The sequence below is a fragment of the Lathamus discolor genome, chromosome 1, assembly GCF_037157495.1.
Source record: "Lathamus discolor isolate bLatDis1 chromosome 1, bLatDis1.hap1, whole genome shotgun sequence".
Lineage (NCBI taxonomy): Eukaryota > Metazoa > Chordata > Aves > Psittaciformes > Psittacidae > Lathamus > Lathamus discolor.
This window is the reverse complement of record NC_088884.1, coordinates 37,556,315-37,670,899: the sequence shown is the minus strand read 5'-3', so window position 1 is coordinate 37,670,899 and position 114,585 is coordinate 37,556,315. Positions and strand designations below refer to the sequence as shown.

The 114,585-nt window shown below is 48.2% G+C and overlaps 1 protein-coding gene and 1 pseudogene across 2 annotated transcripts; one reads left to right on the top strand and one right to left on the bottom strand.

Moving 5' to 3' along the window:
- The first annotated feature begins 6,397 nt into the window (after positions 1-6,397).
- Positions 6,398-99,193, top strand: PPP6R2 (protein phosphatase 6 regulatory subunit 2). Of its 2 annotated transcripts, XM_065668141.1 has the most exons (25): positions 6,398-6,555; positions 12,053-12,130; positions 34,297-34,429; positions 51,279-51,524; positions 58,832-59,018; positions 60,164-60,301; positions 63,799-63,864; positions 65,119-65,231; positions 67,403-67,516; positions 68,441-68,567; positions 69,210-69,362; positions 70,281-70,484; positions 72,528-72,592; positions 75,186-75,301; positions 76,538-76,623; positions 76,953-77,033; positions 78,439-78,536; positions 80,595-80,652; positions 81,688-81,815; positions 82,691-82,863; positions 84,702-84,864; positions 85,265-85,353; positions 86,296-86,503; positions 97,233-97,388; positions 98,634-99,193. In XM_065668141.1, exons 4-25 carry the CDS (start codon positions 51,298-51,300, stop codon positions 98,683-98,685), a joined length of 2,802 nt encoding a protein of 933 aa, XP_065524213.1. In that variant the 5' UTR covers positions 6,398-6,555; positions 12,053-12,130; positions 34,297-34,429; positions 51,279-51,297; the 3' UTR covers positions 98,686-99,193. The 2 variants fall into 2 exon arrangements, with proteins under 2 accessions (XP_065524213.1, XP_065524222.1); XM_065668150.1 differs by lacking the exon at positions 12,053-12,130.
- A 12,389-nt stretch (positions 99,194-111,582) lies between these two features.
- The window catches only part of LOC136005975 (myotubularin-related protein 5-like), a 5,453-nt pseudogene continuing 2,450 nt past the window's right edge, over positions 111,583-114,585 (bottom strand).

Genomic DNA, 114,585 nt, shown 5'->3' with positions numbered 1-114,585 from the left:
CACGGGTTGGAACTGGAATTGCTTTAAGGTCCCTTCCAGCCCAAAACCGTCTGGGATTCTGTGAAAAATTCTTCAGCTAAAATATGCTGAGAGCCTATAATCAATAAAAAGCAATATTACTTCAGAGTTGCTACTACAATTATGTGTGTTAGTGCAGCACCTCTGCACCCTGGTGATGGGCTACATTTAGCAAGCTGTGATACAATCCAGACAAGGAGATTAGTTGGTTTACATGTGAAGAAACAGCACGTCAAGACCACCAAAAAGTGCAAAAGGAGGTATAAAAAAGCAGGTTGGCGGTCGTTAGTACAATGTGTGGTGGTTAGTACGATGTGCGGTGGTTAGTACAGTATGTGGTGGCTTCACCACGACATGAGCAGAGCCGCAGCAGTGCTGTGCTGCATCGTGCTGCTCTTGGCAAACAACTTCTGAGCGCGTGTAGCTGCTGTGTCGTAACAGCCACAGGATATGTGAGGGAAGGCCCAGCATTTGATCTTGACTTTGATACCTCCTGACAATGCAGACAAACTGAGGATGTGCCCCAGTATTTTTGCTTTCGTGTTGGCTAAACACAAGAGCTGTTATAATTCATTTCCTCTGCTTTGCCTTGAAACAACATCAGGGAACACTGGAAGCCCTGATGGGTACCTGGCTCTGTGGCCCTTTGTGAGGGTGGGGAAGGAGCTGGTCCTGTGCTCTTCCAGAGAGAAACTGCAAAGTGGCTGGTTCTCTGAGAGAACTTAATCTGCTCATGTAGGGCTGGGCTGCACCTTCCGCCTCTCCAAACAGCTCATCACAGTCCCATGATTTCCAGCCTTTTAAGCCCCTATATGCTCCTGGCCCATATTTGGGCAATGAAGGTCCTGCAGAAGGCTGTGGATCACTCCTCTGCAAGCTCTGGCCTGGCTGGAGATGCTGTGCTGCAGAGGGACTGCGCTGCACAGGGCCAGCATGTCAGGTTTGCGCTGCTCCTAAGCAACCTGAGTAAATAGAACATTTCGCAACCCTTAACCACAGCGCTTGCTCCACTTTCATCTATAATTATCTTCTGCATCAGAGCTCTCAAGAGCAACCAGCCTACCAGATTTTGCAGGATATTTTGCATTCAGCTTCAGTTTGGCTGCCTTTTCTCATGCATTGCCAGTCGGGATAATATTCTCCAGACAAGAGGAGAAACATAAATACCCTGCAGACTAGAGGAACGTGCAATATGCTGGAAGCCAAGAAGTGGTCTCTCGCCAGCCTCACTGCTGATTGCTGTTTATATTCTGCGTGCTTCTGAGCTTTGTTATTTGAAAGAGGCCTTATAACTTGCCCCCAAAGGCAGCCAAATCCAATTCTTGGTGTTTGGAAAAGCTAACATGCAAATTCTGTTTAGGAAAGAGCCTGTGGCTCCAGTAGAATGGACGAAGACTCTTCCATTCCTCCCTTCAGTGTTTCTTAGAGTTAGTGTCCAAACCATCCCTTGATGATCCTGATCTAAGGTCTGTCCTAGGCACTTCATTTCAAAGCCAAGAATAGAACCCAGGGTTCCTGATCAATGTCCTATTTCTGGTTGTGCAGCCTCTGAGCAAAATGTCTGCCTAATCCTGCTCTAGGTGTGAGTCTTGGTAAGGCTCAGGCTCATGCCTCTGCTTCCAGAACTGGAAAGCTGCGCGCAGGGCCTGGAGCCTGGAATGCTCCTTGGCTGAGGTCTGAAGACACAAGTAGCCCAAGTCTTTGCTGCAGCGATCTTTGGATTTCTGACAAAAGCTCTGCTCTTTGTGCTTGTTCACTGAACTTCAAGTTCAGATTCAAAACTGCTTTAGAACAGGGTTCAGTGCCTCAGAGGAACAAACAAACCCTCTCGTAGCTGGTAGTCCATCAAGTCACACAACAAAATGTGATTTAATATGCCCTGACTGCTTGATGTGTAAATCAGTTCTTTGAGTTAAAGAGTGGCAGCTTTTCAAGCTCAGAGCTGTGTGTTAACAACAGTTTGGGTTGTGAAATACATCTTCCACATGCAGAAAACAAGCAAGACAGTGCTCACCAGCCATGTAATCCCAAAGTGAAGGTTTTCTTGCACGGTGAAGATGCAGTTACATGTGCTGATGCCTGGGGAGGCCCTAGGAAAGCAGTGCTGACTGCTCTGGACTGGAAGTGGTGTTGGGTGGAGGCTGTGGCTTTGGGTACAGTTCAGCAGTGGTACAGGTAGTACAGTCAGCCACAGGCTGTGGAGCAAGGGAGTGAACTCTTCCCATGCCCTTCAAGTGCCTGTTTGGTCACCTGCAAGAGTGAGCTTTGCATGTTGCATGCTTAAACAATGTGTATTAGTTCTAAGTTGTCCATATGCATTATTGTTGGCATGGGCAATGTGCTAAATGACAGGTAAACTGGCACAATGACAGCTTTGTGATCCCAGAGAGCTCGTGGCTGAGCTGCTCTTATAGAGCATACAATCATATATATGTATCTTATAGAGCATAGAATCATAGAACCGTAAAATGGTTTGGGTTGGGAGGGACCTTAAAGCCCCTCCAGTTCCAAACCACTGTCACGTGCAGGGACACCTTCCACCAGAGCAGGTTGCTCCAAGCCCCTGTGTCCAACCTGGCCTTGAACACTGCCAGGGATGGGGCAGCCACAGCTTCTCTGGGCACCCTGTGCCAGCGCCTCAGCACCCTCACAGGGAAGAGCTTCTGCCGAAGAGCTCATCTCAGTCTCCCCTCTGGCAGGTTAAAGCCATTCCCCTTGTCCTACCACTACCGTCTCTAATGAAGCATCCCTATAGCCCCCTTTCAGACACTGGGAGCTGCTCTGAGGTCTCCATGCAGCTTCTCTTCTCCAGGCTGAACAGCCCCAATGTTCTCAGCCTGTCTCCACGCACGAGGTGCTCCAGCCCCTGATCATCCTCATGGCCTCCTGTGTACTTGCTCCAACAGCTCCATGTCCTTCTGATGCTGAGGACACCAGAACTGCACACAGTGCTGCAAGTGGGGTCTCACAAGAGCAGAGCAGAGGGTTCCACAAGACATCTTTGACACAGCACCATGGCACCAGGCTTGGCTGCTTCATCTCTCTCCAAGGCAGGGAGAGCTGCGGCCACCAGCCAGGACAGTGGCTCTGTCCAGGCTCTTGAGTTCCTGTTAATTTAAGCAGCACTGGCACGTTTGTACCCTGCTCCTTCTTTCTGTCCATCCTGTGCGATGATGTGTGGGAAACCAAGTGACAGAAACCACCACAGGAACAGAAAGCTGATTTTAACTTCCAGGTATGAAGATTTCAAAGTCAATTCATGTTTTTGTAACCTGTTTAGTACAAAATGGCAAAACTCCTTAAGAACTTCACTACAAAACTGTGAAAGGGGCAGTCATGATCTGAATTAGGAAAGGAACATCGCTTTTTTTCTCTATAAGAAACTAAATAATAATAAAATCATTCCATATGCATTCTTTAAAGGAAACTGAATATAGACAGCATGGATTGCAATAAACAATTGTTCTGGAAATGCTAAGACAGTTGGAGGAAGGACACTGAATGATCAGTGTCTTCCAGTTCAAGACAGAACAATAGCGTGATAAAATTTCTCATTACTTACATCCCGTGTGGATTTGAACATCAGCAAAGGATGTTAAACCTAAAATGACTGTATTTTCCTACGTGCACAATGAGGCGAACACTGAGTTTTGTATCTGTTTGAACAAGAAAGAGGTCATACCTGTACTCAGCATCTGCATGTCAGCATGAGCAGCTGTAGAGGATGGTTTGCTTGCAGTAGAATGTAACTGCCCTTGTAAAACAACAGGGTCTTGGACCCGCAGGATATTTCCCTACTTAAGGAACTCTCCCTGTTCTTGTACCTGCCTGTGTCCTGGCTGGGAGAGCTGAGCTGGCAGCCCCAGCCTGTGTCTGCTGCCAAGCCCAGAGTTCAGCTGCGCTTTAGTGTGTTTCACAGGGCTGGAGGAGAACAGGAGGAAGCTGTTCCAAGATTGGTATCCTAGAAATCATAGAATCATGAAATGGTTTAGGTTGAAGGGATGTTAAAGCTCATCCAGCTCCAACCCCCTGCCATGGGCAGGGACAGCTTCCACTAGAGCAGGTTGCTCCAAGCCCCTGTGTCCAACCTGGCCTTGAGCACTGCCAGGGATGGGGCAGCCACAGCTTCTCTGGGCACCCTGTGCCAGCGCCTCAGCACCCTCACAGGGAAGAGCTTCTGCCTGAGAGCTCATCTCAGTCTCCCCTCTGGCAGGACCCCTAAGCCCTTCTCCTCAGGCTGCTCCATCCAGTGTCCCCCAGCCTGTGTTTGTGCTGGGGATTGCCCTGACCCATGTGCAGGACCTTGCCCTTGGCCTTGTTGAGCTCTATGAGGTTCACACAGTCCCACCTCTCCAGCCCGTCCAGCTCACTCTGGATCCCATCCCTTCTTCCCTCCAATGTGTCGACTGCACCACACAGCTTGTGACGAACTTGCTGAGGGTGCTCAATCCCACTCATCCCAATCAGCTGGAGATGGCAGTGTCCACAGACTTGGCCGTCCTGTGTGACATGGAAAGTGGAAGTGCTCTGGGGGTGGCTGGAAGACTTGGGAATTTGCCATCGTAGTGTCCTTAGAAGCCACAACGAGCCACAAAAAAATGTTTCATTAGCTCATTACCCTCCAAAAGACAAAACAGAGAAATGAAACTTACGAAGTTGTGCCATTTTGTATCTTATTAATGGCCAGCATCGTGTTAATTACCACACCGGATATGTATAAATTCTTGGAGCTGTTGTCTTCAAGCCCTTCTGCTGGAAAACCAGGCATAAACCAGTAACTTTGCCCATTTAGTTGGTGGTATTTCTGTAACAAAGCCCGCAGCCCAGTGGGCACTTTAAACATGTTTATTTGTCCCCATCCCTTGCTAGCAAGCCCCACATTTTCCCAGGTTTCCATCCCATCCACCGGCACACCATGGCTCTTCCACAGCAGGTCTGTCTGCAGGTCTTGGGGCAGACATGGATGTGTTAAACTTTAACCATGTTGATTAACATTTGCACGGTCAAGGCCTAAATAAGACTGGCAAAGAGGACAAGAGGTGGTAAATCTCCCAGCAGGAATTCGCTTTGGAATTAGGATACAAATCGGGGCAGTTCCTGTTGTGTTCCACTGTGACACTGGCACTTTGGAGGCTTTTTATTCACGTAGGAAGGCAAATCCGGGGACGGCAACACTGAAATCTGCTTCACCCAGCGAGCAGTGTGACCAAGAGGTAGTTTTCCCCTCAGTGCTGTCTTCTGCTGCTGTTTGGGTGATCCCTTTTCCCCCTTTTCCCCCATTTACTCCCCTTTTCTCCACCACAGTGGATGGGTTCCCCTGTGCCTTCTCCCAGCCCCATCTCAGCTCTACCCATTCCTCCTGGGACCTAGGCTGGATCTAGACTAGATCCCAAGCTGGATCGATGGGTTGAGGTTCAAGAAGGCAAAGTGCTGGGTCCTGCACTTGGGCCACACCGACCCCCTGCAATGCTCCAGGCTTGGGAAATTGTGGCTGGAAACTGCTCATGGGAATGGAGCTGGGGGTGCTGACTGATGGAGCTGAGCATGAGCAGCTTGTGCCCAGGCAGCCAGGAAGCCCCCAGCGTCCTGGCCTGTATCAGCACCAGTGCGGCAGCAGGGCCAGGGCAGTGACTGTGCCCCTGCACTGGGCACTGGTGAGGCCGCACCTCGAATCCTGTGTTCAGCTCTGGGCGCTCACTGCAAGAGAGACATTGAGGTGCTGGAGCGGGGCCAGAGAAGGGCAACGGAGCTGGTGCAGGGCCTGGAGCACAAGTGTGATGGGGAACGGCTGAGGGACCTGGGGGGGTCAGTCTGGAGAAGAGAAGGCTCAGGGGGGACCTGATCGCTCCCTACAGCTGCCTGAGAGGAGGATGGAGCCAGGAGGGGGCTGGGCTCTGCTCCCAGGGAACAGGGGATGGGACAAGAGGAAACGGCCTCAAGCTGCACCAGGGCAGGTTCAGATGGAGCTGAGGGCCAATTCCTTCCCCAAAGGGTGCTCAGGCACTGGAAGAGGCTGCCCAGGGCAGGGCTGGAGTCAGCGTCCCTGCAAGTGCTCACACACCGTGTAGCCGAGGCCTCAGTGCCGTGGGTCAGTGGTGGCCTTGGCAGTGCTGGGAGCGGTTGGGCTGGAGGAGCTGAAAGGGCTTTTCCAGCCTGGTTGATTCCAGGATTCCATCGCTCCACGAATCCATGGCTCCCAGGCTGCGCCCTCCTCAACTCTCCCAGCCATAGCCCCTCCCCTGAACCGGAGCGGTCCCGCCCCCTCGCCTGGCCCCGCCCCCGCCCCGGTCTGGCCCCGCCCCCATACGGCCCCGCCCTCCCCCCCCCCCCGCGCGGCGCTGGGCAGCAGCGGGGCCGCCGCCATTTTGGAGGCAGCCGGAGCGCCCGCCCGCCGCTCGCCGCCCGCTGTCAGCGCAGCCCCGTCCGCGGCGCCCGCCTTGGACGCGGCCCATGCTCCCCGGGCCGCCGGCCCTCGCAGCCAGGCAGCGCCGCAGCGGCCTCGCCGCGGGGTGGAGGGCAGGCCCGGACCCCCAGCAGGTGAGACCCGCGGACGGGCCCGCTGTCAGCGCCGCCCGCCCCTCCCGCCGACACCTGCCGCCGCGCCGGGGCCAGGGCCTGCCGGGGCCGCGGGCTGCACCCCTCCGAGCACCGCTTCCGCCTCCCTGCGCCGCGCCGGTGCGCTGGGCCCGGCGGGCCGCGGAGGCGGTGTGCGGCCTGCTGCTCCTCCGGCCCCTGCCGCCGCCGCTCCGGCCTCATCGGCTGCAGCGACGCGGCCCGGGCCGCCGGTTGCAGCGGTCACCGGCCCGCAGCGCTGCCCCCGGGTTGGTTTGCAGTGGTTTCAGGGGGTTTTAAGCAGCCCGAGGCCGCGGCGGTGCTGGCTGCGCCGCCCTCCTGCACCCTTATCCCGCAGCGCCCGGGTTGAGCCGTTGCCCTCGCCCGTGTCCAAATGCCCCCTTGTCATTTCACGCCGTGGCTGGGTGCAGTCGGGGTTTCTGCGCCTCTCAGAGTCTTGTTTTCCATTTTATATTCCGGAGTGTTGACCTGGCGGGGCCGCTGTGACACCCACCGAGCCCACCGTCAGGGGCTGTGGCCGGTGGGGAGAGGTGGCGGCGGCAGGGCTGGAGGTGGGGGACAGCCCCCTGGCACCCACTGCTTTGGGGCGAGCAGGGTCTGAACCCCAAGTGAGGGACCCCGGGGGCTTCCGTGTGTTGTCTGTGAAAGTAAATGTCACTGTGGTGGTGCTGTTAACGTCGGCACACTGGGGAAGGAGTGGAACCAGGAATGGAATGGCCCCAACACGGAATGTTGCCGAAAAGTGACAAGATGAGGTTGATGAGGGCTCCCTCCCTAATGTGAAGGCCTTGTTTGCACTAGTTAACCAACCAAAACAACTAGGAAGCGAGACAGAGAAACCGAGGGAACTTGGGGGGACCTGGGGTGTTTTCATCCCTTGATCTCCCACTTAAACATTAATATTTTGAAGCCCAAAGCTTGTTTTCACAATGTACTTTATTTTTTCCCTCAAAAACCGAAGGAGAAAGTTGTGATTCCAGTCCTGTGCAGAGCTGCATGTTTGGAGCCAAGTATGGGGTCGTTTACTAGAAGGTTTTTGTTCTAAAGCACTGTTTGAAGGCTAATGGGAGAATAAACCTTGATGATTTCTCTTACTGCTCTGACACTTGAAAGCAAACAGGCTGCCAAAATACCTCAGTGGTAAAAAAACTGGTGGATGGTAGTATAGCAATCGCCATAGCAACCAGTGGTGATATCATGGTAAGCAAAGTTACATTTTGGAACGTGCCATAGGAACACATAACATTTGGACTGGTTTGCGTGATACCAGTGGCTGTTTGCTCAGGAGGAGGTGACTGAGGGCTGGATAAGACCAAAATGTTTTGAAATGGAAGGCTTTGGGTTTTGTGTCTTCGATATGCTGCTGTGTCTGGTGATTTTTGTGCTTGCTTTGTACTATGTTGCTAATCCAGGGTCCTGGACAAGATCCTGTCTAGAAATCAAGGAAAATACATGGCATTGCAGCAGCTTTCTGGAAAGAACTCGCTCTGTAGCAGGCTGGTGTCACACAGGTGGTGCAGAAAGCAGCACTGAGGCTTTGAGAGGTTCCTGCAAACCTCAGCCTGGGTGCTGACTGTTCTGGGAATGGCAGGGAAGAATCCTGCTTCCCAGCCTGGTGTTGGAAGAGGGACAGGCTGCGTTTGTAAGTTCATAGCTCAGAAACTAGAGACTGTCAAAATGAATAACAAGGAGAAAACTGTCTTTAAGAGCTCATGTTTGGGTGGTTTATTTCCTAGGAGAAAGCATCCTCGGTCCATGGGCTTCAGTCACTTTTAGGAAGCTGCTGGCTGCTGTCAGGAGTGGTCTTGCCTGTTCTGCAGTGGGGAAGGCAGGAGCCCTCTCAGGCCCCCTTCTTCAGAGGGGTGCTGGTGGGGCTCTCCCACCCCAACTCACCGTTTATTTGCTGGTTGGACTGGGAGTCAGCTGAAGGGAATTAAGTTCTCACTGTCCCCACATAGTGTGATCCCGAGCTAGAAGGAGGAATCCTTTAGTTATGCTTCTCCTCCTCTTTGGCAGGGAGATAGCCTCAGCATGGCTCATAGTGCTTTCCATGCTTGGTGATAGGAGCACTTCGTTTGTGCTCTGCCCTGAGTTTTGTTGCCCGTTAGCTAAGGTGGCAAAGAGAAAACCAAGTGTTTTCCTTCCTGAGATGCAGGAGGACATCAGACACGAGAAGTTCCCAACAGGAAGGTGTGTTTGAGCAGATCTCAGGGCAGGGGAGCAGGGACATGAGCTTTCCTACTCTGTATCTCTGATAATGAGGTGTGCAGAAGTGCAAGTGTAAAAGCTGTGGATTATATGTTAAGGAAAATGACTTCACATACATCATCAAGCACTGTGTTTCCTTAACACAGTGGCTTGGAGTCTGAAGCGTTAGTGCCTGAAGCAATAGCTGGAACGTTGTCATCAGCTCAGCCATAAAAATGGGCAAACTGGAATGCCAAGAAATAGAAGAGTATCTCATTAGGGTAAATGTTTCTTTAACAATAGCAGAATGACAAGACTAACTGGGAAACTTGGGTGTAAATGGTGCAGGAGAAGCGGATGAGGTCAGTGAGTTGAGAGCAGGAGCTTGACACAACTTCTGATGACTTGATAGGGAGGAATACTTGTGGGAGGCCGTGTTTTGTTAGATGCAAATGATTGAGAAGCTGATTGAGAAGAGCAGAGTTAAGAGACTGTATTCATGAGTGATGTCAGCTCTCCATGTGAGCAGAGACACAAAGCACAGCTCAGAGCAGCAGTCTCTTACTCCTGGCCCTATTTATAGGGTACCACAGCTCTGTTCATTAGGCTGTACAGGCCGGGGAATCGCTTTGACTGTCCCCTCCTTCTCACCAAAAACCTACACGTCAGTGGGTTTATAGAAGGATCAGGGCAAAAAAGTGGCCTCTGTGCGACCAGTAGTAGCAACACAGGTACTTAAGTGTCTTCTTTGATTCAATATTATTAGAAGCAAAAGTATGTTGTCTTTTCTAGGGCGCTTGTTTCTTTAATTGTACTTTTCTCCCTCCCTGTCGGTGGCTGTATCCCTCCCACCAGCCTCCTCCCCCTATGTGCACTCCTGCTTCTTGTTTTGATCTGCCAAAGTAGTCAGCAGTGCAATAACCAATATTGACGTTATTATTACATGCCTGGGTTATTTTTACCTGTGTGTTAGCTCTGCTATGAGGGGACACTCGGGCAGATAAATATTAGTTATCTGGAGAAGCAAAGCTTTTGTAGCCAAGGTTGAAAATCTCAGCCTGAAAAGCTCAGGTTTTGGTGGAATTTGAATGCCACACACATCACGTAGATGGTGTTTGCATCAGGTCAGTTGGACATCCCTGCCTGAATTAACAGTGACATTCTATTTTCCTGCTTATTAATGCCATTTAGGCCTCGATAAAGCTGAGACACTTTGAGTAGCGACAACACTAAACGGAGCAATGCCTAATGTCCAGCTCAAATTGTCGTCTTTGGCAGGGTCACTTCAAACCCAAATCTGTTTGGCGCTGAGCTTTGGAAGGGGGGTGTCAGCAGAACAAGGAGAATGTCATGTCAGAAGGAGGAAGTTGAAATCATTACCCTGAGCATGGAAGCGCTGCAGCTGCTGCTCGTGTGCCTCTTGGTTTCTCTGTGTCTACCTGTGGTGTTGGCCTGTGCAGGAGTCCCCAGTGCTCTGGGTCAGCATGTGGCACCCTGCAGTGGTGCCTCTGGATGTCCCAGCATTGCAAGTACCCAGTTCCTTCAGTGCCATGTGCTTCAGGACAATCTTATCTGGACAGGAGGGGAAACGGAAGGCACGAGAAAACAACATTATGGTTCAGTAGCAAAGTTCACCAAGTGATTCGAGATGGGCAGAGCTGGGAGCTGTGTCCCTGCCTGGGCACACCAGGAAACTTTGACCACCTTTTGTTTTGGGAGGTGGCACGGAAGGGGAGCTTGCAGGGTTGGCAGAGAAAGCTCCAAACATATCCATTCCTTGATTGAGGGTTTGTGCTCAGCTGGCACTGCTCTCCTTCCCTGCGTGCCCAGTCTGCACTTTGCTGCTGTGGGAGTGCTGTGGCCTGCAGTGACACTGACAACTGTGAAGTCACTTTGATTCTGATTTTGTTTGGCAGAATTAGGAGCAATAGCAGCAGAGCAGAGGCTGGCACTGCCTACTGAGAGAGACACACAGAAATGCAGAGCCTACAGGAGTAGAGATGGTCATTCTTGCTGCAACCTACAGGAAGGAAGAAGGAAATGGAGCACGAGATAGTTCAGTTTCAGTTTTGTCTTTGATTTTTCTATGGTAGACTTATTTTGTTGGCTGAGAAAGTGCATGATGGATATAGTTTGATATTTTGTAACCAGCAACTTGGATTCTCTGCTGTGTAGCGATTTCTTCCTTTCTTTTCATTCCTTGTCATCTTACAAAACCTACAGATTGTTTCAGCTCCTTACTTTGATGTGCAGAGGGGTGGGATGAGAGAATTTGTGTTTCTATAGCTGTTGACTTCATTTTCTTCCTTCAGAGGATCCTCTGCTCTGCCTTTTGATATCATTCTTTTGTGTTAAGATGGAGAAATGGATTTATTCTTTCTATAAGAAGGATAATTGAGACTATAAACTAACAGGCTGAAAAATGTATTTCCTTTGCCTGAGCCCACAGACTGAGGGTGCAGCTCCACAGTGGGTGAGAGTCCAGGTTGCCATGTGTTGGCGTTGGCACAGGACCCCAGAGAGCCCTGCATGCAGGAGGCGTTTTCAGCTGGATCAGCTCCCTCAACCAGCTCGATGTGTAGTTGCATAAACTGTGCTGACACAAGGGAGGACCCAGGGAGGAGAGGAGGAGAAGGAGCCGGTCTCTCACCCTCTGCATTTAAATAGGGTGTGGTGTGATTTAGTTCATCTGAGTTTGCTTTGGTGCAGTGTGTTCCTGGTCTGTCCCTCAGTGTTGGTGCTGGTCCTGTCCTTATAGGGAGCCAGATTGTCACCAGGCTTCCTCCCTTCCCTGTGCTTTTCCTGATGGTTTATTTTACTGAGCATTTGCTGGACAGCTTAAATATGAAGTGCTTGGGAATGGTGGGGCTGCAGCAGTGCTGATGTTGACAAAAGCCCCTGATTCTGTGTTGGATTAAACCAAACTAAGCCTAGTAAATAGAATATCCAGGTCATCATCCGAGCCCCAGGACTTCAGCTCCTGAGCCAGAGTACCCGATTAATGCTCAACAGATGCTCAGTCAGCACTCTATTTCACGAATTAGAATACACAAATGATGGATTTCAACTTGGTTATGTTGCATGTTAGCCTTTTCTAATATAGAAGATTGCTTTCCCTATTGCTCAAGTTGGTTTTTATGCTTCTCCATTCTCCCAGCCCTTTATATATTATTTGTTAACATTACACTGTCCGTGGTACAGTCTAAATTCACATTTTTTATTTTCTTCTATGACTTTCTAAGCCTTTTCCCCCCCTCCCAACACTGTGTTTCAGATTCTGCCTTTGCTTTCAAGGGGCTGGAGACCTCTGACCGAAGTTCACACATCTGTGATGTAAATGCCTACTTCTGAGGTAACATTTAGGATTCCTTTTTAGTCAATGGAGAGACACAGATGCTTATTTCCTTTTGATGCACAAGTCTAAAATAGAGCTGAGTTTTGCTGTAGAAGTGCTTGTTTCTCTGCTCCTGCAAAGGGAGTGTGGGTGACTAATTCACATTAGTCATCCATAGTATAAATATCTACACGTTCAGTGAGACAGATCCTATTGCAGAAGACCCAACTTGCTGGGCAGAGGTTCTGAAGGGGACCTCCTCATCTCATCTCAGTGAAGTGCCTTCTCACGTTTGATGGACTGAGGTGAAAGAGCCGCTGGATATGTTTTGGAATTTGTTGTGCCCTTGCTCTGCTCGATGAATCTTCTTCCTCTTTCATAGCTGACTGCTAAGTTTGACACTGAAGGCAGTGTCTATAAATAATTCAGAATCATATAGTTATCTTCACTATAAGATTCTTCCCTGTGAAGGTGCTGAGGCGCTGGCACAGGGTGCCCAGAGACGCTGTGGCTGCTCCATCCCTGGCAGTGTTCAGGGCCAGGTTGGACGAGGCTTGGAGCAACCTGCTCTAGTGGAAGGTGTCCCTGCCTGTGGCAGGAGATTGGAACTGGGTGAGCTTTGAAGTTCCTTCCCACCCAAACCATTTCCTGATTTAATACCAGTGCAATAAAACAAGTGTAAGTTTTTGTCACACACATGACCAGCACAATTGATTATCTGGAATCTGGGTTGTCCATCTACTAGCCAGGTATCTTGTGGTTATCTGCCTCATTTTGGGTTGTAAGGAGTAAGCTCTGTGGGTGTGCCAGACAAGATTTCTCCATGTTTCTTCAGCACTTAGCATAAAGAGGACCCTCTGAAAGCTGAAATGAGCTTACCTCTGCTTTAGTAAATGTAAGTACTGACTTTTTTTCTTTCCGTATACTTTCCCTAGAGCCTAATTCTGACCAGAGGCTGCTGCATGTGGCTGAGTTTTGGGAAAGCTCAAATGTGAAATAGCAGAGGAGTTTACAAAAATAACAAGGGGCTTGAGGATGCCAAACTTGGCAGAAAAGCATGTTATGTTTGAGGGGTGCAGTGCCAGGAATAAATGCATATTGGATTTCAGTGGTGTTACACTGTACCCGCTGCTTCCTCTTACAAAATAGGCAGCTAATTTCATTACTTCTCTTTTTTTCCTGTTGCTTCTGTCATCTTTGTTCTTAGCTCACTGGAGTCCCTCTAAAATACCTGTTACAAGTAATAGTTGTTAATAACTGTAGTGCTTTCAGGGTGACAGCTTTCACCCAGTGTCTGTGGTCTCCCTGGTCCAATTTTCCCCCTCCACTTTAAGTAGCAGCACTGCTGAAGAGCATTGTGTCTTGCAGAAATAAACCTCACTGCTTTGACTTCGTTCTTCAGGAGTGAATTGCAGTGAGTTTGTAAGTGCTGCTTTATGTAATACCTGGAAGAAAATGTTGGAATGAAGTGGTGCAGTTCCTGAGAACTATTGTAATTAGCAAGTAGAATATCCAGGTCATCGTTGGGGTGTCAAGGCCTCAGCTCCTGAGCTCACTATAATTATTTCAAGTAGTCTTAGAGAACAGCAAGTGAGAATATTCAGTGTATACTTGGGGTTTGGGTATATACTTGGGTTTGTACAAGGAACTGTGAAGTGAAACTGAATCACCTCATGTCACAGTGGACATTTGCCACATGAGGACAATATTGTTGCACAACCAGGGTGTGTTGTCAGAGCTGGTGGACTGTGCCCTGGTCATGAGTAAATTATTTTGGGAAAAGCAGAAACTTCAGCACATCACTGACAAGTAAACAGTAGAGCTCGTGTTGGCAGAAACAGGAGGCTCTCAAAGGCCCTTGATAGAAAGAAACAGCCTTCCACTGATCTATGTGCTGAAGTTCAACATGGCCAAGGCCAGGGTCCTGCACATGGGTCGGGGGCAGTCCCAGCACAAACACAGGCTGGGAGAGACTGGATGGAGCAGCCGGGTGAGGAGAAGCTCCTCTGACCTGGCTTCATTGTGACCTTGAGCTCAGAATCGCCCATGTGCTGGTCTGCGCCCCAGAGCATGAGCAGCAGCTCAGGGAGGGGATCCTGCCCCTCTGCTGTGGTCTGGGGAGACCCCCTCCTGCAGTCCTGATCCAGCTTTGGGGCACCAGCACAAGAGGGACATGGAGCTGCTGGAGTGAGGCCAGAGGAAGCCACGGAGATGCTGCAAGGGCTGGAGCAGCTCTGCTCTGGAGCCAGGCCGAGAGAGCTGGGCTGGGTCAGCCTGGAGAAGAGAAGGCTCCTTAAGGGGAGACCTTAGAGCAGTTCCAGTGCCTAAAGGAGCTCCAGGAAACCTGGAGAGGGGCTTTGGGCAAGGGCCTGTAGGGACAGTAGAAGGGGAATGGCTTTAACCTGCCAGAGGGGAGACTGAGATGAGCTCTTAGGCAGAAGCTCTTCCCTGTGAGGGTGCTGAGGCACTGGCAGAGGGTGCCCAGAGAAGCTGTGCCTTCCCTTGGCGGAGGGTTGTAAGTGGGTGAGCTTTAAGGTTCCTTCCCACCCAAACCATTTCCTGATTTAAGGCCAATGCAATAAAACAAGTGTAAGTTTTTGTCACACAAAACTTGGCAGTGTTCAGGGCCAGGTTGGACACAGGGGCTTGGATCAAGCTGCTCTAGCGGAAGGTGTCCCTGCCTGTGGCAGGGATTGGAACTGGAGGAGCTTTAAGGTCACTTCCAACCCAAACCAGTCTGGGATTGTATTGGATGATTCTAGGTTGTAATACATGAATTCTTACTTGCTGGAAGGAAATCACTACAATTTATGTATATTGGCTGCTTTAAACTCCTAATGGGTTGGGAAGAGATAGGGGAAGACCGGGCAGTGCTGATGGAACATCAGTGAAAACTCATCTCGGTGGGTGAAGAAATAAGGCAAAATAACATTGAAAGTACAGTCATTGGAATGGATGCTGTGTCTGAAAATGGCAAAATATTACGTGTGTTGGTGTTGAGATGATTTTGAGGTATGTGATTAAAGAAAATAGCAGAGCAGATAAAAACCACACTGGGTAATCTCCTGTGTTTAAAAATGGAAAGGGGAGGTCTGAGGATGTGTGTGGAATTCCCAACGTATTTCTTGCTCACAATTTTTGAGGAGTGTGTAACTTGTCAAGCTTGATGTCAGGGATATTGATTAGGCCATGAATTACTGTGTTTTACCCGTTAAATAAGAGGGCAAAATGTTGTTTAGGAGTAATGCTGAACACCACCTTAACGTGCTGTGAAATACATTGGTGGGACTGAGGGAATCACAGAATAATATCATGGAGTGGTTTGTGTCAGAAGGGACCTGAGAGCTCTTCCAGTTCTAACCCCCTGCCACAGGCAGGGACAGCTTCCACCAGAGCAGGTTGCTCCAAGCCCCTGTGTCCAACCTGGCCTTGAACACTGCCAGGGCTGGGGCAGCCACAGCTTCTCTGGGCACCCTGTGCCAGTGCCTCAGCACCCTCACAGGGAAGAGCTTCTGCCTGAGAGCTCATCTCAGTCTCTCCTCTGGCAGGTTAAAGCCATTCCCCCGTTGTCCTGTCCCCTTGTCCAAAGCCCCTCTCCAGGTTTCCTGTTGGCCGTTTTATGCGCTGGAAGGTCTTCCAGGGTCTCCCTGGAGCCTTCTCTTCTCCAGGCTGAACAACATGCAGCACTAGAGGGAAGTGGAGCTTAGGCTCCTGAGGCTGTGCTGGTACCATGATGCAGGGGGGCCTGTGGATGAGCTCTGGAGCTGGCAGGAGCCCCGGTCCACCTCCTGCTCAGCCGGCACTGATGTTCCTGCTCTGCTTTTGAAACCTGAGCTAGTGCCTCTGTACAGGGACACATATAAATGCACCAGCTTGCTAAGTAGGTGGGGGCATCACTTAATACAGTGCTTTAGCTTGGTTTTGAAGTACAGAAGCAACAAGAGCATTATTTGAAATGTCATTATGGCATTTTCCAGCTGAGGAAAAGCCACATCTTGCCTCCAGGATTTGATGAAAGCAAAAGGAACTCTCATCGTTTCAAAGGATCAGTTGTCTGCTGTAGTCTTTGGAGCTGAAGTCAGGTTTTGCATTAACAGGAAGATATTTCACCCAAGCCATGTTGCTGGTGGGGCCCGTTGGGATGCCTCATGCTCTTAATGGAGGTTGCAGGTTGTGGTGGGAGCACTCTGGGCACTACAGAGTCCTTGTCCCTGCAGTAGCGGTGTGAATGTTCCCATTGCTTATAGGGTGCTTGGCTTGAAACTGAAGCTCTGGCTTGGGAATTGTTATTCAAATTGACTTGGAGTGTTGTATTCAAATGAATACCTTATGGTGTCTCTTTGGAATGAGTAGTTAGTTGCAAGAACAAACCAGCTTGAATACAAGGTTTTAGGGCAGAGACAATTGCTAAGATGATACTCAACTGCTGTTGCTATCAGAATTTGTATTCTCTGAGGTACTTGTAGAGAGCAGGAGTACTTCCTGTGCATGGTCTTTTGTGCATGATTGATGTTAATTTATTTTGTTCATAGACTGGTTTGGGTTGGAAGGGACTTTAAAGCTCTTCCAGCTCCATCCCCCTGCCATGGGCAGGGACACCTTCCACCAGAGCAGGTTGCTCCAAGCCCCTGTGTCCAACCTGGCCTTGAACACTGCCAGGGCTGGGGCAGCCACAGCTTCTCTGGGCACCCTGTGCCAGCGCCTCAGCACCCTCACAGGGAAGAGCTTCTGCCTAAGAGCTCATCTCAGTCTCCCCTCTGGCAGGTTAAAGCCATTCCCCTTGGCCTGTCCCTGCAGGCACTTGACCAAAGACCTTCTCCACAAGGTGCTTTGCGATGAATGAAGTGTAGCCCCTAAATACAGTGTGCAGGAAGAGCAGGCTGGTGGTCTACCATCATACATAAAACTTTTATCTTCTGAAGTGTCCTAATACTTACTTTAACTGCCGAACTACTTAAACCCCGTGTGGACTTTGTCTATATGATGTCCTGAAAGATTAAGGAAGTTACAATGAGTGTTGTTTAATATCCTGTTCCAAGGCACTGGTTTGTTATGGGTTTGGACAGTGATCTTGTGCCTCCTTTGCATGTAGCTGGGTTGGTGGCAGCACAATGTCAGGGTATTCTGGTTACAAACTGCAGCCTGCAAAGGGCTGAGCTGCTTTAATGTAGGTAGAGGCACAAACTCACTTGTGAAGCTTTGAACTGTGTAAAGTACCAGGAAAGGAGGGCAAGCAGTTGTTTTTCTTGCTCATTTGAGGGTCTCATGGTACTGATATAATAGGTGCATCTGAAACTACAGCTCTTCATCTTCAGCTTAAGTGCAACAGGAAGTCTTAGGTTGCAAATCTGCTGAGCAGAATGATGTCTCTTTGCTAATATTACCTTATTCTGGGTGTGCAGCAAAGAATAAAGTATCCAGGGTCCATGGATGGATGTGGTAAATGACTTTGAGCAACTGGGTTTGTTGCCAATACTGCTTATGTGCCCCAGTAAATACCAGCATCTACTTCTGAGATAACAGTTTAATACTAATGATTTCTGGAGGGTTTAACTATGATGAGGCAGGAAAAATGTAATCTGTTGCTTAAACAACATGTAGTAAACAGCCCAAGTGGCTTCAAAGTCTTGTTTACTGCTGTGAGCAGTGCAAGTGAAGGAGGAGTGGAGTGTCTGAGTAGTCCTGCAAGAGATGTAAAGCAGCACTTAACAACACCCCCCCCCGCCCAGGACTTGATTTTGCTTGTTTAGTAGTGGTTATATGTTAGCTCCTTAATAGCCAAATCAAGTTGGAAGCCTTGCATTGAAACATTACTTTGCAAAGAGAAGCACAGAGATCCCTGGGTTTCCTGCTGATGATGCCTTACAGTGGGGAGCAACTCCAGACCTGGAATGTAGGGGGGGGAAATTTAATAGTGAAGAATTTGACTCTTAATGTTGTTAAATAACCTGTATTTCACTCGATCACTGGTAATGAATCTGAAGATAACTACACCCTCATAGATAAGGTGGAGCTGGTAGGTTGGGGAAGCTGAATTCTTTGGTGTGTGATCAGCTCCACGTGCTTTTGACTGACCTAGGGGGGAAAAAGAGGACCTTTTTTCATGGAATCATGAATGGTTCGGGTTGGAAGGGGCCTTAAAGCTTACCCAGCTCCAACCCCCTGCCAACGCAGGGAAACCTTCCACTAGAGCAGGTTGCTCTAAGCCCTGTCCAACCTGGCCTTGAACACTGCCAGGGCTGGGGCAGTTCTGTGCCATTCCCAGTGTTTGGTCTATTTTCGTGGCTGGGTTTTCCCTGCATTTTTGAAGTTTCCTTAGTGCCTGGGTGTGTTGAATTTAATTAAAAAAGGAACATTTACATGAAGAAGCTGTGCAAATTCTGTCCTTAGCATGGGGTAGGGCATCAATTAGAGGGCTGTGTAACGAGATACTGGATGAGGTTAAAGCTGATCATCAAAACAAAGTACTTCTTGATATCATCTCTTTATTAGGGAGCTTCAGAAGCAGGGAATAATTAGAAGGAGCTCTTAATTCCGTGTGCATATTTGTACAACAGACAGCCCTTCATAACTTACTTGCCTGCAGCAGTTTAGTATTAAAAGAAGAAAACCCAACACAACCCCTTGCTGTGCTGGGGAACCAGTCTCCTGTAGCTCTTGTGATTCACTGCTTGTGTCCAAGGAATTGTAGGTCATAGAATCATGGAATGGTTTGGATTGGAAGGGACCTTAATCCAGCTCTGTGCATTTGGTCACAGTTACACTTCTCAACATAGAGAGACCTGTGCTGCATACAGCAGTGCCACAATCCACCCCATGGGCAGCCCACAGCTCCAGCCAGCTCCCAACTCCTGCTCCATCTTCTGCTGTTTCTTCACCAGGTCTGCAGCTCCTTCTCCAGAGCCTCCTCTTTGCAGCTCTCTGGCACAGCTTTTCTTGCCACATTGTTCAGGGTTTGCCTGTGACACTCTCTCTCCCTGTCCCCCATCACCAGAAAACAGCAGGGGACAACCTCTGTCCCAAAGCCACCCTTCAGAAACGGTGTGCAACCCTATAGGGCACCAGTGCTGTGAAGACCCTCATGTTGCTCCATGGCCACAGCAAACATAGGGAGGAAGGTGGAAAGACTTAAAAGGGGATTCTGTTCATCTTCAAATTACATATATATGTATATATATATTCAGTTTGTATAACTGAAGATGTGTTTCAGCTCCCCAAGAGCTTGCTTGGTCCAAGCTGTTGGTTGAAAAACACTGAGATAAACTTATGATTCTCAGGTAAAACTTATTCTAAACCAAAATAGTGTTTCACCAGCTCACCAAAAGCCTCCTTTATTTCTCCTGAGCCAGTGACATGAGTGGCTTCATTTTTTTTTAACATCTGACTGACAAATAGAAGAGGCAGGCCATGCTGGACAGGGCTTGGAACAACCTCCTCTAGTGGAAGGTGTCCCTGCCTGTGGCAGGGGGCTGAAACTGGAGGAGCTTTAAGGTCCCTTCCAACCAAAACCAATTCTATGAATCTGAAAATGCTATGAATAAAGTGTATGTTGACCTCTGCTTAGTTGGTACCACAGGGTAAAAATTCCACCTGGGAGATGTGACACTTCTCCTTACATTAGGCAGGGCAATAACTCTCCATTTTGAAGTAACTGAGCTTGGGGGGCAGGAGCAGATGCCCGCACTGAAGCTCTGGGATGTAGGCACTGAAGGAGGCTGGTTCCACTCCCGAAGAGCTTGACAAGCCATGCTGCCATCCAGACAGAACTTCATGGCCTTCTGCTCTGCAAGGGGCGTGCAGGCAAAGCACTCTTGAGTTTTTGTTCTCTTTTTTTCCCCAGAGATGCATCCTTCACCTGCGTAAAACAGAAGCTTCTGATTGTTCAGTCTTGAGCTATGAGACTTTGAAGGGGTGGAAGGAACAGAAAGTAATAGATTTATCATTATTTTTAGTGCTTTTTTTGTTTTGTTTTGTTACTGGGGCAGAAACATGGTGTAAGACACACACCATGTAAGTTTTCACAGGGTTTAAGTATTTAAAGGGCTAGAGGAAGGTGTCCCTGCCCGTGACGGGGGGCTGGGACTGGAGGAGCTTTAAGGTCCCTTCCAACCCAAACCAGTCTGGGATACTGTGATTTAAGTCATCCCAATGCTAAGATAACAGCTAACGTCAAAGCTCCTGAGTACAACAGAGACAATGTATAATTTTGTTGCTCAGGTGTAGGAGGAAATAAAGGTTATAATTCATTTTCATGTTACATGTTCAGGAGACTTTGATGTGTAGCTCTGTAGTCAGAGCTTGGCTGAAACTGTGATCATGGTGTTTGCTGCTCAGTGGATCGTAAAATCATGGAATGGTTTGGGTTGGAAGGGACCTTAAAGATGCCCTGTTGAGGAACTTCTGCCTAAGATCTCATCTCAAGTCTCCCCTCTGGCAGGTTAAAGCCATTCCCCTTGGCCTGTCCCTACAGGCCCTTGCCCAAAGCCCCTCTCCAGGTTTCCTGGGCCCCCTTTAGGCACTGGAGCTGCCCTAAGGTCTCCTCTCAAGAAGCCTTCTCTTCTCCAGGCTGAACCAGCCCAGCTCTCTCAGCCTGGCTCCAGAGCAGAGCTGCTCCAGCCCTCGCAGCATCTCCAGGGCCTCCTCTGGGCTCACTCCAACAGCTCCACATCCCTCTTGTGTTGGGATGTCTGTGCTGAAGGGAGGGGTGGATGGTTGCTGGAACCATCATTGCCTCTGAGCATTCCAGTCTATCCTGCTTTGCCTTTTATTCAGAGGTTACAGAAAAGAATCAAACAGTGAGTGCGGGAAGGTAACAGAGGGAATCATGATGAATGAAAATATATGTATGTAAAAACCTGATGCAAAAATAGTGGTTTTATTCATGTCCTTCAACTTCTGAAGGTGTCCTGAAACTGCAGTGACGCTTCTTGCAGAGTTTTGGTAGACAGCCCTTCGTAGGTAATTGGCTTTATTTTATATATGTATATAAATATATATATATATTTATTATCACTTATTCCATTGGCACAGTTGAAGCTGTGGCTGCCCCATCCCTGGCAGTGTTCAGGGCCAGGTTGGACACAGGGGCTTGGAGCAACCTGCTGTAGTGGAAGGTGTCCCTGCCCATGGCAGGGTGTTGGAGCTGGATGAGCTTTAAGGTCCTTTCCAACCCAAACCAGTCTAGGATTCTATGATATGAATCTGTGATTTTCACTAAACTGTTTTGAGTGAGTATGGGCTCATTGCATGATCTTAACTTGGGAGCAGAGAAGGCTGGTTTGGACTCATTCAGGCTGCTGCATTGAGGACAATTGTGCATTTTATCTTAGTTCCTTAACTTACTGCAGCTATTGCTTGTAAACCTGTGTTTTTACGCTTAAGGGCTATTTGAGCTTGCTTTGTGAGCTGCTGTTTATTGCAGAGGCTACAATCCAAACCTTGGTTCTGTTTTTCTCCAGGCTTTGTGCTTAATCTTTCACTGTGGCATTAAGCTGCAGTTTTAGTGTGGTGCTAAGGTTGGAAGAGAGTTCCCTAAATGTTTGATCTTGGGAGGTGAAGGCTCTGTGTACCTGTAGAAGACAGATTTGTACCCTGCTGTTTCACTCTTATGCTTTGGATTTATTGTTTGCAAGAGGCCCTACTTAAGGCAATGCCTTTCTTATGGAAGCACATGGAGCACGTCAGATGACGCTCCATAACGTCTGGTTTTGTTGCTGTTGGGTTGATTTGACACCTTTTTGCTTGGGGAGGGACTGATGTAAAGACTTGGCTTTCAAAGAGTGTCTGCAGGTGGGTTTCTAAAGACAAAACCATTCTTTCAGGCAGGAGAGGCTCCTCTGTGATAAGGTTGAATTTCTTTCACCATCAGATGTAGTTTGACTACCCAGGGCGGACACAGCACCCGTTTGAATTTGGAACAATGTGTATTAATGCAGTCAAAGTCCTTCCAAATTACAGCTTAGGTGGGCAGGAAAGAAGTAGAATGTTGGTGAAGAGGCGTTTGCACTTCCTGCCTTTACCTCTGTATTTTTTGCTGTGCCTTCTTGTGGCTCCTTGGACAGCTACTTCACAGGAGGAGCTGAGCGGGTGGGAGGGAGATGGGTGACTGCTGAAAGGAGTTTATTTCTTCTCCATGTAGGGGTGGGCTTTGGCAGCTCCAGCACTCACAGATAGAGCAGGAAATCCTCAGAACCGCTGTAGTTTGTCTGGAGAACTACAGACCTCTCGGGTATAATTGTATAATAATATGGAAAAATCTCTCTTCTTGAGTTGTCATGTTTACTTACACAGCAAACCTGCTCTCCAGTGGGGTTTTGGATCATTCGTCATGCCTTGAGTGAATGTGAGAGGAATCGATACAGATCTTTGATTGAATCTTGGCTATGTTATAAGATGAATTAGGAAATTGTTTAGTAGTGTTGTTTTGTCTTGGAAACCGGCACTGAGTCTGTTCCTAAAGAGTCTCAAGTAGGATCCTGGAGTGGTTGAGAGTGAACTTTGGAGATCTGAGTAGCTCATGATTCTTTTCCCCTGACAGACTGAAATGGAGGTTTTGAGCCTTCTGGACACAAAGGACTGTGAGCTGCTGTAAGTCATCTATTGCTGTATTGTAATACAGCAGCAAGGCATGGGCAGCACCCATGGCCTGATTACTGTTACTGACAGTGATGGGTGATGGAGCTGGAAGGTGACAGCAGGACAATGGTGGGACTGGAGTTCTGGTCATGATGAACTGCAGAGGCAACACGTGACAAGCCATAACCTCAGTCTTAGGATGGGGGATTGCAGTGGGGTTTGAAGGGAGGGCACTGAGGGGTGGATGTGCACAGCAGCAGTGTTGATGCTTCAGTAGATTGGAAGTAGTGTAATACAGAATGTGGTAATGCAGGTAGTCTCTGTCACAAACAGTTGTCTTCTGGCAGGTTACAGCAGTTAAATCCTCCAGAAAGCACAGTGGGGTGTGCAACAGCAGCAGAAGAGTAGTTGAGAGCTGTTAGTGTGCAGGGCCTTAGCAGCAGGAGAGGCATCAAAATACATTCAGAAGGTGCTAACATCTGATATGTGCTCTATGCACACAGTCATCAAGACTTCCGTGAGTCTGACTGGGCTAAAATCCCTTCAAACACAACAGCTGGTGACTGATGGGAACTGGAGAATGAGTTCAAAGAGATTGTGGGTGCCTGGAGTGCATTTTCAGTTGTTTTGAACAGATTCACTAACAATTCTTTCCTTGTTTCCATTCTTCAATGTATGATGCTGTTCTGGCCACCTCCAGTGCAGTTGTGAAGTACTTGCATCTTCAAATGCTTGATTCTTCGGAGAAACATAGACTCATAGAATGTTTTGTGTTGGAAGGGACCTTAAAGTTCCTCCAGTACCAGCCCCCTGCCATGGGGCTGCACTTTCCACTAGAGCAGGTTGCTGAAAGTCCCAGGAAGTCACAGCTGCTTGTGCAGCCTGTGTCAGGGCCTCACCGCCCTCACAGGGAAGAACTTCCTAATGTCTGTTCTCTGACTTCTAAATACAATATGCTTCCAGTAGGAGAACATGGTTTGAAATCCTGCTGGAACAAAGTGGGAAAGAGCCTTGAAGGTGGCTACAGATGCTCAAGGGAAAATGTCCACTCTCTGCACAGACTGTTAGGGGGAACACAGCGAAGCTTCACCTTCCTCTTGTCAATGTACTGCTGGCTTGGGGTGGGCTGCGGACAAAATGGAATCTCCCCCATGATCCTGTTCCCCCCATTTTCTCCCCCATAACCTGAAATAGCCATTTGGATAATATGGAGATGTTCTTTAGGAAAGGAGATATTCTGGTCACTGGGCAGCTCTTCAGAGCTATTACATGGTGTGGTTGTGATGTTTTTGCTGTGATCTTTTTACAGTGAGAAAGGTATGTTTTATTTTTCATTTAAGTGATAATAAAAGAATGGGATGAAGCACAAATAAGACCAAACATCTCTTTAGCTGGTGGATTTATGTACTGCTGACTCCTGGCAAGCCAGGCTCATGTGGAAGACTGCCCAGGAGATCTGCAGCCTTTCTGTTGGTGTAAAACATGTTAGTCTGAGCTCGCCAGACACATTTCTTCTGGCTGCTTTGCCAGTAACTCTCTTAATAGGTACCAAACAACCCACAGAGCTCCTTTTATTTCCCCTCCCAGCTTCCCATGGACCTGAGGCCGAGGAGTGTGCTACTTGTCAGCACCGGGCTGCCAAACCCTGGGAGCACTTGGACCCAGGTGCCTTTCCCACTGACTCTGCAGAGTTGTTTCTCTGGGAGTACACAAAGAAATATTCTGGGAGCTCTTGTTATGCAAGTTGGGTTTCAGAGCATGCAAATAGTCGTGGCTGCAATTGGGAAGCTCCTTTCTCAAAAAGCCATGAAGTTGGTGTGAAGTGGTTGTGCTCCTCAGGAGCCTCCTCAGGGCTTCACTCATGGCAGGAGCAGCGTTGCTCTTGCCACGTGTGCAGATGAAGTAGCTTACAAGTAAGACTCTAACTTACAAGTAACACTTCTGGAAAGAGTGTGATTTGTTTTCTCAGTTTCTTTTCTGCTGTTTGCAACATGGTTCTGTGCATATTCTGTATGGTACTTCTGCAACTTTGGTCCGATTCATGTACCTCACATGGGATCACCGGTGCAAATGGCATCCTGAAATGCTTATATAGACAGAAATAAAACATTCTTGCATCTTTCTGTTCAAGTCTTAGAAACAAAACCAAGCAAGAATAGGGATGATGTTCTGGAGGTGTAAACAGCAAGGCATGGTTTTTACTCTGGATTTTGACTTTCATAGAATCCCAGCCTGGTTTGGGTTGGAAAGGACCTTAAAGCTCATTCAGTCTCGACCCCCTGCCACGGGAAGGGACATCTTCCACTAGAGCAGGTTGCTCAGAGCTGCTCCAGCCCTCGCAGCATCTCCGTGGCTTCCTCTGGCCTCACTCCAGCAGCTCCACGTCCCTCTTGTGCTGGTGCCCCAGACCTGGATCAGGACTGCTGGGGGGGTCTCCCCAGAGTGCAGCAGAGGGGCAGAATCCCCTCCCTGAGCTGCTGCTCACGCTCTGGGGGTGCAGCCCAGCACACAGGGTGGTTCTGGGCTCAAGCGCACACTGAAGCTTGGTCATGGGGAGCTTCTCCTCACCCAACACTCCAAGTCCTCCTCCTCAGGCTGCTCCATCCAGTCTCCCCCAGCCTGTGTTTGGGCTGGGATTGCCCTGACCCAGGTTCAGGACCTTGCCTTTGGCTTTTCTGTGGAAGCAGTGCCATTCTCAGCAGTTCGTTAGAGTAGTACCTTACAGCACCTTTCAAGGCAGGGCTTGTCCATTCACAGTGTGTCCAGTGAGGCTTATTTCCATTCATGTGCAGGTTTGATCCCAGTATTAGTACATTCTGAACCCTCCAAATGCGCTTCTGAGGAAGAGTAAAGAATCTTGAAGGTGGAGAACACGTTTGGGGTTCTGGGTGTAGCGGGGTGAACATTCTGAGCAGGTGTGAGGTCTGGCTTAGGGAGGCAGAGGCCATGTGTCTTAAAGTCCAGCCATGGGTCTTTTAAGCCCTGGGAAGTTAAGCTGAGCTGTCGTTAGAGTCATTTGGTTGCTGTCTGTAAATTTGATGCTGAGTTACAATGTTTGGATTGCCTGGTCTGTGGGTGAGCATAGAGAAAAGCCAGGACTGTTTGTGTCCTTATGTTTGCTTAGACTTGGTCCCTCTTAGACTTTCCCAGCAGCTTGTACCTCTTCATGGATGCTTGGGGAGCTCCTTGATGCTAAACTGGTCAAAACTGCTCCAGGGTTTGCTTTTCAGTCCCTTGCTGGGTTTTTCGTGGCACCCAAAGCTGGCACGCCAAGAGTTAGGGTGCTCATCCCAGGGGAGAGATGTGGCCGTGTGGATTCAGAGGTTGGCATGAGCTGCTGTAGAGTTGCCATTCAAAAGCTCTTGTTTTAGTCAAGGCAGATAACTGAAAGAGGGTTAAATTATTTATCCTGTGCCTTTTTTCTCTTGCTGTGACAAGATGAAGGCATTACATGTGCTGCTGAACAGAGAGATGGAGACCACTGACAGCCTGAGCTTTCTGCAAGCGATGGGAGAGGTGGAAATGAAGGAGAAGAGACTCTGAGCTCTCCTGGCAGTGAGGCCTGAAGTGTGGGAGCAGCATGAGAGATGAGGTTGGGAAGAAAACAGTGGAATGCACAGAAGCTCCAGTGTTTCCAGGTTCTGTCAGAGTTCCTTCTAGACTGCCTGGTGTGCCATGCTTCCTCAGAACTGCATGTGCTCGGTGAATTCTCTCATTCATTGTGTCTTGAGTCAGAAGCATGAGAAGTTTTAGGTAGTATTTGTATACATTTCTCTGTCCCTAGAAATAGGTGGGCTCTGTGTGATCTTGTTTTTCCTGGTAAGGAATTCCGTAGTTGCTGACAGGTTTCATTCTGTGCCCACATTCCCCTCATGCCCTGTGCATAGGTGGCTTTGTCACAGAGTACCTGAGAAGTTTGGCAGCTTCTCAGTTCAGTGCTAAAACTTGGGTTCAGCCTTGCAGAAGTTCAGCAAACATTAGTTTCTGAATTCACTGTGGATTTGGTATATTAAAGCTAAACACATGATTTCTGAGTGGAGTGGGTTCAGTCTGCTGCTCTGTGTATACCTGGGACAGTGCTAGTGACTGCACTGGACCACAGATTGAGGTTTGTTGTTATTTTACCTCAACTTTCCTTGTGCCTCTGGAAGCAGCAGTGGAGCATGAGGGAAAGGAGCCTGGTTGTTGAACAGGAGCAGCAGCGAGAGGGTTCGTGTCATGGAGCTTTGCACTGGTTGAACAGATGTTGGGTTTGAATGTGTTCCTGAAGTGCTGCTGAAGCTTATCTGTTGTATTATTTCTTGGTTGAGTTCTTTTCTGAATGGTAGAGGGATTTATGGTTCTTTAGCACAAGAACTTGGATGAACAAGGGTGATTCCAGTGCCTAAGGGGGCTCCAGGAAACCTGGAGAGTGGCTTTGGACAAGGGCCTGTAGGGACAGGCCAAGGGGAATGGCTTTAACCTGCCAGAGGGGAGACTGAGATGAGCTCTTAGGCAGAAGCTCTTCCCTGTGAGGGTGCTGAGGCGCTGGCACAGGGTGCCCAGAGAAGCTGTGGCTGCGCCATCCCTGGCAGTGTTCAAGGCCAGGTTGGACACGGGCTTGGAGTGACCTGCTCTAGTGGGAGGTGTCCCTGCCCATGGCAGGGGGTTGGAGCTGGATGAGCTTTAAGGTCCCTTCAACCTAAAACAGTCTGGGGTTCTGTGATTCTCAAGTGTGTCTTGTGCCTATTTTGATATGAACTGGGTCCAGGATGGTGCCTGTTTCCTCCAGCAGGCACAGGAGGAAGACTTCAGACTTCTCAGACTTCGTCATGGACAACTTGAGACATTTATAGTGTGCTCTGAATTTTGCAGAGTATTTACTTAACTCTTCTGTAAAGTTGGGCCCTTTTTAGGTGAGTTAAAGTTGTGCAGTGAAAAAAATCTCGCTAACCCAAATGATCTGATTTCTTGGGAAGATCTTGGTGATAAAAATACTGCAAATGTAAATTGTGTGAGGTAGCAGCGTGGTGTTATATATGAAACTGGCAACTTTCCTCAGCTTGTTTAGTTACTGAGTGGCTTGACAGATTCTTAAAATGGGTTAGAGCTGACTTCAAGTACCAGCTTGGGGGTGTGAAAGAGCAGTAGCTGCATTGGCAGGAGGAGAAACATCACTTGAGGTGACACTGTCCCTGCCTCGTGAATCACTGGGCTTTGTGACACGTCTGTTATTAGTGCCAGGTAAGGAGCAATAGGATGGGTTTTGGGACCTTCCTTACCTCTGCAGGTGTGTTACTGTAGACTCCGGCTTCTCTCCAGCTAGTGCATTGAATGGTAAACTCCTGTTCTTGATTTCCTTCTCTGCCACTGCTCTGGTGCCTTTGGCACTTTGGTGGTTTACTGCCATAAATAACTGCCCTTGCTAATCTTCAGCTTGGTTTTAGTTATCCGGTTACACCTGACCTTGTGGGTTCAGCCTTCCTTGGTCTTCATTGTCTAACTCAAAACCCCACAGTGACTTCATGTCCATCCTGTGTTGTGCTTGACAGGTTTGGGCAGGTTCTGTGCAAGCTCTGTCACCATAACATCTTGGTTTTGGGGATGGGTCAGCTTCTGTGAAAGACATTCCCAGTGCTTGGCCAGCAGTTTAAAATAGGACCTGGTCTCGGTTACTTCTATAATTACCAGCATCATTTCATGTATCTCATGATTTACATATCACTTTGCACATGTCCAGATGGAGAGGAAAATAAATTTCAGCAGTCACTCTCAACCTGAATTTATAAAGGATGTGTTTAAAACTGGTATTTGCTGTTAGGAGTGCGTGTGAAGTCCAAGAAACACAGTGCAGAGGCACCAGCATTCGGATGGAGAGGAGCAGGCTGCTGCTCTTACAGTCATGAGAGTGTTAGTCTAAGATCAAACTGGTTGCTGACTCCTTCAGTGGTATTTCATAGAACCCCAGACTGGTTTGGGTTGAAGGGATCTTAAAGCTCCTGCACTTCCAACCCCTGCCATAGGCAGGGACACCTTCCACTGGACCAGGTTGCTCCAAGCCCTGTCCAACCTGGCCTTGGTTTCTGTTTCTTTTTTTACAATTTCAGCAATTTCTGTCAAATTAGAAGTGCTCTGATAATGGGAGCTAGATTCTCTCCTGAAAACAGCGTGGTGATGGAAGTTGGAGGAGGATTCCCTGTGACTCTGCTTACAGCATAGCTTGTGAAGAAACAGCACTATGCATCATGTTCAGTGTGTCCTCATGACACCAGAAGGATCCATGAAGTGCACAGCGGTTCCTTTGTGTTTGCTGCTGTATTTATTTACCCTATAACTGGTGACTATGGGAATATTTAACTTCCCATATTGTGGCTGAGTCTCAGAAGAGTTGGGGGATTTTATTTATTTATTTATTTATTTATTTATTTATTTATTTATTTATTTATTTATTTATTTATTTTTATTTATTTATTTATTTATTGAGGAGTGAGGAAGTGGAAGAGACCGACCATTGCCCAAAGTGATCATAGAATCATGAATCAGACTGTTTTGTGTTAGGAGGGACCTTAAAGTTCCTCCAGTCCCAACCCCCTGCCACGTGCAGGGACAACTTCCACTAGAGCAGGTTGCTCAGAGCTCCTATGTCCAACCTGGCCTTGAACACTGCCAGGGATGGGGCAGCCACAGCTCCTCTGGGCACCCTGTGCCAGCGCCTCAGCACCCTCACAGGGAAGAGCTTCTGCCTGAGAGCTCATCTCCGTCTCCCCTCTGGCAGGTTAAAGCCATTCCCCTTGGCCTGTCCCTCCAGGCGCTTGTCCAAAGCTGCTCTCCAGGTTTCCTGGAGCCCCTTTAGGCACTGGGACCTGCTCTAAAGTCTCCCCTTAGAGCACCTAGGGGCTGTGTGTAGGATGGTACCAGATGCAGGATTTGGTGCACTAAAATTAGTCGAGGGTATCTGGAGCAATAATCTCAGTCAGTTGCTGTTTGTCTCAGCTCTGCAGTTCCAGCTGAGGCTTAGAGGGGTGCCCTGCTCAGCAGAGTGCTCCAGGAGGCTTTTCCTTAGTGCCAGTGAAGTGATTTCCAAATAAGATCTCAGTGTTGGGTATGAGGCCGCAGCCTGTAGAACAGTGGTGGAGCTGACAGCAACGCCTTGAGGATAAAATAAGGCCTTCTGTGGAGAGTAAACTCTTGACAGCTTTTTGGGAGACATAAAAATATCCCGAGTGTTCCCTTGTCTTTTGTAAATGATAAATAAGTTTTGGTTTGTTTTGTTTTTATTATCCTCCTTGATAACTTCACAGCTATTACAACCTTTTATTCATGAATTTCTGGATCTTGAGAGAAGCAGGGTTGGGAAGGAGTTGATGATCTCCAAAAGCCCAACTTCAGGAATTTGATGGAAGTTGATAGTATAAATCCCATGAAAAGGCTTCTGGTCTGCCTTAAGTACTACTTCCATGTCTCACTTGTTGCACTGGGCAGGAAGACGTGGAAAAGGACAGTGACCCCTTTATACTGGGCTCTTTTTCCCTTTGGATTGTGGTGCTTTTTCGGTGGTGGCTCATAAAGTAGGTGGGAAGAATCTGAATGAATTTCAGTGTGTGCAAGTGGAGATCAGATTGATCAGAGAATTGCTTGCTGGTTTGATGTACGCTGCCTGTTGTTGTTCAGCCTATGAGTGCTGTGGAGATGCCCTGGATAAATGTCTTTTTCCCCTCAATTTGCATAACTAATGTTATTAGTCATGTCTTGAGGGACACTATTGCTTATATAAAAGCTTGAGTTTCGTTAATCTTGTTTGATATTCCTGATCAACTGTATGAAAGCAGTGAAGGCAGTGGGAAGAGTTTCAGTTTCTTTAAAAATAGCGGCTTTTTATATAATATTATCAAACACTCACATCCTTTCTTCATGGACTTACATCCCAGTACTGACTGCTGGGAGGTGTCACTGGTTGTGCAGTGACGGCAAGAGTCTTGCCTTCCCTCTTGTGTTCTCCAGCACAGGAGGATAGTTGGGATAGGCAGCCAGAGATTGTGGAATAAACCAGGTGGGAAAAGCCCTTTCAGCTCCTCCAGTCCAACCGCTCCCAGCACTGCCAAGGCCACCACTGACCCACGGCACTGAGGCCTCGGCTACACCATGTGTGAGCACTTGCAGGGACGCTGACTCCAGCCCTGCCCTGGGCAGCCTCTTCCAGTGCCTGAGCACCCTTTGGGGAAGGAATTGGCCCTCAGCTCCATCTAAACCTGCCCTGGTGCAGCTTGAGGCCGTTCCCTCTTGTCCCATCCCTTGTTCCCTGGGAGCAGAGCCCAGCCCCCTCCTGGCTCCATCCTCCTGTCAGGCAGCTGTAGGGAGCGATCAGGTCCCCCCTGAGCCTTCTCTTCTCCAGACTGACCCCCCCAGGTCCCTCAGCCGTTCCCCATCACACTTGTGCTCCAGGCCCTGCACCAGCTCCGTTGCCCTTCTCTGGCCCCGCTCCAGCACCTCAATGTCTCTCTTGCAGTGAGGGCCCAGAGCTGAACACAGGATTCGAGGTGCGGCCTCACCAGTGCCCAGTGCAGGGGCACAATCACTGCCCTGGCCCTGCTGCCGCACTGGTGCTGATACAGGCCAGGATGCTGGTGGGATGCTCTTTTTTATGAGTTAAATATACCTTTTGATTATTTTTATCAAGGGATTCTCATTCTTCTCAGTATTTTCCTCTTCACATATCTTTTGCAGATAAACAATCTCTCTGAGTATTAATAGAAGTTGTGCACAGGGATTCTCTGCAGAGAGGCAGCATTCCAGCCCCTAGGAGCCTTGGTGCAGCCGAGTTGCTTTTCCTTGCTTCCCCCACAGAAGCGGGTACCAAAGCAAGAGGAGCTTAAGGAGAGTTCTCTGCTTGCCAGCAGCTTCCTTATGTGTGCTCTGGTTTTAATGTCTTGCTTTTTTTAAGCAGAAGAGCACTGCAAGAAGCATCTAGGCTCTCCTGGCACCCGTGCTGCTGTCATAGTTGGGTTTGGGATGCCTTCTGCAGGCTCGAGGGCTGTGTCTGAGTTGCCTTTCTGGCTTTAAGATGAAAGAGGCTAGATTTAGATCTTAGGCAGAAGCTCTTCTCTGTGAGGGTGCTGAGGCGCTGGCAGAGGGTGCCCAGAGAAGCTGTGGCTGCCCCATCCCTGGCAGTGTTCAAGGCCAGGTTGGACACAGGGGCTTGGAGCAACCTGCGCTGATGGAAGGTGTCCCTGCCTGTGACAGGGGGTTGGAGCTGGATGAGCTTTAACATCCCTTCAACCCAAACCAGTCTGGGGTTCTGTGATTGTCATTGACAATAACCAGTTTCCCATTGACTGGTTTTGAGCATGTTGCCACACCAGTGAGAAGGTCACAGTGAGAGCAATGTGGGATGCGTGTGTTGGAGGGACAAGAACAAGTGCAGGTTTAGCACAGGAGCATCCTCAGGCAGTTGAATTCCTAAGAATCAAGAAAGTGCAGTTGGAATAAGGAAAGCTGTCACCTCAAATCCAGACAATTCTTGGTCGTCTCTGAAGGCTTCTCTTTATGGATTCTCTATGGCCTTAGTTAGGTTAGATTTCCTCTAAAACCTGTGACTGAGGGGGTTATGTTTGACCTGCTGGGTTTATTCTCTCCAGCCTATTTGGGGAATCACTGGAGATACAAGTTGTTATTTTGAGGTGGGTGATTTCTCCTGTTGGAAATGAGACACTTTCTGTTGGGCCTGAAACCTGTGCGTGGTTGGACTCAAAACTGAACTTCTCAATGGACACACTACACTAATGTTTGACCAGGTCTGTTTATGTGCCGTTAGTAAAAAATGCAAAATGCCCGGAGAAAAGGTAGAAAATATAAACTCCTATTTACTGGCACCACTTTGTTGTGCTCTGTTTCCAGTCAGTTGTCAGACAGAATAAAGCGCATGGCTCAGGAGAGAATCGGGCTGAAATCGCAGCAGTGTGTGTTCAGGGTGTAGGAAAGGACTTAACCCCGTTACCCACATCTGTTCTGACTTTGCTGGAATGTGGCGGATCCCATTGTCCTGCTGCTCTTACTTGGGAATTTATGAGCTGTTTCAGTTAATTAATGGAAGAAATTGAAGAAAATTGAGATGAATGGAGCATCGAACTGAAGGATGACAGAGCTGGAGGCTGATGCCAGTCGCTTGAAGTGTTGGAGGTTAAATCCTTGCTCTTTTTCAAGTCAGAAGAACAGTGTCACATCGGGTTGCTTCCACTCTTCTATAATCCAGGAAGGCCACTTCAGGAAGGTGTGACATGACTGTGTCCTTTAGATACTGATGTGAAATGTGCTTCTGGGAAGAAGAAGATGGGTCCTTGCTCCTGTTCTTCATGGGTCTTACAACATGGACACTGGGTGAAAGGAAGCATTGAGGGAGGGCAGGACACTCTGTGCAGTCACTTTGCTGTTTCTTGACACCTTCACATGGGTTGTGCAAGCTTGGAAAACATCCCTGGCTTTTGGGCTTGGTAAATCATAGAATCACAGAATTTGAGGTTGGAAGGGACCTCAAAGATCATCTGCTTCAACCTTTGTAGGCAAAGCATGACCTAGACTAGATGGCCTAGCACCCTGTCCAGCCCAGGCTTAACAGTGTTCAGGTTTCTTGTAGCCCCTTCAGGCACTGGAGCTGCTCTAAGGTCTCCCCTTAAGGAGCCTTCTCTTCTCCAGGCTGACCCAGCCCAGCTCTCTCAGCCTGGCTCCAGAGCAGAGCTGCTCCAGCCCTTGCAGCATCTCTGGATTCTCTCCAGCAGCTCCACGTCCCTCTTCTGTTGGGGGAAGATGAAGAAGGAGGGGGAAGAAGATGAGAAAATACATTATTCTGGCTGTTAGTGCTGTGTTACACTCTTGTGCTTCTCTGGGTTGTGATGTTAAGGTGTCAAGGCTGGTTGGAGATGTAGCATCAATGTGAGCATTCTCTTTGTGTTGGGATAGTGAGGGAACACCATTTGATATAGGGTCTGGCTGCTGTTGTCTTCTCACTGATCACGATCCTAGCGTAAAAAAAAAAAAAAGGAATACCTGGATAGAGACAGGGGCTTGGTTAAACTGCCGTTGTGGGTGGGACTCAACAAGTTAAGCCAGGCTTAGTTCTCTGCCCACTTCCATCTATGAATCCCCTTTTAAAACCATGGCAAAGGCTCTTGTGGAGGCAAGTTCCTCGCCGCCGCCTGGAGGTGCTGGGGCCCCTGACTGAACGTGGGATACGTGTGGTGTTGCTGCAATTATTCTTAGAACAAGTGAAAATGACCCTCAGGTTTCCCTGACAACCTACAACTTGCTTTTTGAAGCCATGTCAAGAAAACAAGCATGTGTTCTTGACTGAGGTACAAGTCTCACAGCAGAGCAAGGGCCACGAGGGGCTGGGGCTGTTAACCTCTCACTGCCACAGCAGGGGAGGAACATGTTTGCCCTGTGCTGCGGAAGGAGCATAAGTGGAAAGAGAATGTCTGATGCGGTGCTGGTGGCTTTGCAGAGTGTTGGTCACCCATGGTCTTGTGCAGAGCTCTCGTTGGGTTGAAGGGTTGCATGGAAGTTTCTTTATGGTGGTAAAAACCTCTTTGGCTTTCACTTACCTTTGGTTAATAACAGCTTTATCCAATCTTTTCCAGGATAGGAAGCTTGAGGAAGAATTCACACTGGATGAAAATAATTTTCTGAAGCTGGGAATATTCCAGGAACTGTAACCCAAATGTTTCTCTGTCCGTGGAGAAGATTTCACATTTGAAATAACTTCTACTGAAGGTATGCCCATCTCCTTTTTAAGCTCAGTAATGACAACATGTTATATTACGTGCTCTGGTGGTTGCTGCTGACATTGTTCTTGCTGTTTAATACCCAGAGTCATTCGAGAGGGAGCTGTAGTGGCCCTGGGATGGTCCTGCTGAGGAGGTTAGAACTGGTTTCATATGGCTGAGCAGCTCACCTCTGCAGTCTACTCATGGGATGTGAGTCAGGTTACTCCCTAAAACCAGGTTTAGCTGGTAAATGTCTCTCAAAACTTAAGCTGATGGGGAGAAGATGGGACTTCTTTCTTTCTAGTGACTGTCTAATTCTGGGAAGCACTTGTGGCTCTTCCAAGAAGTAACAGTATGGAAATGACACGTAGTAAGTACATTTTGTCGTGGGGGTAGTGAGAGTGACCAGGCTGTGGTTACTCACTGGTTTTCATAAGGCGAGAAGTTGGAAGCATCGAACGAAGTTATCAAGCTGGTAGTGAAGCAAACAAGAGGAACTGCTCTTTGGTGCAGCATGTGATTACACTGAGGATTTACAGCTCAGGATTATTGGGATATGGACTGGCTGCCTGTGGGAGCACTGGGATCCTCCTTGGTACCACCTGGAGCTGGCTGACTTGATCATTGTCCTGCTGGTAATTTGGTTATGAAGAGCTTTCTTAATGATACAAAGACAAGAGATCTTATGTAAAGCAAGGTCTCCCAGAGGAGTAAGTTATGAATTAAAGGAATTTTAAAACTCCACAAAAAAGGAGCAGACCCTAAGTTTTATTGCAGAAAAAGTGCAGGTTTAGATGAGCTGTGAATAAAGATGCTGCTGCTGAGGGAGCTGGTAATATTTATGTTGTGTGTCAGACCTGATGGCTGGGAACTGGTGAAAAGGGAGGGGAGACTGAGATGAGCTCTTAGGCAGAAATTCTTCCCTGTGAGGATGCTGAGGCACGGGCACAGGGTGGCCAGAGAAGCTGTGGCTGCCCCATCCCTGGCAGTGTTCAAGGCCAGGTTGGACACAGGGGCTTGGAGCAACCTGCTCTGGTGAAAGGTGTCCCTGCCCATGGAAGGGCTTGGAACTGGGTGAGCTTTAATGTCCCTTTCAACTGTAACTTTGGCTCTGTGAACACTGCTCTGGAAGCCATCTGGGATCTGGAGCATGTGGATGGTGCCCAGAGGTTAGTAGTCATCTGGGTCAGTGAGATACATAAAGAGTAGCAGGAAATGATGTAGCTCAGTCTGGCAAATTCTGCTCATCCCTGCAGTGTGTCTGGCTCAGGACCCTCAGTTACCTGCTCTTGCTGTCAATGGACACAGGAGAAGTTGAGAGCAGTGCAAGTGCAGGGTAGGCACTGCCACCTTGTGCCGGTCACCCGGGTGAGTGACCTGTCTGAAACATTCTGGCTGTAAAACCTTTGAGGGTCCTTTATAAACCTGCTTGATACAAACTGGTGCAACCATCTGGGGTCTTGAGCTCTGCTGAGCTTTTGGACTCCATAACCATCTATGGCAGTAAGTTCTATGGTGTTTCTTGGTTGCTTGATAACTTTGAGGTGTCCCCGTTCTTGCGTTTACTGGGGGCTGTAAGTAACTGTTCACCTCCTTAATACCATTCATGCCTTCTGCTGTATCTCCTGTTCTTTTGAGCTGTAGTCATGAATAAAGTCAAGTTTAATGCATCTTCCATTAGAAGCTGGGCTGCTTCACGTTCTGCTTAGTCTCTTTTAAGACAAGCTGATCAGACCAGCTGCACTTTTTGAGCTCTGCTGTGTCTTCTGAAAGAAGCAAAGCAGACCTCAAGCAGCGAGATGCAATGTGCGATACTCGGGTGATGTCATGCCTCCTGTTTACTTGCTTGATCTTTCTTGGAATGACTTCTGACATGCTGGAGTGGGGCCAGAGAAGGGCAACGGAGCTGGTGCAGGGCCTGGAGCACAAGTGTGATGGGGAACGGCTGAGGGACCTGGGGGGGTCAGTCTGGAGAAGAGAAGGCCCAGGGGGGACCTCATTGCTCCCTACAACTGCCTGAGAGGAGGATGGAGCCAGGAGGCGGCTGGGCTCTGCTCCCAGGGAACAGGGGATGGGACAAGAGGAAACAGCCTCAAGCTGCACCAGGGCAGGTTCAGATGGAGCTGAGGACCAATTCCTTCCCCAAAGGGTGCTCAGGCACTGGAAGAGGCTGCCCAGGGCAGGGCTGGAGTCAGCGTCCCTGCAAGTGCTCACACATGGTGTAGCCGAGGCCTCAGTGCCATGGGTTAGTGGTGGCCTTGGCAGTGCTGGGAGCGGTTGGACTGGAGGAGCTTAAAGGGCTTTTCCAACCTGGTTGATTCTCCAATTCTATGGTTACTTCTGCCTCTTTGGCTGCAGCACTGTATTGAGATCCTTGGCAGTATCTCTAAGATCATTCCAGGATCAGGATCTGTTCTATTTGTATGCTAAAATGTCTCATTTCTTCAGAAGGACCACTGTCGTATCACAGGAGGGCTGTTTGTCTGCTGCGTCCTGGCTCTGGCACTCAGGTCAGGTAGAGCCCTCTGGAAGGACAGGAAGTGGCTCCTTCCTGGGATCATCTGAGCATATCTGGGGGAAGAGGTTCCCAGAACATGGGATAGGGCAGGCAGAAGAGTGAGAGTGTGTGAAAATACAGCAGGAAAGAAACTTGTGGTGCGGCAGAGTGTGGGATACAGCTCAGATAAGCAAGGGGCAGAGGGACAGCCTGGCTTCAAAACTGGTGGACAGTGAGGGTGTTCCTGAGGATCCAGAGAAAGCTGCAGACGTTCACTGGACACAGAAAGCTCCTGACTTAGAGAAACCCAAGGCCAAGGGGGAATGGCTTTAACCTGCCAGAGGGGAGACTGAGACGAGCTCTTAGGCAGAAGCTCTTCCCTGTGAGGGTGCTGAGGCGCTGGCGGAGGGTGCCCAGAGAAGCTGTGGCTGCCCCATACCTGGCAGTGTTCAAGGCCAGGTTGGACACAGGGGCTTGGAGCAACCTGCTCTAGTGGAAGGTGTCCCTGCCTGTGGCAGGGGCTTGGAACTGGAGGAGCTTTAAGCTTCCAACACAAACCATTCCTTGATTCTGTTATTTTTTTATCTCTTTCTCTGTATGGCAAAGCTGAAAACAACTTGTTCTTATAGAGGAAATAAAAGAAATTTTGTATTAAAACTTAAGGGAGGAAAAGCATAAAATAACCTTAAAATTCACATCAGGAATCCTAGCTGTCAAGACGAAAGCGCCTGACTGCATTAAACAGGACCTAGGGAAAACTCCTCAGTTTTGATGTAACTGCTGAAGTTCTGTTTGTCCTTTTGTATTTATAACAGAAGGGATGTTACAGGAAAGTCAGAAGGACTCAGGAATCCTTTCTTGATGGAAACAAGCAGGATAATGTACTTCTCTCAGCATTTCCATGTGGTTCCACTTAGTAAGTAAGTGGAAAATGTTAAATGCTTTATTTTATCAGGAATGGGCTTAAATAGGCTTAAATAAAAAAAATAAATCAGTAAATGTTGGTGTTTTCCTCCCAGTTTCCAGCAGGAGTTGCCTGGGGGTTGCTGGCATCCACTTGCCGTTTTACTGGGCTTGGAATACAGGAAACATTCTGAAAGGGTGGAAAATGCTGTGGATGTCTTGTATGTGTGCCCATAGTCAGTGAGGCTGAGGGTACCTACAGGACTGACTGCAGGGATAATCCTGGGCAAAACAGCACAAATATAGAATCCAGGTATGAAGAAGAAGCCAAAATCTGGATGCACCTCCTGGTGGATAAGATTCTGGCTGGATGGTCTCACTCAGAGTGTTGTGGTCAATGGCTCAATGCTCAAGTGGAGACCTGTGACAAGTGCTGTTCCTCAGGGGTCAGTTTTGGGACTGATCTTGTTGAACATCTTTGACGTGACATAGATACTGGGACTGAGCACCCTCAGCAAGTTTGTGATGACACGGAGCTGTGTGGTGCAGTGTCACAGTGGAGGGAAGGGATGGGATCCAGAGGGACCTGGAGAGACGGGAATCTGTAAACCTCATGAAATTGAACAAGTCCAAGTGCAAGGTTCTGCCCCTGGGTCAGGGCAGTCCCAGCCCAAACACAGGCTGGGGGAGACTGGATGGAGCAGCCTGAGGAGGAGGACGTGGGGTGTTGTATGAGGAGAAGCTCCCCATGATCAAGCTTCAGTGTGCACTTGAGCCCAGAACCCCCCTGCGTGCTGGGCTGCACCCCCAGAGCGTGAGCAGCAGCTCAGGGAGGGGATCCTGCCCCTCTGCTGTGCTCTGGGGACACCCCCCTGCAGTCCTGATCCAGGTCTGGGGGACAGCACAAGAGGGATGTGGAGCTGCTGGAGTGAGGCCAGAGGAGGCCATGGAGATGCTGCGAGGGCTGGAGCAGCTCTGCTCTGGAGCCAGGCTGAGAGAGCTGGGCTGGTTCAGCCTGGAGAAGAGAAGGCTCCTGAAGGGGAGACCTGTGATTCTGTCAAAAGTTCACCAGAGATCCAGGGAAAGCAGGAGATGCACGGTGGTGGTGGTATTTTTGTCACAGCAGCCAAGGAAGCGTTGCAGGGCCCCCTGAGTTTTGTGATATGTGGAACTTGAACCGTGTATTTTAAATCTTCAGATCTGGAATGGACATGTGAAACTTTAAAACATGAATTTTAATCACCTGTTACTTTTGCAGATGCCTCCTGACTTTTTCTAGAACAGGTAGAGACCTTTGGACCAGACTTAATGGTGCTGAGGTGAAGGCTCTAAAAAGCCACTTTGTACTTTCCCCTAGCAGAACTGTTAAATAAAATCCAGGCCGCAAAGTGACAATCACAGAATCCCAGACTGGTTTGTGTTGGAAGGGACCTTAAAGCTCATCCAGTTCCACCTCCCTGCCATGGGCAGGGACACCTCCCACCAGAGCAGGTTGCTCCAAGCCCCTGTGTCCAACCTGGCCTTGAACACTGCCAGGGATGGGGCAGCCACAGCTTCTCTGGGCACCCTGTGCCAGCGCCTCAGCACCCTCACAGGGAAGAGCTTCTGCCTAAGAGCTCATCTCAGTCTCCCCTCTGGCAGGTTAAAGCCATTGCCCTTGTCCTGTCCCTACAGGCCCTTGTCCAAAGCCCGTCTCCAGGTTGCTTGTCCCTTGTAAATGATTACAGGATCATTGGAAGGATGATATGCAGTGAGACAAACCCAGTCATTACGGGCCTCACAGAGGAGCGAGGAGACTTTGGGCATTCTGCTCATATAAGGAGGAAGATGAAGAGCAGAGATTACCTCAAAACATGCACAGTAAGGGGCAATATTACTGGTTTCTTCCATTTCTGTTGTTGACCATCTCTCCAGCCCCAGTGTGCAGCCAGGGATTGCCTTGTGTGGTGTTGTGCTGCTTGACTGGAGCCTCCACATACCTTCTAAATATTCAGACATTCCTGGTGTGCGTTGTTGGCAAACAGCAGGTGTTTGAGTGACACTTTAATTCTGCACGTTCCCATTTAGAAATGCTCTCCAGAAAGCTGTTAATGTTCAGAAACAGCAGCTTGTTCTTGCAGACAGCTCCTTGCCTCACGTAGCTGTGTGTTTGCCTTTCATTGCATACGCCAGCTCAGAAATACCATGAACAGCTTTGGAGGACTTCAAGATGTCCACCTGCAAAGGCAGAAGACGTGGTCTAGGGTGAGGCATCCCTGCCCATGGCAGGGGGTTGTAACTAAACGATCTTAAGGTCCTTTCCAACCCTACCTGTTCTATGGTTCTATGATTCTATGTCTAGTTTCTGTTGATGTAGATGCTTTAAAGGAAAGTACCTAAGTGATGAGATGCCATCCAGAGGGACTTGGACAAGCCGAAGAAGTAGGCCCGCTGCAAACCTCATGAAGTCCAACAAGGCAAATGCAAGGTCCTGCACGTGGGTTGGGGCAGTCCCCAGTATCAACACAGGGTGGGGGATGAAGGGAATGAAAGCAGCCATGAGGAGAAGGACTTGGAGGTATTGTTGGATGAAAGGTTGGACATGTGCGCTTGCAGCCCAGAGGAGCCAGAGTGGAGCCAGCAGGTGGAGGAAGGTGGTCCTGCCCCTCTGCTCTGGTGAGACCCCTCCTGGAGCACGACATCCAGCTCTGGAGTCCTCAGGACAGGAAGGACATGGACCTGTTGAAGAGGGGCCAGAGGAGGCCACAGAAGTTATCAGATGAGGAAGGGCTGAGAGAACTGGGCTTATTCAGCCTCAGGCAGAGGAGGCTCTGGGGAGACATTGTGGCTTTTCAGTTCTTAAAAGGGGTCTCTCAGAAAGGTGCGGGGAGGCATTTTAGCAGGGCCTGTTACGACAGGACAAGGGTGATGGTTTTGAACTGGCAGAGGAGATTCAGGCTGGATGTGAGGAAGAAATCCTTTGCAATGAGGGTGCTGAGGCGCAGGAGCTGTGGCTGCCCCATCCCTGGCAGTGTTCAAGGCCAGGTTGGACACAGGGGCTTGGAGCAGCCTGCTCTGGTGGAAGGTGTCCCTGCCCCTGGCAGGGGGTTGGAGCTGGAGTAGCTTTAAGGTCCCTTCCAGCCCAGATCTTTCCATGATTCCATGCCTAATCCCCATGGATAGAGCAGTCCATACAAACCACTCTGGGCTTCCAGGCCTGCTGAGCAGCCAAGGCTCCTGCTGGGACAGGGAGATCTCTGGCTCCTGCTTTGCTGGATGTCAGCAGCATTGGGTGTTTCTTGCTGCCTTTTCCCCTGCTAAACACTGCTTGCAGCCTGGACAAGAAGCATGAGCACAGTTGTAATGAGCACAGTGAATTTTCTTCTCCCCAAATACAAGAGCTAGAAACAGCTTTAAGAGAAAAATAGCAGGAGTTATCTAGAGCAGCAGGAATGTGAACTCTGACCCCACCATGTTTATCCTCATGTTCTCATATTCTGATTTAGCTCTGTTTTACTTGTTGGGTAAGGAAGGAAAGTGCAACTTGAGAAGCTGTGTGAGGAGGGTTGTTTAGAGGATCTGCAGGGCTCTGAGCAGCCTCTTGCTATCTCAGACAAGCTTTGCCTTGGCTACAAATAAGAGCAGGCTGGTGGTGGGGATGGCAGCTTGGTGAAGAAATACCCACTTATGGAAGGCTTATTTTGAGCTGTTCACAGCTGGTAATCCGTGTAACGTCCTCCTGCAGCTCAGGACTTCCCCAGGTCTGCAGAACTGGGAACTTCAACATGGGGAGAGTAAGTGCGCTGTGGTAAGAATGATGTTTGTGGTATGAGGTAGGCGCAAGAATGACAGCTAAATGGTTGAATATGGTTAGTAAAATGAGAAAATTCACAGTACTTTTGAATTACGACTATTTAGTTGTGGTCCCAAAAGCACTGATGTGTCTGTTCTCTTCATCGATGTATCCAAGGGATTTACCCATCATCTTTAAGTTCTCACTTTTACCAAATGCTCCTTTTTGTTTGCATCCTTTTAAAGTAAGTTGTACGAAGATTTTGACTTTTAGTGTAGAGATTAGATCAGAACAAAGCCTGGGACTTAACTTCTTACTTACAGAAAAAGAAATGTTAACAGCTTTCCAATTTCACATTTCAGAGCAGCTTCCCCTTAATTCATCTGCTGTACACAGCTTGAAGCTTTCAGCTTATCCTGCTCCATAACTTACACAATCCTTGTGGATTTCTTAAACAATTCAACTAGAAGCAATAAGTTTAATGCACACAATGTAATCACTGTAGACAGCTAAACCAATGTGTTCACTGCACATTGTGATCAGTGTTGTCTTTATACTCATGCTTTACCCCTTCTGCTTTCAATAGGTCAGTAGTTCTTTAGGACTGACTGGTGTGGCTTGAAGAGTTTTCATCCTATTCCATGTCTGAGAGAGGGAAAATGAATGTGAGGAGATGGTGTTTTGTAACTCAGCGTGGCTGGGAGGAGGAATGACACAAAGGGAATTCCATCCAGCTGCTTTAAAAGGTAGTTTTCCAAAGAGTTTGAAACCTTGGTGTGGTTTAAGGTCAGGGAACACTTGATGCCAAGCTCAAATGGATTTAAAAAAGATTAATCATGGAATGGCTTGGGTTGGAAAGGACCTTAGGATCATTCAGTTCCAACCCGCTGCCACGGGCAGGGGCACCTCCCACTAGAGCAGGTTGCTCCAAGCCCCTGTGTCCAACCTGGCCTTGAACACTGCCAGGGATGGGGCAGCCACAGCTTCTCTGGGCACCCTATGCCAGCGCCTCAGCACCCTCACAGGGAAGAATTTCTGCCTTAGATCTAACCTGAACTTCCCCTGTTTCAGCTTGAACCCATCATCCCTTGTCCTGTCACTACACTCCCTGATGAAGAGTCCCTCCCCAGCATCCTTGTAGCCCCTTCAGACGCTGGAAGCTGCTCTGAGGTCTCCACTCAGCTTCTCTTCTTTAGCATATTTGTAGGATGTATTCACTGATAATTGCAAAACATGAGATTTCAGGTGGCACTTGAGGTTATCTGTGATAAAATGATGAGAGAATGTTGAGGCAGTTTACCAGGAAAACCTCATTCCTACCCTGCTTCCCAGCACTGGGTCCTGTGCTTCTGGGAGGGGGCTCTTGTCACCCAAGACAGGCATAGAATGTTGCTTCCTGCATCATGAAGGCATCTTAGGGCTGTTTTAGACATTCTGCTTTTGCTTTTTCTGAGCAGATTCAAGAAATGAAGAAATCCCAACCAGAGAAGTGACTCTGTGTCAAGAAAGCCTCTTCACTTGCAGAAGGGGAGATTGTCATTAGTTGGAAGCTGAGGCTTGGGCTCTGCTTGGCTTCTTGCCTATGGAGTTCATATCCCTTTCCTTCTCAGCCCTGTATTAAGGGTAGGAAAACCAAAACTGCATACAGTGTGCCTGGAAACTGAAGTTTCCCTTTCTGGAGTACATTGATGCCAAGCAGTGGTAGTTTCAGAACAGAGTAAGCAGAAGGATAGTTGGGGAACTCACGGCATTTAATACGCTCAGCACTGAAGACCCATCCTTGAAGCACTATCAAAGGTTAAATCAAAAGACTATTCCTAACTTTCATTTAATGACAGCTGGGGAGGGAAAAATGGACATTCTTCGGTTGAGAAACCTTTCCCTCTTATAGAATCACAGAATGGTTTGGGTTGGAAAGGACCTTAAGATCATCCAGTTCCAACACAAGTTATTTCACTTCAGCATGGAAAACTCTGTCAAAGTAAAAAATGCCATCCTTGTACTAATGTTGGAATAGCCTATTTCATCATCTCGACACGACTTTGTTGAAATACATCAGTTTGAGAGATTTTGTTCCTATTAAAGATACTTAAAACCCCAATTCCTGACCATTTTCTTACCCCTTTAGTGCTTGAGGTTAGGCAGCTGCTTCAAACAGTCCTGCACTTGACCTTGTTAACCGTTACATCCCTGAAACTCAGAGCATGTTGAAGTCTCATGGAGTATAATGCTTTTCTGGACATAGAATAAGTAACTGTAAATATGAAGAAGGTGTAAGGAAGGGCAGTAGGAGCTGTTATATGACCATACGTGAGTTGGTATATGTTTAACTGCAGACTTCTGTAAACCTTAGAGAGCTGTTTCTCCATCCTACTTTCTGATGTGTCTCTCTGTTAATTCTGTATCTCCTAGAGCACAAGTGTGATGGGGAACGGCTGAGGGACCTGGGGGGTTCAGTCTGGAGAAGAGAAGGCCCAGGGGGGACCTCATCATTCCCTACATCCGCCTGACAGGAGGATGGAGCCAGGAGGGGGCTGGGCTCTGCTCCCAGGGAACAAGGGATGGGACAAGAGGAAATGGCCTCAAGCTGCACCAGGGCAGGTTCAGATGGAGCTGAGGACCAATTCCTTCCCCAAAGGGTGCTCAGGCACTGGAAGAGGCTGCCCAGGGCAGGGCTGGAGTCGGCGTCCCTGCAAGTGCTCACACACCGTGTAGCCGAGGCCTCAGTGCCGTGGGTCAGTGGTGGCCTTGGCAGTGCTGGGAGCGGTTGGACTGGAGGAGCTTAAAGGGCTTTTCCAACCTGGTTGATATGACAATTATACGAGATTTTTACCTCTTGGCTGTGGCTTTATATTGAGTCTGAGAGGGGAGCTCATCAATGCCGATCAGTATCTTAAGTGTGGGCGCGAGGAGGATGGTGCCAGAGTATTTTCAGTGTTGCCCAGTGACAAGATGAGGAGCAATGGCCAGTAACAACAAACTTCACCTCAACATGAGGAAGAGCTTCTTTCCATTGAGGGTGGTACAGCACTGGAACAGGCTGCCCAGTAGAGTTGTGGAGCCTTCCTCTCTGGAGACATTCCAAAGCTGACTGAATGCGTTCCTGTGTGATCTGCTCTGGGTGGCCCTGCCTTGTCAGGGGTTGGACTGGATAACCTCCAGCGAACCCTTCCAATCTGAATGATTTTGGGATTCCTTTGCTGGGTTCCCTCCTCTTTGCTGCCATACCAGTATAAGTGTCTTGGTGGTAGCTTGTTGCATGTTGAACATGGTCATGATATTCTTCTTGTTGGTAGGATTTAGGGGTTCCATGGTGGTCATCGAGGATCTACTATTGAGGACTGGAACCTCCTTAACAAGAATGAAGGGATGAGTGCAGAAGACAGTTCACGCTGACAGGACTTAAAACCCAAGCTGAGCTCTGTAAGAAGGTTCTGCAATTCCACAAGAGGAAATGATGCAGACCACAGAATTATTCAGCAGAGATGGGATGTTCCTTCTCCTGCTCTCACCAGCAAATAGTGAGAGCTATGAGAGGTTCTCTTCTGTCTTCTGCTTTCATTCTCATTGAGTTACAGCTGCACACACACTGGCCTCGATGGTGACTGAGTGGCTTGTGGTGAGCAGGGTGTGCTTCTTCTCCACACCTCTTACTGCTGACTTCCCTACATGGGTCTATTTAATGCTTCCGTGTCCAAAGCAGCTTTTGCAGCAGGGAGTACAATGTGGCTTTTGGCCTTGGGAGCCTTCCATTCACACTGTTCGAAAGGCCTGAGAGAGCCCTGCTCAGAAACTGCATCAACCAGAGCCTAAAACCAGAGACCAGAGCTTTGATTAATGCTTGGTAGTTGCAAATGCTTGGAGCTGGCAGTTACCATCCGCTTTGTGGTCTCTTGTCCTGGAAATCTGCACTCTTTTTATTATTATTTTGTATTTTTTTGCCATCAAATGTTTCTGATCCCTCTGATTTGATGAAATTTCCTGTTTTTTTTCTTCATTATGGTGTGCAATGCCACAACTTGTTAAAGTAGGATAGTCTCTCATAGCCCTGTTTCTGCATCTGTCCCTTCCGCTGTGCCTTGCATTCCTTAACTTTCTTCATAGAATCCCAGACTGGCTTGTGTCGGAAGGGACCTGAAAGCTCATCCAGTTCCATCCCCCTGCCACGGGCAGGGTCACCTTCTGCTAGAGCAGGTTGCTCCAAAGTTCCTTAATGTTAGTAGTGATGTCTAATGTTTAATATTTTAGTACTCGTATGTTCCTCAAGTTTAAATAGGTGTCTAAAGACAGCAGAAACAGGAAACAGTGTTGAATCTGTAAGGCATTCTTTGCAAGAAGAAAGTGTATTTACCGCTTGTTTGACTCATTGTACTCAGCAACTCTGTACTGTTTTGGTCTCTCTTGGCACAATTCCCATTATTCAGGAGAGAGATGGAGAAAGCTGAGGTACTCAGTGATTCTCTGCCTCAGTTTTCAGTGGTAATCATTCTTTCCATATCTCTCTAGCCCCTGAACCTCAGTCAGTGAAGATCAGGTTCCGGATGGCTTGAGGACACTGAAAATAGGACCCAACGAAATCCATGCCAGGGTACCCAGGGAGTTGGCAGATGTAGTTGCCAAGCCAGTCACAGTCATGCTTGAAAAGTTGTGGCAGTCCCAGTGACTGGGAAAAGGGAAACATCAGCCCATTTTTAAGAAGGGTAACAAGGAGGATCCTGGGAACTGGCCACGGAGCTGCTGCGAGGGCTGGAGCAGCTCTGCTCTGGAGTCAGGCTGAGAGAGCTGGGCTGGGTCAGCCTGGAGAAGGCTCATGAAGGAGAGACCTTAGAGCAGCTCCAGTGCCTAAAGGGGCTCCAGGAAACCTGGAGAGGGGCTTTGGGCAAGGGCCTGTAGGGACAGGCCAAGGGGAATGGCTTTAACCTGCCAGAGGGGAGACTGGGATGAGCTCTTAGGCAGAAGCTCTTCCCTGTGAGATCCTGCCGACAGTGTGACAGCAGCGTGTTGCCTCTTGTTCCTGACTTGTTCCAGTCTCTGGGTTTTTTTGTGTGTGGTTCCTTTCTGTTTTCAAGGTGGTAGACATGCTATGTGGATTATGAAACCTCACTTGATTGCTGGACGCTTGCTCAGGCATAACTTCTGGTTTCAGTTTGCCACAAACAGTCATTTCCAAACCTCACTTGCTGTGTTTTACTACGTGGCCTGTTGCTATAAGAGGGTTTTTTGGCTGGGGTGAAGAAGAGTAGTCTCACGTTGAATGTGTTCTGGGCAGTGTGGTGGAAGAGTCCCTGCTGCAGGACAGCCTCCTTTCCCAGCTGGATGTAGCTGTGCCCAGTCCCAGGGTGCTGGGAATTGCAGCAGCATCTTCCAGAAGCCCAGCTCTGCCAGCAAGGCCCTGGAGAGGACAAACTATGCAGGAATCCTTCCAGCAAAAGGGGATCTGCCTGCTCTGTGCTGAGAGAAAAGCCACCTTCTTTTCCTAAGGACAACTTATCGGGGAGTGTCTCCCATAGATTATCCATGTATAAAAAGTTCCAGACATACCTAAAAAGTTATAGAATCATGGAATCCCAGACTGGTTTGTGTTGGAAGGGACCTTAAAGCTCATCCAGTTCCACCTCTCTGCTGTGCGCAGGGACACCTCACACCAGAGCAGGTTGCCCCAAGCCCCTGTGTCCAACCTGGCCTTGAACACTGCCAGGGATGGGGCAGCCACAGCTTCTCTGGGCACCCTGTGCCAGCACCTCAGCTCTCTCACAGGGAAGAGCTTCTGCCTTAGATCCAACCTGACTCTCCCCTAGTTCTGAAAACCTGTAGAATTGATGGGTTTATAAATGGGTTTGAGAAGTGAGACGTACATGGGTGTTGCACATGCATGTATGAGAGATGTATGTATTTGGGTTAGCTGTGCACCCAGCCTCCTCAATTTAAGGCCTTTTATGCCAGCTTTGACTTGAGGACTATATAACTAAGCATAGCTAGTTAAAAATATCTGAAGAACACTTTGTAAGGAACACACTCTGCAGCCAAACAGCATTACTGCCACAGCAGTGTCACGTAGGTTGAAAATTCAGATGTCTGCTCCTAACTGAGGAGCTCAGTGACTTGAGTGTGTGTTCAGCACCTGCATGGTTGGATGCAGGAGCTACTGCTCTGCTAGAAGTTAAAATTTTCAATTAATTTCAATATTCTGTTGAGTTAAATAGCACAAACTGCTTTGTTCTGTGCCACTTGTTGGGCTATTTTGGGGAGGGAAACTAGTTCCCAAAAGAGAGAGGCCCCCCCTGCAGTGCTGTGTCCAGCTCTGGGTACTCCAACACAGGAGGGACGTGGAGCTGCTGGAGATTGTCCAGAGGAGGCCACGGAGCTGCTGCGAGGGCTGGAGCAGCTCTGCTCTGGAGCCAGGCTGAGAGAGCTGGGCTGGTTCAGTCTGGAGAAGAGAAGGCTCCATAAGGGGAGACCTTAGGGCAGCTCCAGTGCCTAAAGGGGCTCCAGGAAACCTGGAGAGGGGCTTTGGACAAGGGCCTGTAGGGACAGGACAAGGGCAATGGCTTTAACCTGCCAGAGGGGAGACTGAGATGAGCTCTTAGGCAGAAGCTCTTCCCTGTGAGGGTGCTGAGGCGCTGGCACAGGGTGCCCAGAGAAGCTGTGGCTGCCCCATCCCTGGCAGTGTTCAAGGCCAGGTTGGACACAGGGGCTTGGAGCAACCTGCTCGGGTGGAAGGTGTCCCTGCCCGTGGCACGGGTTAGAACTGGATGAGCTTTAAGGTCCCTTCCAACCCAAAACCGTCTGGGATTCTATGAAAAGTTTGGGATCAACCTAAATGACTAACCTGCAATTGGGGAGACGGGAAATGGCAGTGGCTGGGTCATGGGGGAGGTTGGGTAAGCTTTTTTCCTCGACAGCTTCCCTTCACTTTTCCCTGTGTAAATGCGCTGGGACTATCACCAATGAAACCTGTGGACTTGATGTTCACAGGTAGCTGTACGAGAAACTTGTAGTTTTGACTAGAACTCGTTGACCCAGGATAATTGAAAGGACCTTGGTAGGTACAAAGCGATGTTCTGGATGTGATGCTTCATCATGATCTCAGTTCTGTTTCTGCTGGGTGTGTCCCTATGATCCGTATGTGATCTCTGCTTCAGAGTGCTGGGAGTCCAACACCAACACTTAAATGTGATGTACGGGAGGAGAAAGCCCTAAGGAAGCTTTGTATGTCTTGATAGCTCATAGCCGAAGTATTCCCTTTATCCTCTAGTATTGCAACACCAACAAGTTCAAACAGGGCTTCGTTGCATCAGTAGCTCTGTCACAAAGGACAGGCTTGCAGTGACTTTCTTGAGTTCTTCCAAAGTTCGGAGATAAAGGCATGAAAAGGAAGAAAGGTGTTGATCCTGATAAAAGCTCTCAAATAGAGAAGTTACCTGTGACAAGTTTGAAGCACTGAGTTGAGCTCCACAGAGTTTGTTATCAAATATCCTGGGTAACAGAGCTGTTCCAAGGGAAAATAGCCTTAATTTCAGGAGGTGATCTGTCCTCTTTGGTTAAGAGATTCTTAGGCACATACACACACACATGAAGAACCCTTGAACTGAAGTAAGGCACAAAGTGCATGTCAATAACTTCATTAGTAAAAACAAAATAAAAGCTGCTGTTTCTTTTACTGTGTTTCACCTTGTTCCTAAAAGCCCTTCAGTTGGAGCTTCAGGATGAAAGTTCACTGCAAGAAAGCAGATATTTAAACATGTGATTAAGGAGTTGGGGTTTTTACCCTTTTGAATGGCTGTAACCCTTCTGGAGCAAAAGGTGGTGTTTTCTGCTGGTCTTCTAAAAAGACTCATTTCAGATGCTGCCTCAGATGCAGTTATGCAAGCAGGAAACTGGCACACGATCAGGTGTGGTAACATTTTGGGATGCTGGAAAAAGCAAAATGAATGGTTGGAGCAAGTGTTCCTGCTGCTGCTGCAATAGCAGTGTGGGTTAGGTTAAAAACAACAGCGGGATCTGCCTCTGTAAAATCGTGTTGGGCACAGATAACGGGGGAACGGAGCATGTTGGCATCTCCCATCCAATTGACTCCACTTTATGAAACATGGCTTAGCTTAATGATGATGTTACACAGAATGTTTGTCTTGATTGAGTGATGCTCATCACCTTTCATAGAGTGCCAGACTGGTTTGGGTTGCAAGGGACCTTAAACCTGATCTAGTTCCAACCCTTTGCCATGGCAGGGACACCTTCCACCAGAGCAGGTTGCTCCAAGCCCTGTCCAACCTGGCCTTGAACACTGCCAGGGATGGGGCAGCCACAGCTTCTCTGGGCACCCTGTGCCAGCGCCTCAGCACCCTCACAGGGAAGAACTTTTTCCTTAACTCCAACCTGAACTTCCCCTGTTTCAGTTTGAACCCATCACCCCTTGTATCACTGCAGTCCTTGAAGAGTCCCTCTCCAGCATCCTTGTAGCCCCCTTCATATACTGGAAGGAATTACAATTAATTACAATTAATACTAAATACAGTTAATAACCATTCTAAAAGCTGAAGTGTTCTGGGGAAGATAACTCTGAAAATGTAATTAGTGGAGTTCACAGAGAGAGGAATCAGGGTGACAGGGCAGGAAGCATTAGGTTGGGAGTGGGGTGAAGATGAGTAATACAACGTGCAGTGCTCTGTGCTTAGCAAAAACTGGCTGAAAGGGAATGTTCTTACTGATCTACATGGCAATAGTGAAACCTCATCTCAAATACAGAGCATGGGTCTGGTCACACACTGAAGTCCCCTGGAGAGCACAGAGGGGGGATGATCTGAACCGGGATTGAGGGAACCCTGCTCAGGCAGGGGGTCCTTGGGCACTGGTGGGGGTTGCAATGCCCCTGGAGCAGGGAAGTGTCCTGGGCTGCATCCCCAGAGCATGAGCAGCAGGTCAAAGGAGGGGATCCTGCCCCTCTCTTCTGCTCTCGTGAGACCCTACTTGCAGCACTGTGTGCAGTGTTGATGGCCCCACCATGAGGACATGGAGCTGTTGGAGCAAGTACAGAGGAGGACACAAGGATGATCGGGGCTGGAGCACCTCCTGCGTGGAGACAGGCTGAGGAAGTTGGGGCTGTTCAGCCTGGAGAAGAGAAGGCTGCGTGGAGACCTCAGAGCAGTCTTCCAGTATCTGAAGGGGGCTACGAGGATGCTGGAGAGAGGCTCTTCATTAGGGACTGTAGCGATAGGACAAGGGGTAATGGGTTCAAATGGAAACAGTGGAGATTGAGGTTGGATCTAAGGCAGAAATTCTTCCCTGTGAGGGTGCTGAGGCGCTGGCACAGGGTGCCCAGAAAAGCTGTGGCTGCCCCATCCCTGGCAGTGTTCAAGGTCAGGTTGGACACAGGGGCTTGGAGCAACCTGCTCTGGTGGAAGGTGTCCCTGCCTGTGGTAGGGGTTGGAACTGGATGAGCTTTAAAGTGCTTTCCAACTCAAACCACTCTGAGGTTCCATGATCACACATTTATTGTCTCCATTGTTGATACCATAGCCTTGTAATCGAAGTCACGGCAGCTTTCTGGTGTGAGTAGTTAGCTTTGGTTACAGAGTGTGATTCTGACAAGTAGGGAGGCAGCAGCATTCAGGTATTCCACTTAAATCACAAAGTGGGCATAAATAGCAAAGGTAGAAGATGAACTCATATTTTTTTGCATTCCAGCTAGTTGTGTCCCATCAACATGTTCTGGAAGTTTGATTTGAACACAACATCGCATGTGGACAAGCTGCTGGATAAAGAAGATGTGACACTTCACGAGCTCATGGATGAAGATGACATCTTACAGGAGTGCAAGGCCCAGAACCGCAAGCTGCTGGACTTCCTCTGCCAGCAGCACTGCATGGAGGAGCTGGTCAACCTCATCACCCATGAGCCCCCCGTGGACATGGAGGAGAAGATCCGCTTCAAGTAGGTATTTGTTTCCTGGCCTATCATATGGAGAAAGCGAGATGAAAGAGTTTGATGTTGGAAGTTGGTGTGAGGTAGATGGAACCTTCTCAGGTTCTCGAGTAGCGTCAAGTACTTCACAGCAGATTGTTAATTGTGGTGAACTTTCAGAAGCTTCATTTTTAATGGTTTAAGATAGAGTTTGTATTAAGAAATTGATCTTTTACTGATAACAAGTATCTCAGAAGTACTTTCAGTAACTTTTTACCAAAATCACAAGCAGAGTGTTCTGCTCTAGGTTTCAACTGCGTGGGCTTGGTTGGGTTTCAGTAGCCAAGCCCACAGAAGAAGGTGAGCTGTACAGTGAATAGAAGATGTCATATTTCCAGTATCTACATGTGCAAAACCTGCAGATTTCCATGGTCGTACAGTCAGGGAGAGGCTCTGCCTCTGTCAAAAGCCTGTCTCTTACCTCGGTGCACTCCTCAGATGTGCTTGGTTCTCATCACTGTGTTTATACATCTTTCACTGAATGTATACTTGGAAATATACTTGGAAATGTTTACACTTTGGGCTTGGGAAGTTTGTTTTTTCTTCCTTAAGTTGATGTGAAAATCAAGGGCTGTTCTGGGGATAAATAAATAAGTAAAACCCAGTATGTTTGTGCCTGTGGGAGCATCAGTGTTCGTCATCGCTGCTGCTGCTTCAAGCCCAGGGAGGCAGTGGCAACTGCTCCTTTGCTAGGTGGTGAGAGAGGTGATCAGGGTGTTTAGGTAACTGTTTCCAGGTATCACAGAATCACAGAATCACAGAATCCCAAGGGTTGGAAGGGACCTAAAAAGATCATCTAGTCCAACCCCCCTGCAAGAGCAGGGTAACCTACAGTACATCACACAGGAACTTGTCCAGGCGGGCCTTGAATATCTCCAGTGTAGGAGACTCCACAACCCCCCTGGGCAACCTGTTCCAGTGCTCTGTCACTCTTACAGTAAAGAAGTTCTTCCTGATGTTAACGTGGAACTTCCTATGTTCCAGTTTACACCCATTGCCCCTTGTCCTATCACTGGATATCACTGAAAAAAGCCTAGCTCCATCATCCTGACACCTACCCTTTACATATTTGTAAACATTGATGAGGTCACCCCTCAGTCTCCTCTTCTCCAAGCTAAAGAGACCCAGCTCCCTCAGCCTCTCCTCATAAGGGAGATGTTCCACTCCCTTAATCATCTTTGTGGCTCTGCGCTGGACTCCTTCAAGCAATTCCCTGTCCTTCTTGAACAGAGGGGCCCAGAACTGGACGCAATATTCCAGATGCGGCCTCACCAAGGCTGAGTAGAGGGGGAGGAGAACCTCTCTTGACCTACTAACCACTCCCTTTCTAATGCACCCTAAGATGCCATTTGCCTTCTTGGCCACAAGAGCACATTGCTGGCTCATGGTCATCCTCCTATCCACCAGGACCCCCAGGTCCCTTTCCCGTTCACTACTTTCCAGCAGGTCACCCCCCAACCTGTACTGGTACATGGGGTTGTTCTTCCCCAGATGCAAGACTCTACACTTGCCCTTGTTAAATTTCATCAAGTTTCTCCCCGCCCAACTCTCCAGCCTGTCCAGGTCTCGCTGAATGGCAGCACAGTCCTCTGGTGTGTCAGCCACTCCTCCCAGTTTTGTGTCATCAGCAAACTTGCTGAGGGTGCACTCAGTTCCCTCATCCAGGTCATTGATGAAAATATTAAACAGCACCGGTCCCAGCACCGACCCCTGAGGAACTCCACTAGTCACAGACCTCCAGCTAGATTCTGCGCCATTGACCACAACTCTCTGCCTTCTTCCTCTCAACCAGTTCTCGATCCACCTCACTACTTGATCGTCAAGCCCACACTTCCTTAGCTTATCTGTGAGGATGCTGTGGGAGACAGTATCAAATGCCTTACTGAAATCAAGAAAAACCACATCTACCGCTCTACCATCATCCCTCCACCTAGTCACTTCCTCATAGAAGGCTATAAGGTTGGTCATACATGACTTCCCCCTCATAAAACCATGTTGGCTGTTCTTAATGACCCCCTCATCCTTGATATGCCTAGTGATGGAGTCAAGAATAAGTTGTTCCATCATCTTTCCAGGGATGGAGGTAAGGCTGACCGGTCTATAATTACCCGGGTCCTCCTTCTTGCCCTTCTTATAGATTGGTGTGACCTTTGCCATCCGCCAATCCTCAGGCACCTCGCCCATTTCCCACGACTTACCAAAGATGATGGAGAGTGGCCTAGCAATGACCTCCGCCAGCTCCCTCAGCACCCGTGGGTGCATTCCATCCGGACCCATCGATTTACAGATGTCCAGTTTGCATAGCTGATCCCTAACCCAATCCTCATCTACCAAAGCAAACTCCTCCTTTGTCCTGACTCCTTCTGGGGCTATAGAAATCCGGGGCCCTCGGCGAGAGTCTGCAGTAGGTGAATGCCAAGAAGTATGTTCTGTCATCACTTGGAGTATCACATGGCTACTTCTGCAAGGCTTCTGCTAGAAGGTGTGAGTTACTGGGTGGAACCAGCAGTGTTCTACACTGTTGTTCTACACAGGCATATATTGTACAGGTATTCCTCAACGAGGGACATGGGCCACCAGAGCCTCCTGACTTCCTGCGTTTCCAGCATTACATCAGCTATAAAATCAGAATAAGTGGGTTTTCATGGGGTGACTGGCTCTGTGCTTACTGCATCCCCCTGTAGATGTTTGCACAGCTCACCTGAGAGGAATTCAAACCCAGAAGGTCTGCTTGAAGAAGATGGGCAATAATTTCTTAGTGCCAAGAGTTAAGGAGCAGATTAAATGCTGAACGATTGGTCCCTTGCTGGAACCTGGGTGAATTTAGCCACAGAAGAGAACGGGGGATTCCAGTACCAATTCATACAGTGTCCATATCAGTGCACCTACTTCTCCAGTTAACCAGCCCATATTTTTATGTCCTGTTCTTCTTGAGATCTTTGTGGCTGCTGTCAAAAGATGGTTTATGTCTCTGACCCTGTGTGCTGAAAGGTGGAAGTGGAAACCTTTTCCTAGTATAACTGAACAGATAAAGAGTAAGAGGCATTTTTGATAGTAAAGGACCTTATATGAGAAAGCTGGGCTGGTTCAGCCTGGAAAAGAGAAGGCGTCTGAAGGGGAGACCTTAGAGCAGCTCCAGTGCATAAAGGGGCTGTAGGAAACCTGGAGAGGGGCTTTGGACAGGGGTCTGTAGGGACAGGCCAAGGGGAATGGCTTTAACCTGCCAGAGGGGAGACTGAGATGAGCTCTTAGGCAGAAGCTCTTCCCTGTGAGGGTGCTGAGGCGCTGGCACAGGGTGCCCAGAGAAGCTGTGGCTGCCCCATCCCTGGCAGTGTTCAAGGCCAGGTTGGACACAGGGGCTTGGAGCAACCTGCTCTAGTGGAAGGTGTCCCTGCACGTGGCAGGGGTTGGAACTGGAGGAGCTTTAAAGTCCCTTCAACCCGAACCCCTCTTGGATTCTATGACAGAAGAATTAGGATTAAGGTGGGTAGAAACTCAAACCTCTCAAGAAACAAAATCCTTAATGCAAACCTAAAGGAAGAGGGAAGCTCAGTACAAAAGTGTTCACTCCTGGGCACCACTGAATTTCTCCTGCAGGATTCTGTGCCTTCTCATCAGCTTTTGTAGGTAACGTGTGGTTTGGGCAGCTCCTGGCTGGCAAGCAGGCATGGACAGAGGCAGGCAGTGGTGGGAAGAGACCAACCTCCAGTGCTGTGGTCCCTGTGCTAGCAAGACATGATCTTGTGTTGGGAAGACCTTCAGCTGGCAGATTCATTCACCAGTCTCTCCATCAGATGATGCCATTACATCTTCTTCCTCTTCTAAGAGTGGCCCATAAGGTGCCTGCTTGTAAAGCTGTTGTAGGGGTGGGAAGTGTAGTGATACACTATGGAAGGATAAAGGATTCATTGATGGCAACAAGAACCACGTAGTGACCTGCTCACCAGGACAAATAGAGCTGGTGTTTATGAAGTATTAGTTTGGCAATGCTTCTGGGGGCATAGGTAGACAGGAGGTGCAGTTTCAAAGCGCAGTGAGGCACTGGAGGGGAAAGAGGTTTTAAGCTTATAAGAACCTGGGAAAGCTTTTGGAATAAATCAAGGCTAAGCAGGAAGAATGGACTCTGCCTAAATTCAAGTGGAATCCAATTCTTGGCTCTAAAGAAAAGGTTATGAAAGTTTCTAAACTGGAACAGGGGAGAAACTTGATAGCTTTGGAAGGACACACAGCCCAGAATGATGTGTGCTGTGGAAATGGAATTGTCCAAATGCTTTCTTCTTGAAACAGCCAGAGGATGGAAGTTCATAAAGTTCAGAAGGGAAACCACAACGAGGAAAGCTCCACTGTAAATCCCTGTCTTAGCGTAGAATGTGAAACTGAGCAACCAGATGAAGACCTGCAGTAGTCAGAGATGTGTAGAAACTATGTCACAGAGTCACAGAATCCTGGAATGGTTTGTGTTGGACGGGAGTTTAAAGCTCCTCTAGTTCCAACCCCCTGCCATGGGCAGAGGCACCTTCCACCAGAGCAGGTTGCTCCAAGCTCCTGTGTCCAACCTGGCCTTGAACACTGCCAGGGATGGGGCAGCCACAGCTTCTCTGGGCACCCTGTGCCAGTGCCTCAGCACCCTCACAGGGAAGAGCTTCTGCCTAAGAGCTCATCTCAGTCTCCCCTCTGGCAGGTTAAAGCCATTGCCCTTGGCCTGTCCCTACAGGCCCTTGTCCGAAGCCCCCCTCCAGGTTTCTTGTAGCCCTTTTAGGTATTTGAACTGTGATGTCTATTTGCAAGGGACCTGTTGATGTTTTAGGGTGTCTCAGAAGCCTGTTGAGATTGTGCAGTAAGGAATGTACAGGTTGTAGGAAGGGCAGAACTGACCCTGCTGTGGTGATGTGGATTTTAGGGGTTTGAGAACTGAGCACAAGCTGCAGCATAGAAAGAAGCTTCTCAGGGTGGGGTGTGGAGCCCGAATTGAAAGGGTGAAGCCTCTGAACTGTCTGTGAAACTTGGAGGCTGTAACGGCTGCAAGGGCAGAACGTGCTCAGAGAGGAGAGGTTTCACTTATCCCCCTGCTGACAGCATATATATCACAGTGCAGGGATTTTTAGGAATCATGAATGCCTTTTGCATGGAGCAATGAGTCAGAAAAAGGAGGAATAAGTCTTCACATACCCTTGGGGGCTCCAAGAAATTCTGGTAGAATCACTCTGTAATAGTAACCAAAATGTACTTAGATCTAGCATCCTCGTAGGAGCAAAGAAGGCATAAAGAACATTAGTGTGGGTTTGGGGGTGTTTGTCTATCTTTCAGGACTGGAGCTCCATAAATAGGAGAAGGCTCTTCAGGAAGTAAATGGTGCTGTGAAGGGTGAAAAACTCACAGCGGGCCTGGAGGCAGTTTAGTGGCTTGTGGTAAAGGCAGAGCTTGTGTTACACAGGTTTAAATAATCCTAATCTAGGAAACTGGCTTGGTTAAAGCAAATATCCCATTGCAGGTAAAAGTAAACCCATAAAAAGGGAGCTTGTGTCCACAAATGGAAAAAGGGAATATAGAGAAAATTTGGGCTGTTCAGCCTGGACAACAGAAGCTGCGTGGGGACCTCAGAGCAGCTTCCAGTGTCTGAAGGGGGCTACAAGGATGCTGGAGAGGGACTCTTCATCAGGGACTGCAGTGATAGGACAAGGGGTGATGGGTTCAAACTGAAACGGGAAATTTAGCTTGGATACAAGGAAGAAGTTCTTTACCGTGAGGGTGCTGAGGCGCTGGCACAGGGTGCCCAGAGAAGCTGTGGCTGCTCCATCCCTGGCAGTGTTCAAGGCCAGGTTGGACACAGGGGCTTGGAACAACCTGCTCTAGTGGAAGGTGTCCCTGCCCATGGCAGGGGGTTGGAATTGGATGAGCTTTAAACTTCCTTCCGACCAAAACCCATCATGGAGAGCCAGGATCCATTAGGCTTCGGGATACCAGCACCATGTAACACCATTTTTTAATGGAAAGCTGTGTGGAGACCTCATAGCAGCCTTCCAGTGTCTGAAGGGGGGCTGTAGGGATGCTGAGGATGGACTCTTCATTAGGGACTGTAGTGACAGGACAAGGGTTAATGGGTTAAAACTTAAACAGGGGCAATTTAGATTGGATATAAGGAGGAAGTTCTTTACTGTAAGGGTGGTGAGGCACTGGAATGGGTTGCCCAGGGAAGCTGTGAATGCTCCATTCCTGGCGGTGTTCAAGGCCAGGTTGGACAGAGCCTTGGGTGACATGGTTTAGTGTGAGGTGTCCCTGCCCATGGCAGGGGGTTGGAACTGGATGATCTTAAGATCCTTTCCAACCCAAACTATTCTATGATTCTATCATTCTATTCTATGATTTTAAAGTTTAAATCTGAAGAAATTTCAGTCTTTTAGCAAAACTAACAGGCCCCAAAAGCCTTTTTTGTTGTTGGCTTTAGATTATTGGCTTAATTGATATTCTTTGCTGTTTGGCACTTTGATTACAAACATAATATTACTTATAAACACAGTATTACCTTTTCTGATCATAAGGTGACCCATTTCTAAAAGCATCACAGGAAGAGCAGAAAAGAAGGTCAGAATTTCAGAAAGGATTTCATTAGCTGTCAAATGGAATTTCATGTTTTGATTTAAGCGATGGAATTATTTAAGCCAGTCACAGTAATGTTTTCTGGGAAACAAGTTAATTCCACAGAAAATTATAGACATTACTGAAAACCTGAAACTCGGGTTGGTTATCAATTGCCTGCTTGTACATAGCGATTAATCATTTGTTAAGAGTTTTGTGTCATATCTGATGTTCTGCCTCTAAATTCTAGTCCTCATGATTTAAGAAATGAACATGATGCTCATTTTTAATTCAGCTCCAGTAGCGGAAAGAATAATTTTGGGGAAACATTAAAGAAACCTGCTAAAATGTGTTTTTCAAATCAGCCTTCAACCTTTGGGTTAATTTTTGTTGGAGAAGTGTATTCATGTTAAGAGATTTTAAGTGTATTGAAAGTGGTTGAGCATCACTTTTAAAAATCAGGACTGAGTGTGAAGGCAGCTGAGCTGCATAATTCAGTGTTCAAAACCCATGTGATGTGCTGCAGGAAATAGTGTTTCCTTAAAAGATGCTCTTAATGCAGATGACCCTTGTTTCTGTATGGGTTTCCCCCTGTCTTCCAGGAAAGATGATCCTAATACAAGGATTTATAACTTGATTAAGAGAAGATCTTCCTGAGAGTTTTCATTTCATCTTTAGTTGCTCTGGTTCCATCCCTGCAGGTACCCAAACACAGCCTGTGAACTGCTGACCTCAGATGTGCCGCAGATCAACGACAAGCTGGGAGGGGATGAAACTCTGCTCAACATCCTCTATGACTTCTTGGATCACGAGCCTCCTCTGAACCCTTTGCTTGCCAGTTTCTTCAGTAAGACTATTGGGAATCTCATTGCAAGAAAAACGGAACAGGTAGTGATTAGATTTGTCCTGATTCCTGAGCACAAATGCATTCACTTACTGTCGTGTTGTATGGCAGTATCATTGCTACCCTCATCACTTCCTCTTAGTCCTAGAGCTGAGAAGCAGCTTGCTGCACTCATTAAGATTGGAGTTGTCATGCAGTGTACAATGAGTTCTTCTCATTCCTCAGTGAGGGATGCTGGGTTGACACCTTTGCAGTTTCATTTTGGATCTGCAGTAGCTGGGATATTCCTGGGGCAAAGCTCAAGCTTTGCTTTTCTTACTAAGGCATATTGATGCAGCCTTTGATCATTGCCCAGAATCAGCTCATTGCATAAACAGCACCTCAGTCTCATGCCTGTAAACGGGGTCGTGGAAACATGAGCTGAGCAGTAGTTTAGGAATACACACAGTCTAATTCCAAAGGGGTCTTTTAAACTAAGGCTGTGGAGAGCCTTAGTGGGATAGAGGATTCTCCAGATTCTCCGGCTTCTTGGTGCTCTTAGTCCTGTGGGTTGCGTTTCTTTGTGCCATAGGGGAAAGAAAAGGTAGAATCATAGAACGGTTTGGGTTCGAGAGGACCTTAAGATCATCCACTCACAACCACCTGCCACAGGCAGGGACACCTTCCACGAGAGCAGGTTGCTCCAAGCCCCTGTGTCCAGCCTGGCCTTGAACACTACCAGGGATGGGGCAGCCACAGCTTCTCTGGGCACCCTGTGCCAGCGCCTCAGCACCCTCACAGAGAAGAACTTCTGCCTTATATCCAGCCTGAACTTCCCCTGTTTCAGTTTGAACCCATCACCCCTTGTCCTGTTACTGCAGACCCTGATGAAGAGTCCATCTCCAGCATTCTTGTAGCCCCTTCAGACACTGGAAGCTGCCCTGAGGTCTCTATGCAGCTTCTCTTTTCCAGGCTGAACAGCCTCCAGAAAAGAAGATAGCTAAAAAGATAGTTAAAGATAGCGAACAAGATTTGATTTAGTATGGCCTTGTAATGGGAATGTTATTCTCTTATTCTCTGATGACTTTCTCAACCCAGTAGCATCAAGAGAGGCTGGTTGAGAGAAGAAGGTGAAGTGTAGAAGCTCTGTGTGCCATGTCCATGTGTTGCATTAGCAGCTGATGGTGCCACTTGCATATTTTCTTTTTAGGTGATCGCATTTCTAAGGAAAAAAGACAAATTCATTAGCCTGGTGCTAAAGCACATAGATACATCAGCCATGATGGACCTGCTGCTGCGCCTCATTAGCTGCGTGGAGCCTGCGAGCCTACGGCAGGAAGTGCTGAATGTGAGAACCTCCTTCTTTCTTTCTTCACAAGATTGGGAACTAGGGGGGTGTTTGTTTGTGGCTTTAAGGAATGGAGTTCTTTTTGTCACTTACTATGAGAGCAGAACCACACTTCTGAGTCTGGAATTTTGCTGGAGTCTTCATGTTGGGTGCTTTGGGTGCTTCAGCCTGTTTGTGGCTTGCAAAGTAGAAGCCTGGGTCAGTTACTGGCAGTAAAGGATTTTCAGCTCGTTTTTCCATATAGCAACCACTGTTTGCTCCAGCTGGTTTTGCTGCAGAGCTTACCAAGGAAATGTGTCATCTTTCCCAGTGTCCAGGATTTTTAGACTGATCATTTGGGACAGTAATCTGTTTAATTCCTTGCCATGTTCAAGGAGGTGAGTGTGATTTCTGCATATGATATCCTGTGTCTCCTCTTTCCCCTTCCTCTTTACTAGGCAGCCTTAGAAAATACCTTATTGTGTTGCCTAATTTGCTTTACAGATAGGACAAGTTTTTCTCCCGTCATAGCCTGGGTGAGGCTCATTCCCCTGTAGTGGGCAGATGTGCAGGGCTGGAGGGAAGGAACCTGCTGTAGCTCCCTCTCAGTACAGCAGTGTGATGAATGGAAAGCTTTCTTTGAGTCACTGAAGCCCACACCAGGATGTATATGTTAGGTAAGCCTTGCTGCTTAAGTCTTCTGTGTCCAGAGCATGGACCACACCACAGCTTAGCAGCTGAATGAATGATCTTTGCAGAGACTCATGATAGGTGATTGTCGTTGCTCAGTTCCTCCTCTCAGCTTTACAGTGCATCAAGCAGTCCACATGATGTTACAGAGGAGGGAAAAAATGCAGGCACAAATTGATCCTTAGAGATTTGTATGTGCTTCACCCATGAGAGGAGGTCTTCATTTTTCATGGGAAAGTTGCAATTCAGTTGATTATACATCAAATGGTAATACTGTCAAAGGACATGAGAGGAAAAAGCCTTCAGGAGATGGACTGATGAAGGATAATCACAGAATCTCAAACTGGTCTGGGTTGGAAGGGACCTTAAAGCTCCTCCAGCTCCAACCCCTGCCATGGGCAGGGACACCTTCCACCAGAGCAGCTTGCTCCAAGCCCCTGTGTCCAACCTGGCCTTGAACACTGCCAGGGATGGGGCAGCCACAGCTTCTCTGGGCACCCTGTGCCAGCGCCTCAGCACCCTCACAGGGAAGAGCTTCTGCCTAAGAGCTCATCTCAATCTCCCCTCTGTAAGATGAACAGATTATTTCTTTATTAACAGACCGTAACGTGTTATGTCAATTCGGGTGTTCTTTCCCTTTTGAATTTCATTTCCTGTGTCCCAGAAATTGAACAGCAATTCCTGTGTTCAGATGAATGCTCACAATTCCCTCTCTTCAGTACCCCCCTTTGTGGCCACCCTACTGCCCTCAGATCTCATGATTATGACAGCCCAGGCAAAAAGAGCAAACCTATCCATGCTTACTGTGGAGCTCCCAGTTGGAATCGGTAAGGCCCGTGGGCTCAACTGTTGGAGACCTGGAGGAGGAGGCTGATACAGCATGAAGCTGAAACTGCAACGAAGATCTGGGATTTAAGTTAGAATCATAGAATCAGTCAGGTTGGAAAAGACGTTTAAGTTCATCAAGTCCAACCTTTACCCCAGCACTGCCAAGGCCACCACTAACCCATGTCACTAAAACTTGCTGTGCTCTGCAAGGGAAAGGAAATGCCCTTAATGCAGGAGTGTTAATAAGTGGATTTCTTTTGGGCTCTGGTAAGAGTAGGTGGAACTTCAATAGGTAAGAGTTCTTCTGCTGACATGGATTGGCAGGTAGGTTCTGCACAAAGCAGCAAACAGACTGAAACACCCTCTGCACCCTGTCTGTGGAGCCTAATATGTGAAGAATGGAAACTTGGGAGGAAAATGGATGTGGTTGAGAGGGTTTTTTATTGCAGTTGTGCAATGTGTTCATAGTGTGGGAATACCCAGAGGCTGCAGTCACAATCTGGGCTCGTAATTGTGGTGCTGTGCAAATGTGGGGTGTGTAATGTAGGGGAGCAACCAGGTAAGCCTAACAGCAAAGGTTACCAGTGAAAATAACATTATCCAAGCACAGGGAGATGAGCAAAGGTGGGTGTAGACCTACTGAGCCAAGAGGGAATGGACAGTGGAATGGAGATAGCAGGACTGATGGATTAAGACCCAGCAGGCATCAACTCTACAGTGGTGGTCTTGAGAAGAAGCTTCAGGAGTTTAATTTTTATGCTGGAAAACTAGAAACCAGTGGAAGAATCTGAAGAGATGAGTTGGTGAGAGACTGATGAGGAAGAATGTCTTAGGAACCCACTTTTTTTAACTTTTGGGTACACTGGATAATGGGAAGAAGGAATCACAGAAACCAGATCTGAAAATACCATCTAGAATGCAGTACTTGATGTGGCAGCTGTAGGCTGAGTGGCTTCTTGGACACCATTTGTATTTTTTACAGTAATAAAGGACACCAGAAAGGAGACAAAGGCATTTCAGACTTGTAGGAAAGCAGCAGTATTATTGATGGGAAAAGTCACTGTAACTTTGTGTTTTGTCAGACAGATGCCATGCTCAGCCTGGCCCTGGGGAGAAGGGTCTGATATGGAGGAAGGTTATTAGAGTGAAGGGTCAACATAAGGGTTAGAGTTGAAGTCATGTGAACAGATAATGTAGAAATGAGCATTCAAGAGGAGAAGACTTGCACAAGCATTCTTAGAGAGAAATGGAAGCAGGAGGCTGCTCATTTTCTCTGACTCACCTGAAGAGTGATGGACGAGTCCATCGTTGCAGAAACCTCCAGTCTTTTCCTTCTAATTCATGTTGGGTCAGTTATTTCAGAAGCAACAGAGAATGCATTAGCTTGACTGATGAGTTTGATGGGTGCTAGACATCGAGCAGGTTGCCTGGAGTGAAAACCATAGAAATCAGAGTTAAAATGGTTGGGTGGAAGGAGATGTTGAGCTTGCAGATGGAGCTGGGAAGGAAGAAAGTGGAACATATAATTTGCAGATGGTGTTCTTGATTTGCATGTGGTCAGGAAGGGGAGATGAAGTGATAGCTTGCACTGAGGAAAGGCAGATGAAGCTGGCATGGAGCAGGGAGGTGAGGTATGGTAACAACAATCTCGAGGTCTGAGGAATTACTTGTGTAACCGGCAGTAAGGCTGCAGGAGTAGGAAATGGGAGAGAAGAACATGCTGGTAATTACATTAATGGTCCTGCAGATGAGATAGTGCTTATGGCTGATGTGCGCCATGATTTCAACAGGTATGGAGGGGTTTGGTTCCATGGGCAGGGTGCCCATGCTGATGCAAATCAAAATGCATCTCAGTGTGTGCCTGGGGGCGTTTGGATACTGCCTGTGGCTTGGATTGCGAAATGGAAGGAAGCCTGTGTTATTCAAAGCTTCTCAAGATCCTCGTTTTGAATTCTGTGATACCCAACAAGGATTTTCTTTCTCCTTTCCTTCCCCTCCAGTGGCTTAATGAAGCAAAGATCATTCAGAGACTTGTGGAATTGATCCATTCAAGCCAGGATGAGGATGTGAGTATCACAAGACTCAGTCTTGTCTTTGTGGGCAGAGGGTCCTGTAAGCTCCAGAAGACTCTCTTTGTCTCTTCAAGAACACCCAGGTGACTTATGGAAGGGGATCACGAGGGATGATGTGTATGGGTGGACATCCTGTCCTCTGCTTGCTGAAAACCAAAACGCTTTGTTGTATTTTTAATCAGCTTTTGACTTATTTTACTCCCAATTTCACAGCTCATTCTGCTGCTGCATCACTTTGTCTCTGTATTTACAGCCACTTGGTTTCAAGTAGGAACCTGCTTCTGAAACTGGCTGTTGAAAAACCTTTTGAATAAACCAGTTTGCTTCAACTTTCAGTTCTTTTTAGTAAGTAGGTTGTAAAATCTGCATGATGCAGTTGTCTGGGCCCTTGAAAAAGAGATGCTGTTAAATTTTGAGTGCTGTATTTTCCTTTTTGCTTTCAATAATTTCCATTAAACACCCAAGGCAGGAGCTCTGGGTCTGGATTTCAGATACCTCCACTACCATTTCACACTTGGGTGCCTGTTGCCATCCCTGGTGCTGAGCAGGGTGGATGCGTAGAGGCGTGGTGATCTCTTAACTGCCCGCCTTTGATTTAGCTGGGGATGGAGCACTGGGTTACAGATTCCTGTGAGTGCCAACAGCGAAGAACTGATGGCAGAGGGTTCTTTTGGTGTGGTGCTTATGGCAACAATGTGATTCCTTCATCTCAGCGCCAAAAATTGCCCCTTCTGAGAGGAAAAACTGGGAAGTATCATGCTGATTTGTTTGTCTTTAGCAGTGCTGTGGTATGGGTGAATGCTGAATTACAGCATCAGGAATCATACATACAGCAGCTACAGAGAGTCTTTGATAGTCAGGATGAGATGATGAATTTATCGACATACTTTAAAGCCTTTTAATACATAGCAATTATGTTGTAAAAGGTTAGGTTTAGGGTTAGGATTCTGCATTCCTTTTTCTTCATGCAGAAAACGTGAGTAGTGGGAAGTAAAAATTACTTGACATTGTTAAGTTCAGGAAGTTAAGTCCAGTTTAAAATCCTCTTTGATTCTAAAATCTCTTGGTGCTTCTAATAATCAACGTTGTATTTAACAGATGAATAATTCAGAGCATGGTAGCACTTGCTTTGGAAAACCCTCATGTATTCAGGCTCTTGCATTCCCACCATGTTCAGTTGTCTCTGATGGCCAGAAGGAGCCAAGCAGAGGCTTTAGCACTGAAATGGGCTCTGTGTTGTTGTTACAGAGGCAATCAAATGCGTCCCAGACCCTGTGTGATATCATAAGATTGAGCAGAGACCAGAGCAATCAACTCCAGGATATACCTGAGCCTGATCCACTTCTCACAGCACTGGAATCGTAAGTACTTCTCAGAGGATGTTGCTAATACTGTCACTACTGATGGCCCTCCAGAGACACCAACTGTGTGGGTCAGGCCTTGGCTAGACTCTTGACATCTGTGACAACATTTTAATACTGCTGTTAACTTGTAGCATCACTTAACATCTCTGTTGAGAACTCTGGGGTTTGTAGCTCTGTGTGAAGGCAGGAGATAGGCGTTGGTGGTCCCCAAAGCTCACAAACTAATTCCAGATGAGGCAATACTAGTGAGTGTGTTACAGTGAATTTGGAGAAGGGTGAACTGCAGTGGCAGTATTTGAAGGAAAGCCCACAAAGGCTTACAATTCATAGGACTGCAGAGTGGTTTATGTTGGAAGGGACCTTAAAACTCCTCCAGTTCCAACCCCCTGCCATGGGCAGGGACACCTTCCACTAGAGCAGGTTGCTGCAAGCCCCTGTGTCCAACCTGGCCTTGAACACTGCCAGGGATGGGGCAGCCACAGCTTCTCTGGGCACCCTGTGCCAGCATCTCAGCACCCTCACAGGAAGAACTCCTGCCTTATCTCCAACCTGAACTTCCCCTGTTTCAGTTTGAACCCATCACCCCTTGTCCTACCACTACCGTCCCTGATGAAGAGTGAAGAGAATTGATGATCAGCTGATGCAGCAGCATCATCAGGATGACGGAATGAGCATCAAATCTAGGTTCTCAATAGCTGTTGGCTGCGTGCAATGAAAGTGAATTCAGTTAATTACAGTAAACTCACTTCTTTTTCCTGGCTCTGCCTCTTGTGCTTGTGCTGATGGAGTGGATTTAGCTGCTACTTATCAAAATCATTTTCCCTCATGCATTATTCATGTATTTTTACATTTTCAACTCGTGTTTTATTTATACAAATGTAAATGAGATTTTGTCCAATGTTAGAAAATAGTAAAAATGAGACTGTGAACTTGAGTAACACAGGTTTTAGCTGGATGTGTGACTTCGCAAGGCAGGAAAGGCAATTGCTGAGTCCTGGGGTTTGGAGAAATGTCAGTAGCATCCTCAAAAGTAGCATGGGGGGGAATGTGAACACTGAGGGGAAGCAGGCATGGCTGCAGTAACTGTAGAAGAGCACCAGCACCAGCCTGAACCTCCTGTTCCTCCCATCTATTATTCATCCAGCATGGCAAACAGGGGAGAGAAAAGTGAGTGTTATGTTTGTGCTATTTACTCTCTATTCTAAAGCTGTTTGAGAATCATTTCAGATGCTGGAAAGGACCCAGTGTCCTTACTCATTCTGACTCCAGCAGTCTTAGACTCATAGAATGGTTTGTGTTGGAAAGGACTTTAAGCCTATCCAGCTCCAACCCCTGCCATGGGCAGGGACACCTTCCACTAGACCAGGTTGCTCCAAGCCCCTGTGTCCAACCTGGCCTTGAACACTGCCAGGGATGGGGCGGCCACAGCTTCTCTGGGCACCCTGTGCCAGCGCCTCAGCACCCTCACAGGGAAGAACTTCTTCCTTATAGAATCATAGAATCATGGAATGGTTTGATTGGAAAGAACCTTCAGATCATCTGGTTCCAGCCCCCTGAACTTCCCCTGTTTCAGGTTAAACCCATTGATCCCGTCCCCCAGTGTGTCAGTGTTTGGAATGCATCTTATCTTGGTTTGAGGGCTCAAAGAGATGGTGAATTCAGTAAAATATTTCAAGGGGATAATAGCTAAAGCTACTAAAAATGTGCGTATTTCATACAGTTTGCATTGGTTGGCCTCTGATTCCAGGTCCTGGATCTTACTGTGCCACTGGTGAAGAGTAAGGGTCAACTTGGACTGTTTGATGTCTTTTTTCTGCGAGCCTGATGGATAATTTTAGCTAATAGCTCCGTATTGTCCTTCGTAAATTAAAGTTAACACTTGGTTGTGAGTAAGAGTTCTGTCCTATTGATAAGGGAGAACAACATCTCGGTGCGGAGTCTAGGTGGTTGTAACCAGGTCTTGCCATAGTGATGAGCAACCAAGTTGGGAAACATGGTGTAGAACTTGTATCTGAGACTGCAGAGAGGAATGTCTTTATTCTGTCTCAAAGAAAGCAGAATTTGCAGCCTTTTCCTCCAGAAAACCGAGAATTGGATATTTAGTGATTAAAGCAACTGCCAAATGCTTCTAATTCTTACCCTGCTCACGGCTGTGTGTTGCTCAATAGGCAGGAATGTGTGGAGCAACTCCTGAAGAATATGTTTGATGGAGAACAGACTGAAAATTGCATAGTGAATGGCACACAAGTTCTTCTGACATTGCTGGAAACAAGGCGCTCTGGGTAAGTCAGCACTGGCTTCTCTTGCAGGAATGATTTCAGGAACTCAAATCTAGCTTTATTTAGTCAAAAAAGGGAATTTTCATGGCCTAGTGAGAAGTGCTTACTGGAACTGAGTGCAGAAAAAGCTGTTTGGTTGTTCTGATACAGTAGCTGTAGCTCATGGCAGTTGGAGCAGTTGGCAACTAGTTCTTGTCTGGGCTCCTCGAGTTCTGCACGTGTAGACCAAAGTCTTGTCTGTAATATCAGAGATCTTAGAGCAGTGAAGGAGGCAGTGATACCCTGTGCATAATCTGTGTGATGATGTGTGCGTATATAGCTACATATATGATGTATAGTTTTAAATTTGGTTTTTAAAATTATATTCAATTTTGTTTCTTTTTATGGAGAGGGGGGAAAGGCAAAAAGGAATTCTTGGGAGAGAGTGAGACGTGAAAAATGTCCATTTTCATAGAATCCTGGAACAGTTTGGGTTGGAAAGGACCTTAAGCTCATCCAGTTCCAACTTCCTGCTATGGGCAGAGGTGCCTCACACTAGACCGTGTCGCCCAAGGCTCTGTCCAGCCTGGCCTTGAACACTGCCAGGGATGGGGCAGCCACAACTTCTCTGGGCAGAGAATGTTTGGGCAGCAATGTTAGGGAAGCTTTAAAACCCAGAAAGCCCTTTGAGAATGTGTCTTTGTCAGCTCTGCAGATGGGTTAGTCCCTGTCTTCCCACTCAGCTCATTCACAGATTTGATTATGGGAATAGCGTTTTGTAAATGATATATTAATATAATATAGTTATGGCAATATATTCAGTATCTGGAAATTACAGTCCTTTGTCTTTATGGTTATTTTTGAAGAGAAGATGACCATCACAGGCAGTTTGCCTGGGAACCATCCTAAGATATTGTCAGATCTTAACCATTGTGCTTTTCTTTACAGAGTGGAAGGACTGATGGACTCATACACTCAGGGATTTGAAAGGTCTTACACTGTCAATAGCAGCATCTTACATGGTATTGAACCACGGCTGAAGGATTTCCACCAGCTGCTGCTCAATCCTCCCAAGGTAGAACATATCCTCCTTCCTCAGGAGCATGGAATGGTTTGTGTTGGAAGGGACCTTCAGATCATCCAGTTCCAACCCCCTGCCATGGGCAGGGACACCTTCCACCAGAGCAGGTTGCTCCAAGCCCCTGTGTCCAACCTGGCCTTGAACACTGCCAGGGATGGGGCAGCCACAGCTTCTCTGTGCCAGCGCCTCAACACCCTCACAGGGAAGAGCTTCTGCTTAAGAGCTCATCTCAGTCTCCCCTCTGGCAGGTTAAAGCCATTCCCCTTGTCCTGTGCCTACAGGCCCTTGTCCAAAGCTCCTCTCCAGGTTTCCTGCAGCCCCTTTAGGCACTGGGACCTACTGTAAGGTCTCCCCTTCATACAGCAAAGGGGGAGAATCCCCTCCCTGAGCTGCTGCTCACACTCTGGGGATGCAGCCCAGAACATGGGGTAGTTCTGGGCTCAAGTGCACACTGGAGCCCGGTCATGGGGAGCTTCTGCTCACCAAACACCCCAAGTCCTTCTCAGGACTGGTTTAGCCTTACCTGCAGAGGAGAGTTATGAAATGAAGTAGCTGTGTTTGGTCAGGTCACTGTTTGTGTGCATGGGAGTAGATGCTGGTCCTGACTGAGGTGCTCATGATGTGTTTCTCTGACAGAAAGCAGCAATCCTGACTACAATTGGAGTCCTGGAGGAGCCACTGGGGAACGCTCGTCTTCATGGATCTCGTCTAATAGCTGCTCTGCTTCACACAAACACTCCCAGTATTAATCAGGAACTATGCAGACTCAGTACCATGAATTTATTACTTGTGAGTAACACACTGAGACATGGGGAGTGGGGAGAGGAAATAACTTTGAACTGGGAACACTTCTGCTCTTCTTTCATCTGTTCAGTGCAGTTTGTTTCATGTGTGCCAGTGTCTGTCATTTTTCTAATCTCCTGAAAGAGAAGCATCATCCTCAGCAGCTTTTGTAATACAAATACAGATACTTGTGTTGTGAACTGAACCCCATGCTTTGAATTTATTGTTGTAGTAGTGTGTATGCAAAACAGGCTGGTTACTGGGAAAGCTTGAGTACCTTGTGCGTATCAACTCTCATCATACTGAGAGATCAGCTTTCTCTATATGTGAGCAGGGACATGTTCTGAACACTGCCAGTAGAACCTGGGTGGGCTATCAGGAAGTTATTTTCATACTTAGAAATTCATAGAATCCCAGACTGGTTTGTGTTGAAGGGACCTTAAAGCTCCTCCAGTTCCAGCCCCCTGCTACGGACAGGGACACCTTCCACCAGAGCAGGTTGCTCCAAGCCCCTGTGTCCAACCTGGCCTTGAACACTGCCAGGGATGGGGCAGCCACAGCTTCTCTGGGCACCCTGTGCCAGTGCCTCAGCACCCTCACAGGGAAGAGCTTCTGCCTAAGAGCTCATCTCAGTCTCCCCTCTGGGAGGTTAAAGCCCTGCCCCATCCAGCCTGGCTAAATTATTTGTTATAACTAAATTATATTAGCATATATTAGTATCTAGTGGTTGGTTTAATGGAAGGTGTGTGTTGCAGCAGAGCAAATGGAGCACATCCAGCTACAAGTGGATACTGAGACACATAAGTAACACTGTTTAGTGGAGTTGCTGATTGAGCAACTAGCTGGGCAATGTTCTAGTATCCTTTGGTTGTTAAAAATGGGAAGATGTATCTAGAAGTTAATTTGTCTCTCCTTTGTTTCCAGGACTTATTTTTTAAATACACATGGAATAACTTTTTGCATTTCCAAGTGGAATTGTCCATAGCAGCTATTCTCTCCCACTCTGCCCAAGAGGGAAAAACTACTACTACTAATGACCTAGAAAGTAAAGAAGAGGTGCTGAATGGAAACATGGCCACAGAGAACACAGAGACTCCAGAAAACACGGAGAATATCATGGTCACTCATGTAAGTCTGATTGCGTCCCCTGAGGAATGCAGACCGATTGAGTCAGTCTTCACTTGGTGTGATGAACCTTTCAGGAGTGTGGAGGTTATTTATGGTCTAGAGATCATAAAATCATAGGATCGTAGAATGGTTTGGGTTGGAAAGGACCTTAAGCTCATCCATTTCCAACCGCCTGCCACAGGCAGGGACACCTTCCACCAGAGCAGGTTGCTCCAAGTCCTGTCCAACCTGGCCTTGAACACTGCCAGGGATGGGGCAGCCACAGCTTCTCTGGGCACCCTGTGCCAGCGCCTCAGCACCCTCACAGGGAAGAACTTCTGCCTTATGCTTCGTGGATAAAGAACTGGCTGGATGGCTGCATGCAAAGAATTGTGGTCAATGGCTCAATGTCCGGCTGGAGACTAGTAACGAGTGGCATCCCTCAAGAATCGAAGTTGGGACCAGTCTTGTTCAACATCTTTGTTGGTGACATGGACAGTGGGATTGAGTGCGCCCTCAGCAAGTTTGCCAATGACACCAAGCTGTGTGGTCCGGTTGATACGCTGCAGGGAAGGGATGCCATCCAGAGGGACCTTGGCACGCTTGTGAGGTGGGCTGATGCCAACCTTATGAAGTTCAACCATGACAAGTGCAAGGTCCTACACCTGGGTCAGAGCAATCCCAGGCACAGCTACAGGTGGGGCAAAGAAGAGATTCAGAGCAGCCCTATAGAGAAGGACTTGGGGATGCTGGTCAAGGAGAAAATGAACATGAGCCGGATTCAGTGTGCGCTCGCAGCCCAGAAAGCCAACCGTATCCTGGGCTGCATCAAAAGGAGTGTGACCAACAGGTCGAAGGAGGTGATCCTGCCCCTCTACTCTGCTCTTGTGAGACCTCACCTGGAGTATTGTGTGCAGTTCTGGTGTCCTCAACATAAAAAGGACATGGAACTGCTGGAACAAGTCCAGAGGAGGGCCACGAGGATGATCAGGGGACTGGAGCACCTCCCATATGAAGACAGGCTGAGGAAGTTGGGGCTGTTCAGCCTGGAGAAGAGAAGGCTGCGTGGGAACCTCATAGCAGCCTTCCAGTATCTGAAGGGGGCCTATAAGGATGCTGGGGAGGGACTCTTCATTAGTGATTGTAGTGACAGGACAAGGGATAATGGGTTCAAACTTAAACAGGGGAAGTTTAGATTGGATATAAGGAGGAAATTCTTTCCTGTTAGGGTGGTGAGGCACTGGAATGGGTTGCCCAGGGAAGCTGTGAATGCTCCACCCCTGGCGGTGTTCAAGGCCAGGTTGGACAGAGCCTTGGGTGGCATGGTTTAGTGTGAGGTGTCCCTGCCCATGGCAGGGGGGTTGGAACTAGATGATCTTGAGGTCCTTTCCAACCCTAACTATTCTATGATTCTATGATTCTATGATCTTGAGGTCCTTTCCAGGCCTAACTATTCTATGATTCTAGGATTCTGTCTCCAACCTGAACTTTCCCTCTTTCTGTTTGAACCCATTACCCCTTGTCTTGTCGCTACAGTCCCTGATGAAGAAGTTCTGTCAGATCTAGATGGAAGTGTATTTGCTTTTGTAGATCTGGTTTTAGCATCCAATTAACAAAATAAGCATACCACCCATCTCCTTTAACGGGATTGTGATTCCATTTTTTACTTAATATTTTAGTAAAAATGCATATAAACTGCATATAAGACCCCAAGAAAAGGAACTACAAGTGAGTAACTACGTTATAACTTCTGCATAGAGGCCCTAATGGTGAAATCTTGCTGTTGTTATGTTGTAAATGACAACAATGTCCTCATGACTGCTCAGTGAAGCCCCAGAGCAGCAGGCTGAAGACATTTATAGGTATTGCTGCTTGCCCTGGATTGCCTGAGAAAGAAGAAACTTGAGCTCTTGGGAAAGGGAAGTGCTGAACTCGAAGTGCTTGTTCAGTAGAGTGAAGGACTGAACAAAAAGTAACTCTAGTTCAGTGCAGACTTCTGAGGCCTGAGTCTCCCTTTGGCAAACGTTTGAAGTTTTCTTCCTATCTCTTTGTTTTCCCCTCCAGCTGTTCCAGAAATGCTGCCTTGTGCAAAGGATATTGGATGCCTGGGAAGCCAATGACAAAATACAGTAAGGATTTGGGAACAGAGGCTTTTGTCCTGGGGATGCAGGTTTAGAATAATACCTTAAAATAGTCTTCTAATTATTTGGGTAAATCAGTAGTGTCTGTAATGATTTGGGCTGTGATTGTGATTTGAGATGAGGTTTATTTATTTGTATAAGTGATTTGGAAATAGGTGATATTTTAAATTCACCAGCAGACATATAGTGTGAAAGTGTGATTTGATTTATTTAATGTCTGTAACATCTCACCCCAGACACGATGTGCTGCTTTCTCGCTTTCTCAGGATATTACACTGCATATTAGCTTTGCTTTTTGTTTAAATGCACTATTATATTCTCCCCAGTGAGCAACTCTGTGGAAGCAGAGGTGGGAAAGTATTTTTGTCCCCGATTTGCCCCAAGTTAATATTACAGTTCTGTGAACCACTTAGATTTCATTCTGACTGCGGTGATTGTAAGAACTAAATCATTAAAAAAACCATAAAACATACAGAAGTGAACATTTTATCCAGGCTTCTCCTTTGTCCATCTGAATGTTTTGGTCCTCCCTTGCTATTTTGAGCTCTTTATGGCTTCACAGTGCTTTGTAGTCCCACTGTAATTACTGTAGGGTCACTGTGAAACCGTAATTGGTGGGTTTGGGTTTGACTTTTTTTGGGTTTAGTTTGATTTGGTTGAGGTTTTTTGGTTTGTTTTTACCTCTTGCACCCCCTTGGGCTGCTGCTAACAAATGGCACTGATAGTTTCATTGCACAACTCTAATTGTGCACAGTTTCATAGGTAACAAAAACATCTGTGGTTGCTGCTTAAGAGTTTTCCTAATTAAATTAGATAGGAGCTAGAGCTCATCCATGTTTCATGCCAGGCAGTTCCAGTCACCACACTGGAAGGAATTTTAATGGCCAGAAAAGAATACTGCCTTAAAAGAGGTATCTCAGATGATGTGCTTTAAGAAACTTGAGCTTAACTGGAGATGGTTGATGCACTCAGTGAGGAGATGGAGTGAGGCACTGGGAGCCCCAGGGGCAGAGATTCCAAATGGAGATATTGGGAGTTATCTTAGTAATCATCAGCAAGAATGGTGGTAATGTTTTTTCCTGTTGGAACATTGGATTCTTCTTGGGTTCTCTTAGTTATTCCATGTGTTCTTGATGGATTTTGTAACTACTAGCATTTAACTTCAAGGTAACCCACATAGTTCTTTTATTACAGAGCATTTGATGAGTCTAGGTAATTAGAATTGAAAATGAAGTAGGTATGGCCATCAGTGTGAGTTTGCAGACACATCCTTTTGCTGCAGCACACTTTCTTATGCATTGTCTCTGCTGGCATCTAGGACAGAATCCTTTGTTTTACAGCTGGAGATGTCCTAAAGTGAGGTGGAAATTTGTTGTCACCCTGTTTCTAAGGGGGTTTTTTCTGCTTAGTTGGATTCTGACCCACCAGTTTTGTTTGGGGTGGCTTGAGTCAGCCTTGCATGGTCCTGGTGCTACGCCAAGAAACTTTCATTTCTGAATCTGACTTTAGGATTTGGGATTCTTTAATGTCTAGAAACATAGAATGACAGTTTCTGTTGAAAGTGATGTTAAGGCTCATCCAGTTCCAACCCCCTGCCGTAGGCAGGGACACCTTCCACCAGAGCAGGTTACTCCAAGCCCCTGTGTCCAACCTGGCCTTGAACACTGCCAGGGATGGGGCAGCCACAGCTTCTCTGGGCACCCTGTGCCAGCGCCTCAGCACCCTCACAGGGAAGAGCTTCTGCCTAAGAGCTCATCTCAATCTTTAATAGTTAAAGCTATTCATAATATTACAGTAAACCAGGGTCTTGTCTCAGCTTCTTTTCAGCACCAGTGTAAAGGTAGAAATGCTGTTTCTAAACACAGTGCTGTGAAATTTCTTACCAGGAATCTGCCACTGGGTTTAGGTTTTCCTTCCAAATCTCAGTCCTTCTTTGGACATCGTGGAAAGCAGATTTATTCCAGGCTCTTCATCCCCTGGTTTTTATATTGCTGTTCTGCTAGAACCAGTAAAGATTCAAAGAAAAGTGACTCAGAGACTGCTCGGATTTAGTGCTGGCTTCTTAGGTTTGTTTTGTAAGGGGGATATCTAATGGTTGTGGATTAATGTCTTTTGTTCTCTTGAATTCATCTGCTTAATACTTCAATTGCAAGTAAAACTAAAGCCTTTTTCTTAGTAATGATGTAAATTCCTACTGCTGAGAGTTTTCTTTAGCGGAAATTATAATCAGATAATTTCTATCTGCAGTGTTCTTCCAGTGTACCCACTTCGCTTCCTCTTTGTGACTGGCTTATATTTTACCCAGCGTATCCTGAACTAGATAAATGATCCCTTTCCTCTCAGTACATGGAAGGTGCAGACAGTTTGGTTTGTTCTGGAAAGGCTCATCCTGCATGAGCAGGAATATTCCACTTCACTGTTGCATCTTCCATAGGGACCCTGCCTGCAGCAGCCCCTGCATGTGCCAGACCCTTGTAGCAGTGGGGAGCTCATAGCGTGTCTGGCTGATGGAAATGGGTTTGGATCTGACCCTGGGGCTCCTGTGCCTGGTTCTTTTGCTAATGGTTGTTTCCTTTTTCAGGGCAGAAGGTGGGATGAGGAGAGGCAACATGGGCCACCTCACCCGGATAGCCAATGCTGTGGTGCAGAATATGGAGAAGGGCCCCATGCAGACTCAGATCAGCGAGTTCATTAAAGGTTTGTGCACCTTTCTCTACTCCTTCCTCCCCCCCTTGCTTCAATAACCCTTGTAGGCCTTTGGAAAGACTATTGCATGTATTTCATGATGAGTCCTTCTATAATGAAAAGGATTTCCAGTTGAACATCACAATTTCCCATAACTTAAACAACTGTCGAGACCAAACTTGGTTGCTCTTTATTTTCATACAGTTAGGTTGAAATTGTTGGAGCTTGGTTTTCTGCAACCAGAGACTAAAGGTAACTGAAGGACAGAATGCTGCTTTCCTTCCTGATTTCTGTGTACATTTGTGGTGCTTCTTTACAGCATTCTAGAGTGGTGTTTCTATACTTTTTTATTCTCATATCTGTCTGAGAGGAAGAGACACAGTAAATGATGTGTCACAGAGATGTATCTGCTTTGTCAGATACCTTGCCAAGCTTTGTCCATCCCATCTTCATTGGATTTATTTGGAGAACTAGATTTATCTGACATTTTCCTATGAGAGGAAATCAGATTTTCCATCTGCATCTATTCAGGGAAACGATGAGTTTCCATTTTTGGCTTCTGTCAGACATCTCCAGTGGTAAGACACTGTAAGACAGTAACTTAATATGATGTCAGATCTACATGAAAATGGAGAAGTTACAAAGATTTCAATAAAGACTGAAAATATCACAGGTCCTGGTGATTTCCCTCCCTTGTTTCACTGCACTGGGCCTGGGGGGATGAAGACAACTTTATTCATAGCAACCATGCAGTGCTGTGTTTGGGATTTGTGATTAATGATGCTGATCACACCCCACTGGTTTAGCTCTCACTGAGCTTGCACAGCACCAAGGCTTTCCCTTTTATACATGCTGCGTGCCCCAGTGAGTAGACAGGGTGGATAAGAGGATGGAAGCTGGCCTGGTTGACTGAAGGGCTATTCCGTATATTACTCCTATACTCAGGAGCAGGAGTTTTGTATCTTTACTGCACTGTAATTCCACAAGTGAGTTAAGATGTTCAGATCAGTGATATCCTACTGCTTGGCCTAACAGAAGATGTTCCCTTCTCAGCAGAATTTACCATTTTTAGGAGATCACAATTAAAATGTAATTCACTTTGCAGAGCGCTTACACAGTTCATTGCTTAGCTCATGTGCAGGGATATGTGTTTGCTCAGCAGCTCCCAGTTAACCGGTGGGGCAGAGCGACTGGCTTGATACTTCTCTGTGAGTTGTGCTAAACCCTGTGGTGCCCTTTTTCTTGCAGAGCTACCTGAGGATTGCAGAGGGAGATGGGAGAGCTTTGTAGAGGAGACACTGACGGAAACCAACAGGAGGAATACAGTGGATTTGGTGAGAACAGTGCAGATTTCAGATGGGCCCATTACCTTCTAGGCTTTCCTTAGCTAAGAAGAAGTGATATTACTAGGGGTTTTTTGTTCTTTTCCTTGCTTTTACGAAAAAGGCTTACAAGGGCTGAGTGTTTGCAGAAAACATGTTCCATAATAGTTCTTGAAGCAGGAGCTCTGATACATGTTGGTAAACTCTTGTCCATGTTTCTGTGTTAGTCACTGGGGTGGTTTTTGCCTTCTGAGCACCATGGTAAATGATTGTATGTGTGGAACAAAAGGCTTTGAGCTTTTTAGCTTTCACTTGTGCTGATTTTTCTGTACTTCCCTCAGGTGAGCACTCACCATCTGCACTCCTCCAGTGAGGATGAAGACATTGAGAGTGCTTTTCCCAATGAACTTTCTCTCCAACAGGTGTGTTGATAGCATGTTCTTCAGTGTTCCTGGGGAGCTTCCTTCTCTAGCTTGCCCTTAATCTGCCCCAGCATAGAGCCGTTCCTAAATTCCACTGTTAGTGTGTTCAGCTCTTCCATGTTTTTCCAGTGTAGCTGCTTACATGGTCTACCCTCCAACTAGAAATCGTAGAACAGTTAGGGTTGGAAAGGACCCTAAGATCATCTAGTACCAAGCCCCCTGCCATGGGCAGGGACACCTCACACTAAACCATGTCACCCAAGGCTCTGTCCATCCTGGCCTTGAACACCGCCAGGGATGAAGCATTCACAGCTTCCCTGGGCAACCCATTCCAGTGCCTCACCACCCTTACAGTAAAGAACTTCCTCCTTATAGCCAATCTAAACTTCCCCTGTTTAAGTTTCAACCTGTTACCCCTTGTCCTGTCACTACAGTCCCTAACGAAGAGTCCCTCCCCAGCATCCCTATAGGCCCCCTTCAGATACTGGAAGGCTGCCATGAGGTCTCCACGCAGCCTTCTCTTCTCCAGGCTGAACAGCCCCAACTTTCTCAGCCTATCTTCATAGATTTAAATGAATCCTGGAATGGTTTGTGTTGGAAGGGACGTTAAAGCTCCTCCAGTTCCAGCCACTTGCCACGGGCAGGGACACCTTCCACTAGAGCAGGTTGCTCCAAGCCTCTGTGTCCAACCTGGCCTTGAACACTGCCAGGGATGGAGGTGCAAGTTCCTGGGGTGCAAGCTGAAAAATAGAAGAGCAAAGCTGCTATGGGAAACCAAGCATGATGGTATTCGGGGGGTATTGTTTCAAGGACATGTGAAGTAATTTCCTGTTCTCCTCGTTGAATGTCCAGTTGGAGGCAGTGACTTTCATAAGTGATCTGTATTAGCAAAAAGTAACCTAGAGGATGGTAATGAGAGTGATCAGGGGTGTGGAATATGACATGGGAAGTAAAGTTGAGTTTGGTCCACTTGGTCAAGGGAAGATAAAATTATATAGAGACATGTGCCTCATCCATCCTACAAGGAAGAGGAATTTAGAAGAAAAGTGCCTTCTTGATGTCTATGGTGGGTTTAAGTAGCAGCAAGGTAAACTTCATACTGCAGCAGGGGAAAACAAGTAAAAACCACTAATACAACATTCTAGTAGAATAATAGAGCCAACAAATGGTTCCCTAGGAAAATTCCATAAGCCTCTTTGGAAGAAGCTAAGAGCAGATCAGAGAAACATCTCTTCAGGGCTTGCTGTTTGGTCCTGCTTTGAGAAAGGGGGTTGGAGCAGATGATTCCTCAGAGTTCACCAGTTTGCTGTGATATTAATGCTTTTCTAAAATACATGTTTTCAACCAGTTTAGTTGCATGTCTTTGGCCACCTTAATGAAGGCTCTTTTCGGTTCCCTTGCTCAGGCCTTCTCTGAGTACCAGATCCAGCAGATGACAGCGAACTTCGTGGATCAGTTCGGCTTCAACGATGAGGAGTTTGCAGACCAGGATGATAATATCAAGTACGTTTAGAAAACTTCAGGAGGTTTATATTGAGCATTTAGACCTCTTTGCCTCTAATCTTGCTTCTTCTGGTTCAGGTTGGAAAAGGAACCTCACTCTTTACCTCCTTTGGTTTGAAACAGACTGATCAATGGCTTGGAGAACATCTAATGGTTTTCTGTTTATAGGAGTCCACCACTTGTAGAACCAGGGAAAAGCACTTCTTCATTTTGTAGAGAAACCTTTTAAATAAAACATGAAGCTATTACCCAGCCCTATTCTAGAATAAATGTAACTGCACAGAAAGCAAAGCATTAGAGCAAAGTCCCGGCAGTTCTACAGATATTCACCAGTGGCATTAAGGCCTTATTGAAATTAAGAGGAGGAAGAAGAATGTTTTCGTGAAGTCCACAGAAAACATTAGCTATTTGCTCTTATGGAAAAGGAAATGTAAATAAGGCAGGAGCAAATAACCGTTCAAAGAAGGCAAATAGAGATGGATTTAATGTTACATGACTTGCTGAACCCAGTGTTTGGAATTTGTGCTGCTTTTAGAGAAGAATTAATGGAATTAATTAATGAAAACTGCAGCTCATCTTCTCACCTCAAAAACTGTACTTAAGGGAATTACCGGCCCTGAATTATCCTATTTGTCCATAATGGTTCAGGGACTGTAACCATTTAGTCCATAGTGACTGTCAGGAGAGTGATTCTGGAGGACACCCAGCGTGTTCCCTTGCTTCTCAGCTTTGCCTGTTCACTGTCACCTTGTGGCAATGTTTCTCTCAGTCAGAGGAACTATTTGTCATTGGGGCGTCAAGGCAGAGCCTGCTGACACCATCCTGGAGCTGACACTGGCCAGTAAATGGTGGGGCTGCTCTGCAAAGAGCCACAGAATCCCAGTGCCCTGGAATCTGGGCAGGAGCTGGAAGCTCTTTGCCCAGCAAGCTCTGGGCATAGCTCCAACTGCTTGGCTGCTCCAGATGTGATTTACTGAGGATTCTTTTGGTGGTTCTGCTTAGACCCTATATTTAGCATCTTCTGGGTGCCATGAAATACCTTAAATGCAATGACAATGTGGAAATAGCTTGGCTGCTGCAGAGCTGCTTTCAAGCATGAATCAAAGTAGAGTCATGAGATCCTCAGAGCCCCAGGAACTCTATTAAGGTGTTTGCCAAGTAGTTGGCAACTGTATTCTGTCATGGAGAAAGGTTTTGGAGTCCAGCTTTCCTGTCTGGGCTTTTAGTGAGCCCTGTGGATATCATAACTTTAATAAGGCCACAAAGATCAAGACTAGAATAAGAGTTCATTTGAACTTGGATTACATACTTAGTTCTACACATGTTAAAAAGTAAAATACACTTTTCACTTCTGTTAGATAACAGCAAATACTGAACTTGTATATGTATAGGTAGAGGGAAAGAATTAAGTGAAGAGCTAAAAGCATCTTATGTCCTTATAAAATGAAGGAGAATCTCATTAACATCTGTAACTGGGATATTCTCTCTGTATTTATGATTAGAAAAAGAGACAATACTACAGAACAGTCCTGGTATTGAAGGTGCTCCTGTTGTCTGTTTTCCTGCTGTTGAAAACTGCAGCAGATACGAATTTGAGTATTTTAAGAAGCATTAATCGTGTTTCAGTGACCTGGGGATTTGCATGACAATATTTTTGCTAGCAAACAGCCTTCTTTGAAAGAAAATGATACTGCCCAAACTTAAGAGATCCATTGATATGGTGAAGAAGTACTGCAGGGACCTAAGCTGTGCTTCTGAGGTTGGAGCTTTTTGGCCTGCAGCACCCTCTGCTGTTCTTGTGGTGGGATCATAGAGTCACAGCCTGTTTTGGGTTGGAAGGGACCTTAAAGCTCCTCTGGTTCCAAGCCCTTGCCACAAGCAGGGACACCTTCCACTAGAGCAGGTTGTACTGTTGCACATAACACAGAAGTGAACATTCAGGGAGCAAATGTGGGGCACTGAGCAGTCATAGAGAGCATCTCTGTTTCCTTGCTGGGCGTGCAGAAGTGCTTTGTCACTCCATGCCATCACTGACACTTCTTTCTTTTCTTTTTGCAGTGCTCCCTTTGACAGGATTGCAGAGATAAACTTCAACATCGATGCAGATGATGACAGTGTGAGTCACTTGAAAGGAGTAAGATTTGGTACATTATTTTGGGTTGGAAGGGACCTTAAAGCTGATCCAGTTCCAACCCTTTGCCATGGGCAGGGACACCTTCCACTAGAGCAGCTTGCTCAGAGCTGCTCCAACCCTCACAGTGGCCTCCTCTGGACCTTGTCCAACAGCTCCACTTTCTTCTTGTGCTGTTGCCCCAGAGCTGGATCAGGACTGCAGGGGGGGTCTCCACAGAGCGCAGCAGAGGGGCAGAATCCCCTCCCTGAGCTGCTGCTCATGCTCTGGGGGTGCAGCCCAGAACACGGGGGGGTGGTTCTGGGCTCAAGTGCACACTGATGCCAGGTCATGGGGAGCTTCTCCTCACCCAGCACCCCAAGTCCTTCTCCTCAGGCTGCTCCATCCCATCTCCCCCAGCCTGTGTTTGTGCTGGGGATTGCCCTGACCTATGTGCAGGGCCTTGCCCTTGGCCTTGTTGAACTTCATGAGGTTCACGTGATCCAGCCTGTCCAGGTTGGATAGCTTTGCTCAGAAGCTTCCTGTCATTCTGTCAAGGAGAATGCAGTCATTGAAACACATTGCACTGAGGATTAGTCCAGTTGGGGCCATTTGCATCTGTGGCATCACTTTATTCTCCAAGTTCCAAGCTTGTCAGTCTACAGATGTGTTCTTGTGGTAATTGTTTCCAGCCCTCTTCTACCATGACTGCCACTGTGAGGATCCAGTGGAGCCATGTCACAGACCAGCAGCTTGCAGAAGCTCTGCACCTTTGGGAGCAGCATGGGCTGAGATACTGTGGTGGTTCTTCTTGGATCTCTCATGGGTGTGCTGCCCCTGAGCATACTGAGCTATTAGTACTCTTCCACATCTGAACATTGCTTGTTGCACAGCCGGAGATGTAAAGTGAAATAAATGCAAACACCTTCATGGTATCAGTTGTGTCCAAATGCTGCTCCATTAGCTGCTTCATCACTGAGGTTTTTGTTTCTGTCTCCTAAGAATGAATGAGATTTGATTTTGGTTTTAATATTCTTTCAGCCCAATGCTTCCCTCTTTGAAGCCTGCTGCAATGAGAGGATCCAACAATTTGACGACAACGAGGAGGAAGAAGATATCTGGGAGGAGAAGGAGATAACCTATGCAACCCAAGTGAAATCAAGAACACGGTATGGTGAAAACCAAGATCAATCCCCCCACCAGTGCTATGAAACTACAGTTTGGTTCAGTGCATGCTGAATTGTTTGTTATTTATGTGCTGAGAGGCCTTTTTCTGACATAACCAGAACACTTTCCATGTCACACTGCTGCAGGAAGAGGTGGTTTGTCTTGAACATTGAAACAAAGATTCAGTTTAAGGCAATGTATTAATGACAGAAACACCAAGTTACTGAGTCTGTTATCAGAGATACTTAAAAACAACCCTTAGTCTGAAATACTTAAAACTTGCTCATATTTGGAGAAGAGGAGGTTGGAAAAATGGTAAGGCTGAGGGTAGTCGAGGGAATATTCTTTTCCAAAATGTTAAAACAAAGAACATTTTGCATGAGAATTAGAGGTCTCCTGTGGTGCATCTCTGCCAGTGCACATAATTTACAGTTTTTCATCCCTTTGATACAATCACTTATTAAATAAAGTTAATTCTCTAAGTCTTAAAAGGCAATCAAATGAGACAGGAAAATGGCCAAGACTTTAACATCTACTTGCCCAGCATCAATAATTGTCTTGCTCACACACGGAATTGATGCCACACCAGTGTTCCCCTGGTTTGCTCATACCAGTCTCTAGCCCTGAACACATCACTGCAACATATTTCCCAGTCTAGCTCTGCAGGTGCATTTTGGCAAATATAGCACACAGAGATGGTAGAGGGAGCACCTCAAGGAGCATCTGCTGGTACCTCTCTGAGCTTTGTGTCCTTTGGGAGATGAGCCCTCTGAAAGGCCTCACTTGGTCTGCTTGGTGTTTGGGCTTTCTCCCTTGGGCAGGTGAGGGGGGACCTGGCTGCTGGAGGGATTTTCTAATTCTGAGTTCTGCAATTTAGATTTGGGGCATCTCAGACCTCAGAGAGTTCCTCAAAAAGTGATCTTGAGAATGGGGATCACGACGGCAGCGTGGACTCCGAAGAGGAGGAAACGGAACAGCAGCCGCCTCCTTCCCAATCAAGCAGCAACAAGAATAATACTTCTGAGCAGAAAGACTCTGACTCCTCTGAAGGTAAATGGCTCAGGACATTATCCCCTTTGAGCTGAGATCTGGAGCATTTCTGCATAACAGCAGTTTGGAAACAGCCAGGTTTCTGTGGCTGTTCTGCAATTCCACCTGTGCAGATGGGATGTGGGAATTTCACTCGCTACAACTGCCTGATAGGAGGATGGAGCCAGGAGGGGGCTGGGCTCTGTTCCCAGGGAACAGGGGATGGGACAAGAGGAAACGGCCTCAAGCTGCACCAGGGCAGGTTCAGATGGAGCTGAGGGCCAATTCCTTCCCCAAAGGGTGCTCAGGCACTGGAAGAGGCTGCCCAGGGCAGGGCTGGAGTCACCATCCCTGCAAGTGCTCACACACCGTGTAGCCGAGGCCTCAGTGCCATGGGTTAGTGGTGGCCTTGGCAGTGCTGGGAATGGTTGGACGGGATGAGTTTAAAGGGCTTTTCCAACCCTATTGATTCCATGAGTGTAGGGTCCAGTCCTTGGTTTTGGCCTCAGAAGCATTAGTGAGATTGAGCCCTGCCCAGCTCCTTCAGAACAGCAGAGTGATGCTTCGGTTGTGCCAAGAGAAGAACTTCTTTACTGTAAGAGTGACAGAGCACTGGAACAGGTTGCCCAGGGGGGTTGTGGAGTCTCCTACACTGGAGATATTCAAGGCCCGCCTGGACAGGTTCCTGTGTGATGTACTGTAGGTTACCCTGCTCTTGCGGGGGGTTGGACTAGATGATCTTTTGAGGTCCCTTCCAACCCTTGGGATTCTGTGATTCTGTGAAGAGAACCACACAGGTACACATATGATAGTAATACCAGTGCTTTTGGTGCACATACTCATGAACAGAACATCAGTGGAGGATTATGACATTAGCTCCTTACATTGCATTAGAAGAGGGTTATGCAGACTCTGCCAGGTGTCTCCACACTCCTCATATCTGCCTGTCCTGCAGATCTAGCTTTGGTTTGCATCTTGCAAGCCTGTTCTTCCAATGCCTGGAGGAAGACTGGAGAGAATCACAGAATCCCAAACTGGTTTGAGCTGGAAGGGGCCTTAAAGCTCATCCAGTCTGAACCCCTGCCATGGGCAGGGACACCTCCCACTAGACCTGGTTGCTCAAGGCCCAGTAATCAGCTCTCTAAACCCATTCGGCAGTGACATATATTTTCAGTTCTTATTAGGAAGAGCCATTATAAACACCACAAATATCATCCTGTGGATGGTGTCCATCAGGTTCGTTACCCTTCTTAGGGACATGGTTCAAATGTTGGTTCAGTTTATGAGCAAATGTAGGAGTCAGTGCTTGATGGATTTCTCCTACTCTTAGTTTTGCTATGTGCAAATCAGTTTGCACAGCAGACCTCTGCAATCCTTTCTCTTTCTTGAGAAAACACAAGTAAAAATGTCTAAAAATTCATGGTTTATAGGAGTAGATGTTCTGGAGTAGACTGGGACTGTTAAAACCAAGTATGTTCTTAGTTTTGCTCAAGACCACTTCTGTAATCATCAACATTTTAATGCTTATATCAATTCCTTCTCTGTGATTGCCGAAACTAAATAGTTGGTGGTTGAAATGGTTGAAAGCCACTTGGTTTGGGCAGGAAATGGAGGTATTTGGGGTTCAGCTGAAAGTCACTGGCTCAAGGAATGAAGATGCTCATTCATTTTTCCTAATCGATGCTTCTCTCTTGTGGATGACATTAGTATTTATCAGAAGAGGGACTTTGAAGCCGATTGTAATGTGTGAGGTGGGCACTTCTGTAGATTCTGAAGGTTTCTTGTCTCTGGGATGACTTTGGAATCTTTTTGGGATGCCCAAAGAGTCACGGGATTCCTGTCTGTGGTTCCATGGGCAGGCTCTGGCTGGACAGCGGTGTTTGAGCCCGTCAGCTCGAAGCCCCCCACGCCCTGTGTTGCCATGGATGTTGGATCCAGCGTGTGGGATTCAGCAGCCCCGGAGAACACCACACCAGAGGAGAAAGGATGGGCAAAGTTTACAGACTTCCAGCCCTTCTGCTGGTAAGAGGCACAGAGCCTTCCGATCCTGTCCAGCTTCTGAGTGAAAGAACACTTGAGATGTGGTTTGATAGGGTACATTGACTGTGACCTCTTTTTCCCTTCCCTTTGCTACCCTTTTTAGCTTGTAATGTTGCTGGTTAGTCTGGATCAGGGCTTCATGCTTTGCCTTCCAGTGCTTCTGTCTGGTGTTAGCATCATGTCATGTGATACAGGAATACTTTGTGTATCAGCATTGCTGCTACAATAACAGTAGAAAATAAGTAAATAAACAGGCTTTTTAAAAGTTAAAAGTATTGATGTAAAGGAAGAGTAGTTCTGGTGGTTTCTTCTGCTGGGGCTACTCAGAAGCACAACCAGGACACCTGTACTTCACTCTCAAGGCTTTTCCCCTCTACTTTAGCTCAGAATCGGGTCCACGATGCAGCTCTCCCGTCGACGCAGAAAGCAATGATTCAGAAGGGAACCCAAAGCAGAGTCAAGACAAGAACTGTAAGTGAGATGATACAACCAAGTCTGCCAGGGAGCTCTCCCCTCCAGCATCACCCCCTGTATCTTACTTGAAGGCTCTTTTATACAGAGATCAATCTGTTGAAATAATAATTCAGAAATCCCAAATGTTTGTTGGGATGTTGTTCAGCCATAAAAGGTTGAAATTTAAGTTAGTAAGAGTTGCTATCGCAGAGACCATTCATTTCTAATCTGTTCAAAAGTACTATTTTAACTGCAGGCTTGATTAGAAAATTATTTGCCAAAAGTTCAGAGGGTGAAATTTGTGGTTGGATTTGATGATCATAAAGGTCTTTTCCAATCTGTTGATTCTGTGATTTTGTGAAGTTATTAGACTGTTGGTACTCGTGGTGAGCCACTTGGTGACCTTCAGTCTGATTTCTTTCCCTTCTCCCTTCTGAACAAGGAAAACCAAGATTTAACAGAGGAATTTGATAGAACTAAATTTATCTTTTGTCTAGTAGCAACTGAAAGTCGGAGAATACTGGAAGGGAGAAGGTGCCTTCTTCTGCCCCACTTCGCTGGTGTGCTCTCCCGGTGGAGCTGTGGAGACTAGGTTGGATGGGGTTCGAAGTAACCTGCTCTAGTGGAAGGTGTCCCTGCCCATGGCAGGGGGTTGGAACTGGAGGATCTTTAAGGTCCCTTCCAACCCAAACCACCCTATTATTCCATCAATCAAAATAGTCTCCTCTGATGTCTGTATTAAACACGGACACAAGGTGGCAGGTGGAGAGCACTCATTTTTACCTCTTACTTCCAAAAATGAGCTTGCGTGCTGTGGGATCTGCACAGAAACCACCATCTGCAGATATGCAGCCATTGTAAGCACCCCACTTCACACTGCTGTGCTTCCTTGGGGTGGTACCTGGGGAGCTGCTGCTGTGGTTTGTTCACTGTGCACTGTGGGTTATTCACTCCCTGCAGTCAGCACTGCTTCCCCCTGTGTTTGGAACGTCTGTGTCACGAGGAAAGCGCCGCTGGTGGCTTCAGACAGCAGCTCCTCCGGGGGCTCCGACAGCGAGGAGGAGGAGGACAAAGCTGACACCATCACGGAAACCATCAGCACGGGCTCAGGCCAGGAGACCATCAAGCTGACCATGGATGCGAAGAACGAGAAGGCTGTTTTTACCAGGTAGGAAGGGAACTTCCCTGGTCCAGCATCCTGCTCTGCCCAGGCATTAGTAAATCCCTTTTCCCTTTAGACCCTATGGTTCCACGTGTGTGCAAGGTGTCTTCCAGCTTACTTGTCACAACGGGTTTGCTTTAATAAACGTGTGGCTCATTTTAGCCACTTGGCCATGTCATGGATCATCACCCATCTGTCTGTCTGCACAAGAAATACAGGCGCAGGCTCATGGCAGAGATGCCAGGTCAGATCACACAAGATTGTCAAGCAAAGTGTCTGTGATAGCAAGTGCAGCATGTTGGAAGCACTGTGTGGTCTTGCAAGGGGCAGATTTAAGCGACTCAAGTTGTCATTTTCCTCTCATTGACAAAGTTAATACTTTAGAGACAGTAAATGATAGAAAGTGCAAAATGCCAGAAAAAGATAGAGCAAATCCTGAGATTTTTTTACCTGCTAGGCAGCAGTTTGGGTGGAATTGCCTGTGTTCAGATCTAGCCTATTCTAGTTTTGAGAGGGGAAGGTACTTTTCAAAACTAAACATCAGGTTCACTTGTGTACAGTCAGAAATACTACCCAGTTTAAAGATCATAGAATCAGACTGGTTTGTGTTGGAAGGGACCATAAAGCTGATCCATCTCCAGCCCCCTGCCACGTGCAGGGACACCTTCCACCAGAGCAGGTTGCTCCAAGCCCCTGGGTCTTAACCTGCCAGGGATGGGGCAGCCACAGCTTCTCTGGGCACCCTGTGCCAGCGCCTCAGCACCCTCACAGGGAAGAGCTTCTGCCTAAGAGCTCATCTCAGTCTCCCCTCTGGCAGGTTAAAGCCATTCCCCTTGGCCTGTCCCTACAGGCCCTTGTCCAAAGCCCCTCTCCAGGTTTCCTGGAGCCCCTTTAGGCACTGGAGCTGCTCTAAGGTCTCCCCTCAAGGAGCCTTCTCTTCTCCAAGCTGAACCAGCCCAGCTCTCTCAGCCTGGCTCCAGAGTGGAGCTGCTCCAGCCCTTGCAGCAGCTCCATGGCCTCCTCTGGACTCACTCCAACAGCTCCCTCTTTTGTTGTTGCTCCAGAGCTGGATGCAGATGTATGGGGTTTTCCTCGTATTCCTTATAAGTATGCAGGGTGTAATTTAACTAGTTGGAGTCCCTGTTTTGTGCATCTGACTCAGGAACAGCTATTTACTTCTTATCCTGTTAGGTTATGTGACATTGTTGGTTAGTCAGCGTGGCCTTGGCATGTGCACACACTCCAGCAAATAGCTATTAGGAGTTAAAATGCCATGGCTCAGGAAACAATGGGATTACAGAACCACGGCTGATTGAGGGAGGCAGTTAACCAGAGGTGTGTTTGGTTTGGCAGCTCTGAACTGAGTTGTTAATAACATGAGTGTGTTTTATTTTGGATGCCCACCTCAGATGGCCTTTTCCTCGTCATAGGTGAAGTGAGTGAGATGTCTGGGATTCCTTTGCTTGCAGGGATTGCAGCTGAAGAGCTGTTTGGATAAATTGAGCTTGTTTGTACACATAGGGATGGCATGGCCAAGCAGCCTGGCTTCACAAAAGAGATCTAAGAGGAGAATAAGAATACTACCTCCTTGCTGTGCTAAAAGCACCATCTATCTCCTTTCCAATTTTCAGTGTACTTGAATTAGATCTAATTAAATCCATTGGCATTTGTACCTAAAACAAACTGAGCTCCAGATGTTTTTCCGCTCTGAATGCATGGTGTGAGTAGAGTAGGATAACACACGTGGCTGGCTGGATGCACAGCAGCAGTGTGAGTCTTCCTTGGCAGGTTCTTATGCCTTCCATTTATTCCCTTGCAGGTAGGAAGCTGGGTTTTCTTCTGGCTTGGCTAGTTAGATGTTGTGGCTATGCTGCTCTTTCAAGCAGTGTCATTTCAACTGTGTTTTTCTCTCTACATAAGTGGATATTTCTGGAGCACTTTCAGCAGGGACAAACCTTCCAGAACCTGCTTGGGTTTGCATGACTTCAGTCCTACAAACTAATTCCATTTTGGCAAAGAAAGTAGGTACTTAAACAACCACAGTCTCCACTTAAAGGTGTCTGTAGCTTCCACAGCTATAACTGTAGCCAAAAATCAGAATAGAAGCTGTGGGAAGACAGAAACCTGTTCCATGGGTGGTGATTTCAGCTGCTCCAGCTCAGTTTAGTAGCCAGGTTTCTCCCAGTGTATGAATTGCCATCTTGAACAGTGATGGGAATGGGAATTTTCTGGTATCTGCTTCTCTCCCAGACTGTTCCTTCTCTTGGAACAGGCGCACCAGTAGTGAATACATTCATTTCTTACCGTGTTCCTTAATGATTCCTGAAAAATGCTGGAAGTTTGAGAATGTTTTGGATTGACTCTGTGGTTCTTAATGACTTTCTACAAGCACTTCCACAAACCACATTCCAATTCCTGTAGAAACACCTCTTCCTTCTCTTTTTTTCACCTCCTGAAGTCTACAGTGGAGATCCTCCTTCTCCTTTCTCCCCTCCCCTCCCTGCAATACGGAAGTCTACAGTGGAGATCTTTAATACTCCTTGGAGCTCCAGAAGCACTCTAGATTCTACAGTCACTGGGATCATGCAAGAACCAGATGTTTCAGTATATGCCTCCAGATGTTTCAGTACACATCTAAATACCCTCTGTGATCATCTTCCCAATTGCTGATGCTTCTCTGCCTGCCTGTGCCACCCCAGAATGTAAACTCTGGAAGGTTAATGGTTTGTCCTTGCCTGGATTGGTAGGACATTCCTCATGGCAGTTCTGCTTAAGCTACTCCTAAGAGTATTGGCTACCTTAAACATCATATAGACAAGGTGTTCCAGGTGTATTTCTTTCCTTTAAGATTATTTAGCTAACTTCTTTTCCCATATTTAATTCTATATGGTAGTTTCTTATGTGAAAATAAGAGGTTTTGCTGAAGTTCTCTGAGCAAGGAGCATCCAGTATCAGCAAATCCCGCTCGTTGATAACTTCAGACTGGGTGTGTTGGGCTTGAGAAGGATGCTTTTTACCCTGTGTTGAATCTTCTGCTTGGTTTATTTATTGATGTGAATTTTCTGTTATGTTCAGTGATTATACCCTTTGAAATGGCTTTGGAATGTTCCTGGTGTGTCCTGGCAGGAACTCAGCATTTGAGGACACGGCTGCTGCAGAGTTAACTCTTCTGTCTGTTCTATTTCAGCAATCTTTACTGTTTCTTCCTTTCTTTGCTTTCTCTCTCTGCCTCTTTCGCTGCCTTTCTCTCTTGCTGTGGGTGTTGCTCAGAGTATTTAGACCTGCAGTTGGAGGGTACGTATGATGGGGACCTCCTTGGGGTTCCAAACATCCACCTGACAAGTCATTTCTCCCATTAGTTACTTCATCCTGGGCTGGCAAAAAAGAGCTGTTGGACCATTGGAAAGCTCCTCTTTTCCCAATCACTTAAAAGATCCTGGAAATCCTATTTTGAAAACCTGAATTTGAGTTGGGTGTAGAGCTTTGGGGAAGTGCACACACAGCAACAGAGCCATTGGTGAACCTCTAAAAGGCAAATACGGTGTTTAGTGTCATTCATGATGTCCTTGAGCTTCTGCCATCCCCCTGTTTGTGAGCTCTTCCTGCAGGTAGGATTTGGGGTTTGTTACTGTAGAAAGGAGGGTTCGTGCTGGGGTCCAGATGACTCGAGGAAAGCCTGGCTGAGGGCACTTGGCTGCTAGAATTGCTGCCTGCATTACCTGGGGCAGTGGTCAAGTCTCTCAAGACCTTCTCACAACAGCCCTAACACATATTTTACTGTAATAGACCATGAAATAATGGTTGATGTTATTTTCCAAACTCTTATTTGTTTTTACAAAGCACTTATTTTTTCCCCAGATGTTTTCCTTTTCTTTTAAATTCTGAGGTTTTACTCATTATTTTCTAGAATGTATCAATTTAAAAGAATTTTCTTTGTGCAAACTAGCAAGATGTTGCTGTAATTTCTGGAGGAGATCAGGGACAGACAGAGGAATCCACTGCACTAAGCACGTTTCATAACTGTTCCATATGCAGAGGAGTTTGTTACAGCAAAGGTGTAAATGTTCACAGCTGGGATCACAGCTACTCAGTGGCAAGAAATACCATCCTGGCTTCTCCAAGCAGGGGATTCAGGAGATGCAGTCAAAGGCAAAGGCCAGAGGCTTTCTGTAGAGCTGTGTATTTTAGAATGGTCATAATTACAAAACACAATTTATTAGTTTTATAATTAACAATGTCATTTTAACAGTTTTGAATGTTTTCTGCCTCTTTCATAAGCAGGTGAGTGCAATACATACATTTATCTCACCAAAAGGGCTGTCAGGCTGCACTTCTAGCCAGAAAAATGCAGTAACATTCAAGCTATTAAGGAAAGATCTAAGAGGTTTGTGTAGTCTGTGACTGGCTGGGCTTTCTCGAAGCTGTTTTGAGCAAGCATAAGCTGTAAAGATCTTAGAAATTACTTCAAGACTTTGCTGAAGACATAGAATCATGGGATAGTTTGGGTTGGAAGGGACCTTAAAGCTCATTCAGCTCCAACCCCCTGCCATGGGTAGGGACACCTTCCACCAGAGCAGGTTGCTCCAAGCCCCTGTGTCCAACCTGGCCTTGAACACTGCCCGGGATGGGGCAGCCACAGCTTCTCTGGGCACCCTGTGCCAGCGCCTCAGCACCTTCACAGGAAGAGCTTCTGCCTTAGATCCAACCTGAACTTCCCCTGTTTGAGTTTGAGCCCATCACCCCTTGTCCTGTCACTACAGTCCCTGATGAAGAGTCCCCCTCCAGCATCCTTGTAGCCCCCTTCAGACACTGAAAGCTGCTCTTAGGCCTGCAGGCTAAACAGCCGCAGTTTTCTTTGCCTGTCTTTGTACAGTTATAGGAGCAGTCAGAGAACGAGGGAGGTGAAACTTGAGGGCTCAGCAGCTCGGGGCTGTATCAAGTCATGACTTGCATTTACCAGGGAAAGAGAAGTAATGGATGCAGGAGTGTGTGCAGCGTGAGCAGTGTTCTTGTGGGAAATGACTTGCATTTCCTTGTCTGTCTGCTTCAGTTCTAATTGTGTGATACTAACCTGAGCTTTGTATTTCTCCTGTATGATTTTCAAGAGCTGTCTGAAGAACTGTGCTACTGAATTGTTCTAATAAGGTTCCACACAGCTGCTTAAAACATGAGCTGCACTTAGAGTAAAAATCCAGCTTTTGCTGTGTGTGGTAATAGTGGGCTTGGGATGTTTTAACTTTTAATTTCTCTTTCGGTTTAACTTTACCCGAAATGCTCTTTTCATTTGTTCTTTCTTTATTTTTATGGTTTAATATGTTCACTGTCCCCTTTTCCTTAGTGCTCCTCACCCGAATAGCTTGGATAAGCAACTGAATAAGAAAGTTCAGAGGAGAGGCTGGAATCCAGCAGAGCAATAGCACTTGCTACGTGTTAAAAACAAGCTAATTTCTTCTGTGGCTGTGTGATACCAACTCTCGTTTAGTACATTCCTCAGTTTTGGAGGCAGACACTGAGGTGTTGCAGCAGTTCCATAGAATCATGGAATAGTTTGAGTTGGAAGGGACCTTAAAGCTCATCCCATTCCAACCCCTGCCACGCGCAGGGACACCTTCCACCAGAGCAGGTTGCTCCAAGCCCCTGTGTCCAACCTGGCCTTGAACACTGCCAGGGATGGGGCAGCCACAGCTTCTCTGGGCACCCTGTGCCAGCGCCTCAGCACCCTCACAGGGAAGAGCTTCTGCCTGAGAGCTCATCTCAGTCTCCCCTCTGGCAGGTTAAAGCCATTCCACTTGTCCTGTCCCTACAGGCCCTTGTCCAAAGCCCCCTCCAGGTATCCTGTAGCCCCACTTAAAAGTGCTGGAAGGCTGTAAAAGTCTCCCCTTGTTGCTGCTCATGCACAGTTCTGGGATGAAAGCCCTTAAGTTCCATTCCCACAGCAGAGACAACCCTGAATTGCTGAAAAAGCCCAGAAATAGCTGCTGGCAGTGGTTCCTCCCATAGCTCTGGGTGAGGGTGCCAGGGTCCCCAGGGTCCAGGTATGGTGGCTGTGGCCTCGGCTGCCACTGAGCAAGGAGTTCTGGTGCAGCGTCTGCTTACACACAGCAGAGACACGAATCCTCTGGTGTCCCAGGCTGAGTGGAGTGACGTGTCACAGTGGATGTTTTGGGCTCTCCCTTTTTGGGATGTGTTTGTTTTCTGTGCCTGCTGCCTGTTTGTCCTGCATGACATTGGGATTCACATGGTGTCAGCATGTGCTGCTGGAGCATGGAACTCCATCATGATCAGCATGGAGCATCAGCATGAGAAATGGGTGTCTTGCTTGTATCTCGTGCTGCTGCTTAACGTGGAGAAGCTGCTGGCATCCTTGAGCACAGGATGAGGGGAAGGAGCATGCTGTGGGAGGTGGGGCATGGAGCATGGCATATCTGCCTGTGGATCAGTGTACATTTACTCATAAAGAAATGTGAAAGTGGCTACTCCGAGGTCCCGTTTCACCAGGAAACGTTTCCAATCAAGGTGAATGCAGCACAATAAATGGCACAGGTGAGGTCTTCTTAGCTGACATAAGTGTTGGCCTTTTAGTGAAGACTGCACGTACATTTGGAAGCCAGACCTCCTGTGTGGTGTGACTTGGTCTGGGTAAGAGCCACCAGGTCACTTCACAGTGTGCTGAGCAGTGTGTGTGGCTTGGCTGCTCTTGCATCCCTTCCTTTGCTCCTGGGTGGTCATTGCAGAGCCTGGATGTCAGGAACTCATTCGTGGGCTGGGCATGAGGCTGGTGTCCAGGCACGTTCTTTGTACCCTTCTTGCTTCTGTGTTTATAGGACCACTGCTTTCCCCAGTGCATCTTCATGGTGGTCTGTTGTCTATGTCTGTGATACCAAAGAGACTAGAGGATATCTAAAGTGTATCCCAGGAGCCACAGTAGTGAGCTTCAGAGGTGGGTAGAGTTAACTCAAAGGCTGTTTCATTCAGTGTCAAATCCTCCTTTCCCAGAGTACCTAAAGCTCTATGAACAGTTCGGACTGACTTCTTTATAGACCCTTTGTAGATCAGGAATGCTCTCCTCACAGGGAAGAGCTGCATTAGGTGCTGCAGCATGTGGGTTTCCATTTCCACAGTGCCAAGTCAGCTTGGACAACAAAGCTGGTGCAGCCCAATTTGTCCTGGTAGAGCTGAGAGGCTCTGGGTGAGGAGACCAGGGGAAGGACAGGGTGAGCATAGAGTGTTTTGCCATAGCCCTGTTGAAATGGATGTTAAAAAGAAGTTTCCATAGTGAAACTGGGTGAGATTGGTGTTCGAAAGTTGCAGCGCTGAAGTACTTTCTCTGTAAAGCTGGTGGAGATCTGTAGGAAGAACTGAATAATACCAAAAGTTAGGTGAGCTCCTGATGTTTTCATCTTCATAACCAGAAGAGCAGATCACTTTGGTTTACCTGGATATCGGGTTTGATACAGAATGGTTTCATGCCAACTTCAGCTGTTAGGAAGTATGAACTCTGTTAAATCCTGGTTTTCCAAGAAAAAGTTGCACTTCATGAAACTGGCATTGGCTTGAGGGAGCTTTGCATGTGTAGGATTTAGGTACTGGGGCAAAGAGGAATGAACAACTGCTTGTAGCACCCCTGGTCTGGAGTGAGGGTGTATAAGACTTCTTGTTTTCAGGGGTTGTATTACATGTAGTAAAAGCTGAGGAGCTATCAGGCTTTTCTCTCAGCCGTTTGTGGAGTTGAACCTCATTAGTTGAGGGAGCTGTGAGTTTTCAGTAGCAGTTGAGAGGCAGATCCCTGCAGAGCATTCACATGAGTACAGGATGAGCATGTCCTACCCCCTGTGCAGGCTCATCCCTCTTGGGCTTCCAGCAGAAGGTGGAACCTTCCCCAGAGGCAGCTGGAAACCAAAGCTTATTTTCCAAAGTCGCTTGTCTAGAACAATGTGTGTACATTGAGGAGAGATCCCCAGAGGCCTTCTTCAAGCTAGGCACAATGCTGTCATTGCAGCTTTCCATGACTACCTTCTCTTCTAACTATAAAAGTGTTTCCCAGTGGTGAGGCAGTGGATGTGTACATGTGTGTGTGTATTTTGCACAGGCACCGGAGGCTTTGATCACAAGTGTACAGCTCTTGAATTATGGAATGGTCTAGGTTGGAAGGGACCTTACGTTCATCTAATTCCAGCCCCCTGCCACGGGCAGGGACACCTTCCACTAGAGCAGGTTGCTCCAAGCCCTGTCCAACCTGGCCTTGAACACTGCCAGGGATGGAAATTTATGCAAACTGTGTTAGAACCTCCTGGGGGTTGAAGATGGTTGGGCCCAGTAATGCAGGTCATATCTTCTGGTCTTGTTTTCTGGTAAAAATGAAGAGTTTGGACATTCAGCTCATGCACTAGGGGTGGTTTGGTATGTCAGAGCATTGCGGTGTTGTGGAATGAGAGCAACCTCTGTTTTGAGTGACCTCCAGAGTAGTATTTACAAACTTGGTGGTTAAGTCAGCAGATTTGGCTATGACATTGAACTTGGTGAACACAAAGGAAGATTGTCCTGGCTGTTGTGTGGGGAAGCCCAGTGGGCACAGCTGTAGGTGGCATTCACAAGTTGTTTGTGCTGGGTGCTTATCCGTTGTGAGAAGAGACATGTTTCTGACCAGCATTCACTTGCTGTTGGAAAATGTGTACAGGTGGCTTTGAGTTAGAGCTGAAAAACTCCTCATTCCTTCTGGAGTGGGAGGTGTTAGAGATGTTAGAGGAAGCTCTTCCCTGTGAGGGTGCTGAGGCGCTGGCACAGGGTGCCCAGAGAAGCTGTGGCTGCCCCATCCCTGGCAGTGCTCAAGGCCAGGTTGGACACAGGGGCTTGGAGCAACCTGCTCTGGTGGAAGGTGTCCCTGCACATGGCAGGGGGTTGGAGCTGGAGGAGCTTTAAGGTCCCTCCCAACCCAAAGCATTCTATGAGTCTATGATCTGCTTGCAGAGTTTCAGACTATGGTAGCTACAACCTTTGTTGCTGATGACTCTTCTTCCTTAGTCTGCCTTAATGAGAGAACATTCATGTTCACTGTGGGCAAACGCTCTCTGTCCCTGCCCTCAGCCTGGTTGGGGTTTGAAACGTGTTGGGTTCTGTGGAGGTAGACAGATTGCCATCAGGATCATCCCAGTCTGTTGTCAGGGACACAGCCAGCAGCTAGAAACAAGCTGACCGAAGGAATACTAATCCCAAATATTTATAGGTACCAGAGTTCATTCCAGGCTAGAAGGAGATATTGTTGTCAACCCTCCTGCCTGGATCACAGCATTCCCTCTTCCACATGAACTTCTTGGTCTGTTTTCCACTGGTGAATGTCTTGCAGAGCTTTGCTTGTCCAGCCTTGCACTTCCATGAGCTGCTGAAGGGAGATGGACTGCCATGCTCCATTAGTGGTCAACTCCCCTCAGGGCTTCATCACGTTGGAATCCTTGTGTCATGGAAAGTTTTAGTGATTGAATTTAAGGAGTTTACCTTTGAACAATTGGAGTCTCATGAGCTCTGGTTTCCTGCGTGGGAAGTCATCTTCTAATGCCATTTCTGGCAGCTTGGTTCAGTTCTCCACTGTCTCATCCATCCCCTGCAGCTTCTCTCAGGTATATTTTTGTACTTGCAGTATTTCTTTTTAAGAACCTGTCAGCCCTTCAGGAACAGAAATGTTTTGATCTCATTATTCCTTATTTTTAATGTATTTTTTCCAAGAGCACACAGAAAATAGCTACAGAAATAGGAGGTTGGTCTCATCTTAATTAGCAGCCTGTGATTATATGTGCATTATAAATTCCTCAGCAGCTGGTGAGAGGATTCCAGCTCAGTCATCCTGAGCTTTCCTTCCATTTCAGTAGGCTTGCTCTCTGAAAGAAGGAGGAGAGATCAGGCTTGAGGCTGGATCTGGGTAAAGGAAGAGGTGGGTGAGAAAGATCATTCACACACAAGCTTGTCTCTGCCTTAGAAGGCAACAACTAAAGATGTTCACAGCAGCCACTTCTCCAGTTGGAGATATGGGTCTTTAAAATACAAATGTAGAAGGTTGGGAGGGTTTGAGTTGCCAGGATTTTCCTTTTTTGCAATTTGAGCTTCTGGTTTGTTGTGGGGAGACACCACTGGAAACGTTACCCCTTGGGTATGGAAATCTGTCATCCAGTGTGTAACCAAGAGCAAATCAGAATCACAGATTCAGACAGGTTTGAGTTGAAAGGACCTTAAAGCTCCTTGAGGCCCCTTCCCAGGCTGCTCTCTGGTGCTGTGTGCTGGTGCTGAGTCTCTAGTTTGCACCAAGATGAGTGGTTTGCTTCTGGCTTGTTGCTCCCAGTGGTCAGCTTGACTTTCTGGACCCTCTAAACTTGTGAAGTCCTGGCCAAACGTGCTTCCCATTTGCATCCTTCTACTGCTGGTTCCCTGTGTTTGTCTATAGGAGAGCGCCCAGCAGAGGTAGTTGTGGCGGGGGGTGAAATGTCTGGGGAATTCTTAGGCTGGATTTTGCTGCAGGAATGGGAATGCCTTTCTTGAGGAGCTCTCATGCCTGTGTGTACTTGGTGTCATGTCGATTTATAGGAAGCAGCCACCAGGATATGCACACTGCCTTTTATTTCCAGTTTCTTTTCCATTCTTATTTCCTTATGGGCTTTTTGTGCCCTGTGCTGGGAGAGGAGGAGGAAGATTTTTGTTCCCCACTGGAATTTAAGCCTCATTAAGTGCCACTTTCCCATCCTCACAGTGATGCAGAGTGCATGGTTATCGACTCGCTGGCCATCACCGACATCGGCACGACAAAAGCACCCAAACCCCGGAACAGCGTGGCCCAGCACGTGGAGGAGCACCAGAACACGGCTGCCGTGGTCACAGCGGTCACAGAAACAGCTACGAAAGACAGGTGAGATGCTGAGAGCTCTGCTCTATCACCCTGTGACAGAGAATTGCTTTTGCCATGTCGCTGAATGCTGTTACTCTGCCGTTAGTGTATGGTCACAGTCACACAAGTGGTAACTCTGGAGTGTCTTGGAGTGTATTACACTGCAGCTAGTGCAGAATTATCACTGTGATGTATTGCACTAATGTTTCAGTGGCCCAGAAGACAAATAATTTTTTATTAGAGTAGTGGACTTCTTAATTCTTACTCAGGGAGAACGAGTACTACTGAGGGTACTCAATCCCACTGTCCATGTCACAACAAAGATGTTGAACAGGATCAGTCCCAGCACTGACCCCCAAGGGAAGTTGCAGATCCATGTGTGCAGCACAGCTCTAGCAGCTCCCAGGCTGATGTTGGAGGGTGCCTGTCGGAGGTTAGTCAGGTCAAAGCCTTCTGGTAGGCTCATAATCCTGACAGTGGTGTTCCAAACTGCTGTCCAATGGATTGATTAATGTTGTGTAACCAGTAGTCAGAGATGGCTTCTGAGCTCCTGTTTTGATTTTTTTAATGTAGCATTTGAATCACAGAATCAAGGAATGGTTTGGGTTGGAAGGGACTTTCAGATCGTCTAGTTCCACCCACTGCCATGGGCAGGTACACCTCACAGTAGACTGTCACCCAAGGCTCATCCAGCCTGGCCTTGAACACTGCCAGGGATGGAGCATTCACCTCTTCCTTGGGCAACCTGTTCCAGAGCCTCACCACCCTCACAGAAAAGAACTTCTTCCTTAGATCTAACTGGGACTTCCCCTGTTTCAGTTTTAACCCATTACCCCTTGTCCTATCACTGTAGTCCCTAATGAAGAGTCCCTCCCCAGCATCCCTATAGGCCCCCTTCAGGTACTGGAAGGCTGCTATGAGGTCTCCACGCAGCCTTCTCTTCTCCAGGCTGAACAGCCCCAACTTTCTCAGCCTGTCTTCATACGGGAGGTGCTCCAGTCCCCTGATCATCCTCGTGGCCTCCTCTGGACCGGCTTCAGCATCTCCATGTCCTTCTGTGCTTACTCTGTTTTGTAAGGGTCTTGGAGGAGGTTCTCCTTAGGAAGCTAATAATTTTTCAGCAGGCAGAAGAGGCAAAAATAAGAGGAAGGATGGCTCAGATACTGCTGAAGAGGAAAGTTTCCATCCAGGATGACAGTAAGCTTGAGGAGCGGGTATGTTCTGTAGCTACATTACTCTAACACTACTCTTTGGGTTTCTGTTTAGGAAAGAAGAAGTCTTGCCCTGTGCTGAAGCCACATTAAATGGCCCTGCTTGATGAAACCGATGCAATGGGACGTGTGTGACCCAGGCCAGGCTGCTACCTGGTGATGCAATTTGTCAATTTATTATTTTTTTTGTTTTCTTTTTAATTTTATTTTTTAATAAATGCTGCATTGATGAGAGAGCTGGCATTCAGGACCAGAGCCGCAGTTCCAACACCAACTATCTGTTCCGAAAGACACTTGCATTGTCTAAATGTAGCATTGAATCAGTTAGTCATCACAGGAATGATGGGGTTCTTCCCAAGCAAGCCTTCTGCCTAATTTGAGTTCCTTGTTCCCTCTCTCCCTCGGTTTTGTTTTGTATTTGGGGTTCAGTCCTATTTTCTTAGTGTTATTGCACACAGTATTCAGCTTCTCTTCGGAAAGGTAGCAGGTCTAACGCTGGGACTTGGACAGTGCACAAGAGTCCCGCAGTCGTGTGACCAAAGTTCCTGATGGAGCTGTCTTTGGGCAGCATTTGCACCGCTTTTGTATAGCAATAAAGCCTTATCAGAAACATTTCATAGGAGGAAAAGATGCAAACACTTTAAATGGGATGAAGCAGGGAGGGATTTGATTATACACCTTTGTGGGGTGGGAGGGAAGCCGTTGACGTTGTCCCAAGCCAGAGGCCGAGTGGCTGACTTGCTGTAACGCTGAACTGTCTGGAGAAATGGGAAGTGGCGGCATTGCAGGGAATGCTGCATGCTCAGTGTTCTCTCCTCTAGAGATGGGGCAGTTCATAGCAGGATCTTGGCTCTCTTAGCAATTGGTCTCTTCAGTCCAAGCCACCAAAACTCAACTTCCTGGATGTCATCCTCCATTGGCTGGAGAGCATGCAAAGGAGGGAGCTGTGGTTTGCCAGCTGGCAGGAGAACTGCCCCACTGGACTGCTGCTGTGCAGGACTGAGAGCAGATATGGCACAACCAGGTTATCAGGTGTTTGCTGGCTTTTTGGAGACTTAATGTATTTTCAAATGATTATGGAAATCCTTTTCTGTTTGTTTTGTTCTGTTTTTAAAGTTTTTAATGGATGCAGGAACAGCAACACTTTTGCACTTTGTACCTAGTGACAACATTGGAGAGTGACATGGCCCCAGCACAGGATTCCTGCTGTTACTCCCCAGGTAGTTGGTCGTGGAGAAGCTTGGGTAGGGGGGACACGTGCCGCTGCCTTGGGGTGCTAGAGTGAAACAGGCTGGAGCAATGGACTGCACTTCACACTGCCTGGGAGCAAGGTCAGTTCAAGGTGTGTACTTGACCCTGGAACACAGGATCTTCTGCGTAGGCTGAAGGACCTACTCCTATAAAGACTCTCCTGGTTTCAGACACAGCTCTGCACCGAGTGGTGCCAGCCTCTGCGTCGAGCCTGTTCCCAGACCGGATTTGTGCACATCGACCATAGGGGTGTAGATGTTGGGCCACTTGCAGAAACAGGCTCGGGCTGGAAACAGCACATCACCACGACCAGAGCTCCAGTGCTTGTTCTTGTGCCCCTGTAGTCTAGATACAGAGGTGGGCCTGCTTCTGTGTGTGAGCTGTGTGCTGAAACTCTCCTGTCAAATGCTAAAACGCCGCTTACTTCATTAGTCCAAGACCTAAGCTGGAAAATCATTCACTTTGGAATAAAAGCATGGAGCTTGACACATAGGTAGCCAAATAGCTTCTTTTACAGATATATTCTCACTTGTGCATAACGAGGGACTTTCCCCTGTGAGTACCTCACTCAGATCTGTTGTATGAGCAAAGGCATCCTAGCCAGATTTCAGTCTTTGTAAGAAGAATCCTTTATTTTTACCTGTGATATGTCTGTAGTGCATCTGAACTCGTGTGAGAGGTGAGCTGGGGTGGTGGGGAGTGAAGAGAGCAAAGTGGTGTTCACTGTCAGTGTTTTCTGCTGGATCAGTGTCCACCGGTGCCGTACCCACAGCACTCCTCTGTGTGCCCTGAGATAGCTCATGTTCATTATTGCTCTGAGGGAAGGTTGAGGAATTGCTTTGCTGGAATAGCACAGTCGGAGGTTGGAGCGCAGGAGTGGGATGAGGCTGTGGTGTGCTGGGCACTGGGGCCACTGTGTGCTGCTGACATAGCTGGGTTTGTCCCAGCTGCAGTTCCTTGGGAAGCAGCTGCTTTCCTGGCACAGCACTGTTGTTCTGGAGGTCTCCTCACTCACTCCTTGTCACTTCAGTTAAATAATGCAAACTTCTGTTGAACTGGGAGGGAAACATATCCCTCACTTTCTGCTTTGGTTACTCTGCTTTTTGGAGACCAGCCCCACTCTTAACCAGGATTATCAGGAAGGATGAGTAGGGCTGAGTTCCCAACTGGACACATAGCAAAGTCTTAATTTTCAGAGGATTGGTGCTAGAGGTTTTTTTCTGAAAATCAGGTTCTCTTTGGGCATTCTTGAAACACCCAAACCTGCTACTATGAAGCCTGAAACATCATTCATGGAGTACAGCATCAGCGCAGCTGGTTGAAGACCATGGTTGGGCTGTAGGCCCATTCAGTACCGGGTGATGGCAATAGTTCTCTTCCAGTCTGTTCTTGACCATGGTGTTTGTAGGTTCCACCATGCTACAATTATGACCAAGTCCATTTAGGAGCAGGAGATGAAGGGAAATGTCCATAGCAGGCACAATTGGGATCATCCTTCTGGCTTGATGTGTTTTCCACCCCTCGTTAAGCAGATAAATGATCTTTGTGTTGGGTTACGTGGTAGACAGGGGTCACTTCCAGCTCCTCAAGCTGTGCTGGCTGATCCTGCGGGAATTGTGATCATCTGTACCTGCTGGATCTGGTGCTGGTGGTTTGGGAAGCAGTAACCTCTGCCTGGGAAGTGCTGTGGCAGCAATAACACCCTGAAGTGTTCAGAGATACCCAAGGATGTGTCTGACTGTGCCTTTCTTTGTGCATCCTGAACCTGTCATTTGTCAGCTTTTGGCTTTGAGTCTGTAGAGTTCAACAGAAGCTTTAGTAACCCATTTGAACATATCCAGTGAGCAGTTCCAACCAAACCCAGGTTACTTACTGGGGAACTCATTCTCTTGGTTTATTTGATTATCATGTCCAGTTACGTTTGTGACAAGGTGTTTTACTGGTAGTTAGATGTGTGCTCAAGCTCTCTCGCTTTTGTGGCGGTGAATGATTCCTTCTCTCCTGGGATTTATGCTCTGGATTATACCTCATTGCTCCTGTGGGATTGTTCTTCACACCAGCCAAAAGGCTGATCTGGGAGACGTTCCTCATGCTCGGTGTGGTGGAGTTTGCAGTTTGGATCGCATCCTGAATCAGGGGATGGTTTCCTTGCCTGCCTCAGATGATGTTATAGGAAAACCATACATAAATTCCTTTTCAAGCCTGAACTTCCCATCTGTCTGGAGTCACAGTGGATATAGATTCACTTAACCCTTTAAACCCCCTTGGCTTGCTTAGCTGCTTGGTCAGAAAGCAGTGAAGACCAAACAGAGGTTCCATTCGGCACTGTCTTTCCTCCCTTCTGTGCAGTATTTTGAATCTGTCCATATCAATAGGGTATATATAATTTTAGGTTTGACTATGTATACTGATGAGTGTGTATATAGATATATATTTGCAATATGTATTATTCCATGTATATTTATACACACACGGCTGGATATTGTGAGAAACCTGGTGAAGCAGATACTCAGAGCACAATGAGCCTTTTATATCCATGTACAGCTGCATGGTCAGTGACAACCTCGTTGTACAAGACCAAAACCAGTGAGGCATTATCGTACCGAGGGAAAATGCTGCTGGAACATTGTATTTCAGTGCTGTTACCCAGCTGGGCATCGCAGGGGTGGGTTACAGGAGAGCGTTGGCTTGTGCACTGATCCCCCAAGGTGTAGGGTCATGATCTCTGTTGCTTACTACAGGCATTGAATGCTGCAGGGACAACTGTGCTGTGGGTAGGGGAGATCTGGACCTGGGTTCAGGGGTTTCAGTTCCCTCGGTGTCCCGAAGAGGTGAGGTCCTCTCTAAAGATGTACCCATCAGCTTCAAATTAAGGTTTGGGTGGGATAGTCATGTGGAGGAAGGATGAAGGAACATGATTGTTCTTTACTCACCAGTTTCACCAGTTATACAGCAAATTTTTCCTGCACACAAATATCACGTATTGCTGCTTCTCTTGAGTCATAACCATTATGGGAGACAAAATCCCAGTGATTCATCTGGAAAAATACATCATCAGCAAAGTCTGTTACAAATTATGTGAGCATCTCAAGGCTTTCTTAGAGTCGCAGCCTGGTTTGTGTTGGAAGGGACCTTAAAGCTCATCCAGCTCCAACCCCTGCCACGGGCAGGGACACCTTCCACCAGAGCAGGTTGCTCCAAGCCCCTGTGTCCAACCTGGCCTTGAACACTGCCAGGGATGGGGCAGCCACAGCTTCTCTGGGCACCCTGTGCCAGTGCCTCAGCACCCTCACAGGGAAGAACTTCTGCCTGAGAGCTCATCCAGGGACTTTGCTGCCCGTATTGCTTTTTAGAGGTGCAGAATGGAAAACCAGTGGGTGCACACAATTTAAACGAAGGAGAAAAAATAACCACAGCAAACCCCCTGCATTAGTCCCCTGAACATCTGTTCCAACAGGCTCAGGCATCCCAGTTTGCCCATGGAAAGGATTTGGGGGTGGCGCAGTGTGCAAGGGGTTGGAAACTGAGGGGCATTCCTAAATAACGTATCAAAGGGAAAAAAATAAGATCTGGGATCCAGAAATGAGCCATTGGGCTGTAACTGAATCATGATTTATCAGTGGCATCACTTCGAGCACCTCTCAGTGCCATCACTAAAGGTTTACTCAGCTCCTTACTCAGCCTCAGCGCCTTGGTTTCCCTCCTGCCCCATTGGAGCTGTGCCTGGGTGTAGAGCCCAGGACTGCAGCCTGTTGTGGGGCTTTGGAGTTTCACACCTCTTCCTTTGCTCTTCTCTTTTGCACCCTTACCCATCTTCTGTCTTATTTTTGTCAGCATTTAGTAGGAAGGTTTCTTTTCTTAGACCTTCCGTTGTGCTGAGCTCTGTCTTACTGCAGGAAGAGCCTTGTTTTCTTCAGTTCTTTGGTGTATCTGGTGCAGGAAACAGCTGCCACATGGCAGAGTCCCTCATTTCTGCCATCATTTAAGACTAAAGCAAGGTGGCTGTCGTGGGGGAAGAGTCACAACAAGCTCTTGCACATACTCAGACCATGCAATTAGGTGCCCCTTGAGACTTGATGGGAGAGGAAGGTCCTGGCTGCCAGATTAATGATACTTGATAAATAAGATAATTTGATACTTTTGCATTTAATATTGGGGGTTTTGATGCCAGACAGCAGCTCATCCTCCACTTTCTGGTCCTTTAAAGAACAGGTTTTGTTCTCCTCTTTCTCCTCCCAAGCAGCGATCTCACCCTGAATCAGGTTCAGAAATGACAAGTGATTGTGGTGTTACAAGAGGTTTTGGTGTCATTAGACAAGAGACAAAATGAAAGCTGTTGGCAGAACAACATGCTGATGTCCTTTGGTTTGTTGGGGTTTCTTTGGCATCAGGTCTCTCTGAAATCCTCTCTGCCATGTTCTCTCTCGTTCCTAAAGCATCTGCATCTCCAGCCGTGAGCTCTCACAAGGCAGGTGAAATGCACTCTCCATGCTCCTGCCACCCCCAGCTTGAAAACAGAACATTTCAGATGCTTCTCCCTGAAATTCAGTTTCTTAATCTTACCCCGTCCCCTTGGTGTTAGGGGAGAGCATTCCATTGGGGAAAGCACTGAGGGGGGTGTGCGGTACAATGTGGGTTCATGGTTCAGGAATGTGGCTCTTGGCTTCTCTGGTTTGGACACCACAAGCAGCCAAACAGCTTGTTGTGAGATCTTACTCTGTCCTGTTGTGTGGGATAGGGGCTTGACCTCAAAAAGAGCTGAAGGAAGATGGGGAGTTGTACCAGGGTGCATCTGCCTTCACAACATCCTGTTGTTTACTACACTTTGCCTAAAGTAGGACACGTTGCAGCGCTGCACACAGGAAATGCTCAGCAGCCTCATGACTGCACTTGTGATGCTGCCCACTTCCGAGGGCGTGTGGAGAAGCTGTTGCTGTCGTTGCAGAGTGCATTTGCCACTGCTCTTAGCTTCCGCTCCTTAACGCATACGGGGTGCTACTGCTGCTTGCTTGTCTAGTCTTGTCCTAGCCTGCATGGTTTCCTTAATCAGGGTGTGAAAGGGTTGTACTGAACCTTGTTACTCAAACCGGCATCATAGAATCATCCCAGACCGGTTTGGGTTGGAAGGGACCTTAAAGCTCATCCAGCCCCAACCCCCTGCCATGGGCAGGGACACCTTCCACTAGAGCAGGGTGCTCTGAGCCCCTGTGTCCAGCCTGGCCTTGAACACTGCCAGGGATGGGGCAGCCACAGCTTCTCTGGGCACCCTGTGCCAGCGCCTCAGCACCCTCACAGTAGAGAGTTTCTTCCTTAATCTCACCTAAATATCCCCTATTTAAGGTCAAAATGCAGCTGATGGAAAGTTTCTGGTAAACCCCAGCAGGCATTTCCTTTCTTAGGAGATCTGAATCTGACAAATCTGAATGTACAAAAGAATCAGTTTGGCTCCTAAACATTGGCTTTTCTCATCTGAACCTCATGTACCTCATTCCAGAAGGGCATCGTGGTGACCAGGCCCACCTCCCTCACGTGTCTTTCCTAGTGACTGTTACCTGTCACCTTCCACAGTGTGTACATAGAAATGTTTGTGAGATGCACCTCTATATAAAATGTATTTTTCTATTTGATGCTGATGAGAAGGATCCTTCTCCTCCTGGGGCTGGGGCTTTTGTAAAGGACAGATCCTTCCCCCTCTGTTTTTTAGTTTCTCAACTTACTTGGACAGATGTAAACTATTAAACTCTTTTATTGTAGAATTTTGATGTTTGTGGCTCATTTTCCAGAACTTTCTAGGACTTCTAGAAACACTGTAGAGAATCTCCCACTGTTGGTGGGTATTGAGTAAGCTCAAATTCAGCACCATCGCATCCCATTGCTGGAGACTGCCAAAGTGTCTCCTAGACTAGCTCTTTAATGGAGCTAGACTTGAAACACAATTAGCTCCAGGCACAGCAAATGTTAATCAAAGACTTCTCATCGTGCACATCATGGGATTGTTTCTCACTCGCTGGTCAGCCCATGGAAATTCTTTGCCAAAATGCTGGATGTTGTGTTGGAGCTGGCCCATGGCGAGGTCCTGGTCCTGCTCTGTCCTTGTTTAGGTGTGTGATAGGTGTATGGAGGTCTCTTGGTGCTGCATCATCTGGGCTTCGATTTACAGAATAGGTCTTGAGAACCACCTGTGGTCCTTACTGCACCACAGGCTGTGTGAAAGGAGGGGCAGGGAGCCTGGGAGCTGGAGCCATGCTCCTCCTCCTTGGTGGCGGTTACGTTCAGGGATCCTCACCGCGTGGCAGTGACTTTGCACTGAAACTTTAACTCTTTTCCTGCTCATAGAATCATAGACTTGTGGACTGGGTTGTGTTGGAAGGGACCTTAAAGCTCACCCAGTTCCAACCCCTGCCACGGGCAGGGACACCTTCCACCAGAGCAGGTTGCTCCAAGCCCCTGTGTCCAACCTGGCCTTGAACACTGCCAGGGATGGAGCTTCAAGGTCTCTCCCAACCCAAACCAGTCTGGGATTCTGTGGTTCTGTGATCCTTTCTCTTTCAGAATCAAATAACATAAACCATTGGTTACCTCATGCTATAAATCAGTGTACATTTGGACTGTAACACACATGAGATACACGGTAACGTGAATGCATGTCACATTAAAACATTGCAGAATCAGAGTATTTGGTGACTAATACGGTTGCAATCATTAACTCAGTGTTCGGTTCCCATCCATGGTTTGAGACTGAAACATTCTCCTTGCAGAGTATCTTCATTCTCTTTGTGAATATCTTTGCAGTAGTTCTCAAAGCTCCGTTTTCTGTCCGCTTGAGCCTTTGAACAGACTTTTCTTTCCTTCCTAAAATGAATTGGCCAAAGCGCAGGATGGGAGAGTTCAAAGGACTGGGGACTCCTTTGTCTCCATTCACAAAGTTCCTTCATGTGACACGTGTGCTATCAATCTGTGATTCATTTCCATCTCTTGCATCACATCCCTCTCTGCCATTTTAAACCTCAGTGTATCTGCTAGAGCTTGACCAAGAAAAGGCATTTGTGCTCACATAGATACCACCAGCTCCTGCCTGGGATAGAGCTGGTGGGGTTTTTGTCTTCAGTTTGTCTCATTTCTCACACTTCCATACTTTACCTTTCATGGTGCAAATCCACAAGAGCATCCTTTCCTGCCTGCCTTCCCGGAAACTCTCATGGGATCAGGGCAGAATTGCATCATCTTCCAAGTACATGCATTGTCTTTCTTGCTCCAAGGTGTATTGGCAGTATCTACCATCACTGCTCTGATGGAATCCTCCTGTGGGGTTGGGGTTGCCCTGGCTGGGTCAGGTTTGTCACCCCATTCCCCTCTGGGACCCCATCCCTGCTCCAGCATGGAGCTCACCCTCTTGGCATTCCAGCTGATGACCGAGTGCCCTGGAAGAACTCAACAACCTCCAGGGCAAGCCAATGATCAGCAATAAGAATTCCAGCTCTAAAAACACCAGGTGCCTTTGGTTCAGTTCAGAGTCATTTCTTCTCATTCCAGCTTTGCAGCCAAGTCATGTTTCATCTCCAGACAGGCAGGAAGCAGGGAAGGAGAACACGATGCGCCGAAGGATCCCAGTGATCATTTTCCAGTACCCCACTGTTGTTCCGAGTGCCTTATATCCATCCAGATCCCAACAAAAGGTGTTTGTGTTCCTTGTGTTCTCCTTCCTCTTCCTCCTTCCCAACCTCAGAGCTGCTTGTGCCACTTGGTGGATTCTTTATATGCCCCTCCGAGCATCCCAGCCAAGCCCCAGGGTTGTCTTCATCAGGGGCTGCACTGGGGACTCTTCCCTTCCTTCCATGGGCTTTTGCATGGAGCCAGACCATTGACTTGAGGAGCATTGGGGAAAGAGCTTGGGAGCTGGGTGATGCTGCAGCATCATCCTCACCAACCAGTGTGTTGGTATTTCACAACAGAGGAGGAAGGGGATGGCCTGGGAGTCAGTCCCTTCAAGCAGAAGGTCCATGGGCTGCCCTTGAGGGTGGGGCTGTGCAAGGAGTGCAGGTTCCTTAAGGATGAGGGAGATTATGAGACAGGGGCTCCTTAAGGATGATGGAGATAACTCCATGGGGCTCCTTTCCTTAGGGGGTGATGGAGGTCACACGATGGGGGATAGCTCAGCAGAGCCTCTGACGTGGAGCAGTAACAGTGAATTTGACGTGTGTCCTCCTGTCCGTTCAGAATGTTTCATTGGTGTCCACCTGAAAACTGTACGTTGAGTTTGTGCTCCAGGTCTTGGGGAAATTGTGCTTCAACTCACCTAGAAACTGATGAGACATGATTTTGTGTTGAAATAGAACTAATATTTAATATGAAATATTTTATTATTTAACATGTAATTTAAATTAAATCCTCGTTTCTCATGTAAATATTTTTCCCTTCTGAACTATAAATATCCCTCTCTGAATTCTGCTTTTTCTGAATGAAAAGTGTCTGAGGAACGCTTTGGAAGCTGCCCACGAGCTTCTCCCTCTTATTCCAGCCTTAAACAGCAGCATGATCTGGTGTTACAGAAGGTAATGGGAACACTAGAACATTCTGTGTTGAGCTGATGCATGTGAAGGTTGGACCTTGCTGTGGCCGCTGGCTTCATCCCAAGCCTGTTGTGTGGTCTGGGGCTGGTTGTAGATCATGAGGTGGGGATGTGGGTCAGGTTCTGAGGTGGCTTCACTGCAAACTGGGGTTTCTAATGGTGAGCTCCCAGGATAGCGCATAGGTTACTGGGAGAGAGAGGAGCATGGGTATTTACTGAAGCCGTTCTGCATCTCGGTGGCTTGCAGGTCTAACTGGGTGTGCGTCACTGGTGCGATGTGGCTCATCCTTGGGCATTCACTGGTCCAACCTGGGAGCCTCGCAGTGACAGGCCTCTGCTGGCCTGTACTGACCCGGTTGTTCGTGCACAGCCCGGGCTGTGATGAAGCGCTAAAACCTGATGTCTTGGTCTTGTATCCTTGGGAGTGGGTGAGGCGCCACCTCCCCACCGATGGCTGCGGCCGGAGGGAGCCGAGGGGCTCCCCTGGCTGGGGATGCCCTGGTGCTTGGCCAGGCTGGAGGTTCCCAGCCCCATCGAGCCTGAGTGGGCCCAGCAAGGAGCCGCAGGATGGGCCTGCTCTGGAGCGTGGGGTGAAGGCACGGCCACCACGCAGGCAGGGCTTCCACTGGGGAGGCTGCAGGGGCAGTGGCTTTGTGTAGGTCTGTAATCCCCCCTTAAACCAGAGCTTGAGTTGTGCTTTCCTGGGTGGGGTGAAGGTGGGCAGCCTGCGGTGGGTTTGGAGCAAAGGCAGCACAATGTTTGTGTTGGGGCAGCCTGGAGACCCCTCGGTCCTCAGTGCTGATGGACTCATGGCCAGTTTGCAAGCACCTGGTCCCCCCATGGATCTTATCCCAGCATCCACGGAAGTGTTACCTTGTCCCACTGCTTCTGTTTGCCTGAGGATGGCTTGGGCCATGACACAGCAGAGAACAGAAGAGACTTTGTGATTAATGGGATTATTGGGCTCTCAATCATAGAATCACGGAATGGTTTGGGTTGGAAAGGACCTTACAATCATCCAGTTCCAACCCAGTCTCAAGGAAGAAAACTCTTTCTTCTGCCAGCCTTCCAAGAGCAGCTTTGGAGCGAGGAGCTCCCTTCCTGCTGCTCTCTGTGCCTGAGGTGTTCCCATGTAGTTCGGAGGCTCTCCTCGCAGCATCCCCTCCCCTCTCTGCTTGCAGCGGTTGTACCAGTGAAGGGCAGTTTATTTGTGAGGTGGAAGCTGCTGGGCCAAGATCCCGGCGGGATGAGGGGTCGGTGGAAGGTGCTGCTGCCTGGGGAGCACCGGCTTTGTACGGCCTTGGCTCTTCATCCCTCCCTCTGCTCATCATCTCCTGTTGTTAATGTATATAGGGACTATTTATATATATATATATATATATTTCTAAAATCACCTTAAACCTATTTTTCTCAGAGCTTTGGGGTTTGCACTGATGATCAGTAAGTGTGCACCTTCGAAACCGGCGTCAGCATTGGTACAGTCAAAGGTTTCCCTGGTACTGGGCACACCAGGGAGGTTCCTGGACGGGCAGGATGTGCTGGCGCTCACTGCAGTGGGACTCAGGGCTGGGAAGGAGTTTCAGTTCAAGATTGGCATGGTTCGTGTTGAGGGGACCTTAAAGCTCCTCCAGTCCCACCCCCCTGCCATGGGCAGGGACACCTTCCACTGGAGCAGCTTGCTCCAAGCCCTGTCCAACCTGGCTCTTTAGCACTTCCCCAGCCATGGTGCTGGGGAGGTGAAATCCTGCTTCGGTCTGGTTTATTCTGGTTGCCGCTTTCCCTGGGGGTGCTCTCAGCCCTGCAGTAGACGTGCTCTTGGTGTCCCCGTCTGGTGTCTCCTCAGTGAGGCTCATGGCAAAGGAGGCCGTTGGGCTGTGACTTGTTCCGTGTCCGGTTCTGTTTCTGCCTTTTGCACACGCCGGGGCTGGGACGTGGTTGAAGTTGAGCAGCTCCAGCTCAGATGTGGGCTTTTACAGAACCTTTCCCGAGCTGGGATTTTCTAAACCTTTTCTTCACCACAACCCTGGTACTGGCACCGGATCCCTTTGGCACCAGATCCCTTTGGCACCAGATCCCTTTTGTACCGGATCCCTTTGGCACTGGATCCACTTGGCACTGGATCCATTTTGCAGTGCTTGAGACCGTCATCCCATACATGTGTGTGTACGTGCACACACATGGATCTCCATGGAGTGGGTAACGTTATTGCACATTAAAATACCCCTGGGTCTAATGGGGTTTTCTCTTCCAGGGTGTGTCTGCTCAAACAGAATCCCGCTCCTTAGGCTCCGCTGTTCCCAGCCCCACAGGACACCATCGCTGAACCAGTTCATTTGCACTTGGCACATCTGAAGCAATCAGAATATTAAATGTCCTTTTGCCACCTCCTCTTGGTCCATGCTCTGTTGAATCAGAGCCTCTGGAGTTTCTTCTCTGGGGCCTGCCCAGAACCCCCACTGCTTTCCATTCGGCATAGGTTCAGATGTGAGGTGATCAGGTCAAAGGATGAGACTTGACTCAAGAGCTGGGACATTTGGCTTTTTGACTGTTAGCACAAACCTCTTCCTCCAGGTCTGTCCTCCCTGAAACCCACCGGTGGCTCCCTTAGGCCACAGGTCCCCAAATGCTTCTTTAAACTCAAACTGAACCAACCCAGTTGTTTCTGTTAAAGAGCTGCTTACCGCAGGAGGTCTGGGAGGTCGTGGGATGCAGCGGGGCTGGTTGGAGCCTGGGAGCAGGGTGGTGCATCCAGGATCTCCACTGGGAGCAGAGCTCTGGCCGGGAGGACCCCGCTCTGGGGCTCTGCTCTGTGCTGCAGCCTCTCGTTCGGGGATCAGGCCATGGAAGCAGCCACCTCCGCAGCCCCTGTGTCACAGCAGGGTAGAGCTCAAGGCTGGGCCATGGGGATGTGAGGTGAAACCTTCCTGAGCCCTGGAGCAGGAGATCCCTTGGATCTGCTGGTGCAGGTTGGGAAAGGTGCTGCAGGCATGCAATTGGGGGTTGATGCATTGGGATGAGCTGGATTGTGCAGTGCCGCGTGCCCAACGCAATCCCAGCACAAGCTCTTTGGCTGGTTTCGGTGTCCTGAGGGCCCAGTTTCCCTGGAAATCTGCCTGTTGGGAACCAGATGCCAAGCGTCCCAATGGATCCGCTCGGGAGGGGCAGGACCAGCAGCATCAGGCGCTCAGTCGATGCCTTTGCCCAAGCCCAGCCCGTGCGCTGGTGGCCACGGGGGAGATGACTCTATAGCAATAAGCACCAGTGACAGTGGCGGCAGCCGCGGGTGGTACCGGGGCTGCTGTGGGACGGGGAAGGGGCCCCGGGTCCTCCGTGGATCCCGCTCTGGCTTCACGCGGCCTCTCCTCCGAGCTGGGAAGGGCGGGAGATGGAGTTGGTGATGGAGTGCAATGACATGAGGGGGCCTTTACTCTCATGATGCCGACTGCCCTTAACTGCTGAGCCAGGTCCTCGCGAGCTCCGTCCGTGTCTGTGTAAATACGAGGGACAGATTTGAGATTACTGCCTTTCCCCCCTTTATTTTGGGAGTAATTCCAGATGTACTTTTAGTCTCTCTCAACTGTCGGAACTTTTCTATTGTCAATCTGATGCTGGTGGCTTTTGGTTATTTTTGGTTTCGGTTTTTTTGTAAAAAAGAGAAAAAAAAAGAAAAAAAAAAAAAAGGAAAAGGAAAAAGAAGAAGAAAAACCCAAACTCTGCATCTCTGTGTTGTCAGTTTTAGGCTGTAAATTCCAACTATCAATAAAAGCTCAAAACTCACGTGATGGTGGTGGAGTCCTCCATAGAGTCACAGCATCAACCAGGCTGGAAAAGCCCTTTCAGCTGCTCCAGTCCAACCGTTCCCAGCACTGCCAAGGCCACCACTGACCCACGGCACTGAGGCCTCGTCTGCGTGGGGTTTGAACGCTTCCATCCTGCAGGACACGCTCAGCTGTGCCCTGGCTGTGCCACATCCCACCCTCTGCCCGGGCAATGCAATGGCTTCATCCAGTAGCGGGTGCAGGCAGAGCGCGGCAGTGCAGTGAGCCCCATGGGGTGCGGTGCTGGGGCCTCACACCGGGCAAACCCTCACTGCGCACCCTCACACCGGGCAAACCAGCCCAGCTGAGCCTGCCTGGGCACTGGGTAGCACTGGGTTCATCAAACCGGGTTCCGCTGGGGCAGAGCAGCGCTTGGTGGCCCCGGGTGCGGGCAGGACGCGGGTCTCTGTTTGGCACAGCGGGTGCAGGGTGGGCACATCCCAGTGTGGTGCAGCAGCCCCGTGTGACACCGGGGCAGCGGCATCCCCGCACCTCCCCGAGCACCGCGGTGCCAAGGCCCCTCCCGTATTGAGGGGTTCATTAAACCTTAGCTCCCCCTCGCCGCGGCCGGGCCGGGGCTGGCACACGACGCACGGGAGCGTCAGTAACCTGCGGCTGCTCCGGCAAGCGCCGCCGCCGGCGGCTCCAGCCCCTGCGCGCCGTGACTGCAGCGGGGGGTTAAGGGTGTACGAAGGTCGGTGCCCTGAAATAAAACACTGTCCTCCTTGCAAACAGACAGGAACGGGGGGGGGGGGGGGAGGGACCCCTTTGGGCGAGCCAAGCCCCCCTGCAGCGGTCACACCAGTGCGGAGGGGGAGATGCTGCAGGAGCCGCTTGTACCGAGATTCCCGTTTGCACTGACATGGGACACGCAGGAAGGGGGGGGGGGGAGAGGTGGGACCTGCAGCTCCCCCAGGGCAGCCCCGCTCTGCTCAGTGTCCCCCAAAAGCACAAGTACGGGGGGGGGGAGCAGGAAGGGCTCTGCGGTGGCGGGGAGATACGGGGCAGCGCTGAGCGGTGCCAGCCGGGGGGATGACCTGTGCAAAGAGCCCGGCTGGCACCAGCCGGTGCCACGGGGACCGGAGTGACTGTCCCAGCCCCGGTACCGCTGCCGGAGGGGACCCGTGGGCACAGGGACCCCAGGGCCAGCGCTGGTTCCCCCCGTCCAAGCAATGTGACAGAGGTGGCACCTCCCGTGGGGAATGTGCCCCCCCGCCCCATGACAGCAAACCTGACCGTGGCGGTAGGGACTGTGGCCAGCGGGGACAGAGAGCCCCTTTATCACAGCCACGGCCACATCCCCAGCACGCTGCCCAGAGCTTCAGCCACCACCAGCCGTGGGCCGCGGCTCCTGCCCACAGTGCCCAGGGGACACCGGATGGGCAACACAGTCCCTGTGCTCAGTGTGTCACCAACACCAACACCAGCACCTGAGCGGCAGGTCCCTGCGTCCAGCAAGGTGGGTGCTGCACATTGAGACATGGAGAGCAGGGCTGGGCCCCCTGGCTGCTCGGTGGACAGGCAAGCCGTGGGGAGGATGAGGAGGGCAGCTCCTGCCTCCTCCAGCAGTGCAGGGGTGGAGGCTGCAGTGGGGTGCGGGGGGGACACAATAATTACAGGGCTCAAACAGGCCGGGGGGGGGGACAGGGCAGGACCAGCTCCTGCTCATCCCGGCTCGTCCCGGCTCATCCCGGGCCCGCTTCAACGCGACGGGATATCCCACCAGCGCCTCCCAGCGCGGAGCCGCGGCTCCAGCCCCGCGGCCTCCCGAGGCCAGGGCCTCACCCGCAGCCGATCCCAGCCCCGGCTCTGGAGCTGCCGCTGCTCCGCGGGCCCGGACCCTGCGCCCGAACAGGGGCTCCCTCGCTCCGGCGTCCGACAAAGAGCTCTGGATGCGGTCGATCCATTGCTGCGCCCCGGCACGGCCTGGGCACAGGAGTTGTAAACGCGCTCCGTCGTCTTCAGCTGCAAAGGAGGAGGCAGGGGGTGACGGGGGGACGGGGCACCGCAGACCCCAGCCCAGTGACGCTGTGGACCCAACCCGGGCACCCGCAGACCCAGCCCTGGGGCACCGCACACTGCAGCCCAGCCCAGCCCGGCACCACACTCACATCGAAGAAGGCTTTCTCATCCGGCGCCTTGGGTGCCCCCATGGTGGGGGTCCCCGGAGTGATGGACTCCACCTCAGACAGGTCAGTGACTCCTTTGTACTCCAGGTCCATCCAGTTGTAGTACCCCAGCTTCAGGGAAACATCCCGCGTGGTCAGGGCTCATGGGAGGGATGGAAGGAGGGACAGAGGAAGGAGACAGGGATGGATGGATGGAGGGAGGGATTCAGGAACGGATGGGTGGATGGATGGATGGATGGA

Excerpts from the sequence above, each read along its gene's own strand:
- PPP6R2 (XM_065668150.1), top strand. The coding sequence starts at position 51,298 with ATGTTCTGGAAGTTTGATTTGAACACAACATCGCATGTGGACAAGCTG. Across the intron at positions 72,593-75,185 it reads GAAGCCAATGACAAAATACA|GGCAGAAGGTGGGATGAGGA; the intron begins GTAAGGATTTGG and ends TTCCTTTTTCAG. Across the intron at positions 77,034-78,438 it reads ATGAACTTTCTCTCCAACAG|GCCTTCTCTGAGTACCAGAT; the intron begins GTGTGTTGATAG and ends TCCCTTGCTCAG.